The 144,179-nt window shown below is 44.1% G+C and overlaps 3 protein-coding genes, 2 long non-coding RNA genes and 1 other non-coding gene across 6 annotated transcripts in view; 3 read left to right on the top strand and 3 right to left on the bottom strand.

Annotated features, from left to right (window-relative positions):
* Nucleotides 1-26,469, bottom strand: part of LOC106609571 (staphylococcal nuclease domain-containing protein 1) — a 348,667-nt gene extending 322,198 nt beyond the window's left edge. Inside the window, exons 1-9 of the mRNA XM_045700024.2 lie at nt 26,203-26,469; nt 20,199-20,348; nt 17,804-17,924; nt 17,423-17,504; nt 13,963-14,123; nt 12,909-13,000; nt 12,186-12,344; nt 11,757-11,863; nt 8,007-8,097 (exon numbers count right to left, since the gene is read on the bottom strand). Coding sequence (XP_045555980.2) covers nt 8,007-8,097; nt 11,757-11,863; nt 12,186-12,344; nt 12,909-13,000; nt 13,963-14,123; nt 17,423-17,504; nt 17,804-17,924; nt 20,199-20,348; nt 26,203-26,421 — 1,182 coding nt within the window. The 5' untranslated portion in view covers nt 26,422-26,469. The remainder of the gene's footprint in view (nt 1-8,006; nt 8,098-11,756; nt 11,864-12,185; nt 12,345-12,908; nt 13,001-13,962; nt 14,124-17,422; nt 17,505-17,803; nt 17,925-20,198; nt 20,349-26,202) is intronic.
* A 16,090-nt stretch (nt 26,470-42,559) lies between these two features.
* Nucleotides 42,560-46,895, top strand: LOC123728103 (uncharacterized). The gene is made up of 2 exons (XR_006759947.1): nt 42,560-42,650; nt 46,685-46,895. It is a non-coding gene; the product is annotated as an uncharacterized LOC123728103 (long non-coding RNA).
* A 2,286-nt stretch (nt 46,896-49,181) lies between these two features.
* On the top strand, nt 49,182-50,171 carry LOC145861416 (uncharacterized). Its single transcript, XR_014381204.1, has 3 exons — nt 49,182-49,437; nt 49,609-49,739; nt 49,966-50,171. It is a non-coding gene; the product is annotated as an uncharacterized LOC145861416 (long non-coding RNA).
* A 118-nt stretch (nt 50,172-50,289) lies between these two features.
* LOC106576509 (uncharacterized) lies at nt 50,290-56,728 on the top strand. Its single transcript, XR_014381203.1, has 6 exons — nt 50,290-50,380; nt 50,496-50,642; nt 50,873-51,128; nt 55,448-55,527; nt 55,730-55,826; nt 56,123-56,728. It is a non-coding gene; the product is annotated as an uncharacterized LOC106576509 (transcript).
* Nucleotides 56,729-59,179: 2,451 nt separating this feature from the next.
* LOC106576483 (hepatocyte growth factor) lies at nt 59,180-99,872 on the bottom strand. The gene is made up of 18 exons (XM_082964032.1): nt 99,379-99,872; nt 94,361-94,514; nt 93,869-93,981; nt 93,150-93,264; nt 80,760-80,902; nt 80,026-80,146; nt 79,533-79,651; nt 75,822-75,987; nt 75,526-75,659; nt 72,751-72,844; nt 71,410-71,531; nt 70,342-70,377; nt 69,951-70,065; nt 65,743-65,817; nt 63,596-63,733; nt 63,324-63,430; nt 62,070-62,212; nt 59,180-61,912 (listed from the first exon to the last, which is right to left on the bottom strand). Exons 1-18 carry the CDS (start codon nt 99,440-99,442, stop codon nt 61,685-61,687), a joined length of 2,187 nt encoding a protein of 728 aa, XP_082820158.1. The 5' UTR covers nt 99,443-99,872; the 3' UTR covers nt 59,180-61,684.
* Nucleotides 99,873-132,744: 32,872 nt separating this feature from the next.
* LOC106576572 (voltage-dependent calcium channel subunit alpha-2/delta-1) overlaps nt 132,745-144,179 on the bottom strand; it is a 186,383-nt gene continuing 174,948 nt past the window's right edge. Inside the window, exons 36-38 of the mRNA XM_045700027.2 lie at nt 141,763-141,875; nt 138,186-138,268; nt 132,745-136,726 (exon numbers count right to left, since the gene is read on the bottom strand). Coding sequence (XP_045555983.1) covers nt 136,604-136,726; nt 138,186-138,268; nt 141,763-141,875 — 319 coding nt within the window. The 3' untranslated portion in view covers nt 132,745-136,603. The remainder of the gene's footprint in view (nt 136,727-138,185; nt 138,269-141,762; nt 141,876-144,179) is intronic.

A 144,179-nucleotide genomic window follows, 5' to 3' on the forward strand; every position in this document is an offset into this window, starting at 1 on the left:
AGAGAGGAGAGAGAGAGAGAGAGAGAGAGAGAGAGAGAGAGAGAGAGAGAGTGCTGGGACTGGCTGGGACAGAGGGAGAGGGAGAGGATGGCTGCCAAAACATAAAGAGAAATGACTGACAGACCCACTTGTGACATTCACAAACATGAAGTCTACATCAAGCTCAGCTGGGGAACAGTGGACAAGTTGAGGCCCACCCGCCCACACAGAGAGATCAATGTGTGGTATAAACAAAATGGGCTGTACATCAAGATCACTTGGGAAAGGCACAAACACACCCACTCAGACCTACCTGTGACATACACAGCAAACATGGGCTGTACATCAAGCTCACTTGGAAGGGTGGGCAAACATATCAAGCTCACTTGGAAGTAAGCACACGCACGGGTCACACACACTTGGTCGGATCAATGATCCAACCCCATCAGATCTTACATTGTTTTAGAGAACGTAGGATGAGGGAAGGATGACTAGTATTTGAACAGGCCCCAATTGCTGAGATATACATGGGAGACAACCACCCTTGGATACCAGTCAAGCTTGTGTGGGCAGCTATTGGGAATCGGGCTTGGAGCTAGACCAATTTTAGAGAAATCCTGAACACACAAGCACCTCCCTCGAGGCATTCTGAGATGCTCAGTTAGTCCCATAGCTGACTGGGGGGAGAGAAGAAGAGAGGCAGACGGGAGAAATAATACCTCTGCAAATAGTTTTACCGTTGGGGATGGAGGGAGAAATTAACCTGCCCACATACACAACACACTGACAGACAGAGAGAGAGAGACAGAGAGAGAGGACTCCTAACACCTCAGTTCCATGGTCCCAGTGCGGGGGACTCGAAGCGCTACACATCTCTCCATTTCCAAAAAATCTAATCTGTTGTACCAACCTACACACTCCTCAACATTGTAACAAGGTTGTTCTCCAACTCTGGCACCACAAAGGAAAACGTGAGTCTCCTTCCTCTCTCCCCAAATAAATAAATCAACGGTTATGTTGAGAAGAGAAGCAGAAAATGGCTGGCCAGCACATTTAGACTGGGTAATTGGCAACTGTTTATTCGAGAGAGAGAAAGGACAGAGAGAAATACACAGACGGGGAGAGAGAGAAATACACAGAGAGAGAGAGAGAGAGAAATACACAGAGAGAGAGAAATACACAGAGAGAGAGAGAGAGAAATACACAGAGAGAAATACACAGAGAGAGAGAGAGAGAGAGAAATACACAGAGAGAGAGAGAGAGAGAGAAATACACAGAGAGAGAGAGAAATACACAGAGAGAGAGAGAGAGAGAAATACACAGACGGGGAGAGAGAGAGAAATACACAGAGAGAGAGAGAGAGAGAGAGGACAGAGAAATACACAGAGAGAGAGAAATACACAGAGAGAGAGAGAGAGGACAGAGAAATACACAGAGAGAGAGAAATACACAGAGAGAGAGAAATACACACAGAGAGAGAAACACACAGAGAGAGAGAAACACACAGAGAGAGAAATACACACAGAGAGAGAAATACACACAGAGAGAGAAACACACAGAGACAGAGACAGAGAGACAGAGAGAGAGACAGAGAGAGAGAGAGAGAGAGAGAGAGAGAGAGAGAGAGAGAGAGAGAGAGAGAGAGAGACAGAGACAGAGAGAGAGAGACAGAGACAGAGAGAGAGAGAGAGAGAGAGAAAGGACAGAGAGAGAAATACACAGAGAGAAAGGACAGAGAGAAATACAGAGAGAGAGAGAGAGCGAGAGAGAACGAGTGCGCCTTTCGACTCTGTGTGGGTGCCAACAAGAGGTATGTCCAGGCTGAGTCACTCTAGGCCAGGGGTCTACAAAAGGTCAAATCACCAGCTACTAGTAGCTCACCAAACAATTCCCAAAGTATATGAAATGATTCATGTTTTACATCACAAACTGTCATAAACAAATCAAGTCTCCGACACCGCAAGCTCCCAGCTACTATCTAACATTATCCCACCCCTAGTTAACCACTATGGCTTAAAGACCCAAACCTTTTCACCTTTATTTAACCAGGTAGGCCAGTTGAGAACAAGTTCTCATTTACAACTGCGACCTGGCCAAGATAAAGCAAAGCAGTGCGACACAGAGTTACACATGAAATAAACAAGCGTACAGTCAATAACACAATAGGAAAAAAAGCATGTCTATATACAGTGTGTGCAAATGGCATGAGGTAGGCAATAAATAGGCCATAGTAGCAAAGTAATTACAATTTAGCAGATTAACACTGGAGTGATAGATGTGCAGATGATGTGCAAGTAGAAATACTGGGGTGCAAAAGAGCAGAATTGTACATTTTTTAAAAACAATATGGGGATGAGGTAGGTAGATTGGGTGGGCTATTTACAGATGGACTATGTACAGCTGTAGCGATCGGTTAGCTGCTCAGATAACTGATGTTTAAAGTTAGTGAGGGAAATATAAGTATTCAACTTCAGTGATTTTTGCAATTCGTTCCAGTCATTGGCAACAGAGAACTGGAAGGAAAGGCGGCCAAAGCAGGTGTTGGCTTTGGGGATGACCAGTGAGATATACCTGCTGGAGCACGTGCTACGGGTGGGTGTTGTTATCGTGACCAGTGAGCTGAGATAAGGCAGAGCTTTACCTAGCATAGACTTATAGATGACCTGGAGCCAGTGGGTCTGGCGACGAATATGTAGCGAGGGCCAGCCAACGAGAGCATACAGGTTGCAGTGGTATATGGGGCTTTGGTGACAAAACGGATGGCACTGTGATAGACTGCATCCAATTTGTTGAGTAGAGTGTTGGAGGCTATTTTGTAAATGACATCGCCAAAGTCGAGGATCGGTAGGATAGTAAGTTTTACAAGGGTATGTTTGGCGGCTTGCGTGAATGAGACTTTGTTGCAAAATAGGAAGCCGAGTCCAGATTTAATTTTGGATTGGAGATGTTTAATATGAGTCTAACCTAACATTATCTGCCAAAGAATTAAGCAATATTGCCTCCGTCTGTCTGTCTGTCGCGTGCGTTTGTCTATCACTCCGTGTGTGGCCAGTTGATGTGATAATTGTTTGGTGGGTTGACAAATACTTTCCCCAAAACCTTCTCAACTAAATGTTAACTGCAAAGTAGTATATCATGAGTAAGTATATCATTTGTATTTATTATTTGCAAACATCATTTCATTGTGATCAGCAGCAGTCATAGCCGCAGGAAGGAGGGGTGCTGAGGGTGCTATAGCTCCCCAATGAAAAATCTGGAAAAATACTAAATGCTCTATTTTTTCACAAAAGTAGCATACTGGGCCTTTACTAGTCCTGTATTAGTGGACCGATATAGCAGTCTGTAGTGCAGGCAAAACATTTACATCTACCCTCCATATTTTACCAGGTATATTGACAAAACGGCGTACAGGAGAAAGTAGTGCACTAAGGACAAGGAGAAGAGTTGCAGGGGAGAGGAGAAGAACGTGCCTATTGGAAAGCTAGAAGTGGCTCATGCTAGAAAAGGTTGGAGACCCCTGCTCTAAACACAGACCCTGGTGGTAGAGAGGTGCTGTCACCTGGTGGCCACTACTAGCATGACATCTGCAGTGTCCAGGATACATATCAGGACCACTGCATTTACCGCTCATTCATCTCGTTTTAAAAAGACTGGTGGTGATGTGATGCAGCAACACCAATAATGTATAGGCATATAGATGTGAAAAGAACTGCAGTACTGCATCAAGACGCAGAGTAGCCTTTCCAGAGACATCCTCTCTTGCCTCTCTACACCTGCAGTAGCTACGTCATCAGGTGTGCAGATAGCCCTACTCTGGCATACACTTGCGAGAAACAAATCGTCACATTCGCATCACTTCCATTGTTAGGGCAAATCAGTGTGAAGGTTGGTCCTAGTCAATAGTACCCTGCATATAAGCAGCTTATATTGTCCAGTCTTTAACCCAATACTCAGGAATACCATCCTTTCCTTAAAGATGAACTATGCAGAAATCACTCAGCAATTTCCTGGCTGTTAAAATTCGAATAGTTCGCTTAATTTCTGTTTATTTGACAAAACAAGCAACTATAGTGTAGAGAATCACTGTACCATCTAAACGGCTGTGAAATGTCTTTTACATAACCCAAAATATTGTATTTCAGCTGGTGTACAAAACCGAAAGTAAAAGATACAAAAACTAACAGGAAGCATAGAAATATCACACATAGAACTGATCTACCACTTCTTAGACCTGCTTTCAACGAGAATGACAGATCTAGAACTAACATTTCAATGTGAATTTGGTCAGATAATCCAAAAAGTGACATATTGCAGCTTTAAAGGGCATTTACAACACTAGTATGGCCTCTCCATCTACACTGATGTGAGAAAGAGTTTCAAACTATTGACAGACATGGAGCCAGTTGTCCCCTGTCCCTCCGTGAGAGTGACAGGCCTCTGATGGAGACAGGTTTTCCACCACATCACTTTCATCCATCACGTCCTCTCTCAGGGCAGCTGGTCACAAGGGAGACAAGAGGAAGAAGAGAGGAGGCAGTTTCAGCCTATTGGGACGTAGCCTACCTACCAGTCCCAGCAAAGACAATGTGAGAGAGAGAAGGAGAAATAGAAGGTGATAGAGATAAATAGAGAGGTGAGTGAGAAAGAGGGGGTATGAGAGAGTGGGGGGGATGAGTCAGCAGGTTTGACTCTGGGGACTGGAGTGGTATCCAACGAAGCGAGCTAGATTTACACAGGCTTTTCTAAAGGTAACAAGCTTCAGTTAGCTTCACACTCCAGGTCAGGCTTCATCCGTACTACGATGGTTGATATTGCTCGTCCACCTGCCACTAATTAACAGGCTTGTAACTGCACATGCATGTCGCACATAGCAAGTCAAACACCAAACTCTCCATTGATCCATCCTCCTTTGGCGGTCTCTCCTTCCAGTTCTCTGCTGCCAATGACTGGAACAAACTACAAAAATCTCTGAAACTGGAAACACTTATCTCCCTCACTAGCTTTAAGCACCAGCTGTCAGAGCAGCTCACAGATTACTGCACCTGTACATAGCCCATCTATAATTTAGCCCAAACAACTACCTCTTCCCCTACTGTATTTATTTATTTATTTAGCTCCTTTGCACCCCATTATTTCTATTTCTACTTTGCACTTTCTTCCACTACAAATCTACCATTCCAGTGTTTTACTTGCTATATTGTATTTACTTTGCCACCATGGCCTTTTTTGCCTTTACCTCCCTTATCTCACCTCATTTGATCACATTGTATATAGACTTATTTTTCTACTGTATTATTGATTGTATGTTGTTTTACTCCATGTGTAACTCTGTGTTGTTGTATGTGTCGAACTGCTTTGCTTTATCTTGGCCAGGTCGCAATTGTAAATGAGAACTTGTTCTCAACTTGCCTACCTGGTTAAATAAAGGTGAAATAAAAAATAAAAACATTGGGCGAATTAGTGCCACATTTTGATTTGTGCCCAAAAAATATACAACAGAATTCTTGCCAATTCAGCAGGCTATGGTGTGAAATAGGCTTTTTAGAAGCCGTCTTTATGACTTATCATTAATGCTGTCCTTGGTGTGCTTATCAATGTACGACCACTCCCCCCCATGCCTAGCAATATTTGTTTTCATTAAGTCATACAAAAGTGTTACATTACATAAAGTTTAAAATGCATTCTGTCATTACTAAATGTGTAATGTGATATATTTTAAAACAAAAAAAAATGCAATAAAAAAAATGTACAAGTCGTCTTCCTCAAATTAAGCGGATGATGACTAAATCTTTGCAAGAGAGGAAATCTGACTTCCTTGGTCCTCAACTCGCAGCCCAGTCATTTCATTCAGGATAAATGGATTTAGCCCCGAGTTAGCCTGCCCCGGAGCAGGTTAGTTCTGAAGAATTTGTTGCCATAGAAACATACCTAGCTAAAAGTTGAGTTACTTTGTATTACTGGTTCTCTCGAGTTGAACTCCGAGTTGACCAAAGTTAGCTCGCCAACTCTTCAAACCTGCTTCGTATGATACCCTTCTGGGCTGCTCTCTCTCTGAACTCTATCCATCCCTTCCCAGAAAAATAATGAGGGACAAGGGGAGAAGGACTGGGAAGGAGAGTATGACAGGAAAGTTGACAGGCTGCAATGTCATGGGACCAATGGAACAAAGAGAGTACAGCAAATGAGAATTCAAGGTGCCCAAACCAAACAATCCAATGAGGATGTTAAGCGAGCCCAACTGGCCAATGCAAGTTCCGGGAGCTGACAACGTGACAAAACATTGTACCAGTTGACGAACGATGAAAGTCGCCACAAAACCAACACCTATCTATCCCACCACACCATCTGGGGGTAGTCTACAAAGGCAGTTTGAAAAAGCCAAGGTGACATTTTACAATAAACGCTGCGTCGCCGACAGGGGCTTGCCTCAAAAAAGGCAACCCAATAATTCACTAATCCCTAAACAAATTTGCTAACGTGCTGCTGCCTTGAGGCGGTGGGCCTCAGTGTTACTCCGACTACTCCCATTCTGAGAACAGCAGGAGGGGAGGAAGAGATGGGGAACCATGCTGGGACCCGGCACAAGGGCTCATCCCTCTACTGGGGAACTGAACCTGCCTGTCTGCAAAAACAACACACAGGGAAGGAAATACTCAATTCCACCCCCCTCCCCTGCCTCCTTTTCTTTATCACTTTGTCCGTCTACCCCGCTATCTGTCACTCCCCTCTATCCCCCCATATCTCTCTCCCATTTCTCTCCCTCTACACCCTTCACTCCTCCCCCTTCTCAGCTTCCATCCCCTGGACTCGGGGAGATCTGAGGGCAGCCGAAGCCAATGCATAAATGTTTGATCCTTTTTTCAGCACAAGAGTCTTCTCTCTGACTCAGGGGAAAAACGCACTAACTTAGCTAGTTTGTGTGTGCGTGTGTAGATTTCTTTCGCAAACTCATTCTGTAAGTAGATCGCTGCGACGGCAACACCTTTTATGTAACCAAAGGCTAGCCATGAATATTTCAAGGACTTAAAAGTCCAGCCACCGGATCTGAAAAAAAATCTAAGCAGATCATAAAAGCTACTACTTTAGGGAATTAAATCAACTTGCTTTGTGTGTCACCTAAAGAAAATAGATTGTCCAAAGGAAGACCAAACCGCGGGCTCAATTGGGAATATAAACAGACAAACTAGGTAAGAGACCCAACTTCTGAATACTGGGAGTACTTAAAGCTACAGTCTGGGATTTTGGAAGCTGTTCAACAGGTCATTTAAATTCCTTTATTCTTAAAGGATTTAGCTGTTTTTGGAATCACAGACTGCAGCTTTAAGGGTAACACTAAAACAATGATAGAGGCTATAATGTGTCCTCTTATAACAGCAATAAGGCCAAGCCACATTACTGGCTCCGTCTTACTTAGTAGGAAGTAATGGACTCTGACAAGGCCAGGTCTGGGATTCATTCAAAGGCAGTTTCCTCTGTGATATTAAGATAATCATTTCTCCTGCCGTATACCAATAACATCCAGAACTAATATCCCGTCCCGTGTCTCTGAGCGGAGCTGGAACGTTCTGGGAACTTAGGAGAGACGGCAGGCGATTCTGCAGTCATTTGGCCAGGGAGGGAGTGTTCAAGGTTACTGCTAAAGCGCTTCCTCTTTGTACCTCTGTGCTGGGAGGTTTTTGTTGGGGGAGGGGGGGGCACATAGTTTGTCAGAGCTCTCAAGCACTGGTCCTGCTTTTGGTGCAGTGCTATGACAAAAAGTTGTGGAAATACTGCAGTAAGCACAGCCATGGAGGTAGCCAGGGAAACATCCCCTAACAACCAAAGCAAAGTTAGTCTCATGGATTGAACACAGACTGTGTACCATTAAGAAAGCATCTCCTTTTCCCTCTACCGTCACTCGCTTCCAAAATCATGAAAGGGAGTGAACAAGGGCAGAGGGGAAGGGGATGACCTTTTGGATTGGAATGCAACCCCAGTCCTAACCCTCCTGAAGCCGTGTAGTATGCGAGCCTGCAGGGTCTTCTTACCTTGGCCACAAACTGCCTGTCCTTCTGGTTCATGTTGGCTGTGGGGGCTACGTAGTCCTTCCAGATACGCACTTTACGTTCTTTAGCAGATCTAATAAACAAAAGGATGACTCAGTTAGAAGGGGGATATGTCAACAAAAAGAGGAGAGGAAACAAACAGAAGAGTAATCATCAATGAAGATGTGACGACCTTGGGTGAAGGGTGATGTGAAAAGCAGGAGATCTGTTCAAAAGAAAAATGAAGGTGGAAAAAAAATCATCCTTTCATACAATTCTCAGTAAATATCAAAACATCCTTTCATATACTGAACAAAGTATAAATGCAACAATTTCAATGATTTTACTGAGTTGTAGTTCATATGAAGGAAATCAGTCAATTGAAATAAATTCATTAGGCCTTAATCTATGGATTTCACGACTGGGCATGAGCGCAGCCATGGGTGTGGGCCCACCCACTGGAGAACCTCACTAAAGGGCTTTATTACAGACAGAAAAACTCCTCAGTTTCATCAGCTGTCCGGGTTGCTGGTTTCAGACGATCCCGCAGGTGAAAAAGCCAGATGTGGAGATCCTGGGCTGGCGTGTTTACACGTGGTCTGCGGTTGTGAGGCCGGTTGGACGTACCGCCAAATTCTCAAAGAGACATTGTAGGTGGCTTATGGTAGACAAATGAACATTAAATTCTCTGGCAACAGCTCTGGTGGACATTCCTGCAGTCACCATGGCAATTTAACTGTCCCTCAAAACTTGAGACATCTGTGGCATTGTGTTGTGTGACAAAACTGGACATTTTAGAGTGGCCTTTTGTCGCCAGCACAAGGTGCACCTGTGTAATGATCATGCTGTTTAATCAGCTTCTTGATATGCCACACGTGTCAGGTGGATGGATTATCTTGGCAAAGGAGAAAGGCTCACTGATAGGGATGTAAATACATTTGTGGATAACATTTTAGAGAAAATCTTTGTGCGTATGGAACATTTCTGGGATCTTTTATTTCAGCTCATGAAACATGGGACCAACACTTTACATGTTGCGTTTATATTTTTGTTCAGTATAGATACACTTCCTGATAAAAATTAATACAAATACACATTTTGATTATATGATTCTTAGTAAAAATTATAAAGGCAAAATATAAAGGCAAAATATAAAGGCAATATCCTGCCTGTTTGGCCCTGTCCGGGGGTATCATCGGATGGGGCCACAGTGTCTCCTGACCCCTCCTGTCTCAGCCTCCAGTATTTATGCTGCAGTAGTTTATGTGTCGGGGGGCTAGGGTCAGTCTGTTATATCTGGAGTATTTCTCCTGTATTATCCGGTGTCCTGTGTGAATTTAAGTATACTCTCTCTAATTCTCTCTTTCTCGGAGGAGGACCTGAGCCCTAGGACCATGCCTCAGGTCTACCTGGCATGATGACTCCTTGCTGTCCCCAGTCCACCTGGCCGTGCTGCTGCTCCAGTTTCAACTGTTCTGCCTGCGGCTATGGAACCCTGACCTGTTCACCGGACGTGCTACCTGTCCCAGACCTGCTGTTTTCAACTCTCTAGAGACAGCAGGAGCGGTAGAGATACTCTCAATGATCGGCTATGAAAAGCCAACTGACATTTACTCTTGAGGTGCTGACTTGTTGCACCCTCGACAACTACTGTGATTATTATTATTTGACCCTGCTGGTCATCTATGAACGTTTGAACATCTTGGCCATGTTCTGTTATAATCTCCACCCGGCACAGCCAGAAGAGGACTGGCCACCCCTCATAGCCTGGTTCCTCTAGGTTTCTTCCTAGGTTTTGGCCTTTCTAGGGAGTTTTTCCTAGCCACCATGCTTCTACACCTGCATTGCTTACGGTTTGGGGTTTTAGGCTGGGTTTCTGTACAGCACTTTCAGATATCAGCTGATGTAAGAAAGGCTATATAAATAAATTTGATTTGAATAGGCCAACATAAAAATAAGCACTTCCCATCATCTGATATTAAATATTATCATGATGCGTTTCAATCCAGAATATGAAATCAAATCCATCAAATCCATGCTAAAACGACTCAAAGACGAACGATAATGACATGCAAAGACGGCTCAATTGATATTGAGGGTGAAAGTTCCACATCTCCAGCTGTGCTGGATTCAGACCAACTACAATACTGATTTATGCCTGGTCAATTACTTCAATTTCCTGCCTCCCTCGGGGTACTCGCTGATCTGTACGTACATAACTTACATGATATTTCAGTTTTTTTCTGGATCAAAAAGAGCCTCATGTGGTGGGTGTAGCAGGGGGCATGGCAGCTGAGAGAAAAATGGCCAGTTTTAAAGCTAAATTCCTGCAATTCTCTGCACTTTGCCATGGCTAATGTTGTGTTCTTTTGCTCAAACATAAAATCAACAATGCTAAATTCATTGTTTTTGCAATTTTCCCTGACTGTCTAACCTTTATTTTGGTGATTGTTAGTTATCAAATAAGAATATATACACACACACACACACAAAAGTTTGGTATCACTTAGAAATTAACTTGTTTTTGCAAGAAACGCTAATTTTGTCCATTAAAATAACATCAAATTGATCAGAAATACATTGTTAATGTTGTAAATGACTAAACACCAGTCTCAAAGTCAACAGTGAAGAGGCGACTCCGGGATGCTGGCCTTCTAGGCAGAGTTGCAAAGAAAAAGCCATATCTCAGACTGGCCAATAAAAATTAAAGATTAAGATGGGAAAAAGAACATAGACACTGGACAAAGGAACTCTGCCAAGAAGGCCAGCATCCCGGAGTCGCCGCTTCACTGTTGACGTTGAGACTGGTGTTATGCAGGTACCATTTAATGAAGCTGCCAGTTGAGGACTTGTGAAGCGTCTGTTTCTCAAACTAATGTACTTGTCCTCTTGCTCAGTTGTGCACCGGGGCCTCCCACTCCTCTTTCTATTCTGGTTAGAGCCAGTTTGCGCTGTTCTGTGAAGGGAGTAGTACACAGCGTTGTACGAGATCTTCAGTTTCTTGGCAATTTGTCGCATGGAATAGACTGACGAGTTTCAGAGGAATGTTCTTTGTATCTGGCCATTTTGAGCCTGTAATCGAACCATCAAATGCTGATGCTCCAGATACTCAACTAGTCTAAAGGACAGTTTTATTGCTTCCTTAAAATCAGAACAGTTTTCAGCTGTGTTAACATAATTGCAAAAGGGTTTTCTAAGGATCAATTAGCCTTTTAAAATGATGAACTTGGATTAGCTAACACAACGTGCCACTGGAACACAGGAGTGATGGTTGCTGATAATGAACCTCTGTACGCCTATGTAGATATTCCATAAAAAAAATCTGCCGTTTCAAGCTACAAAAGTCATTTACAACATTAACAATGTCTACACTGTATTTCTGATCAATTTGATGTTATTTTAATGGACAAAAACATTTCTAAGTGACCCCAAACAGTTGTGTGTGTGTGTGTGTGTGTGTGTGTGTGTGTGTGTGTGTGTGTGTGTGTGTATATTTTACACTGCAAGCCTTTCCGGTAAGCATGCCATTTTGTCCTCCAATCCAACATTTGTCAGATCACTGACAAAGTTCTGTCAGTCTCACTTTGAGTTAGAAAGAAATTACTCATTTCTAAAGTATTTACACTTAGCCACATGCCCTAATTGGTTGGTTAATAAAACGGTTGAGGATAATGATGGTTGTGGTCACATTCACAGATTGACCGTGTTGCGATGTATGTTGCGGTAGTGGTTTTGGTTGGAGAAGGGACTGACTTTTCTCCGGCCCGGAGTTTCTCTGCCCCCTGGGTGTAGACGGCCATGGACCAGTCCACACAGCGGGCGAACCCTTCCTTCAGCAGCAGCTCTGTGATGTTCCCGTTCTGGAGATGAAACAAGGACAGAACATAGAATAGAGTACAATACTTTATATGATACACTATTTATAGAGTTAACTACTATTGAGGAAACAAAGATAAGAGTAAGTTCGACAGAAAGATATACATTGCCTGCCCTCACACACATTCACTGAGAAACTCATACAATGTGAGGTTTTGAGTACAGTTAAGAGCAACAACCTCAGACTTCCGCAACGTTCAAAATGATCCTTCCTTGCCCTCAGGCTTACAGCGACAGTCCGAGCTACCAGCCTTGGCATATAGTACAATGCTCAGGGGTTATAGGTGAGGGGTCAGTCAGTCTCACCGGGTGGAGGACGGTACCCAGGATGACCTGGTTGGGGCAGCTCTCCAGGATGATCTGCACGTCCCTCTGGAGCAGACGCGACTCTGTGAAGAACTTGGCCTCGGCAGCGAAGGGCTCTGGCGACTCCGTGCCGTCCGCCTCGCGCTTGAACGTCGGACACTGGAGAGAGGATATATAGAATGTAATATGCCATTTAGGAGACCCTTATCCAAAGCAACTTCTAGTACATGGAGTGCATTTATTTGCGTATGTGATCACAGCGGAAGTGGAACCCACGACCCTGGCATTACTCTGACCAGCTGAGCTACACAGGACCAAGACGGAGAATACACAAAATAGAGGAAATATCTGGGAAACTAGAGTCAGACACTGTAGGGATGACCAGGGATGTTCCCTTGTCTAATTCACACATTTATCCATTTTCCTGTCCTGCTAAATATTCAAAATGTAATGAGTACTTTTGGGTGTCAGGGAAAATGTATGGAGTAAAAAGTACATTCTTTTCTTTAGGAATGTAGTGAAGTAAAAGTTGTCAAAAATATAAATAGTAAAGTACAGATACCCCAAAAAACTACTTAAGAAGTACTTCCAAGTATTTTACACTACTGGATATTCGTTAATCAAATCAGAAGGAATATGCGCTATGGTCTATAAAAGGATATAAAATTTGACCATACACACAACCACATATCCTATGGTCATAGTACGGTCAAAGAGACTGACCTTGACCCCAGAGAGCATGACCGTGACCAGGTAGTAGTCGGGCAGGAGCAGGGCACGGACCACGCTACCGTCGCGCACGTGCTCAATGATGGCTGAGGAGGAGAGACGAGGGTCAGAAATAAAGTATTCATACATTCAATTGAAGCTTTTAATACGATGAAACCATCTGTTTCCACAAGGGTAAACATTCTACTATGACCTCATCATTCAGTTTTATAGGTACTACCAGCTTTAGAGTAAAGCAGACTCAGTCCTACACAGAGCCAGCGCTACAGTAGATTCATACAATTAGGAACTAGAATACTAATTTAAATAGGATGTCTATGGATTCAGTTCTATACTGTGTTATGCCTTAAAAGTCAGTGGTCAAATGTATCCATCTACAGGATGACCTTCACCCCATTCCTCTACTCTGTGGAGGGTGTTTACAGTACATGTTGTTGATTACATACTGCTCTGGTGGGTTACAGAATGATGTCTTCTGTCACTCTTCTTCTGTTGTCACCCTGACCACCAAAAAATGACTTTTGGTGTGAAAGCCAGCTACATTTGAGCTGTAAATCGTGTTTTGTGTGTTTGGGGGCTGAATGAACACAGTCTGATGAGGTGATCCGCCATAATCCAGACCGGGGATGTTAGTATTCCGATTCCGGGCCCCCGGAACTCAACGGAGGGAACATTTAAAGCAATTCGGCTGGATTGCTACTGCCCATTTAAAAACAGCAGGGACGGTCTCGCTGAATGGTAAAAAACATTCCACACCATTTCTCCATTCAATTAAAGGGAGTGGCTGTTAGCTGCGGTGGCGCGGACAGAATGGAGAAAAACGCATTAGAGCGGGTGAAAGTCACATAATGAGCCCATGAGGTGCCGTCTAGGGAGCCATTACATGCCAGATATAGATATGGAGGCATCGGAGGGGGTAAACTCGAGCCAAAATGGTGGATTATGCAGCTGTGTGTGGTGTGCACACAGGGGCTTCTAATAAGGAATGATGAGGTGTGTGTGTGTGTGTGTGTGTGTGTGTGTGTGTGTGTGTGTGTGTTAGCCCTACCATTGACAGGTTTCTGGTGCATGGAGTCAACAAAGTTGCGGGGGTTCTCGATGATGTACTTGAGGTCGCGTATGGTGTTGGTGCCTCCGCCCTCCGTCCACATGCCCTTCTTGGAGGCCTTGGCCTGGTCCTCCAGGTCACACAGTCTAGCCTGATCTGGACTACACACACCAGGACAAGAGAAGAAGTGGTTAGTATATAACGCACAGGCCGAGGTTTCAAACTATAGTAAAGTAGCTGGAACAGATCTTAGACACAATGGAAATGATTATTTTTGCTGACACAGCGCCCAGTCCCAGCACAGTGCCTTGTTAGGGCATCAGTAGGTGACACCTCTACTGATGCTAGCTAACCTCCTGTTACTGGTCCACCTCTCTATATTATCAGCTGGGCCTTAGGGGGTAACTGCCAGCCTCTCAGGGTGTGCTAGTCCTGGAACTGCATGGCCACTAGTTAGTAGTTCTAGCTGCACTGAGTTCTACCACCGCCCCTCAGGCTAAACTGATGAGACTGGCTAGGTGGACATACAACGCAGTTCTGCTGTGTTGTGCTTTTTAAATCCTTTCAGATAAATCAGGGTCAAAAAGAGCAATGGTTCCCAGATGTATGGTTATGCTTTCATGAGCCACACCAATTCAATAAAAGCAGTGTTTCTAGAGCCACAAAATTAGCATTTAGCTGTGACACGAGGGCCAGTGGCCACCTAATACTTGGAGGATACGCAATGGTTGATCAACCAAAAACATAAGGGAGATTAAGGGTAAAACTTTTTAGGCACCACAACTTCCTCCATTTGCCTAAACACCAACATGAGTTTCAGACACCTGGTAGATGGCCAAGTACACAACTCCCCAGTTTCACTTCCATCTGCATGAGCTTTCAGGTTCAGCCTGTTGACAACCAGATTGTCAGACTGGGCCTCTAACAAAGATCAGAGGGCTCTTTGAAGACAACATGGCACTCAACTCCCTCAAGCAGGCAAGGCGGGTGATATGTCTCAATTCATTCCACGCTGGTTCAAAACAAAAATGGCGACTTATCTTGAAAGACCATCAGCGGTTTCCGCTTTTTTCCCCCCTTTTCTTAATTGTTTTCCGTCGTCGTGTGAAGACTTTTAACAAGTTTTCTGTGGACTGGAGAAGGGAGGCTTGCCCATGACTGATATGAGAAATGGAGAGTGAGATAGTGGGACTGGGTTCTTTGTTGAAATGTGCACTGTGTAAATTGAGCCTTTTTACATTGATGCTGTCTGAAAGGGAGAGTGGGTGCTAGGTTTAGAAAGAAAGCGGCACAAAGTGGTACTCAATTAAAACACGTCACACAGACAAAGAAGAGAGAGTCTGAGTGTTCTGAAACAGCTCCTAATTGGAGCATTGGACTGGCGCCCAACAACACCAGTATGTCTTCCCCCCATTCCTTCCTCGACTGTTCTAGACACAAATCCCAACTGAAATAAAACTGTTTCTTGCTTACCGAAGCAAGAAAAGAGAACATTAACTTTCTGGGCCAGACTAAAAAGCCTACAGAAAGTCAATTGCACTTAAGCTACTTAGGACTAACAGCACAAACCACAGATTGAGGCTGTGCCAATTCCCTATAGTGTAGTGCACTTATTTTGACCAGGGCCCATAGGGCTCTGGATAAAGGTAGTGCACTATGTAGGGAATAGGGTACCATTTGGGACGCAGTTTGGGGCAAGCCCAGATACTGAACGGACACAGCAAGATACTGCGAGAATGCAACTAGGCTGATGATCAGAGATCAATGAAGGCACAGGAGGTAGCCTACCTGGTACTGTGTGAGGAGATCATGTAAAATCATTCCTTCACTAAATATATTTCTATTTAGGTCACAGCACTGTAGCTGGAAAGATGGGGCTGAAAATTATTTCTAAAACCCAAAAACAGAGACGTCTTTTTTTCAACCATTTTTGTAACATCAACCCACAGACAGGCAGCACTTTTTATTTTATTTTTTACTTTTAGGCTATAGCCTAGTTGTCGATTTGTAGGCCTAGGCTTGGTACCTATGACATTTCTACAAGTGTACCTAGCACCGAAAATCTGCAAAACACAGCAGACAGAAACAGAACCACTGGACATTGAAGACCGTGGTTCAGAAGAGGTGTCCCTCAACAGTTCAGCCACTCCACTAAGGATTACAGTTTAAAGGATCAATAGTTGTGGAGCAGTGGTACCAATGCTAATTTGGATTCCCTTACCGCCGGTCAGTGTGGTTACAGAAACCACAACGCCCCCCTTCCCTCTTTCAGTAATCTAACAAAACAGCCACAGTCTGAGAGACAACCTACTTTCTCATTGGCCAGGAGGAGCCTGCCAAAATCCTCTGTCAGTCAGTGGTGGTGGCCCCATGCTTGGGTTCCCTTGGAAGAAACAGAAAGTGTTTGAAGAGGAGATCTGTGTAGTGTAATTGTGTGTGAGTGTGCCCCAGCAGCTTGCCGTAGCAGTGAGGAGAGGATGGTTGGCACGCGGCCCGGGCCTTCTGTTAATTAGCTCCTGGCATAGTTTGGGCGCCACGGACAGCCAGGTTCGGAACATGTGCTCGCCCGCTCCTTTTAAAATCATCATCGCCCTCCGGTCGGGGTGATCGTCAAGAGCAATCGCCAGGCTAATGAATAAGGGTCTGCTAGTCTCCCAGCCCTCCCACCATAATAGCCACCCTATTTGGGACAAACGACAGCCTGCGAAGAGGCGTTTACATTAAAGCCTGTTCCAAGCCATTGCGTGGAATGCTTGAAACGAGTCATTAGGTCCAAAATAAGCAGGCAGGCCATTTATTTATTCATCTGGTACCCACAGTGAAAACAGGGTTTACAGCACTGAACTCCTGTAGTGCCCAGTCAAGCCCACTAGGGGGCGTTCAATCACAGAGGTGAAAGGGTGTTTTGGGACAGTTATTAGAGCGGTGAGCTTTATGTTATGTATGACAGAGGCTTTTGAGACTGCCGATCAGTGGGAAAGCATCAATGTTACTGCAGGGCAACACTGCCACCACCTGGACTCACACCTTAACTGAAACCCTCAAGTGGGGGGAGGGGATTCTATGTGCAGTGGCATTGTGTCATCAATAATACATGCAGCCCACTGTGACATCAAGCTAGCGCAGTGATAGTCACACTATTTTCTAATCTATATCATAGTGCAAGTGTTGTATTGTGACATCACACTTCAGTGGCATCACAGCAAGTGGACAGTGTGCTGATGTCACAATAGGGAAAGAATCAAAGATGTCACAGACAGATGACTGATGTTAAGTCCATCATCTTACGCATGTAACAACTGCAAATTCTACTGTGACAAATTGACTGCATTGTGTTCCCTGGTTACCACCACTTCAAATCTCCATGGGGCTGATTAAAGCCTTGGTAAATCAATCAACACCCTGTTAAAAGACTGATGCACCCTGTTGCTTGTGATATTACAGCACTGCTGAGTCTTACTTGTTGCCCCGGATTCCTTCCCTGCGGACGGTGGCGAGGCCCTCGTTCACCAGAGATTCAGCAATGTTCTCGCCAGTGGTGTCTAGAGAAAGAGACACAGACAAAGGATTTAACACTCAAAAGAAATAGAGACAGAGTTTTAGTAAAGGACAAAGTGAGTTGTATGATGTGTAAGGCACAGTGGAGGGTTCATGCATGAAAAAGAGTCATTTCACTCAATCAACGCAAACTCAGTCAATTCAAGGAGGGAATTTAAATCCTATCCCTGTGGGATATAGACAAATAGTGCAGCAGTGATGTAGTGATGTTTTTCCCCGACTAGTAGTAACTCTGGCCTTTATTTGTGGCTAGGCCTGTGAAAGTGTCTGGTGGTCTTCTCACCTCTGCCCAGGTACACCATGCCGTATTCTCTGCCCAGAGCAGTCTTCACCTCCACTGTGAAGCATACCTCCTTCCCAATCAGCATCTTGCGCAGGAACTCTCTGGCCTGGAAGGCATAGGGCTGCATGGGAAAGAAGACAGATTGCCATGATCAACGGGTCAATGTTATACCACTAGGGGCACTAAATCAATCACCCACAATTCATCTACAGACCTTGACCATCAAGATAGGAATCATCTTTGCCATTATTGCGTCTGTGACCGCAAGGACAGCGCAAGCTCCATTTTGAAGTAGTCAATTTCACAATTGGCTGATCCCTCCTGATGACCCAGTTGGACATGACTCCAACAGAGTCACCAGGAGGGATCAGCCAATGAAGTTGGATGTACCACCCAGTTAACTACATTAAAAATGGTGGAAGGCCTCAAATGTCGCTGCCCATGCTAATACGGCATTTCGGCCACCAGCAGCCTCTATCATCCTCTATGACACTGACCAAAAACGACCATTTCTTATTTTCCCTTATAAAAAAGGAAGGCAGATGGGACACAGAGTGCATTCGGAAAGTATTCAGACCCCTTGACTTTTCCACATTGTTATGTTACAGCCTTATTCTAAAATATATTAAATAGTTTTTTTCCCCCCTCAATCTACACACAATACCCCATAATGACAAAGCAAAAACGATATAAAAAATAAACTGAATTATGACATTTACATAAGTACTCAGACCCTTTACTCGATACTTTGTTGAAGCACCTTTGGCAGCGATTACAGCCTCGAGTATGACGCTACAAGCTTGGCACACCTGTATTTGGGGAGTTTCTCCCATTCTTTTCTGCAGATCCTTTCAAGCTCTTTCGGGTTGGATGGGGAGGGTCGCTGCACGGCTTTTTTCAGGTCTCTCCAGAGACGTTCGATCTGGTTCAAGTCCGGGCTCTGGCTGGGCCAATCAAGGACATTCAGACTGCTGCATCATCTTGGCTGTGTGCTTAGGGTCGTTGTCTTGTTGGAAGGTGAACCATTGCCCCAGTCTGAGGTCCTGAGCGCTCTGGAGCATGTTTTCATCAAGGATATTTCTGTACTTTCCTCCGTTCATCTTTCCCTTGACCCTTACTAGTCTCCCAGTCCCTGCTGCTGAAAAACATCCCCACAGCATGATGCTGCCACCACCACCACCCCCATGCTTCACCGTAGGGATGGTGCCAGGTTTCCACCGGATGTGACGCTTGGCATTCAGGCCAAAGAGTTCAATCGTGGTTTCATCAAACCAGAGAATCTTGTTTCTCATGGTCTGAAAGATCCTTTGGGTGCTTTTTGGCAAACTCCAAGTGGGATGTCATGTGCCTTTTACTGAGGAGTGGCTTCCATCTAGCCACTCTTAACATAAAATGTCTGATTGGTGGAGTGCTGCAGAGATGGTTGTCCTTCTGAAAGGTTCTCTCATCTCCACAGAGGAACTCTGGAGCTCTGTCAGAGTGACCATTACATTCTTGGTCAACTCTGACCAAGGTCCTTCTCCGCCGATTGCTCATTTGGCCGGGCAGACAGCTCTAGTAAGAATCTTGGTGATTCCAAACTTCTTCCATTTAAGAATAATGGAGTCCACTGTGTTCTTGGTCCCCTTCAATGTTGCAGATATTTTTTGGAACCCTTCCCCAGATCTGTGCCTCAACATAATCCAGTCTCGGAGCTCTACGGACAATTCCTTCCACCTCATTGATTGGTTTTTGCTCTTACATGCACTGTCAACTGTGGGACCTTGTGTGCGCGCGCGCGCGCGCGCGCGCCTTTCCAAATAATGTCCAATCAATTGAATTTACCACAGACGGACTCCAACCAAGTTGTAGAAACATCAAGGATGATCAATGGAAATAGGATGCACCGAAGCTCAATTTCGAGTTTCAGAGCAAAGGATCTGAACACTTACGTAAATAAGAAATTTCAGTTTGATACATTTGCAAACATTTCTAAAAAACATTTAATTTGTTATTATGGGGTATTGTGTGTATATTGATGAGGATTTATTTTTATTTAATCCATTTTAGAACATAACGTAACAAAATGTGGAAAAGGGGAAGGGGTCTATACTTTCTGAATGCACTATATATGCTTTACTAGACAACAAGTATCATATATCAGCGATTACATAACTGTCACTGCAGGTGGAACCTGATCGAAGAACACCCAACGCTTTTACTTAGACAACCCCCAAGATAACACGCCACCCTAATTATGCTGCTCCCGAAAGTGAAAGCATCGTCTCCATGCAGCCACCTGAAATTCATTTTTTCTCTTATGCATCTCAATACAACGTCTATCCCCCCCCCCCCCACTCTTCTTCATGAATGGACCAGCCCACTGTCAGTGATTGGTTGAAGTGCTTCAACTCACCTCGTCAGGGGTGTCCTTTTGGTCGGGCTGGCTCTGGGGGGCGCGGCGAGCTAGCGCTCCGGTACGGATGTTGCTCAGGTTGATCTGACGCTCCGGGGGCGGGCCTCCCCGTGGCTGGCCCCGCACGATTATTGCACATCCTGACAAGACCTGGAAGAGAGAAACATCACAGTAAATATTAGCATTAGGCTATTAGGGGAAAGACCAGGGTTATTTGCATTGTAGCAGTGGTAGGTAAGACCAGGCACAACAATTATTAGAATGTCTATAAGCTAATCGGAGACTGTTAATGGGCTGATATGGAAGTAGAGGTTTTGGTAGTGCTTATTATTTTCACAAATTCTCTCAGAACTCAACCCTGTTCCATGGAGGAGGAGGAAAAACAGTTGTGGTGAAAGAATGACTGTATATAGTCTAGTTGTAGCAGTAGTAGTAGTAGTGATAATAGTAATAGCGGTAATAGTAATAGCGGTAATAGCAGTAGTGATAGTAATAGCAGTAGTGATAATAGAAATATTAGTAATAGCAGGTGTAGTAGCGGTAATAGTAGTAATAGCAGTAATAGTAGCAATAGCAGTAGCAATAGTGGTAATAGTAATATAGCAGTAGCAGTAGTAGTAATAGTAATAGTAGTAGCAGTAGTGATAATAGTAGTGGTAATAGAAATAGTAGTAGAAGTAATAGGTGTAGTAGCGGTAATAGCAGGTGTAGTAGCGGTAATAGTAGTAATAGCGGTAATAGTAGTAATAGCGGTAATAGTAGTAATAGCGGTAATAGTAGTAATAGCGGTAATAGTAGTAATAGCAGTAATAGCGGTAGTAGCAGTAATAGCGGTAGTAGCAGTAATAGTAGCAGTAATAGTAGCAGTAATAGTAGCAGTAATAGTAGCAGTAATAGTAGCAGTAGCAATAGCGGTAATAGTAATAATAGCAGTAGTGGTAATAGTAATAATAGCAGTAGTGGTAATAGTAGTAGTAATAATGGCGGGTGAGTGGTAATAATGGCAGTGAGTGGTAATAATGGCAGTAGTTGTGGTAATAGTAGTAATAGTTGTAATAGCAGTAGTAGTGGTAATAGTAGTAGTAGTAGTAATAGTGGAAATAGTAATAGTAGTAATAGTAACAGCAGTAGTGGTAATGGTAATAGTTATAGTAGTAGTCAGTGGCAGTAGTAGTCAGTGAGGGGTAATAGTGGCAGTGAGGGGTAATAATGGCAGTGAGGGGTAATAGTGGCAGTGAGGGGTAATAGTGGCAGTGAGGGGTAATAGTGGCAGTGAGGGGTAATAGTGGCAGTGAGGGGTAATAGTGGCAGTGAGGGGTAATTGTGGCAGTGAGGGGTAATTGTGGCAGTGAGGGGTAATAGTAGTAATAGTTGTAGTAGAGCCAGGCTTAGGATAGGCCTAACAGCCGTGACAGTGAATAGGTCTAGTGGTAGGTTGGTGTTGAGTGTTCAGTCCAGACAGGGTTTGACCCAATCAAAAACAAAGTTCCTTTTCCTGTAGTGAGAAGTACTGTCAGACCAGCGTCAGAGGTGTATTCATTACAGAAACCGTTTTAGAACCAAACGGATGCAAACAGAGCAAAACAAGAGTTTATGTCAGCCCAATTCGGGTAGGTCACTCCAGTTTCGCTTGCTTCCGTTTAAGAAACACAAAATGGTGGGAATGAATACACCCCAGACGAAGTATTGGGATCTAGAAAGATTTTCCCCACTGAAGTGCGACTCATTCCTCAGAACACCACTAGACAGAACAGAAGGAACGGAAAGGGGCCTAAGCTCCAGTAGTGATTCATCACCAGCGGAAGATAAACGTTTTGCAACAGAATCCAAATAATGAATGCAGAGGAGGCTGGTGGGAGGAACTACAGGAGAACAGGTTCATTGCAATGGCTGGAATGGATTCAATGGAATGGTACCAAACACATGGAAACAATGTGCCATTGATTCCATTCCAGCCATTACAATGAGCCTGTCCTCCTATAGCTCGTCCTACCAGCCTCCTCTGAATGAATACACCCCTACTGTTTGCTCAAGGGCTGTGTTCCAATCTACACAGTGGCTTTGGCTTGCCTCCTCGTCTCCTTTCCTCCCAGACACACATTTGAAAGGGTTGGATAAGTGGAAATAGGCTAATATCTCTGTTCTACTCAGGTTTGTGGTCTTGAAGGAAAGGAGTGAAGAACAGGAGGCAAAGGTACACCAAGACTAGTGGGACTGAGTCTGTAAGCCATGACAAAGATCCAAGTCTTCAGGGAAGATCCCTCAACACCCAGACTACTATTCTCTGTGCTCTTCCATCTGACCCAGCCAGATGCTGCACAACAAATCATCTCCTCTAAAAATAACTCTTTAGGGATTTATTTTCATTTAAACCTTTATTTAACTAGGCAAGTCAGTTAAGAATAAATTCTTATTTACAATGACGGCCTACCCCGGATGACGCTGGGCCAATTGTGCGCCGCCCTATGGGATTCATAATCACGGCCAGATGTGATGCAGCCTGGATTTGAACCTGGGAGTGTTGTGACACCTCTTCTAATAAGATGCAGTGCCTTAGACCGCTGCGACACTCGGGAGACCCATCTTTGACCTAAACGCTCCTAGAACGCTTGGGGAAAAAAACAAGTGACCCTCCCTTATACCCAAAATAATAATTAAAACAAAGCGGAAAGCAGAGAATGTGTCTATCATTTACCCTCATTTCTTGGACAGACCAGAGCCTTAGATATGCAGTTTTAGAAACTGTTCTTTGTCCTGTAAGCATTACATGGCAACGCAGGAATTTTGATAGCTCAGGCCAGAAGGTTGTGGGTTCGCAGACCACTGTGGACAAGAGTGAAGGTAGAAAGATCTCCTTAATAGTAAAAGCATTGCATGACTATCATCGTATTTGCAGGTCAGAGGGGGAAAAAAGCCTTATAAACCTTTCATGGAATTCTACATATTTGCTGAATATTTTTTGAATACGACACAAATTACCAAAATGACAGAGCGATAGGCCGATGTGTTAATTTGATCAATTCTATCATATTTCTCCAACGCTAAATTCATCCGTCTTGCTTGCAACTAAACTGTCCCTGTTGGCAAATAATGAAATCTGAGACGTCATTAGGAATCTGAGCATGGTACTTTCAGAAGTTAGACCTACCTTTCCACTCCAGACAGAGTAGGCCTACCAACGCAGAAAATGTCAGCTTTGGTGAATGCACCAATTTGTAAGTCGCTCTGGATAAGAGCGTCTGCTAAATGACTTAAATGTAAAATGTAAATGTAATGTAACTGCTGGCTACTCTTCTTCCATGGCTTAACTCAGTGAGAGAAGGTCACAAGTGTTTCCCTGAAAGCTGTCTGGGTTGAAACATCTATTGTACAGAAAGTGAATAGTTTAAATCAGTTGATAGTGACAGAATTTGATTACTTCCCAAACAAAGTCCATTTTTTCCTTCTTCTCGACTATAGGTTGTAGCTCAGTCTCGAAATGTCAAAGCAACAAAACAATTATATCCCCATATGCATCGCCATCACATCTTTCCGGGGTGTTTTACAGCTCATTTCGAGCATAAAGCATTGCGGATCAAAGCGCTGTTATACATCACTTTATATCATGAGATTAGTTGTATTTTCTTCAAAATTAAGCTAACAAGGGGTAGGCCTGTACTTTTTCCCTATTGTCTTTAATAAAAGTTAGGCCTATGGCATACCCTCACATACCCCCTCAATTCTAGATTTCAACTTAACAGCCCTTCACTGACACAGAGGTAGGTTATTTAAAGAGTGCATGGTGGGTGGAGCAATTGCCTAATTTCATCTGTCAAACAGGTACGACTACCTCTTATTTCTTAAATAGGAAGAAATAGGCTACAATACAAAGCCCTCGTTGTTAGTAAAGTCTAATTAAAATGAAGACGATTGAAACGATTAATGATTACTCGAATTTGCCCACTTTCAGCACCATGAGCTGTCCATTTCCATGGCTGCAACTCCAAGTTTTAGCACCACAACAAAAGTTTGTTTAATCTGTTTTATTGTGAGGTCAATAACTGACAAATACATAATGGGCAAGAAACATTGTTTTTAACAAAATCAATTATAGTAGTAGCAAGCTATCAAAGTTGACTTCCGGTCCTCATCTTCACACTCAAACTGAGCAGAAAATAATCTATAGGCTAGTCTGCACACAAGATGGTGCATTTTGCTGAAAATCAGAGATGAGGGGAGACATATCAATATATAGCCTAATAAGCAACTAATACTACAACACCGAGAACTATTGATATTTCATCAATTACATGACCCACCCCTGGACTAGATTTTTGTATTTTTATTTATTACTAAACCCTCCACTTGACTGAAATTGAAAAAGCATGACCCTCCCCCATTTTCCTCCAGGTAACCAACCATTCTGTAAATGTCAATCTATCCCTTACTGTAACTACTGTCTCATACCACACACTTCCCTTATTCCCAACGTGACCACTCGCTTGTTTACCCTCTCCAGAGGAAACATAGGTCTAAGGGGGACATGTAGGCAGTGGCAGGCAGTCTATAATTACTGTATACTCAAAACAACAGGCCTTTCAGTCAGTAACCACAGTCGGTGGGAGAAGAATCCTACAGCTCTGAATTGTCTGAGTGTTGTATGATAGCTTGTAGCCATATCTGCTGTAACTAGCCTATACACATCAAACTAAATCAGATAAACTGTGGTCTGAATCTGATCACTGAAAATGCTTTTCAGGAAATGACAGACACACAGAACATGTATCACCTCGAATACAAGCTGGAAACGGTATAGACTTGCCCACCGTGAGAGGAAGTAAAATTAGTAATTGCCAAAAATCGGGAACGTGATTAAATGCAAGGCACAAAGTAACCCCAAATGATTTAGCAAGCCTAGTACTAGCCTCTAGAAATCGCTTGGATGTAGAATGAGACTGTGCATGCTAAATCATTTGGGGTTACTTTGGGCCACTGTAGCTATAGATACTACTACAACTGCTGCTTGCTTCCACTACCGAGGGAGTTTAAGGGGGGCGAGGAATACGTGTCAGTTTCTCGTGGTCGCTTCTGAGCAGCAGGACTTGCTGACCAAACTACACTGAAGGCAAAATGGTTCACCCGTTCGTTTGATATTTTTGCCACACTTTTTGGAAATAGGTAACTTATCTAATTCGTCTCAAACTAAAATATATTATTTTGATAGTGTCAATTGTTCGAGTTGATGGACATACTCGAACGTGAAAGCTAGCTAGCTAACCATTTGGATGTTGTGTCTGGAGATTGGAATCAAAATACTGCTTGCTAGCTAACTTAGCTTCCAATCCAGAACCATAAATCAGAGTTGTTTAGCCACGACACAGCTGCACGCGCTCATCAGGACACGAACTTTGAACACTCCTAGCTAGTTAGCTATGTTAGAGCTGGTTTCTCTGGCTACAGTACCTAGCTACATGAACCCCAAAGCCGAGGTCAACCAAGCAATTTTGCTAGGACAGGGGTCATGCTTCCACACCTGCCAACAATTAATGTGCAAAAAATGTTGTCTTGTTGCAACTTCAAATGGCTCCAAATATAAACCTCTTTTGCGAGTGTTTGAACTAACGTCAGGGTATTTTCCTAAACACCTCATTCAAGCACTTCTGTAGGACAACCAACTCTCTCGTTTGTTTGTTTGTTTAAAAAATAGTTACATTGCGCAATGTTTACTACAGTAACGTTAGTTAGCACCTTTTACACAAACCCTGTCAGCTCCTCAATGTGCGTTGTTAATCATAAACTGCTGCGGAATTGAGTCAATTTGTGGTACTAGTTAGCTAACGGTGTTAGCTAGCCAACATTGTCATTGAACACGACATTGAATCGTACTTTTCTAACAAGAAAAATCCCACGACAATGAGAAGTTGAATCCCCCACAAGTTGGCTATCGTAGCTAGCTCGTTAATCGAAAGCTAACAAGCTGTTAGCATCATCCCTTGTCACACACTCTTCATCCATATGTTCCTACCATCTTGACTATTCCTCTCTGGAGCGCCGCAACCGGAGCAGGATTCGCCTGAGCCTGTGCCGAAACTGATGATGCCATGTCCACAAAGTTAGATACGCCGTTTAGGGGGAAACAGGTAAGGAGCCGGGAGTCCAAAGTGACTGTTCTATTGAAACCCAAGAGGAAAAGGCTGGATAACTGTGAACACACGCTATACCGGAAACACACGGTACCATGCATACACGTCAAAGAGTTACTTTTCCGGGTACAGGATTAGAAATGAATGGGGCAGATGGGGCTATTCCTTGGACGCGTAATCAGAGTGAAATAAGATCTTCCGGTGCATGTGGAGGTTAAACACGTCAGCATAGTATTACCCTGGTACCGTTCATAACGTTATCGTGGATGCCCCGAGCTCTTAACATGCAAAAACAGTACAATGTTATGTGGTCTATTCACCCAATGCAAATCAAATGTGACCTTGTATAAACCAAAGCTGCTCAACAAATCTGAATTTGTTTATCTACAGAGAGAGGCTATGCATCTTTGTTCCATTGTAGGCTATTTCAATGGGGGAATTATTTACTGTAAGGCAAAAATACCTGTACCTAAATCTGTCTTGTCATACTTCCCATCCCATGTAATCGTAGACCAGGAGTGTCAAACATACAACATATTTGCCCGCAAAGCAATTTTCTTTTTTTAAATCATGTATTTTTTCACGTATTTTTTTGGCGAACTAAATATACTTTAAAATGACTAAAACCAAATTGAAACTGTAGAAATTATAATGGACCTATATTTACCCCATTTCTTGAATGTCCAGCCATAGCTGCTGACATTTTGGGGGGGGGCGCTGCACTACAGCTGGCTATATCGGTCACCTAATACAGGACTAGTAAAGGCCCAGTGCCATAGTTTTTTTTTTGTCATATTTTTTTGTAATCAAATTTTTCAGAGGATGCCGCAGCCCCCTCAGACCCCCTACTTTCCTTCGGCTATGTCCAGCTCACTAATAATCACTGTGCACAGTCAATGGATCTACATTCATACAGTTTCTTGACTGTCCAGCTCACTAATAATCATTAAACAGTCAGGGCGCATCGAAAATTCCCAAAACGATGGATAGAGGACTATTTTTTGCACATTTTGACACGAGGAAATATAGCAAATGTTCAGTGCGGCCCTCCAGACCTCGTGGAAGAATGAATGCGGCCCGGGGCAACAGGAGTTTGACACCCCTGTCGTATACTGGGGACACCAGGTGAGCGGAATCTCTGGCTAATCAATCAATTAACAAGTTTAAAGTTGTATTACTGGTCTCAGAGAATTTCATAATTTTCTGTACATAAATCCAAGACACTCCATTTAGTATGATATGTTATGTTTCGTATGGTATGTATTAATTTGTGGATCTCTTAAAACTTATGTTATGAATCCAATTTGTTGTGGCTGATGTTTGCTAGGTGGCTAACGCTAACTTTAGCTAACACTAGGGGTTAGGGTTAAGGTTAGGAGTTAGGTTAAAGGGGAAGGGTTAGCTAAAAGTATTAGGAGAAGGGTTAGTTAAACTAAGGAGTTACAAAGTAGCTAAAAATAATCGTAAGCAGTTGCGAAGTTGCTAAATAACTAAAATGCTAAAGTTGTCTGTGATGAGATAAACACACAGCCTTTGGGTTGCTAGATGTTCACATTATACACCCAACGAACTACCCTCCTTTTGTTCTTGGCTTAAGTATGTATGTAACCATACCAAACATGACATATCATACTAATTTGAGGGTCCTGGATTTATGTTTACTATGTTACGTCTATGAGACCAGTCTAACCCAACACACCTCCAGGCTGTGTAGGAGCTATTTTACCAAGAAGGAAAGTGATGGAGTGCTGCATCAGATGACCTGGCCTCCACAATCCCCCGACCTCGACCAAATTGAGATGGTTTGGGATGAGTCGGACCGCAGAGTGAAGGAAAAGCAGCCAACAAGTGCTCAGCATATGTGGGAACTCCTTCAAGACTGTTGGAAAAGCATTCCAGGTGACGCTGGTTGAGAGAATGCCAAGAGTGTGCAAAGCTGTCATCAAGGCAAAGGGTGGCTATTTGAAGAATCTCAAATATATTTTGATTTGTTTAAAACTTTTTTGGTTACTACATGATTCCATATGATCTATTTCATAGTTTTGATGTCTTCACTATTATTCTACAATGTAGAAAATAGTAAAAAAAAGAATAAAGAAAAAACTCTTGAATGAGTAGGTGTGTCACGATTGTTGTAAGGAGTGGACCAAAACACAGCGGGAAAATGTATACTCATCTTCTTTTTTATTTGAAGAAGGAAAAACAAAATAAACACGTATACAAAACAAACGACTCCAAACAGTCCCGTCAGGTGCAACAAACACTAAACCAGGAAATAACTACCCACCAACCCCCATAGAACAAACACCCCTATAAATAGGACCTTCAATCAGAGGCAACGAGAAGCAGCTGCCTCCAATTGAAGGTCAACCCAATAAACACCAAATAGAAATAAACCAACTAGAAATAACATAGAAATACACTAACATAGAACATAACCCAAACAACCCCGAACCACACTAAACAAACACCCCCTGCCACGCCCTGACCAAACTACAATAACAAACAGCCCCCTTACTGGTCAGGACGTGACAAGGTGTTCTAAAACTTTTGACTGGTAATGTGTATGTCCAACAAAATGCTTACTTGCAGGTTCCTTCTGGACAATGCAACAATAATATAATAAACGCAGTAGAATAGAATAGACATATTAGCAGTATAATGTACAATATATAGTCCAATATTCACATGTGTTTTGGTGGAAGCAGGGATTGGGGATTTATTATGTTTAAATCATACGTTTTGTGATGTGTGGAAAGAAATCAGGTCAGGAAAAAAAAACATGTTTGACCATTTAAAATAATGTTTACACAAACCATGAAATTATTTGATATCTATAGCTAGGTTTCCATCAGTGAAGGCTCAGAGGAGGAAGGGGAGGACCATCCTCCTCAGTGAATTTCATAAAAATAAAAGTTGTAAAACATTTCAAATGTTGTGCTTTTTAGATAAAACTATAATAAATATATTCACGTCACCAAATCAATGATTAAAACACACTGTTTTGCAATGAAGGTCTAGAGTAGCCTCAACTGCACTCTTTAGGGTAGCACCATGGTGTAGCCAGAGGACAGCTAGCTTCCTTCCTCCTCTGGGTACATTTAATTCAATACAAAACCTAGGAAGCTCATGGTTCTCAAACCCCTTCCATAGACTTACACGGTAATTATGACAACTTCCAGAGGTCGTCCTCCAACCTATTAGAGCTTCTGCTACATGAACTAACATTTTGTCCACCCAATCAAAGGATCAGATAATGAATTTAATACTGAAAGCATATGCTACAGCTAGCTAGCACTGCAGTGCATAACATGTGGTGAGCAGTTGACTCAAAGAGAGAGACAGACAATAGTTGAACAGTTTTGAACAAATTCATTTCTTCCAAAATGAAGAAGAAGCGAGATACAAAATTACGAAATCTATCAATTATGGAGGTACGACCCAGATGCAGACCACGTCGAATAAACAATCGTTTAATATTCCAACAGGGGCAGGCAAGACAGGTCAAGGCAGGTAAGGGTCAGTAAACCAGAGGTGGGGAAACGATACCGTGCGGCAGGAAGGGTCAGGGTAAGGCAGATGTCTGTAATCCAGAGGGGGGCAAAGGTACAAGTCGGCAGGCAGGGTCAGGCAGGCGGGCTCGGAGGACAGGCAAGGGTCAAAACCTGTAGGGCGAGAAAAGAGAAACTGGAAAAAGCAGGAGCTGAGACAAACGCTGGTTGACTTGAAGAAACAAGATGAACTGGCAACAGACAAACAGAGAACACAGGTATAAATACACAGGGGGAAGAGGGATGGGCCTGGAAACGGGAGACAAAAGGCTGTGAGACATGGATTTGACTTTGGACACATCAAAGGTGGGATGCATACGAAGGGTACCGGGCAACAGAAGACGAACAGCAGAAGGGCTAATTATCTTGGAGATGGGGAACAGGCCGATAAACTGGGGGGAGAGTTGGTGGGATTCCACCCGGAGGGGCAGATCCCGGGTGGATAGCCATACCTTCTGCCCGAGAAGATACCAGGGAGCCGGGGTCCGATGGCGATCTGCTTGTCGACAATACCTGGAGGTGGTCTTGAGGAGGGGGAGATGGGCCCACTCCAGGACCGTGGAGCGGACAGCATCAGGCATGAACATTCAGTTATCTGGGCCCCCCCCACCAGGGTCGGGCTGGGACCGCTGCGCCTTCCTGACCTGTTTCCCGTCGCCAGGCACGAGGTGGGAAGGATGGTCTCGGGCTTTGGGGTGGTAGCAGTGGGGTTATAGCGGCGAGACAGGGCATCCGACTTGACGTTCTTGGACCCAGGCCGGTAGGAGAGGGAAAACTTGAACCGGGTAAACAGCAGGGCCCATCTCGCCTGCCTGGAGTTGAGGCGCTTGGTGGTGCGGAGATACTCCAGGTTTTTGTGGTTGGTCCACACAATGAACAGATGTTCCGCACCGTCGAGCCAGTGCCTCCATTCCTCCAATGCCATCTTCACTGCGAGAAGCTCCCGATTCCCCACTTTGTTACTCCTCTCCGTGGCGGTGGCGGTGAGGAGGTGGGAGAAGGTGGCGCAGGGATGAAGCTTAAGGTCCCGGACAGAACGTTGAGACAGAACAGCCCCCACTCCAACATCCGAAGCGTCGGCCTCCACCACAAACTGACGGGAAGGGTCCAAATGAACCTGGATCGGAGCCAAGGTGAAGCAATGTTTAAGGTCCCGGAACGACCGGTCCGCGGCCGTGGACCACGGGAACAGAACCTTGGTAATGGTGAGGGCAGACAGGGGGAAGACCAGGGTGCTGTAAACCCGGATAAAGCAGCGATAAAAGTTGATTAACCCCAGGAAGCATTGCAGCTGCACCCTGGACGTAGGCTGAGGCCAATCCACCACCACTTTCACCTTCTCGGGATCCATCTTGACGCTCCCAGCAGAAATGACGTAGCCCAGAAAGGGAATGGTGGAGTGATGGAACTCGCATTTTCCCGCCTTAACAAACAACTGGTTCTCCAGAAGGCACTGGTGAACTTGCCGGACATGGAGCACGTGTTCTTGGGGGGAGCGGGAGAAGGCAAGGATGTCATCAATGTAGATGAAGACGAACTGGTTCAGCATGTTGCGGAGAACATCAGTCACCAGAGTCTGGAACACGGCAGGGGCGTTGGTGAGACCAAAGGGCATGACCAGATATCCATAGTGGCCGCTGACCGTGTTGAAGGCGGTTTTCCACTAGTCCCCCTCTCATATCCGCATCAGGTGGTAGGCGTTACGTAGATCCAGCTTGGAGAACACAGTGGCCCCCTGGAGCGGCTCGAATGCCTAGGAAATGAGTGGTAGTGGATAACGGTTCTTAACAGTGGTGTCATTGAGTCCCCGGTAGTCAATGCACGGGCGCAGGGTCTTGTCCTTCTTCTCCACAAAGGAGAATTCTGCACCAGCGGGAGAGGAAGAGGGATGGATAAATCCAGTAGCTAGGGAGTCCCCAATGTAGTCCTCCATAGCCTTGGTTTCAGGTTCCGACAGCGAGAACAGACACCCCCGGGGCGGCGTGGTGCTAGGGAGAAGGTCAATCCCGCAGTCATATGGGCGGTGCGGCGGAAGGGAAGTGGCCCGGGACTTGCAGAACACCTCCCGGAGGTCCTGGTACTCCGCGGGAATGGCATAGAGGTCTGGAACCACCTCCGAGGACCCAGGAAGACGTCCCGGGGCAGGTTGCGCCGACTTCAGACAATGGGTGTGGCAGAATGGACTCCAGCCCAAGATGGCACCCGTAGACCAGCTGATGAGTGGGTTGTGTCACTGGAGCCAGGAGAATCTCAAAACCACAGGGATCGGGGGGACTTGATGAGCAGGAACTGAATGGTCTTGCTGTGATTCCCTGACACCCGTAGGTTGATGGGTGTTCTGTTATGGGTGACTTGACCTATAGAGCGCCCATCCAACGCTCTAACATCCACGGGAATGAAGAGGGGCTGAGTGGGGATGTTCAGCTCAGTGTGGCATCCAAAAAGCTCTCATCGGCCCCAGAGTCAATGAGGACCCGGAGAGATTTGGACTGGTTTCCCCACAGCAGAATTACATGAAAGTGGTGCGAGTAAGGGAAGCAGAAAAGTTCCCCATATGGCCCACCCGAGTACCTGCTCCTACTGGTGAGCCTGGTCATTTACCAGGCACGAGGATACAAAATGACCAAAAGTCCCACAATACAGACGGCTCCTTGTGCTGATCCGGTGTTGCCGTTCCGCTGGCGACACCCAGCCCTGCCTAGTTGCATGGGCTCGGGAAACAGTGCCTCGGCCCTCCTCGGTGACCCTCGAGGAAGGTCGGGAAATCTCGGGTGCTCTCGGTCACGGGACCGTCGGGGACTTCCTGGATGACTCGGAGGCGAGGTGGAATCCCTGGACGTGCGAGTGAAATCGGATTTCCTCTCCATCCGTCGTTCCCGCAATCGCCCAGATGGTCAAAGCAATGAGGGAGTCAAAATCTGTGGGTAGCTCGTCCTTAACCTCCTCTGAGACACCATGCAGGAACATGTCAAACAGTGCTTCCGGGTTCCACGCACTCTCCGCTGCCAACGTACAGAAATCCACCACATAGTCAGCCACATTGCGGGCATCCTGCCGGAGCTGGATTAGCTTTCAGGCAGCTTCTCTCCCGGAAAACGGGGCATCAAAGACCTTCCTCACCTCTCCCACGAACCCCTCCAGGCTCACGCATATGTCCGGCTGTTGTTTCCATACGACGGTAGTCCAGGTGAGAGCCCTTCCAGACATCAGCGTGATGAGGTAGGCTATTTTGGAGCAATCCGAGGGGAAGGAGGAGGGCTGAAGCTTGAAAATGAGGGCACACTGAGCTAAAAATGCCCGACAGTTGCTCAGCTCTCCATTAAAGTGTTCCGGAGGAGGTAACCGGGGCTCCCGGAAGGTGGAGTGGCCGGTGGGGCGGTGCTGCTAACCGCCGAGTTGCCCCCGAGACGACCCACAGAATTGCTCCAGCAGTATGTCGAACGCCCGGTCATGGCACTCAGCCAACGTTTGGACCCCCTCCATCAGCCCACAAAGCAATCCCTCGTGCCTACCAATGGAGGCTCCTTGGGAGAAGATGGAGTTGCGCAGCTGGTCCGGGTCTGCTGGGTCAGTCAGGTCCAGTTCGTACTATCAGGTATGGAGGTAAGACCCAGATGCAGACCACATCAAAATAAACAATTGTTTAATATTCCAACAGGGGCAGGCAATAGACAGGTCAAGGCAGGTAGGGGTCAGTAAACCAGAGGTGGGGCAATGGTACCGGGCGGCAGGCAGGGTCAGGGTCAGGCAGAGTGGTCAGGCAGGTGGGCTCGGAGTCAGGACAGGCAAGGGTCAAAACCAGGAGGGCGAGAAAAGAGAGACTGGAAAGAGCAGGAGCTGAGACACAAAACGCTGGTTGACTTGAACAAACAAGACAAACTGGCAACAGACAGAGAACTCAGGTATAAATACACAGGGGATAATGGGGAAGATGGGCGACACCTGGAGGAGGGTGGAGACAATCACAAAGACAGGTGAAACAGATCAGGGTGTGACATTTCTCCTACTTTCAGTTTAATTTACTTAGCTAGCAAATGCACATTGAGGGATGCTATGTTAGCTAGCTGGCTATGACTATCCAAAACAACACTGGAACTCTTCCAAGTCAAGTTAAGCTTTTGGTTTTAACAATTTACACCCGCCGGTGTAAGTGCTAAACTGCTTACTGACTGTACACTAACTTTACTGCATGATTGTAGCAGCTTTACTAACGCGTTATTTCTATTAGTTATGTTGACTATGACGTTACTTTAGATAATTTGCTGACAACGATGTAGGCTGTGTGTAGCGGTTATGATATGGTTTGGCTTGGAAAGTTTTTTTTGCCTGGTCACATACAGCTGATGTGTTGTGCACTGAAGTCCACAAACCAAGGGAAAAGGTGAGAGGAGGAGAGCGCATAGATGCGACAAGGAATACAATATGTTTGCTATGAAAGTGAGGAAGGAATCAGGGGTGTAATGATTCTGTTGAAAACATTTTCTTAAACGGAAGCAAATGGAACGGGGATAAACATAATTGCATTTCTACAATAGAAACTCTTGTTTGCAACTGTTGTACTAATGATTACACCCTAAATCAGCAAGAGTGTGCAAGGCAGTATTGAATGTGTCACTGTCTGTCCATGTGTCACCTCAAATATTCTCTTGACCTGTTTGCACCTACGTTGTAAACTTTCATTTGTAGGCTAGGTTGTAGCAACCTCATGATGAGTAAAGGGAAAATTCAAGTATCATGTAGTAGCCTAAACCTATCGCTGTTACATTGAACTGGGTGAATAGACTAAGATGACAGTCATCCAATATGCTGTAATAGAAATAAGGCCAAGCTCATGAAAAACAATGGCACCTATCGCCACTGGTTTACATACAACTGTGACAGATTTATGTGAATTTTCTAAAATCTGCACAAGCAAAATCTGCACATTTTCCCACCATTGGTGTGTTTCCACCAAATTAACTTGTTGCAGATAAAAATCATTGTGTGATGTAGTGTGCACAAAATGTTCTTAAAATGTCACTGACATTAAATAGAAAATGAGTTTACTCTGGTCTTGGCACATGTTGTCTAGCCAACAGCTTGCAGATACAGTGCGGGTAGACTGTGGGGGTATGTTATAGTCTACAATAGCTAGGTTTTATTCCAATTGACGACAGATTTTCATGCAAATATTCTAAAATCTGGATAGAAACAATATGCACATTTTCCCACCAGAGATGTGTTTCAATCAAATTGACTTGTTGCAGATTAAAGGCTTTGCGTGTAAAAAATACCTTTAACGATGTGCACTGAGAGTCGGGAAGCAAGTTCAGGGAGTGAGTGTTTTAATAAATAAACACAACATAATACAAAAATTAGAATCATGAACAATGCACAGAACTGACACAGGAACAGAAACAATAAAGCCTGGGGAAGGAACCAAAGGGAGTGACATATATAGGGAAGGTAATCAGGGAAGTGATGGAGCCCAGGTGAGTCTGACGACGCGCAGGTGCGCGTAACGATGGTGACAGGTGTGCGGCATAACGAGCAGCCTGGTGACTTAGAGGCCGGAGAGGGAGCACAGGTGACAGTACTGAATAAAACATCACATTTAAATGGGTTTCCCATTTTTTTCCAACTCTACTGATGGTTTTATCATGACAAAAATCGGGTTATATAGCAAATGTGCCCACTCTGGTCTTGGCACATATGCTCTAGCACAGTATCCCAGGGGTACGCGCAATGCCGTCGGGGGTATGCCAAATAAAAATGTGATTCACATTTCAAACAGTCAATTTAGTAAGGTCCATTAAGACACATTCCAGCTCTACTGGTAGTACTGCTACAACCAGCAGTACTACACCTGCACCCGTCGACGACACAAGTCGCACATCCAATGCTAGCATCAGTAATTCTGCATTTGTTTGTTAGCCAAGCTAGCATGGACACTGACAGTTGTGAATGTGATGCAGCCGAAGAGCTACTGCCCCCTTACCCGGGAAAGCACCAAACAATAGACAGGGACGTTGGACAATCGAAGAGGCTCAATTATAATGAGAACTACATTGATTTGGGGTTCACTTATATTGGGAGTAGTGCCTTTCCTCAGCTACAGTTTGTTATATGTGCAAAAGTACTATCTCACAACTCAATGAAACCTTCAGTCTTGTGCAGACATTTAGAAACAAACAAAACATGCCAATTTGAAAAATAAACCACAGGAGTTTTTGGAGCGAGAATTAAGACTACTTTCGAATAGTAAGACGTATAAAAGCAACAGATACCATTAATAAGAAGGGGCTAGAAGCATCTTATATGGTGAGCTACCGAGTGGCTAGGAAAGGCAAGACCCATACTATTGTGGAGGACTTAATTCTTCCTGCTGCCGTGGATATGTCTGGGACAATGCTGGGGGAATGGCCAAAATAACTACCGTATACGGACAATGTCTTCATCAAACAACATTGTTTATGACGCATCAGTGACATGGCAAGAGATGTTTTGAAACAATTACTGCTTCGCATACAAGACAATGAATTCTATGCGTTACAGCTGGATGAGTCAACAGACATGGCGGGCCTGGCACAGCTCCTGGTATATGTCCGTTACATTTATGGGGGGTCAATGGAGGAAGCCAGGACAACAGGATAGGACATTTTTAACTTCTCTGGCCTAGGTGGGATGTGACCGTCCCACACTATTCAACAGCCAGTGAAATAGCATGACGCGAAATACAAAACAGCAAAAATATCATAATTTCAATTTCTCAAACATACGACTATTTTACACCACTTTAAAGATACACTTCTCCTTAATGTAACCACATTGTCCGATTTCAAAAAGGCTTTACAGCGAAAGCAAAACATTAGATTATGTTAGGAGAGTACATAGACAAAAATAACCACACAGCCATTTTCCAAGCAAGGATATATGTCACAAAAACCCAAAACACAGCTAAATGCAGCACTAACCTTTGACGATCTTCATCAGGTGACACTCCTAGGACATCATGTTACACAATATATGTATGTTTTGTTAGATAAAGTTCATATTTATATCCAAAAACAGCATTTTACATTGGCGCGTGACGTTCAGAAAATGTATTCCCACCATAACTGCCGGTGAATGTGCACATCAATTTACAAAAATACTCATCATAAACGTTGACAAAATATATAACAATTATTTAAAGAATTATAGATAGACTACTCCTGGATGCAACCGCTGTGTCAGATTTTTAAATAGCTTTACGGAGAAAGCACATTTTTCAATATTCTGAGTACATAGCTCGCCATCACAGCAAGCTATACAGACACCCGCCAAGTTCGGGGTCACCTAAACTCAGAATTAGTATTATAAATATTCTCTTATCTTTGCTGATCTTCATCAGAATGCACTCCCAGGACTGCTACTTCCACAAGAAATGTTGTTTTTGTTCGAAATAATCCATATTTATGTCCAAATACCTCAGTTTTGTTTGTGCGTACAGAGCACTATCCAAAGGCATAACGCGCGAGCGCAGTACCAGAGACGAAAAGTCAAAATGTTCCATTACCGTTCTTAGAAGCATGTCAAACGTTGTTTAAAATCAATCTTTATGGTATTTTTAACGTAAAAATGCGATAATATTCCAACCGGACAATAGCATATTCATTCAAGAAGAAAAAGAAGGAACGGCGCACTCGCAGGATCGCGCATATCCAATCCCTTTGTCCCCAGGCAGTCCACTGATTGACTGAGCTACTATTCTCTGCCCAGTGACAGGAGAATGCTGAAAGAAGTTTCTGAAGGCTGTTGACAGCCAATGGAAGCCTTAGGAAGTGCAACGTGACCCCACAGACACTGTAGTTTCGATAGAGATTCAAAAGAAGAACTACAATTCTCAGACTTTCCACTTCCTGGTTGGATTTTTCTCAGGTTTTTGCCTGCCATATGGGTTCTGTTATACTCACAGACATCATTCAAACAGTTTTAGAAACTTCAGATTGTTTTCTATCCAAATCTACTAATAATATGCATATTCTAGTTTCTGGGCCAGAGTAGTAACCAGTTTAATTTGGGTACGTTTTTCATCCGGCCGTGAAAATACTGCCCCCTATACTTTAAGAAGTTTAAAGTACTGTACAGCTTTGTGACATCAAATGGACTTTGGTGGTCAAGATGTGTTGGTATCTGTACTGGTGGTGCAAAAGCCATGACAGGAAAACAGTGGAGTGGTAACGGGCGTGCAAGCAGTTGCTCCCGACGCCACTTGGGTACACTGCAGCATCCACCGAGAGGCTCTTGCTGCCAAGGGAATGCCTGACAGCTTGAAATAAGTTTTGGACACTGCAGTGAAAATGGTTAACTTTGTTAAAGCAAGGCCCCTGAAATCTCGTGTATTTTCTGCACTATGCAATGATATGGGCAGCGACCATGTATCGTTTTTACAACATACAGAAGTGCGCTGGTTATCAAGGGGCAAAGTATTGACACGTTTTTTTTTTTATTGTGAGACGAGCTTAAAGTTTTCTTTACTGACCATAATTTTCACTTGTCTGACCGCTTGCATAATGACGAGTTTCTCACATGACTGGCCTATCTGGGTGATGTTTTTTCTCGCCTGCATGATCTGAATCTAGGATTACAGGGACTCTCCGCAACTATATTCAATGTGCGGGACAACATTGACGCTATGATTAAGATGTTGAAGCTCTTCTCTGTCTGCATTAATAAGGACAACACACAGGTCATTCCATCATTGTATGATTTTTTGTGTGCAAATGAACTCAAGCTTACAGACAATGTCAAATGTGATATAGCGAAGCACCTGAGTGAGTTGGGTGTGCAATTACGCAGGTACTTTCCTGAAACGGATGACACAAACAACTGGATTTGTTATCCCTTTCATGCCCTGCCTCCAGTCCACTAAACGACATCTGAACAAGAGAGCCTCATTGAAATTGCAACAAGCGGTTCTGTGAAAATGTAATTTAATCAGAGGCCACTGGCAGATTTCTGGATTAGGCTGCGCTCAGTATCCTGCCTTGGCAAATCAAGCTGTTAAGACACTGATGCCCTTTGCAACCACGTACCTATGTGAGAGTGGATTCCCAGCCCTCACTAGCATGAAAACTAAATACAGGCACAGACTGTGTGTGGAAAATTATTTAAGACAGAGACTCTCTCCAATACAACCCAACATTGTAGAGTCCTTTCAAGCACACCCTTGTCATTAACCTGTGGTGAGTTATTCACAATTTACGATGAACAAATAAGGTTTTATATGTAAGATGGTTAAATAAAGAGCAAAATTATTGATTATTATAATATTATTATTTGTGCCCTGGTCCTATAAGAACTCTTTGTCACGTCCTACGAGCCAGGTTGTGACAAAAACTCACACTCATTCTCATATTTAATAAATGCATCATATAGTGTGTGTGTGGAAGGCTTACAATGATGGCAAAAAACAACATTTGAGAGTGCGCTGACCCTGGTGCTAGAGGTGGTACGCAGCTGGAGGTTGAATGTTTGAAGGGGCATGGAACTATAAAAAGTTTGGGAACCATTGTCTAGCAGATACAGTGTGGGTATAGCCTTCTGCATGATGAGATTATTACGGATAAGAGCAAGATTATTATTTTTTGTCAAATTGCAGTCAAGCCATTTGGAGTCCTGGGACACCGACCTCCAGTTTTTTCCTTAACAAAGAAGCTTGAAACAAGGGAGACTCGAACCCACGGTTACTGTACCCTGTGGATTCCTAATTAACCAACTGAGTAGTACAATACTAATAGAGGTACATGACAGCTATTGGACAAGACCACAAGGTTTATTTTACGCTGTATGATAAACTTAAATGTTGTATAGGCCTCCTTTATCTACGTTTCCGTAAATGCACATTGATGTGTGTAAAACTGATAAGCAGAAATGTGGGATTTTCGCATATATGTGAAAACGTGCCTTTTGAATTTAGTCTAACGTTAGTAGCTAGTATCCTGTCAAGGATGCATCATGCAATATTGGCACACTACCCTTGTGACAGACCAACTGGAACAAAAGGAAAAGTGAAAATGTTTCAAATATCCCTCTAGTGGCCATGTTGACCTATTTTAAAGGGGATCCGCACCCGCTGATTTCGTCTCCTTTTTTTTGCCTGCTCCATATGAAATGCTGTCGGCCATGATGGAAGACAAATGTGAGTTGGCTTGGGGGTGTGGTTTGATGTGTGGTGTTTCTTGGGTGCCACGACCAAGACACACCCATCTGTCAGAACCTTGCCCACAGCTGTTTCCCCACTCAATCACAACAAACAAACCTCCTGCAGGTTGAGTTCAATAACTACAGGCAGATGTATGGTGAGATGCCGGAATAAGAAGCTTTGAATTGGTCATTAGCCTACAGAGTAATATGAGAAGAAGGCAATTGCTGAATTTATGTTAAAATATTATTTGTCACATGCTTCGTAATCAACAGGTTCAGACTAATAGTGAAATGCTTACTTAGGGCCCTTCCCAACAATGCAGAGAGAAAAATATAACAATTTTAGAAAAATAATAAATACACAGATATTCAGATATTCTAAACTAAGTATTTTGATAACTTCAAATGTAGTAACAGGTCCATGTAGAATAAACAACCCTTTACATAATACCATAGAATCAGTGTTCTGCTAATATAACAATGTGCACCTTTCATCTTTCATTGTCATTCCCTGCTGATACAGATACTGTGCTTATCGGCATTTTGTCTGGTAGTGAATGGGGCTACCTTGGCAAACATGTCAGAGTGGTCATACCTTCCTGTGTGGTGTCCCGTATACAACAGGAGTGGTGCAGAACACACAGGGTTTCTCCCTCCCCATATTGACTGATACCATTAAATTCAATAATGAAAAAAGACAATACAAGTAAAAGTTGTGTCTAGTAAAATGTTAATACTGAGGACCAGGTCTCTCTCCATTCAGATGAATCAGTTTTAATTCCGTCTGTCATTCTGGACTTCATCATCTAGCAAGTCTCCATCTGTTGGCTCCATACATGTTTCTGTGAACACATACACACAAAGTCACTGTTTTATTACCAATGGCAGTTAGGAAAGGTAATATCTGACACACAAACAGGTACTATGTTGAAGTTTGAACAGGTCAGAATAAACCTACCCAATTATGGTCTCCCCACCAAACGACTGAGGATGCCATCTGGCAAAAGCATCTCCAGTCCATCTGTAGAAATAGGCAGAGTTGAGACAGAGCTTATCAGTGACACATTGACTGAAAGGGTGTTGCTATTACAGGAAATGTGGATGTGTAGAGTATCAGGTCTCTCTGCATCTCATGCATCTGTGAACAAATACACACAGTCACTGTTCTATAACCAATGGCAGTTAGGATAGGTGATATCTGGCACACAAACATATACTACATTTAACAAAAATAGAAATGCAACATGTAAAGTGTTGGTCCCATGTTTCATGAGCTGAAATAAAAAATCCCAGACATTTTCAATACGCACAAAAACCTAATTTCTCTCAAATTTTGTGCATAATTTGTTAACATCCCTGTTAGTGAGCCTATCTCCTTTGCCAAGATAATCCATCCACCTGACACGTGTGGCATATCAAGAAGCTGATTAAACAGCATGATCATTACACAGGTGCACCTTGTGCTGGGGACAATAAAAGGCCACTAAAATGCTCAGTTTTGTCAGACAACACAATGTCACACAGTCTCAAGTTTTGAGGGAGAGTTCAATTGGGCTGCTGACAGCAGGAATGTCTACCAGAGCAGTTGCCAGAGAATTGAATGTTAATTTCTCTACCATAAGCTGCCTCCAAAGTAAGTTTTGAGAATTTGCCTGTAGGTCCAACCGGCCTCACAACCTCAGACTATGTGTAACCACTCCAGCCCAGGACCTCCACATCCGGCTTCTTCAACTGCAGGATCGTCTGAGACCATCCACCCGGACAGCTGATGAATCTGTGGGATTGCAAAACCGAAGAATTGCTGCACAAACTGTCAGCAACCTTCTCAGGGAACTTCATCTGTGTTCTCGTCGTCCTCACCAGGGTCTTGACCTGACTGCAGTTCGCCGTTGTAACCGACTTCAGTAGACAAATGTTCACCGTCGATGGCCACTGGCATGCTCGAGAAGTTTGCTCTTCACAGATGAATCCCAGTTTCAACTGTACCGGGCAGATGAAAGACAGTGTGTTTTAGCGTTGTGTGAGCAAGTGGTTTGATGATGTCAACGTTGTGAATAGAGTGCCCCATGGTGGCACCACTACCTCGATGGGGCACTCTGTTCACAACGTTGACATCAGCAAACCGCTCGCCCACACGACCCCATGGTTATGGTATGGGCAGACAAGCTAAGGACAACGAACACAATTGCATTTTATCAATGGGAATTTGAATGCACAGAGATATTGTGACGGCCTGAGTCCCATTGTCTTGAGGCCCATTGTCTTGCCATTTTTCCATTGCCATCACCTTTTTTTAAGGACTCTGTGACCAACAGATACATATCTGTATTCCCAGTCATGTGAAATCCACAGATTAGGGCCAAATTTATTTATTTCAATTGACAGATTTATTTTTATGAACTGTAACTCAGTAAAATCTTTGAAATTGTTGCATGTTGAGTTTATATTATTGTACAGTATATGTTGAAGTTTGAAGTATACCTACCTAATTCTGTTCTCCATATCGACGACTGTTGGTTAGCAGGCAAGAGGTGAAGCTGGAGGTGAGATCTTTGCCAGAGCCCCAATGATGGCCATAGCAGCAAAGACCAGCTCTTGTCCCCTCACCAAAGGTACTGGTTGGTCACACACACACACACAAACACACACACACACACACACACACACACACACACACACACCTTGTGGAACCAACCTGATCTCTGCGTTCACCTTTCTAGTTCATGTCATAAAATGTGAAGTGAAATAGAATTGTGAACACAGCAGTCAGGCTTGTTCCACAAGGGTAGGTTATGCCCTGGACTTTATATGGGGTGGCAGGTAGCCTAGCAGTTAAGAGTGTTGATTCAGTAATCAAAAGGTTGCCTTTTCGAATCCCCCTGCTGACTAGGTAAAAAAAGTGTTGATGTACTCTTGAGGAAGGCACTTAATCCTAATTACTCCTCTGAATAAGAGTGTCTGCTAAATGTAAATATGTGTTTAAGAAGTAAAAAATAAGCAACAGATAATGTCAGTTTACTACATAAATTATTTTTCACAATTGGGTTATCAAATGTATTGAAGTTGCTGCTATCTAGGTAATATCAGCTATGATTATCAAAATATACGGTACATTTACATTTACATTTACATTTACATTTATGTCATTTAGCAGACGCTCTTATCCAGAGCGACTACTTAACCATCAGTCTATGGTCTAGCTAGCGATATACTCACCACTAGTGTGCTTGGTTATCTGATGGCAAAAGCTAACGTAGTGTTTTATCACGTGCAACTATGGGGACAATAGTAATTGGCTGATGCGGATTTTGAGATGGAGAAAAAGTTTAAGAGCTGGATTCTGTCCGTATCGTAAAAGTATTGTGGAAGATCTGCGTAAAAATTAAAAGGTAATTTACGATTGAGCCAACATATGCAGCGTTTACCGTGAATGCAGTCTCCCCAAATGCGGAACATTGCCTTTAAATTTAAATTGCTCTATAACACGCAATACTTTTGCGATACAGATTGAATCCAGCCATATGTGTAAACTTTTTCTAACATTCGGGAGTATGGACCCGAGGAGTTTTATTAAACTTGGGGCTCGATTGAATCGGTATTGCCGAAGTTCAGAGCTATAGCGCGATTAAAATTTAAAGGAAATGTTTTTGCGTTAGCAGAGCGTGCACTCACGGTAAACGCTGCATATCTCGGCTCAATCCGAAATTACGTTTACATTTCTAATTGATATCATTGCTGGAGTACATTAATTGCTACAAACGACAATGTACACATTTTCAAATCGAGATAGCTGTGATTGTCTGGTCATAAATCTGCTAACAATTTCATATATTAGTAATATTAAAATGTTCTTGTAGAAATTGCCCAATGTCAATATGTCTTGCATGGCATAACTTATATTTCAATACATAATAGCTTTATAAAACACTCATGACTAGTGATGACTGGTGTTTACAGTCATGGTAGCGCATAGAGCTAAAGGACTCTTCGTTGCAATTATAGTGTCTGTGACAGCATGGGCAGCGCCATTGAGGCTATCTCCATTTTTAAGTAGTCAGTTTTATTCACAAGTGGCTGATCCCTCCTGATGACCCGGTTGGACATGAGTCCAACAGGGTCACCAGAAGGGATCAGCCAGTGACGTTGGAAGTCCCACCCAGTTGACTGCATTAAAATGTTGGAAGCCCTCAATGGTGCTGTTCATGCTGATACGGCATTTTGGCCACAGGAGGCCTCTATCATTATCTGTGTTGTATCAAGTAACACCCATTTTAAATGATATACCCATGATGCTTTGCATTAATTATTCAAAGGAGCCACTCCCGTTAGTCTTAACATCACCAAAGCCCTGAAGTGCGTTCTGTCGCTTGAATGTTTGCTATGTTGCGGAACAGTTTGTACTGAAAAACCATGTGTTTGATACCATTCCATTCACTCCATTATGAGTCGTCCTCCCCTCACCAGCCTCCACCGTTGAGAGTATCCCTAGCCTATATCCAAGAATCTTGACTGAAATCCTTTTTTTCATTTATGTATGACAATGTGACTGTCATACATAAATGAAATCAATGTGACTGGTTTCCATCCCAGTGCTGACAGAGGGGGAAATCATGCGGGAGAGAGCCTGAGGGTTGCTGGCATCAATATCTCAGGTGCCTCTAAAACCCAATGTGTGATCTTGCGTCTGTGTGTGTGTATATCGGAGGGGTTGGATAAAAAAGCAGAAGACACACTTCCATCTCATAAGGACTAATACAAGTTTATCTCATCTTCATTTAGTTTAGCTGATTAAATCTATTTTCTCCAGCTGATCTGTAACTGCAGCAGCAACAACCATCTCTCCTTTTCACTGGGACCTATACACCATATCCCCATCCCTAATGGCCCTTTGTTGTGCACTTTTCACCAGGGCCTATAAGGATCTGCTCAAAAGTAGTAACTACACTTGACACAATAATGACAAGATATTTCCGTTTTCTCATTTAGCAGACACTCTTATACAGAACAATTAGGGTTAAGTGCCTTGCTCAAGGACACATCAACAGATTTTCACCTAATCAGCTCAGGGATTCAAACCCGCAACCTTTCAGTTACTGGCCCATTAGGCTACCTGCCTAGTTTTCCTGTTAGCAGAATTGAACACCCAGTATGAACTCTGTTACATCAACAGTTTCAGAACACCTGATGATTCTGAGGGTGATGTTAATGGATCAGAACACATGGGTTCAACCTTCACTGTCCCAGCAATAGACACCAACCAGTTTCAGAACACCTGGATGACTCTGAGGGTGATGTTAATGGATCAGGACACATGGGTTCAACCTTCACTGTCCCAGCAATAGACACCAACCAGTTTCAGAACACCTGGATGACTCTGAGGGTGATGTTAATGGATCAGGACACATGGGTTCAACCTTCACTGTCCCAGCAATAGACACCAACCAGTTTCAGAACACCTGGATGACTCTGAGGGTGATGTTAATGGATCAGGACACATGGGTTCAACCTTCACTGTCCCAGCAATAGACACCAACCAGTTTCAGAACACCTGGATGACTCTGAGGGTGATGTTAATGGATCAGGACACATGGGTTCAATCTTCACTGTCCCAGCAATAGACACCAACCAAATGATTATGAACTGAAATGTGGAAAACATGTCAAGCAAACAGGATATGACTCACAAGGTTGCGTCCTGGAACAACCAAACGGTGTGCTCATTCACTCACTTTCTCTTTCTCAGTCATTATTGATATTGTTGTACTGTAATAAATTAAGAATTTGCCTTTTGGCTCATTGGGTAAAAGCTGACACACTGCCCAGCAGTTGTATAATGTGTTCTAGAATGGGGGTGATTCTTTCATTGTTAACAGCTTGCGTCTGTCGATGATGCGAATGCAATGCAATGTTGGTTCAAAACCTTTTCTGACACATTAGTTTAGTGTAAGATATAATTGCCTGTTTGAATATGATGGATGAAGTACCTTTGTGCCTGAAGTGATGATGATGATATGAATATTATGTGAATATCAAGCTTATGTGTGGCATGAAGAGTGTGTGTTTCTACTATTATAACAACTTGGGTTGTAGCAATCCAGATTCATACCACGTTCATACACGTAATGGTGTTAAGAATGAACAAGATTTCAGGAGAGAGGACCAGACTTGAACGCAACCACCTTAACTAGCCTTGAACGCAGCTCCCTTGTAACTCAACAAGCACCAGCTTCTACTCGTTGCCAATCAGCCTCCACGCCTGTTCGCAACACTGCAACATCAACATATGTAAAAATGGCAGGTTTCTATGTTTTGTAGAAAAAAACAATGACAGAATCAACCACTTAGTCGACAATAAGTAGGCAATATCTACTCACAATTGGTCAAAATCACACGATGCACATTAATAATATATTTGGAAACACTTATCTTCCTCTACAAAACATAGAAACGCACCATTTTCACACATGTTGATGTTGGTGTGATGCTGGAAATGATAAATATGAAGTTGAAAAATTGTGAACTTTCCCTTTAAACCTGACCAAACGAACATTCTGCCTCTTTGTTCTGCAGTGCATGTCTGTTGCACCACATTGCCTTACTAGCCTTATCAAGTGTTGCATCCCTCACCTTCTCCACCTTCTATATAGGATCTCTTACGTTCTTCCAAAGATCTCCTGGGGGGATTGGAATCACCACAGCAGCCTATCTACCACGGCCTGATGATGATGATGATGTCTACCTGAGACTCCAAGCCAAACTCTACGGAGTCCATCCCCTGGATCCTTCACCTGCAGCCCTTGCCTTCATCCCGTCCATTCTCACATCCATTCCATTTCCTCAATAAATATTCGAAACCCATTTCGATGTCTGGTCCTTAAACTCGGGAATTTGTAATAGTTTTTTATTGACTTTGACAAGGAACACATTTACAAGTTGTTTTATTTTTATTTTGCTAATCATTTCACAAAACCATCCACAAGCAAACTCATGTTGCCTGCCCTCTCCATCCCAAATTGGTTGTCTGTAGGCTACACAGAAGCATACAGTAAAACAAGTATAATATTACAAACAAAGAATTACAATAACTTCATAATACATCAGCAATATATAGAATATATATAGGGTCAATATGTTATATAGCAAATGTAGGGTACACAAATCAGATCAAATGATTCAGTCATACTGGCATTTGAACTATACAATGATGTGGTCTCAGACGCACAGTTTTGTTCACACAAATGATAGGCTACTTCTTAAATAAGCATTATTTTGGGGCTCAACGCTGCCTGATGTTGGCTACCATGGAAACCATTAAATGTGCTTTTGTGCTAATATTTATCGAATTGCATATTCAATTTTAGCAGTCTTTCCAAGTGAGGGTAAATTGATTCTTGTCACACTTCAGTGTGTAGAAATGCGCTAGAATGAAGGCTATATTACCCCACGTTGAGAAGCATGAGGGAGCTCTGTGCGCTTTGGATAGGTTTATGGTACCCTTTTACGCGGGTAAAATGTTAATGTTTCTCTACACCTAGGGACACAAGCAAGCACAAATTCACGTCGATAGAACCAAATACAATGTTGCGTGTCATTGAGATATGGTCGATCTATGTTTAGAATTCTTCTTTAGACCGAAATGGTTAGCCGACGCCTTTGGTGAGCCCAGCGAACATTTACGCACCAAGAATGTTTAACCATTTCCGTGCCCGCAGCGTGACTGTTTTATTAACCTTGGGTTGTACACACAAAATATGCAATAAAGTACTCCAAATCAATCGGGCCATGAACTCTGTGCAGTAATAAATAAATATGTTATTTGTCTTCTCTGTCTGTTGGCAAGGAGACCCTGGTGTCCAGAGCTGTTTATCAGCTATATACAATGCGTCCTCTACAGAAACTATAACCGTGCGCTAACTCGTGGGTTAATATATAATTTGGACCATATGGCATTTTAAAATCGACCCTTTATTTCAGTGGCACTTCGATCTGTGTGGACCTAGCTAATGATGCCCAATTAGTCATTAAACAGGACCAAAAGACGAGCCTTGTGTGGTTTCACATTTGCTAATATTTGCTCGTCAAATATTTCCTTTGAAACGTTTACAGCACATTTTATCTGCTGGCTGGTCAAGAGACATCTGCGAGGGTTTTCCTCGTCCTTTTTTTCTAAATGAAAGTTCCAATTGGTCCCCCCACATTCGCCCTATGCGACTATTTGTTCATGCTTGAAAGATAATGTAATAAAAGAGTCTGGATGATGGATTTATGATTTATCAGAAGCACTTTACCATATGGCAGTCGACATCGGGACAGATTTTCAAATGTTAGCTTTAAAAAAAGGAGACTCGATCGGGCTAATCTTAAACACTGACTTGGGAAAGGATGCTCGAGTCACGTGACCCGAGACGTGTCGCTTGGAGATGGAATACAGTAAATGGAATTAACTTACATTTGGTGTCAGGTGTGAAATTCGATTTTGAAAGTCCAAAATGAGTATCTTCAGTAGCCCAACAGAAAACATGTAGATTGTTCTTGACACACCATATGGTCCATCTTCAGGATACAGTACTGTATTATGCGCATAATTGTCTAGAGAGAGCAGTAGATGCGAGCTTCCTATTCCCTTATATTATGTACCTTACCAAATAGTTATCATAAATTGAATAGCCTAACGGACTAGCCTTGAAACCCGTTTAGATGTAAGCCTTTAGTCCACTGTAAATACACTGCATGAGAGATACAAATGTCCCCTGTTGGCCCTACAGTTTATTACATGGTATTGCAATCTTCTGCTTCAAGTTCACAATTACAAAAGCTGTTTTAATAGGTCTAGTTAACCCATAATAAACGTATTTTTACAAAATTCTTGGGGCAATAATTTTGACCCAACGTTGAAAACAAATTTTACATTGGCACTTTATAAGGGTCATCCATATGTATATCCTATAATGTGTGGGGTCAAATATTGTGGTTCGCAGCTTGACTTCCAGACAATCGAGTCTGAATAGATTGGGTTACTTGAGAGTCAGGTACAGTAGGCCTACATGCAATATTGACATTTCTCCTATCAGACCACTACGTCATCTAGAAAAGGCTGATAGGGTATATATTTGTGAAGTCGCGCGTGATTCCTGTCAGTGGCGACCTGTGCAACAGACAGGTGTGAATTGGCATCCCCTCAGACTCCGAATATTCACATTTTACAGGTGAGGTGTTTTATGCACTTTACAATCAGGTCAGTGCATTTTGGGGATGAAGTTCCTCGTATAACAGTTTCTCTTGTTTATCAAAGGAAAATCAGCACTGTATATTATACAGGAATTATCTTGTTGTTTCATTTGATACGGCTCTGAAGAACCAGTTGACATGTGTGGAAGGAACGTGGACCTGTCAAACGAAGGTAGGTCTATATTCAAACGAAGGACTAACTATATTGTGTTAGAAGATTACTTATACCATTGCATTGAGTGGAGACATTTTCTCCAACAATATTCAAACAAATGTTGACGCATAAAGCGGTAAAAATAGATTTCAATCTTATAAAAGCTTTTTTATTCTGTTCTATTTTAAGGGAGCGGGTGTGTCAACCAGTTTGGTGGGGTGTTTCTGAACGGGAGGCCGCTTCCAGCATATAAAAGGAGGAAGATGATCGAGCTGGCATCGGAAGGTGTTCGCCCATGCGAGATCTCCAGAATTCTGCAGGTGCGTATCAGCAGGCTTATCGGAGCTCGTGTTTGCGCCCTATTCGATATTATTCGATACATGAAAAGCATCATTTGCTTTATTATTCATTTAATTTAATCCATTAAATAGTTGTTAAATGGTGTGCTTTCAATGATCTAGTAGTACTTCTGTTATTGTGCTCTGATGGTGAATATGAATCGTGCGTCAATTCATGAAAACCCAAATGTGCACTCCGCTCGGGCAGGTGTCAAATGGCTGCGTCAGCAAGATTTTGAGCAGGTACCACAAAACCGGCCTCCTGGACCCAAAGGCGACCGGAGGGAGTAGACCTCGACTCCTCACCCCCGAAGTCATCTCGAAAATAATCGAATGCAAGACGAAAAACCCAACAATATTCGCCTGGGAAATCAGAAAAAAGCTCGCGGCCGAAAGAATCTGTAAATCGGCCAAAGTTCCCAGTGTAAGTGAGATCACAAGCTACACCAGAATGATACAAAGTGTGTACAACTGTGAGGGAAATAACTATATTTTTCGATTAATTTAAGCATTATTTTCTCCTTGTCAAAAGGTGTCCTCTGTAAACCGAATCCTAAGGAAAATTCAACTCGACTCTGCGATGTTGAGTGTGGAGATTTCTGCGCACCACCCCAGACACCCAGGTAGGCTACATACACATCGTACATCTTGATCTGGGAGAAATACACACATTTATGCCATATACACTGTGCGCAATTTGAAAAACATAGCCATATAGTCTACTTGTCTGCATTCCAGGTCTTCTAGTGGAGACCCCAACGCAGTCAGTAGTGAAGGAGAAGGAGGAGATGGAGACAGTTGAGGTGAACGAGCTCCAACCTCCCGGGCCCCAGCATCGCAACCGCACCACCTTCACCCTGGAGCAGTGCAGAGCCTTAGAGCAAGGTAGACCGGTACAGTAGTGTGCTTTAGGCAGAACAATGTCCTACTTTTACTTCGACAACTGTTTATGTACATTTAGGCTGTGTATTTATGTGGAGTGGATACATTAATGATTGATTGGACTTATTCCTATTTCAACAAGGCTTGTTTTAGAACAGTTGGAAAAGTTGTTATCCTTTCAAGCTGAGCTTTGAGTGCTCTCTCATCCTATTTTTTCCTCCCAAACTGAGCAGAATTCACACGGAGCCACTATGCAGACACGTTCACCAGGGAAAAACTGGCATCTGAGATCCAACTTCCAGAGGACACCATCAAGGTTACATGGCACAAACTATGCATGCAACCTATTTCATTTCCTGTAAAAATTACCTGTAATACTGAGCTACATCTGTTATAATTGCCATTCCCCTTTGAAGGTGTGGTTCTCAAACAGAAGAGCAAAATGGAGGAGGGAAGCCAAATATAAGAGCAGTGTCCACGGAGCACATAGTGAGTGTGTGTATTTTTGTTTATTATGGATCCCCATTTGCTGCTGCCAAGGCAACAGCTACTCTTCCTGGGGTCCAGCAGCATTAAGGCAGTTATATACTATTTAAAATATTACATGACATTATATTTAATAACACTTTTCACAACACATTAAGTGTGTTCCTTCAAGTCACTACTCTACTATCACATCTCTACAGTACAAAATCCATGTGTATGTGTGTGTAGAGTGCGTGTCTTATCATGTGTGTGTGTCTGTGTGTGTCTATTCACAGTCCCCACTGTTCCATAAGGCGTATTTTTATCTGTTTGTGAAAAAACAGATTCTTCTGCTTGCATCTGTTACCTGATGTGGAAAAGAGTTCCATGTAGTCAAGACTCTATGTAAAACTGTGCACCTACCATAGTCTGTTCTTGACTTGGGGATTGTGAAGAGACCTGTGGTGGCATGTCTTGCATGGGTGTCAGAGCTGTGTGCTAGTAGTTTAAACAGACACCTTGGTTCATTTAGCATGTCACCACTTCTTACAAAATTAAGCAGTGATGACATCAATCACTCCTCCACTTTGAGCCATGAGAGATTTACATGCATATTATTAATATTAGCTCTCGGTGTACATTTAAGGGCCAGCCGTGTTGCCTTGTTCTGAGACAATAACATTTTTCAGAGGTCCCTCTGTGTGGCACCTGACCACACGACCGAACAGTAGTCCACGTGCCGCAAAACTAGGGCCTGTAGGACCTGCCTTGTTGATAGTGTTGTTTATTATGGACAGACTTCTCCCCATCTTAGCTATTGTTGTATCAACATGTTTTGACCATGAAAGTTTACAATCCAGGGTTACTCCAAGCAGTTTAGTCACCTAAACGTGCTCAATTTCCACATTGTTTATTAGAAGATTTAGTTGAGGTTTAGGGTTTAGTGAATGATTTGTCCCAAATACAATGCTTTTAGTTCTTGAAATATTTAGGACAAACTTTTTCCTTGCCACCCATTCTGAAACTAACTGCAGCTCTTTGTTAAGTGTTGCAGGGATTTCACTCGCTCTAGTAACTGACGTGTATACAGTCGTGGCCAAAAGTTTTGAGAATGACACAAATCTTAATTTTCACAAAGTCTGATGCCTCAGTGTCTTCAGATATTTTTCTCAGATGTTACTATGGAACACTGAAGTATAATTACAAGCATTTCATAAGTGTCAAAGGCTTTTATTGACAATTATATGAAGTTGATGCAAAGAGTCAATATTTGCAGTGTTGACTCTTCTTTTTCAAGACCTCTGCAATCCGCCCTGGCATGCTGTCAATTAACTTCTGGGCCACATCCTGACTGATGGCAGCACATTCTTGCATAATCAATGCTTGGAGTTTGTCAGAATTTGTGGGTTTTTGTTTGTCCACCTGCCTCTTGAGGATTGACCACGAGTTCTCAATGGGATTAAGGTCTGGGGAGTTTCCTGACCATGGACCCAAAGTATCGATGTTTTGTTCCCCAAGCCACTTAGTTATCACTTTTGCCTTATGGCAAGGTGCTCCATCATGCTGGAAAAGGCATTGTTCATCACCAAACTGGATGGTTGGGAGAAGTTGCTCTCGGAGGATGTGTTGGTACCATTCTTTATTCATGGCTGTGTTCTTAGGCAAAATTGTGAGTGAGCCCACTCCCTTGGCTGAGAGGCAACCCCACACATGAATGGTCTCAGGATGCTTTACTGTTGGCATGACAAGACTGATGGTAGCGCTCCCCTTGTTTTCTCCGGACAAGCTTTTTTCCAGATGCCCCAAACAATCGGAAAGGGGACTCATCAGAGACAATGACTTTACCACAGTCCTCAGCAGTCCAATCCGTGTACCTTTTGCAGAATATCAGTCTGTCCCTGATGTTTTTCCCAGAGAGAGAAGTGGCTTCTTTGCTGCCCTTCTTGACACCAGGCCATCCTCCAAAAGTCTTCGCCTAACTGTGCGTGCAGATGCACACACACCTGCCTGCTGCCATTCCTGAGCAAGCTCTGTACTGGTGGTGCCCAGATCCCGCAGCTGAATCAACTTTAGGAGACGGTCCTGGCGCTTGCTGGACTTTCTTGGGCACCCTGAAGCCTTCTTCACAACAATTGAACCGCTCTCCTTGAAGTTCTTGATGATCCGATAAATGGTTGATTTAGGTGCAATCTTACTGGCAGCCATATCCTTGCCTGTGAAGCCCTTTTTGTGCAAAGCAATGATGACGGCACGTGTTTCCTTGCAGGTAACCATGTTGACAGAGGAAGAACAATGATTCCAAGCACCACCCTCCTTTTGAAGCTTCCAGTCTGTTATTCGAACTCAATCAGCATGACAGAGTGATCTCCAGCCTTGTCCTCGTCAACACTCACACCTGTGTTAAGGAGAGAATCACTGACATGATGTCAGCTGGTCCTTTTGTGGCAGGGCTGAAATGCAGTGGAAATGTTTTTTGGGGATTCAGTTCATTTGCATGGCAAAGAGGGACTTTGCAATTAATTGCATTTCATCTGATCACTCTTCATAACATTCTAGAATATATGCAAATTGCCATCATACAAATTGAGGCAGCAGACTGAAAATTAATATTTGTATCCTTCTCAAAACTTTTGGCCACAACTGTAGTGTTGAGTCATCCGCATACATAGACAAACTGGCTTTACTCAAAGCCAGTGGCATGTCATTAGTAAAGATTGAAAAAAGTAAGGGGCCTAGACAGCTGCCCTGGGTAATTCCTGATTCTACCTGGATTATGCTGGAGAGACTTCCAGACAAAGAACACCCTCTGTATTATGTTAGACAGGTAACTCTTTATCCGTAGTATAGCATGGGGTGTAAAGCCATAACACATACGTTTCAATCAGCAGACAGTGATCGATAATGTCAAAAGCCACACTGAAGTCTAACAAAACAGCTCCCACAATCTTTTTATCATCAATTTCCCTTCCTACACTTTCTAGTAGGCTTAGATTGAAGATACGGCAAATAGGAGTGGCAATATCGTCTACTATTATCCCCAGTTATTTTCCATCCAAGTTGTCAGACCCCAGTGGCTTGTCATTGTTGATAGACAACAATAATTCTTTCACCTCTTCCACACTCACTTTACGTAATTCAAAATTACAATGCTTGTCTTTCAGACTTGATCAGTTATACTTGGATGTGTAGGGTCAGCATATGTTGCTGGCATGTCATGCCTACGTTTGCTAATCTTGGCAATGAAAAAATCATTAATAATTGGGAATATCAGTGGGTTTTGTGATGAATGAGCCATCTGATTCAATGAATGATGGAGCTTGCCCTTTTTCCCAAAATCTCATTTAAGTTGTTTCAAAGCTTTTTACTATCATTCTTTCTATAATTTATCTTTGTTTCATAGTATAGTTTCTTCTTTTTATTCAGTTAGATCACAGGATTTCTCAATTTGCAGTACGTTTGCCAATTGGTTGTGCAGCCAGACTTATTTGCCATTCCTTTTGCCTCATCCCTCTCAACCATAAAATGTTTCAATTCATCAATCCACAGGGATTTAACAGTTTTTACAGTCACTTTCTTTATGGGTCCATGCTTATTAGTAACTGGAAAAATCAATTTCATAAATGTGTCAAGTGCAGCGCCTGGTTGCTCCTCATTACACTGGCATTACACTGGGGTGGCAGGTAGCCTAGTGGTTAGAGCGTTGGACTAGTAACTGAAAGGCTGCATGTTTGAATCCCTGAGCTGACAAGGTAAACATCTGTTGTTCTGCCTCTGAACAAGGCAGTTAACCCACTGTTCCTAGAATGTCATTGTAAATAAGAATTTGTTCTTAACTGACTTGCCTAGTTAAATAAAGGTAAAATAATTACACACCACAGACCAACACATATTCTTCACATCAACAACATAGGAATCACTACAACACTTGTTGAATGACCTCTTCTAAAGTATATTAGGCCCAGCCTTCAGAACTTTGGATTTTCTAGATACTATATTGTGATCTCTACATCCAGTAGATTTGGATACTGCTTTAAAGCAAATTTCTGCAACATTAGTAAAGATGTGATCAATACATGTTGATGATTTCATTCCTGTGCTGTTTGTAACTACCATGGTAGGTTAACTGATAACCTTAACCAGGTTGCATGCACTGGTTGCAGTTTGAAGCTTTTTCTTGAGTGGGGAGCGTGATGAAAGCCAGTCAATATTTAAAATTACCCAGAAAATACACCTCTGTTGGTATCACATGCATTTCACACGTTATCCAGATACTGACTGTTAGCACTTGGTGGGCTATAGCAGCTTGAGAGAGAGAGAATAACAGTTGACTTTTCTTTTAAAAGCTTCATTTCTGATGAACCAAAAGAACAAAGATTTCCCTTCAGTGAATTCGATGACAACATCCAACTCTATGACTCAACAGGTACATAAACAAGCTAAGCCTCCTGAAACATACTGCATTTCAGGAGTTTTAACACCATATTGTTATGCAAATTGAGTATATACCGCTACAATTGAAAACAATTCATGTGTAGTTAAGTGTTCATAACCTTGTAGCAAGTTACCAGATGACTAACTAAATGTTACGTTTATCTTGTTTGTGGTGTCATTTCAACTGTGTTTAGACTCACTGGAGGCAGAGGGAGAGTTTGGGAGTACAGTTTGACACTTCATGCTCAGAAATCTCCCAGAGATATGGTCCAGCTACTACAATAGAGAGAGGTGATTAAGCCTTTATTATGTATTTTTAGAAGAGGGGGGCAAAGCCCTTCTTCTGGAGAGCCACTTACCATGCAGGTTTATGCTCCAGCCCTGCCCTAACTCAGCCAACTCCACAAATCAACTGCTCCGTTTCTCAAAGAGAACCTAGCAAAATCAGGTATGTTATAGGGCCGAAGCAAAATCCTGCACATTCACCAGAGCTCCAGGATAATTGGCCAACCCTGCTTTAACCATTTCAGAGATGTACCTATAAAACACAATGTGAAGAGTGAATGAATGTACTACCTCACCTACAGGTATAGGAGGAACAGAAGTGTTGGGCTATAGAGGCATCTCCATTCAGCTTCCATCCTCATCATCTCAATACTCAGGCAGCACCACGTTCCCATTGGTCCATCCCCAGGACGAGAGGACTCCATTGGCTCACCATGCAGAGAGATTCCTTTTCCCATTGGCTCATCATTACACAGACGTGAGGACAGTCTTCCCGTTGGCTCATCAGACTGAGAGGATGGGACATTCACTGAACTATCATTGGGATGATGGGTCAGATTTCCCATTGGCTCATCACCAAACAGATGAAAGGTTTCTATTGGCTCATCACAGGGAGAGGACTGGTGGTCCATCGCTTATTTGACAGAATGTGTCTCCCCTTTTCTCGCATCAGTGAATGTCAGAGCCAAACATTCACACACACACACTCACACTCTCTCACACACACACACACACACACCTCTATGGCTCTGCTGATTCCTACTGGGCAGGGTATGCAACAGAGTCAGTACAGAGACATTCTAATCGTGACCTAATGTGTTTAAAATTACATTTCTACAGGCTATTGCAACATATCTCAGTGAAATTGATGAGTTTTTCTGTTTTGAAAAGTATTTTCAGTAATAAAAAGCGAGTTTGTATTAGTTGTTATTAGTCCTTTGTTGATATACCCACTGAATTGTACCATATCATCATCTCTGAAGAGTTGAGACTACCATCTTTAGGCAGGAGAGGGCGACAGAGTCCTATGGATACATTCCTTCTCTCGCTGCCAGGCAAATTCATCATCTTGTTTGAGGGAATCAGTTTAAGCGGGCACAGAATCCCTAATCTTGATCACATAATGCAATGTTATTTTGGATGCAAGGTGCTTGGTAGATCAGTGATTCTGCGCAGCCTGATTGCAATGCAATCCATCTCAAACACACATATCTATTTTCTGTCAGTGCTCAGTATCTCCACCAGAAAGAGTCATACCCTGAGACCCAGATTAAGATATTCCTGGGGCCCAGACTAAGGTATCCCTGGGGCCCAGACTAAGGTTTCCTTGGGGGCCTAGACTACAGTATCCCTGGGGCCAAGACTACAGTATCCCTAGGGCCCAGACTAAGGTATCCCTGGGGGCCAAGACTACAGTATCCCTGGGGCCAAGACTACAGTATCCCTGGGGCCAAGACTATGGTATCCCTGGGTACCAAGTCTATTGTGTACCCTGGGGCCCAGACTACGGTATTCCTGGGGGCCCAGATTATGGTATGAATGTCTGTTGCTCCGACACAGTTGTTACATCAGTGATTCTGCTAATCAAGGTCCTAGTGAGCAGCTAATTGATAGAGTCAGGTGGGTTAAATTATCGTTGGAGCGAGAGTCTGAAGGAGGGTAGTTCTACAGGAGGAAGATTGGGCATCTCTGCCAAGAGACCGTTGTAGTTCTGTGAGGTTTTCCAGTGGCTCTTTATAAATTAATCTTTCATCGCTTACCCACACCCTCTCTGAAAATTAATTGAGGTTGAGCAGGCGAGGAGATGCCTGAGGAATGGCAGATAGACGAGCTGAGATAGAACCATTAGCTCAGAGAGCGATCCAAGTTCAGTTTTTAAGATGGCCTTCTCTTGTAGGCTTTGGAAGGGTGCATGCATACTTCAGCACGGTGACTGAGCAGGATCAACACATAAACACAACACAGGGTCTGAGCATAAACTCCATAGCATCACTTATATATTTCTGAGGTCACTGCAACAAGCTTTTAAATGCCATAAATCATCATGATTGTTTGATTAAGGTTATTGCAAGCGGATCCCATTGTGTTTACAATGTTGCTCTTGGGAATAGTCCAGCTCAAGGTTCACAAATTCCTTTTTCGAATGCTTTCCCAATAAGATTTTGCCATAGTTTTTTTTTCTCAGTAGTGGAAAAAGTACCCAATTGTCAAAGTAAAGATACCTTAATATAAAAAGACTCAAGTAAAAGTGAAAGTCACCCAGTAAAATGCTACTTGAGTAAAAGTCTAAAAGTATTTGGTTTTAAATATGCTTAAGTATCAAAAGTAAACATAATTGCTCAAATATACTTAAGTATAAGAAGTAAAAGTATAAATGATTTAAAATTCCTTATATTAAGCAAACCATTTTCTTGTATTTTTATTTATTTACAGATAGCCAGGGTCACACTCCAACATCATTTACGAACGAAGCATGTGTGTTTAGTGAGTCCGCCAGATCAGAGGTAGCAGGGATGACAAGGGATGTTCTCTTGATAAGTATGTGAATTTGACCATTTCTGTCCTGCTAGGCATTCAAAATGTAACAAGTACTTTTGGATGTCATTCATACGTAATCTGAAAATGTATGGCGTAAAAAGTATGTTATTTTCTTTAGGAATGTAGTGAAGTAAAAGTTGTCAAAAATATAAAGTACAGATAACCCAAAAAACAACTTTAGTAATTCAAAGTACTTTACACCACTGTGAATTTCCCAAACAGACAAATCTTTTAAGTAGATTTATTTTCCAGAAGCACCAGACGTGACCTAAGGACTGTTGGTCCGGCAAAAGAGGGGAGGAAAGCTATTTCACGTCCCGTTACGATGAGGCACAAAGCCTTGGGGTTGGTTTGTGACAAGCCACCGCGTATGAGGTCAGCGCTGACAGGTCTGCCATTTTCTCCTCAGCACCGAGGAGTCATGTATCAAATGAGAACCCCACATGATGGAGGAAGCATGCCATGGTGTCAAGTGTTGCCCAATTGCTGTCTAAGCGTCAACTGAACATCTAATGCTGCCCAAACGTTATGTGAGCGTTAACCGAATGTTGCCGCTCATCCTCTGGTCAGGAACTGGGTCATGGTGGACAGTGGCCATCCAAAACCCATAGACTGAGGTCTTATTGATATGATTGACATGGGAAGTGGGAAAATAATACCCAGAGTAAGATCTTGACCCAGAGTATCTTGAATTGTGTTGAGAGAGTATGTGTTGCAGAAAACTGTATTGCTGCAAGAATCTTTGTCTGAGGGTTTACTTTAGGAGAGAGTGCTTGACAGACAGACAAGACAGACAGACATATGAAAAGAGTGAAACAAGCTGTAATTTACACTGTAAATGTAATATTAAAACGTGAATATAACATAATCATATAGTATATAATGTGAAGACCCAACCCTTTAAAAATAGCAGCTGTTATACAGTTTACAAGTTTATAAACAGAGTGACCCTATATAGTAAAAAAACGATGTAAATAAGACATTGGAAGTGGAAAAGTTTTTTGTTTTTTTTTACACACACTACTTTACATCCTATTTACATAACAGTAAAATACACTCACAGCTCTCTGCGCCAATTCTATTGTACACTATTGATTCCTGTCCACCTAAAAAAAAAGGCACTGAACAGGTCAAATACCGTGACATAGTTTAACCTAACACACTGAATATTTTAGGATATAGAAATGGGTGAAATAAGTCTTCTTAGGGGCCCAGTTTGAAGAGATCATTAGTCATACATACACACCTGCTTTCTGTGATTATAAAAATGATGTCATGACTGGTTTTCAGCACTGAAAGAAAGCTATTACATTCCCCTATGTCATTACACTTACAGTATTGTCAGTATTGTTAAAAGACAAATGACTGACAAAGTGGTATGTTTTGGAACACAAGCCATACTTTTCATGTAATCCGTATAGCCATTCAGTGTACCTCCAGTAATAATAATGATTGACACTGAGTTTAAAACATGTATCAAATAAAAAGCCGCCATAATCTTCACCTCTTCTATTAGCGAGACATGTCGCTTTGTCGACGGCAATCGCTGGCGCCCTCTCACGAGGGCCAGATGTATACAAATAAATAAGACTGCACACTACGTTCTAATCCGTTTAAATATAAAAACAGAGAGTAGAGAGGAAGCAACTCAACTGACATCTGGTGTGAGTGAGCCAAGGAAAGGCCCAGATCTATAAGACCTATTAAATAACAGAGTGCCAGAAATACACTCAATAAGAAACTACTAAATGTGTACCCTGACCACATAACGCACACCACCAGGGGCTAGTGTAGAGTTCCCTCCAAAACTGGAGACATGTTAGCCAAACGTTAGCAGTTAGCCTACATGGCTAAGTAACTGTTAGCATTAGTTAGGGAACAGTTATTGAATAATCTTCCCAAAAACAACCACTTGGTGAATGGTGAGAGTTAGGACCTGTCTAGAAACAACCTTTTGCTCATAGCCCTACTCCCCAGGTACTGGTGTAGAGCAGTGTATACCAACTCCAGTCCTCAAGTATCCCCAACAGCACACATTTGTGTTGTAACCCTGGACAAACCTGATTCAACTTGAGGTGGGCTTGATGATTAGCTGACAAATTGAATCAGGTGTGCTTTTCTGGGACAACAGAAATGTGTGCTGTTGGGGGTACTGGAGGACTGGAGTTGGTATACACTGCTCTACACCAGTACCTAGGGGTTAGGGCTATGAGCCTCCTGCTATGAGCTAGAGGTTGTTTCTAGACAGGTTAACTCCCACCATTCACCAAGTGGTAACTTCTGAATGAATGAACTTTTAGCCATTACATCATGTGCCCTCAACGTGACCCAGTAGCCATGGATCGTACCAAGTCCTGTCTGGATCCCTCCTCGCATGGCTCTGGTTTTGGTTCTGATCAAATTCAAGTATTTTCCAGGAGACAATACTGAGTCATCCATACCATTCCTATTGTCATGTGGGCAGAGTGAGAGAACAAATCAATTCACCCCTCTTTATGGCTTAAGAGTATTCATATATTTCACCAAAAAAAGCAAGCTGCCCATGTGCCAGAAACTATTGTTTAGAAATGTTATTAAAGCTAATGCCTCAATCACAAAGACAGTGTCAATACATTTTTGGTACACCAGAAATACATTAATTTCCAATGGAATGCTACGTTTGCCTTGCAGCATTGCGTTGCAGAGGCAGTTGCAGTGTGTTCTTTATGGTGCATACTTTGGATTTATCAAGGTATGCATCACATTGTATGCGTAGACAGCTTGACAGAAATGGTAGCAGAAGGTGAATGTTGAACTTTTGTTGCACACAATTCAAATGAAGCTGGGTACTATTTTGCGCAATGACGCTGTCGGTGTGAACAAGGCGTAACAACCTGGTCCTGCATTAATCAATTTGCATATTATAAGAATCCTTCATATCCTTTTCAGCCTCTCTGAACATGTCCTTTTATTCCCAGCCTCTGAATATCCCAAAATATCTCTTCCATTCATGGTGTTTTTTCCCTCCAAAAACTGAAGCGACATCCAGCCACAAAGCCCCAAAATGGCTGCTTCCCATAAAGTCAGTTTCCTCATTCTTACATCTCCCAACCTTCTTGTTAGTTAGGCATCCTCCCGGCTTGTGGTAGTCCTAAATATTCCACCCCTCCTCTTACAGTGCTGTCGTACAGTCCTGAATGCTCCACCCCTCCTCTTGCAGGCTAGTGGTACAGTCCTGAATGTTCCACCCCTCCTCTTGCAGTGCTGTAGTACAGTCCTGAATGCTCCACCCCTCCTCTTGCAGGCTAGTGGTACAGTCCTGAATGCTCCACCCCTGCTCTTGCAGGCTAGTGGTACAGTCCTGAATGGAGTGGTTTGGTCTGTGCTTCTTCCAGTAGTTTTTCCTCCAACCTGGAGTAGTGTATGAAGACTTTGTGGATCCACCCCGAGTAGTAGGCCACATTGACGAAGATGGCGGGCCGCCGGGCCAGGGCGCAGCCCCGGCCGTGAATGCTCACGCCCACGATGACTTTGCTCTCTCGCTCCTGGCACACCAACGGGCCACCGTAGTCTCTCTGAGGGACGAACCAATAGCAGGTTAGCGTGGTGCTCATGCAGCCAATCAAAAGGCATTATGGTAGATATACGACTAACTTGAAGTAATAACTGAGTCACGCAATGTCGAGTCAATGCATGTTTCAGATAATGTAGAGTAATGTTTATGAAGCTCACCTCACACACTCCCTGGTCTTTCCTGCCCCCGGCACACACTTTGCTGTCGGTGACAGGCAGGGTTTTGTCGTGGAGCTCAGAACACCAGTCGTTACTGACCATGGGCAGACTCACAGCTTTCAGTGCCCCCTCATATCCTGTCCCTGGACAGGAAGTAGCCGGAAATAAAGCAGGAAACAGTCAGTCTACTGTCCAAACACCATATTCCAAACCTATAACCCTGGACAACATGTTTGGTCTATATGGTGTCATTGTGGGGGACTTTATTCACATATTCGATACATGATATCCTAAGGTCTCTTTTCTTACAATATCATGGATCTCTTGATCCAATATCCCCCCCCATCTCTTCACCACACAATAGCATGAAACAGAGGTCATACAGAATACACTCAGTCGCCAGTTTACTAGGTACACCCATCTAGTAGCGGGTCAGACCCCCTTTGCCTCCAGAACTGCCTCAATTCTTCGGGGAATTGGAAACATTGCTCAGTTGGTATCAAGGGACCTAAAGTGTACCAGGAAAACATTCTCCACACCATTACGCCACCACCACCAGCCTGTACCGTTGACACCATGTAGGGTGGGGCCATGGACTCATGCTGCTTACGCCAAAACCTGACTCTGCCATCAGCATGACGCAACAGGAACCAGGATTCATCTGACCAGGTGATGTTTTTCCACTCCTTATTGACCAGTGTTGGTGATTGCGTGCTCATTGGAGACATTTCTTCTTGTTTTTAGCTGATATGAGTGGAACCTGATGTGGTCGTCTGCTGCAAATAGCCCATCTGTGACAAGGACCGACGAGTTGTGCATTCCGAGATGCTGTTATGCACACCACCAATGTGCCGTTATTTGCCTGTTAGATTGCACAATTCTTGCCATTCTCCTTCGATCTCTCATCAACGACCTGTTTTCGCCCACAGGACTGCCGCTGACTGGATGTTTTTGTTTGTTGCACCGTTCTCAGTAAACCCTAGACACTGTTGTGGGTTAAAAGCCCAGGAGGCCAGCCGTTTCTGAGATACTGGAATTGGCACGCCTGGCACCAATATCATACCATACTAAAAGTCGCTTTGGTCACTCGTTTTTCCCATTCTAACGTTCAGTCGAATAGTAACTTCATATAGCAAGTCACGGCCACGTGACTCACTGTCTGTAGGACGGGGTGGTGTACCTAATAAACTGGCCACTGAGTGTATTTAGATAATACATAAGACACCACACAGGAACAGTCATGTAGGGCAGTACCTTTGGTCTCTCCCCAGCCGTACATGAGACAGTTGGTTCCGTCTGTGACCCTACAGCCTGCTACTGGGAGCTGGATGGTGAAGGCATGCTCAGAGAGAGGGGCAGGCCTAGGCGTGGACACAAACACATGAATGAATAAATAAATGCTTGCTGTGCCTACAAGGCATGATTGAGAATAAATTAATGATGGATTGATTGATTATATTTTTTAAATGTATTTTACCAGGTAAGTAAAATGGCTGACTGTCTCAATGAATGAACACTATTCTTACTTGGCCAGTTTGAGCAGGGCCAGGTTGGATCCCTCTGGGCCACAGACCACGTGTGCGATGCGGAGCCTGGGGTGGTCCAAGGACGAGTTGAGGTGAAGGAGGCCCACCTGTACGCTGTACTCACTCAGGTCTGGAACACTGAGGACCACAGACTACTGTCAGACACATTCCAAATAGGGTTGACCACACATTGACCAGTCAGTATAAACTGAACATAGTATAAGCTGAAGAAAAGATTGGCCACAGCTTGTATAAACACTATAATACCGCAGTATTCTACTCTATATGAACACTTATCATTGGCTACATACTAACCACAGCTACCAGCATCACTAAACTGACAATAGAACGCCTCAGCATGCACTCTACAAACTCACTCAATCTGGCTCATCAACTAACTGTGTTCAGAGACCCACATACAGCACATTGCATAGTCAGCAACAAGCTACTGAACTAATGCCAATGGCCACAGTCTTGATGGAAGCAAGGTTCTGTAATGTCGGCATGAGGAGTACAGCTAAACCCCTCACTAGGAGTACAGCTAAACCCCTCACTAGGAGTACAGCTAAACCCCTCACTAGGAGTACAGCTAAACCCCTCACTAGGAGTACAGCTAAACCCCTCACTAGGAGTACAGATAAACCCCTCACTAGGAGTACAGCTAAACCCCTCACTAGAAGTACAGCTAAACCCCTCACTAGGAGTACAGCTAAACCCCTCACTAGGAGTACAGCTAAACACCTCACTAGGAGTACAGCTAAACACCTCACTAGGAGTACAGCTAAACCCCTCAATAGGAGTACAGCTAAACCCCTCACTAGGAGTACAGCTAAACACCTCACTAGGAGTACAGCTAAACACCTCACTAGGAGTACAGCTAAACCCCTCACTAGGAGTACAGCTAAACCCCTCACTAGGAGTACAGCTAAACACCTCACTAGGAGTACAGCTAAACACCTCACTAGGAGTACAGCTAAACCCCTCACTAGGAGTACAGCTAAACCCCTCACTAGGAGTACAGCTAAACCCCTCACTAGGAGTACAGCTAAACCCCTCACTAGGAGTACAGCTAAACCCCTCACTAGGAGTACAGCTAAACCACTCACTACTAGAATACCAAGCATGAACGATAAGAATGCATTAGGAGTTTAACACAGTCTAGATGGGGAGGAAACAGTCCAGGTCTTATCTGATTGACAGACTCATCTTAAAGTTGGATTTCTGCACTCATTATCTGTGGATGAGGCCTGGCCTGATTTGTTGCCAAAATGTCTCAAATGACTATGAAGTAATTGTAAGTTCACTGAATAAAAGCTCCTTCTAAATGACCCTCTTATTTCAGTGTGTCATCATAAGGCACAGGAGTTTTCCTCACCATAATATTATTGACCACAGACACTGTTCCTTTGTAAAGTGTCTTTAGATTCTTAAAAAGCGCTGTACCAATCACATGTTTTTTTTAAAGTATTATATCCTATATCTCAGGCTCAAACTGTCTGTATGACTTACAAAAAAAACTCCTGGCCCAACCTCATATTTCTGGTGTACTATGATTGAGATAACGGCAAAAAGTAACAAAAACCTATTGAAAAAATGGGTGAAAAGCAAAAGCATAATCTAAAGCCCATACGTCCGTTAATACACTACATGGATCAAGGAGCTTTTCATTCAAACTGCTATGGCAGATCTGGACACAGTGACATGGTCCGGGCCCAGACGCTAAACACATCTGTAGAGGCTGGAGCATCCTGGGCCATATCTCAGCTCTGCTGGGGCAGAGGGTCTGTCACTAGCTCTATCATAAACAGGATATGGGCAGGCTGCATCTTCACTTAGAATGAGATTGGGGGGAAAAAGGAAGGAGGTAGATGGGAAGAGGGAGGGAGGGATGAGAGAGAGATAGACAGAGACCAACAGAGGAATGGAGAGAGTAGTAGGGAGAGGGAAAGATGGAGACAGTAGGAGGAAGATAAATAATAAGAAACTGATAGAGAAGCAGAGAGAACGTATGATACAGACTCCCCAGGTCTTTGTTTTAACTCTGTTTCCATTCAACACCTGCTCTCCTCTCTCTCTTCTCCCTATGCCTCCTGTCTCTCACCTCTGCTTTGAATGAGGGAAAAAAGAAAGATGGATGGAGAGATTACCAGGAGGAGAAGCACTGTTGATCCGTCAGCACCCATTCCTCTCGGATCAGCGAGCCCCCGCACCAGTGAGTGTTCCTGGGTAGGGAACACAGGACATCATGATAGAGCATGGGACTAAGCTCATAGACGCTGTTTGTACTGTATCCAACTCTTAATAAAAAAATATGTTTTACAGTCACACAGGTGCAGTGAAATGTGTTGTTTTACAGAGTCAGCCAAAGTAGTAAAGCACCCTAGAGAAATTAGGGTTAGGTGCCTTGCTTAACGACAGACAGATTTTCCACCTTGACCTTTTGGTTACCAGCCCAATGCTCTAACTGCTAGGCTACCTACCGCCCTCTTCCATCCATATCAAGTCATACAGTCAAACCTTGCGGTCCTCAACGTCTGGACATTCTTTCATAATGTGTATGGATCTGTCTCAAACAGCACTCCATTCCCTATTTAGTGCACTACCTTTGATTAGGGCCAATAGGACTCTGGTCAAAAGTAGCACAAATAGGCTGCCGTTTGGAACGAAACTTGTGAGGAGTAGATGGATCGTTATCCTGCATGGCACCAATAGAAAAGTTGGCATACACACAGAGGTCACCAAAAGGTTGATTGTGATCGACAGGAACAAGAATGTCTCTGGTATGTTATCTACACCAGCCCACATCACAGTGCATGTCACCGACTCAGCCCCTCCCCGGCGGGCCACCAGCTATGCACAAACACACCATACCCCCAACACCCTGACCCAACACACCCTACTAAGACACAGGCAGTTGCGCTGACACATACAGTTGAAGTTGAAAGTTTACATACACCTTAGCCAAATATATTTAAACTCAGTTTCACAATTCCTGACATTTAATCCTAGTAAAAATTCCCTGTCTTAGGTCAGTTAGGATCACCACTTTATTTTAAGAATGTGAAATGTCAGAATAATAGTAGAGAGAATGATTTTATTTCAGCTTTGATTTATTTCATCACATTCCCAGTGGGTCAGAAGTTTACATACACTCAATTAGTATTTGGTAGTATTGTCTTTAAATTGTTTAACTTGGGTCAAATGTTTTCACTAGCTTCCCACAATAAGTTGGGTGAATTTTGGCCCATTCCTCCTGACAGAGCTGGTGTAACTGAGTCAGGTTTGTAGGCCTCCTTGCTCGCACACACTTTCAGTTCTGCCCACAAATTTTCTATAGGATTGAGGTCAGGGCTTTGTGATGGCCACTCCAATACCTTGACTTTGTTGTCCTTAAGCCATTTTGACACAACTTTGGAAGTATGCTTGGGGTCCTTGTCCATTTGGAAGATCCATTTGCAACCAAGCTTTAACTTCCTGACTGATGTCTTGAGATGTTGCTTCAATATATCCACATCATTTTATATTTTGTGAAGTGCAAAGCACCCCCACAACATGATGCTGCCACCCCCATGCTTCACGGTTGGGATGGTGTTCGTTGGCTTGCAAGCCTCCCCCTTTCTCCTCTAAACATAACGATAGTCATTATGGCCAAACAGTTCTATTTTTGTTTCATCAGAACAGAGGACATTTCTCCAAAAGTACGTTCTTTGTCCCCATGTGCAGTTGCAAACCGTAGTCTGGCTTTTTTAATGGCGGTTTTGGAGCAGTGGCTTCTTCCTTGCTGAGCGGCCTTTCAGGTTATGTCGATAAAAGACTAATTTTACTGTGGATATAGATACTTTTGTACCTGTTTCCTCCAGCATCTTCACAAGGTCTTTTGCTGTTGTTCTGGGATTGATTTGCACTTTTCGCACCAAAGAGTGTTCAACTTTAGGAGACAGAACCTCGTCTCCTTCCTGAGCGGTATGGCGGCTGCGTGGTTCCATGGTGTTTATACTTGCGTACTATGTTTGTACAGATGAATGTGGTACCTTCAGGCATTTGGAAATTGCTCCCAAGGATGAACCAGACTTGTGGAGGTCTACAATGTTTCTTCTGAGGTCTTGGCTGATTTGTTTTGATTTTCCATTGATGTCAAGCAGAGGCACTGAGTTTGAAGGTAGGCCTTGAAATACATCCACAGGTACACCTCCAATTGACTCAAATTATGTCAATTAGCATATCAGAAGCTTCTAAAGACATGACATCATTTTCTGGAATTTTCCAAGCCACAGTCAACTTAGTGTATGTAAACTTCTGACCCACTGGAATTGTGATAGTGAATTACAAGTGAAATAATCTGTCTGTAAACAATTGTTGGAAAAATTACTTGTGTCATGCACAAAGTAGATGTCCTAACCGACTTGCCAAAACTATAGTTTGTTAACAAGAAATTTGTGGAGTGCTTGAAAAACAAGTTTTAATGACTCCAACCTAAGTGTATGTAAACTTCCGACTTCAACTGTTGTGTAAAAAATACCACTGGAGACACAACTCACCACTATAACTGTTTCTCTGTCTGGAGACACAACTCACCACTATAACTGTTTCTCTGTCTGGAGACACAACTCACCACTTTAACTGTTCCTCTGATGGCTCGCTCATCACAGCAAAACAGGCACATGGCAGACACTTTCACTACAGGAATCATGAGGATAATGTAAAGCACTTTACTGTTTGACCAAATCATGGTTTTAGATGCCCCCCAAAAAATAGGACATTTTGAGTGAGGTGACAATTTTTAATATGTTCTTTCTACGTTTATAAGCACCTTTCCGTTTTTTATGATCCATGATCTTGGCTGTCTACCTCATGGTTTCCCAAACTCGATCTTGTGGCACATTTTGGTTTATGCACAGCTGGTTGAAATAATCACAGCTTTATGATGAGTTGGTTATTTAAATGAGTTGTGTAGTGCTAGGGCAAAAACCAAAATGTTCACCCGGGGAGGAGCAGGTCTCTTTGTTGATGCCGCATTTGACTTTGAATGTGAGTTTGTGACCGTAGCACAGCCAATCAGAAAACCGGGCCAGCCCATCTTGATAAAGGGGTCACTGTATAAAAAAGAAATTGCACAAAAATCTCAACAGGCCCATGGGCCGATGGCCATGTTACTTTTTATTTTTGATTATTTGTCCATTTCAACCATAAACTGGTTCATCCCATCTGGCATTTGCCAGATGGCCAATTCGCTCCTGGACTGGTCGATAGGGTTTAGTTTTTTAAAGTCATGTTTAAAACTGAATCTGAGCGGTAGATCTCAGCCTGCATTTTGACTCAGAAAGTGATCTCGGCTCAAAAAAGTTTGGTCACCACTGACAGAGTATGACTCAAAGTAATGAGAGGTGGAAAAGGGTTCCAGAGCAAAAAGCTAATAAAACAGCACCAGAACTATATTGATTGATGTTGAAGTATCCGGTAACATGGGTAGTTTGAACGTGGAAGCATGCATATGATCAGCAGCCAATCATTTTGTCTCTGTGGTTTATTTCATTTTTTTCCCAGTGAGTCCAAGTTTAACCTGCCTATGTTACGTGAGTCTTCAACTTCCATCAATGTTTTTATATTAATGTCTTCCCTCTATTTGTCTTTGAACAGAAGGATGCAGATACAGCACATAAAACACATGGGCATGTTAAGTCTTTCATACAACAAAGGTCAGTACACTCTTAGAAAAAAAAAGGTGCCATCTAAAACCTAAAATGGTTCTTCAGAAGCAGAACCCTTTTGGTTCCAGGTAGAACCCTTTTGGTTCCAGGTAGAACCCTTTTGGTTCCAGGTAGAACCCCTTCCACAGAGGGTTCCACATGGAACCCAAAGGGGTTGTACCTGGGACCAAAAAGGGTGCTCCTACGGGGACAGCCGAAGAACCTTTTTGGAACAATTTTTTCTAAGAATGTACAGCTGTGTTCTAGCACAAACATAGGGCTGCCAAAACTAACACTTTAAGGACTTCATCTTCAGAGCAATAACAAAATGGCACTTTGCTGAAAAGTGTTTAGCGTAAAATGATATAGCAGGATCACTTGTTTGCCTTCGAAACCGACAGAAGACTCAAACTAGGTGTACCACGCTTATGTGATGAGTCACTTGGCCTGAGACCTCAATGCCTAGACTTCAGCTCAGCTAGCTAACCTAAGACTTATGTTAGCTCCTATAGCTAATGCCTTTTAGCTCTATTGGCTAACACTGTCCTGCGCAAGAGACGTGGGTTCAAACCCAGGTCAGTCACACATTCAGTAGGGGTGTTCCTGTGCATTCAGTAGGAGTGTTCCTGTGCATTCAGTAGGAGTGTTCCTGTGTAGAGGGCTCTTACCCTTTCTGGATGCTGACAACCCAACTACCATCCTTAGCCTTGTGGACCTGGGTTCCTCCAACAATCCGGGTGGTCTTGTGGATGAAGCAGGATGTCTTAAACACGAGAGAGATGCCTTGGGGTAAGAGAGAAGACAACTCATCTGGGTTAGACTCTGGGGAAATATTTTAACTTTATATTATTACTAAAGAAGAGAGTATGCTTGGTCCAGGTTCAACGACATTGAATGGCAGCGGAAGTGATCAGTTATCCAGCCAAGCATGAACTCAGGTAAGAAAGAATGAAAAAAAAGAGGAAAAGAGAAGAGAACAAGAAAGATAAAGAGAGAAAGAGAAAAAGAAAGAAAAAGGGAATAGTAAACAAGAGAATGCTACATTAATATGACACTCACTTCTTGGGTGGGCAGAGATGTTCGGAGACTTATCACCTAAAACAAAACAATTCAACACACGGACCTCAGACAGGACATAATATATTTCACATGAACCCACTCAACATTAACATACAAAGCTCACATCCTCAACTCCTCCTCAAAACTATTCCTACCATTTAGTCATAGCTCAAATTATCTCTGCATCTATCTGCATCGCAGTTGGGCGGCTATATTGAATTGAACCCACAGCAAATAGATTTCCTCCAGCCAAGCTCCCAAAAACTTCACAGATCGACATGTTTTACATTACGGAGATATAACCGCGAGGCCACTTGAAAAAGCTCCCCATCAATGTGAACCGATTACAGTCCGCCAAAGATGATATAGGGTACAACAAAAACAAATCACTAAACGGCTTTGCAAATAATAAAAGCGGTCTGGATGAGATTCGACATCTGTTTGGAGTTAGTGTGTCCGTTCTGTGCCAGTAAGCTAAGTGAAACCACTGCACTAACCCATAACATAACTGTAACAAGTGATGTAAGTGAAGCTTTGCGGCAAATTTCAGTCGTTAGACTACGTATTTCATTGCAGTATTACAAATGTGCAATAATCTCGTCAACGTCACAAACAAAGCGATAGCTGTATTACTCATGGAACTAAGATCATTGCTGTGTTGTTGATGTGCCATAAGATCGATTGAACAACACTATGAGAGCTGTGAGTGTAGCTAGACTTTTCACTGGACTTTTATTCAATGACATTCAGTAAATTAAATGTAATTGAAGACGAAGCATCATCTGATGATTGGGCCGCTGATGACACCTACTGGGTCGGAACTCAGGTCTCCTGTGCACGACAATACTATGTTAACCGTCTGAGCTAAAGCCTAGGCACTAGCTCAGGGAGCTAACACAAGATGAGGTTACTCACCACACGAGCATGGCTGACTCAACCATCTCCATTATTGATTACTGTAGATGTAAGGTGGATGTAGAAAGATGAAGGGTAGATGTAGGAGTGTATAGGGGATGAGACAGATTGGATGAAGACAGTTTTTTTGTACAGCGTTTGAGCTTTTCTTACAGCGTTTGAGCTTGCAGTAGTCCCATGGGATAGAGGGGTCCGTAGTGTGACACCAGGGGCCGTGCTTATCCTGGTCTGGATTCCTGCACAGGTTCCTCTCCAAACCCACACTGGATTCTCCACTGGAAAACATATGCATAAGCACATACAGAGACACATACTGTAGATACACATACTGTACGTAGGCACACACACACACACATGGAAAAGTCTGACACCATAACTGCATTCAGGTTGGAAACTTTGATTCAGCTGTTACTATCGGGGCAGTGAATCCTCAGAGTTCCAGCTATGCAGAGGCCTTACAAGGAAGCAAAGCAGTTTTGTGAAGAGTGCTCCGGGGAATATGAAAGTATGCAATCACCACGGTTCATACAAGGAAGAAGCTACAGACTCAACTCAAAGATACAGTCCAAACACTAAACGTGGACTCAAGATCTGGTCGTATACTTCATAGACAAAACCAAGACTAAACTGAGCCTAAACAGATGCCTTCAGTAGTCTTGTTGAAACAGCAATTCCAGTCCTTCAGTTTCATACATTCAAAATAATTGGGATATCTTTAGATATGATCAATTTGTTGGAAGGCTTGGATCAGGATTGACTGGTACCCTCAGAAAAACACAATGTGAGGAGAGGGGGAAACCGATTTGTCAGCCAGTGTGAAGGTAATTTCACTTTCCCCGCCAATGTTAAACAAGCCGTAACCTTTCCGCCATTTTTCTACGCCGACCCCTTGACCTTGTGCGAGGGGCAGACTCGCTGGCTGCGGGCCACATGAGGGAAGCTGATTGGCTTTGATCTGCCGGGCCGAAAAAGCACTTCCTGGGGTTACGGGTCAGCTCTGGCACATGTCCATCTGTTTCTGCCATTTTGGCTTTTAAATTCCTTTAAATGAAGTAATTCTAACAGCCAGGGCTAACGATAGCTACGGTACTTTAGCATGGGGGCACACGGATGTGGAGAGAGGGGCAGACTATGCGCCCCTCCAGGGTGGCTTGTTCTGGAAGTTCTGAAAGCACCGTAAGGCTTCCTCTGTCAGCTAGACAAATAATAGCAGGCCCAGGACTGACCCGGGTGGGGCCCCTGATTTCCTGTCGTTGTTTGTTTTCACGGCTTAGCTTTATTCATTTACAAGGGGATTTTCTCTAAGCAACGGGAAATAGCTTGTCAATAAACAGTTAATCGAAAAAGCCAGAGAATTTGAAAATGTCAAAGAAACCTTCACATACATTGCTTGAACCCATAGTTCTACTTTTTCCTCATGTGAATATGGATTGAGAGGTAAGTTCCAGTTGTGTGTGGCTGGTAAGTGTGTGTAATGTATGAGGTTTACCTTACCTGTTGCTATGAGTTGCCCACAGTCCGCAGGGAATTCCTGATCTGGTCTTGGATAAATTGCCTGTGTAATTCCCTCCATTGTCCTCATAACAATCTGGGACAGAAAGAGATAGAGAGAAGGAGAAAATAAAACACTAAGTAGTCTCAATAAACCACATATAGGGTCAGTTTGAGATTACCATCTACAGTCTCTCTCGCTCTCTCACAGACACGAACGCACACACAGCTATAGCCACAGTGTAGAACACAGCTATAGCCACAGTGTAGAACAAAATATGTTGATTCAATGTAAAATTGTTAGGCTACCAGCTGCAATAGGATTGTTAGTTTGTTCAATAGAAATGTTGTTGAGCAAAACTCACAATCCTATTACAGCTGGTTGCCTTACAATTGTGCATTGAATCAACATGTTTGTGTGCGTAGGTCCACTGAGAGACAACATTCTGATATTGATGCCGTCGTAAAAAAGGCACGTTGAAACTGGGCTCGATTTGTGGTTTGGATCAATTTAACATGTTGGGCCAATCTATAATTGGTGGTTCCCAAATGGAATAAAAGAGACAGGAAGATTTCTTCCCTCATATCGACTGTTGCTAAGCAGAACCAGAGGTACCTGTAGTGACCAAAGCACTCTCTTCCTCCAGAAAGCTCTTTTGAAATGCAAAGCATAGACATGTATGACAGAGAGAGAATTACAGCAAATGTTGAATTTCTGTCTGACCATTTGTTGTTTCTTTTTGTAATTTGAGGAAAATGAATTTGTAGGGCAACCAAACCAAAACCAAACATGCCCAGAAGAATGCCAGTAGTCTGTTTCAGTAAGCGACCACAGCTCATTCAATATATTGCAGCTGAAATTTAGAGGTCAATTGCAAATACAGTACATAGCAAGCCATACACCCGATTACACCACATATGTAGTCATTCATATAGCATACAGTATATTGTTTAAACATCCACACACATACATGTACATACAGTTGAAGTCGGAAGTTTACATACACTTAGGTTGGAGTCATTAAAACTCGTTTTTCAAGCACTCCACAAATTTCTTGTTAACAAACTATAGTTTTGGCAAATCGGTTAGGACATCTACTTTGTGCACGACACAAGTACTTCTTCCAACAATTGTTTACAGACAGATTATTTCACTCACAATTCTAGTGGGTCAGAAGTTTACATACACTAACTTGACTGTCTTTAAACAGCTTGGAAAATTCCAGAAAATGATGTCATGGCTTTAGAAGCTTCTGATAGGCTAATTGACATAATTTGAGGTGTACCTGTGGATGTATTTCAAGGCCTACCTTCAAACTCAGTGCCTCTTTGCTTGACATCATGGGAAAATCAAAAGAAATCAGCCAAGACCTCAGAAACAAATGGTAGACCTCCACAAGTCTGGTTCATCCTTGGGAGCAATTTCCAAACACCTGAAGGTACCACGTTCATCTGTACAAACAATAGTACGCAAGTATAAACACCATAGTACCAAGCAGCCGTCATACCGCTCAGGAAGGAGACTCGTTCTGTCTCCTAGAGATGAATGTTCTTTTGTGCGAAAAGTGCAAATCAATCCCAGAACACCAAAGAACCTTGTGAAGATGCTGGAGGAAACATAGGACTCGTTTTACTGTGGATATAGATACTTTTGTACCAATCGACATAACCTGAAAGGCTGCTCAGCAAGGAAGAAGCCACTGCTCAAAAACCACCATAAAAAAGCCAGACTACGGTTTGGCCATAATGACCATCGTTATGTTTAGAGGAAAAAGGGGGAGGCTTGCAAGCCAAAGAACACTATCCCAACCGTGAAGCACAGGTGTGGCAGCATGTTGTGGGGGTGCTTTGCTGCAGGAGGGACTGGTGCACTACACAAAATAGATGGCATCATGAGGCAGGAAGATTCTGTGGATATATTGAAGCAACATCTCAAGACATCAGTCAGGAAGTTAAAGCTTAGTTGCAAATGGGTCTTCCAAATGGACAATGACCCAAAGCATATTTCCAAAGTTGTGGCAAAATGGCTTAAGGACAACAAAGTCAAGGTATTGGAGTGGCCATCACAAAGCCCTGACCTCAATTTTATAGAAAATTTGTGGGCAGAACTGAAAAAGTGTGTGCGAGCAAGGAGGCCTACAAACCTGACTCAGTTACACCAGCCCTGTCAGGAGGAATGGGCCAAAATTCACCCAACTTATTGTGGGAAGCTTGTGGAAGGCTACCCGAAAAGTTTGACCCAAGTTAAACAATTTAAAGGCAATGCTACCAAATACTAATGGAGTATGTAAACTTCTGACCCACTGGGAATGTGATAAAATAAATAAAAGCTGAAATAAATCATTCTCTACTATTATTCTGATATTTCACATTCTTAAAATAAAGTGGTGATACTAACTGACCTAAAACAGGGACATTTTACTAGGATTAAATGTCAGGAATTGTGAAAAACTGAGTTTAAATGTATTTGGCTTAGGTATATGTAAATTTCCGACAATTTTTCACTGATTAATGTGTTTTTGTAAATTCAATATTATTCATTTAAATGATGCTGTCTATTCAGTCTGTTTAGTGTGGGAGAACCATAACGCAACATGTAATTCTGGGTGTACTAAGTGAATAAAGGTGGTGGTGATTCAGATGTATTGTATGGGGCCAGTGTGCTGTTGTGTCTCAGTAGAATCAATAATTGGCATGCTCAACACAATAATCCTTCCATCAAAGTCGTTGGGTGCCGGGTTGGAGGATCATGTCAACTGGAAAACAAAACTGTCTCACCTTCTGTGTCGATGTTCTCTGTCTCACACCGGGGTATATTGGTGCAGAAGGCTAGTCTCTGGTTAGGATCTGTAGTGAAGCACCATGGGATCTCTGCACCATCTGGGTTCCGACAGTAGTTCTCTCTCAGGTCTCTGTGATGTAAGAGAGAGATAAGTACACACCAGTTAAATAGGTGCTTCCCAAGTGGACATACGTAATAATATGACTGTATGTTGCCGTTTCCCTATATTTCTCATACCAGTGACAGAAACAAAAGAAAACCCATGTGGCTATTGAATGACATCATCACTCACTTGCACTTGTAGTTCTGCGGGCTGTAGGTGTGGTTATGGGGGAACTGGGAGTCCCAGCGTTGACATGTGACGCCCGACGGGGTGACGCTCACAGTACCGTGGTAACTCTGTCCCTGCTCCCTGAAACACGACGATGTAGCATCCACATCAGAGTCATTACCTGGGTCTGAGACAGAGGGGGAGAAGTAGAAGGAAGGAGAGAGAGAAACCAGACAGAAGGGAGAGAGAAACCAGACAGAAGGGAGAGAGAGAGAGAGAGAGAGAGAGAGAGAGAGAGAACCAGACAGAAGGGAGAGAGAGAGAGAGAGAGAGAGAGAGAGAGAGAGAGAGAGAGAGAGAGAGAGAGAGAGAACCAGACAGAAGGGAGAGAGAGAGAGAGAGAGAGAGAGAGAGAGAGAGAGAGAGAGAGGAACCAGACAGAAGGGAGAGAGAGAGAGAGAGAGAGAGAGAGAGAGAGAGAAACCAGACAGAAGGGAGAGAGAGAGAGAGAGAGAGAAACCAGACAGAAGGGAGAGAGAGAAACCAGACAGAAGGGAGAGAGAGAGAGAGAGAAACCAGACAGAAGGGAGAGAGAGAAACCAGACAGAAGGGAGAGAGAGAGAGAGAAACCAGACAGAAGGGAGAGAGAGAGAGAGAGAGAGAGAGAGAGAGAGAGAGAACCAGACAGAAGGGAGAGAGAGAGAGAGAGAGAGAGAGAGAGAGAAACCAGACAGATGGGAGAGAGAGAGAGAAACCAGACAGATGGGAGAGAGAGAGAGAAACCAGACAGATGGGAGAGAGAGAAACCAGACAGAAGGGAGAGAGAGAGAAACCAGACAGAAGGGAGAGAGAGGCAGGAAGAAGGGAGAAAGAAAAGAGGGGGAGAGGGAAATGAAAGATGAATCTCACAGAGAATGGGTCATGTTCAGCCTAGAGACAAATGATCCTTAACAGTCAGTCCAGATGTAGGATCTTAATTTGACCAGCATTATCGAAGCAAAATAATCCTGTTCAGTCCATAATGTTGCTTGATCACTGGTTAGGCTATTAGCTGGATAAAAGTTGGCTAGATGAAAAGTGCAATACTCTTAATATACCGTGTGCGAGTTTTTATTGAACTTATGTAAATCACAAACCTATGTATTTTCCACAGTGCAGGAAACTTCTCAGCAAAATAAGAGTGATCAAATTAAGATCCTATATCTGTAGTACTGTATGGTCTATGATCTGTCTATTTATCCAAAAAAGTGGTGCCCCACCACGAGACATACCGAAACCAACACTACAACAGACTTACATTATGAGACTAATGGGAAGGGGCTGTAGCCAACTCTTCCATCTCTGTCATGCCATTCAATGAACGAACAAAGAGGCTAATTGCACAAACAGACTGGACACCCAGGGTAGGTTATCTGAGTGTCTGAGTGTCAGGACAAAGTGGGTATAAAAACAGATGATGAGTATCTGAAAATCTGAGTTTCTGATATCCAACAGATTTTTGGGGAGTTTAGACAGGTATCTACAACCTTTATCTGTTAAGTACTAAAATACTTAAATACTTTTCAAACATAGCTCTCAAAGCTCTACAAAAGGCTACAAAAAAGGAATCTCTACTATCTAGCATCTGCGAATCCCCTCTATCCTATACTGGCCTCATTCATGGTGTACAGTGTACCATACCAGGTTTTGGCAGGAAGAACGTGCATGTGTGGGTTGAGCCTAGCTAGATCCCTATTGCTTGGGTAGCTTGGCCTCTTACATGTGACTGTAAGGGTGGGTTACTATAACGAAGGCCTGATGGATGTGGTACTCACCGCCAAGCCAAACAACCCTGCATTTAGCCCGCCTAACAAGGCTTCCTGGCCCTCCGGTCTCCAAAAAACGATCCCGAAAAATCTCAGAAGTCCGCTTTTTCATGTTACAGTGTACAGGGACGGATTTGTTGGAATTTCTGCAACCCCTCCGGATTTGTGCATCTATACTGTTTGATAAATGAGCCGCGGACAGAAAAAAAAGGGAATGTTTGGAGAGGAGGACAGAAGGAAGATGTTCTTTTGGCTTGATGTAATGCATGCCGGCATCTAACGTCAGGTCACCTTTGTTATCTACAGGTTAGGCAGTGCAGAATCCATCTGGACAAATTATTTTTTACTCCCCGGTTGTAAATCACGGTCCTCAGCCGGGCGGGGCCGTGGGCTCAAGGTCAGTGTTGAACATCCATTTGGATGAAGAATATCAAACTGTCTAAAAGTGGTTTCTATCCTCTTTTTCGTCCACACACCACACACACACACACACACACACACACACACACACACACACACACACACACACACACGTCATATCACGCACATGCAAGTATGCAGGCACACACAGCGAACCCCCCAACACACCCTCTCATCCTCCCATCTTGTCAAGTCCTCAGTTGTAGTACCAGGGTTTCAGTGGACCTTGCCTTCTACAACACTTCTGACAATCTGTTATGGTTTCAACATCCATGGTGTTACAACTATGGCGCCTGTGTGTTCTGTTGATAACGATGATGAACATTACTCCCAATCTATTGGAACTGTCTGTGTCAGTAGCTATTGAGCCATTCTGGCTACTCCCCTACAGTTAATATATGTCATAAGGGTGAATCCTAATGTCCACTTAAAGGGACATTTCTAGTTAGTCTTCCATTGACATCAATGCATGACTAAGGATGAGTTTACACAAGCAACCCAATTGTGATCTTTTGCCCAATTATTGGCGAAAGGAGCTGATCGGTGAAAATACCAATTAGTGGAAAAAGATCAGAATTAAGCTGTCTGTGTAAACCCAGCCTTAGTAAAAATTTGAAGTGGAAGTTAGGATTTGACCAATAATAAAAGTTTCATAGTGCTTTGTTGTGTTTGACTGGTCTGAATTAAGCGTTTTAAACCGTCAAACTCTCCCTTCCCTGCAGTTGACAAACAGCCTACTTGTCCTCACTCTGAGGTAAATAGATTTCAGCTTAGAGCCACATGAAACACTAAATATCCCAAACAAAGCCTCTCCCTGTCTCCTTTGGAAGGCTCCTATACTTATCTCGTTATCCCCAAAACCACCATTGTGGCCCCTCAACCAAAAAAACTTTGGCACTCCCAAAACCACCACTTCAATCAGTGGTTGACCTCGCAAAATAGGTTTCTAACCTCAAGGCTGTTTCCTGGCTAAATAAAGTTAGAAAGCCCTGCTACAGACTCAGTGTGGTCCACTCTCTTCCCCTCTGATCACAGTAGAATCCCCATACCGATAAATACATCAAAATATTGAAGAGTTCTATTGAATTCTGTGGGAGTCTCGCATTCTATTCCGCTGCTATGAAGGACTAATGGGGAGATTATGGTTGGTTTAGTGAAGTTGTATGGGCATATATAGTTTATAGAAAGGGAATGTGTGTGAGAGAATGGTAAAGTATTGGGAGGGACAGGGGGCCCCTCTCTCATAGAGGGAGCTGTGACATCGCATTAATGAGGATCCGGACGAGGTGTGTGTAGGAAAATGTGTACCATCCATTATTCTTCTTTACTATGCAAGTGCTTCCTTCCCCACCTCGACCCAACACAACACAACAGAACACAAAACCAGACTGATTATCTAACATGTCTGTCCTTCCACTCTCAGCGTTGGTATGCCATACCAGTATCATTAGACAGTTTTCACTGTTTGGGATAAAGAGGAAGACCGTAGGAAAGTGCACACACTCACCACACACACTGATGTTGCAGTACTCCCAGGGTGTTTGTGGGTCCATGGTGTAACACCACGGACGCACACGGTTGTCTGGATTCCGACAGTAGTTGTCATTCAGCCCTTTATCAGGGTACCTGTGAAGAAAGACAGGAAAAAAGATGAAAAAGACAGACAGAGAGCGAGCGAGCTATGCTACATGTGTTCATCTCCTGTGTATTAGGATAGAGGGTGTGTGTGTGTGCAGCTGTGTAGGGTGTGTGTGTGTGTAGAACTTGATGAGAGACTGCAGTGTGGTTGGTCTGACTATACATATACACGTCAATGGGGGAGAGTCACTCAGGCTTTCATCCACTGCATACAATAAGGTTTAACTAACAGCAGTGGGCTAATCCAAAGATCAAACAATTGACTTTGAAGTAATAAAAAGGAATAATTCATTTAAAAGTAAGTAACGTTAGCCATAACTTACTGTGCTATAAATACATAGGTTATGGGTTTCCTCACTCACTTTTTAGGTTGGTAGGGGTGTCTGTGGGGCTTGGATGAATCCCATCTCTGACACTCCTTCCCACTCTCTGTGTGATCCATCGGCCCTTTGTAGTCTTCCCCGTTACACCTCATACACTCCACTGCAAATGCAAAAACAACGTTAACACAACCTTCCCACAATGGCATAGAACATATTGGACACTATATTAAAGATGACTAAACAGTCAGACTTTCATCTTATTGTCAAGTTGATCACTTTAATAATGTTAGCAACATGCTTATCTCTCAATCTTTGTACAATATTCAATGAGAACTAAGATACTGGCATACTAAACATTTCTTGACACGGGTAGTGAATTGGGATTCCCTGGTGCATCAAAAACAACATTCTTGTTCGGCTACAAGAGCACAAGATATGATTTTCTAGGTTGTTATTGGGATAACAGAGGGTTGTTATCAGACTGTAGTGGTACACTATTAGCAAGCAGAGTTCAGTTGAAAAAACATGGCTGCTTTTCGCCAACAAATCAGCTTCACTCCAGTAAATGACATATCAATGTGGACCACCTCATACATTTCAAAGATGTCTATGTTGGGCAAACCAAAGGGCCAGTTTTCCGAGCACAGATTAAGCCTAGTCCTAGACTAAAAATAATCTCCATTGAAAGTGCTCTTAAATCCAGCACTAGGCTTAACCTGTGTCTGGGAAACTGGCCCCAATGTGTAATTGGACTCTGCTGGTTGTGGTGTTACCTTGGGAGCACTGAGGCAGGCCACACTCTTGGTGCCTGACCTCTGGCTCTGTAGTGAAACACCAGGGCCCACTGCTCTCGTTCTTGGGGTTACGGCAGAAGTTCCCGTTCAGGTCCTTCTTGCCTAGTCTTGCCGGCTGGAAGCTGAGGGAAAGTGTGGAGAAAAACACTACTAAGCATAAAGTGGGAATGACCAAATGTGTGTGACAGGCATGAAAGGAGTTGCTGTTTTAGGACTGATAAAGTTGTAGAACTTAATTTTGTTTAAGATGGGATTTCTGTAGGTTTCTCTTAGATATTGACGTGAATTGGGGGCCCTTAGCGCCGAAGGCTAGCACGCTAAACACGAAGAGTTGGTAGAGTCGCAACATGCTAACTTAGCTACATTATCTTGGACCATGGTAATATAGTGTAATAAAAATGTATGGAAAATATTACCTTCTAGTATATCATCCCTTCACATCTCACTATATTACCAGGGTTCCTTATTCCATTCATTCCATGCCCTCAGGCCAATCCACCAGTAAATGCTTCCAGTCTGACCTGTAAGTCAGCCAGTTACTGCTACACATGCACAGAGTCTCACAACAGGGATTTCACCACACAACTACGAATCAGAAACAGCAGCTCAAACATTTCTTGTTTTCGCCAACTTCACAAATTGAAACAATCTATTTCTTCTGCTTTGTACATTAGTTCAGCGGAAGGGTCAGGGGAGACAGACACCTTTTGGGAGTAAAAGCACCATGTGAAGCATATTGCCTGTAACAATGGGGCCATGCCAGATAAATGTACACTGTAATATTCATCTTCTGAAAAGCTGGCTTTTAGAGAGAGAGAAACAGAGAGATCGAGCTCCAGAGAAAACAACTGACTGGGTTTTTAAACCAAGGGAAAGGGGATGTGATTGGGTAAGGGAAAAGGACCAGGTGTCTTCTGATTGGCGACACCTGTGAATAGGGGAGAAGGAAAGAAAATACACACAGGATACACACACAGGATACCTGTATCCGTAACACTCCCACCCTTAAAAGAGCAATCCTATAAGGATTGCTACCAAAGTATTTACAAAGTATACCCACAAGATCAAAGGCAACCTTACGAAACATACAAAAATCATCAGTTTTACACACACACACACGAGACAAAGCATCTGCTAATACATTAACAGAACTCTTTTTGTGGCGGATCTCCAAATTATAATTCTGTAGAATAAGCGCCCAACACATAAGGCGCTGGTCCTGGTTGTACATCCGGTGGAGAAACACTAAGGGGTTATGGTCCGTATATACAATCACTGGTAGGGAACTGGAACCAATATATACTTCAAAGTATTGCAGAGCTAACAACAAAGCTAGAGCTTCTTGTTCAATGGTTGCATAGTTTGCCTGACATGTTACATTTTCATGAAAAATAACACACAGGATGATCCAGTCCACTCTTGTCCTGCTGCAGTAGAACAGCACCAGCACCTCTGGCACTAGCATCTACCTCAAGTTTAAACGGTTGTTCAAAATCCGGAGCAGCAAGTACAGGGGTATTACATAAGAGTGCTTTAGCAGTATCAAAAGCTACCTGACAATCAGGGGACCACTCAAACAATCTAGCCGGACTGAGCAAATCGGTCAATGGAGCAATTACCGCAGAGAAGTTTACAGAAACTACGGTAGTAGCCAACCATCCCTAAAAAGCGGCGTAGCTCTCGTCTGGTGGTAGGTGCAGGGAATGCCAAGACCTTGGCATCAACAGGGCGCACCTGTCCATGGCCGACCTATTTGCCGAGATAGGTAACAGTAGCCTTCCCAAACTCGCACTTTGCCAAGTTCAGGGTTAGAGAAGCAGCTGCCAAATGCTCACATACTACCCTTAGAAAATTAACATGATCTGACCACTCAGACAAATAAATCACTAGATCATCAAGGTAGGCACTACAATTGGGAACGCCAGCTAATATGGAGTTAACCAGTCGTTGGAAAGTGGCTGGTGCATTCCGCATCCCAAAGCCATTACAGAGTATTGTAGGAAGTTGTCTGGGGTCAAAAAGGCAGAAATCTCAGAAGCACGTGAGGTTAACAGAACCTGCCAGTAACCTTTTAAGAGGTCCAACTTTGTTACATAAGTAGCAGCACCAACAGTGTCGATACAGTCGTCCAGTCTGGGTAACGGGAACGAATCTGGCATTGGGACAAAATGTACCTTTCGATAATCCGTACATAACCTGGACGTACCATCAGGTTTAGGAACCAGAATGCAAGGAGAACTCCAAGGGCTTGAACTTGGCGTAGCCAGGTCATTCTCCAACAAATATCTCACTTCAACCCTCATTATCTTCCTCTTAGAAGCATTGACACGATAAGGGTGTTGCTTGATAGGGGCAGCATTTCCACCATTAATGTCATGTTCCAACACGTTTGTGCGAGTAGGAACGTCATTAAAGAGACATGGAAAACTGTGTAGTAGCCTCACAATATCGTCGGCCTGTCCGTCCGTCTGTTAAATGAACCAGACCTGACTGGAGAGACAGCAACATTTCTGCGTTGGGAATTCTAACGCACTGCTGCTGAGTATTGCGCAACTCTAATCCATCTCCATCATTAATATGACAGCCCACTATCATAGCAGCAGAAGCAGAAGAGACAGCAGTACCTGCCACTGTTTTTGAACTATCTAACTGGGTGATGGGTCGGGTGTGGTATGCCTTCAACATGTTAATGTGGCACACACACGAGATTTGCGTTTTCTATCAGGAGTTTGAAGCACATAATCAGTTTCACTTAATTTCTTTCAATCAAATAAGGACCAGAGAAACGAGCTGACAGTGAAGATCCTGGAACAGGCAATAACACCAGTACTTGGTCACCTGGCTGTAGTGGATGAGAAACTGCCTGTTTATCATAGTGTCTTTTCATACTCCTGTGAGGAAGACAGAGCTTCCTTTGCGAGAGCACAGGCTTGGTGTAGGCGCTCACGAAAGCAACTAACGTAGTCCAACACATTCTCATCTCCCGTACACAACTCTTGGGACAAAAACTGTTCTTTAAGGACTTTCATTGGTCCTCTCACTGTGACCCAACACTAGTTCAGCCAGGCTGAACCCTACGGACTCCTGTACAGTTTCACGAGCAGCAAACAAAACTAGAGGAACTCCCTCATCCCAATCTTTCTCAGATTCCAAACAATATTTATGTAGCATAGACTTCAGTGTCTAATGCCATCGTTCAAGAGCACCCTGAGACTCTGGGTGATATGTGCTTGCCACACGGTGCGTAATTGACAAGGATTTTAACACCTGCTTGAAGAGCTTTGATAGGAAATTGGTACCTTGATCACTGTGTACCACCTTAGGTAACCCGAATGTCGGGAAGAATTTAATTAAGGCTTTACTCACTACCGGAACTCTAATCCTTCGCAGAGGAATGGCATCGGGGTATCTTGTTGCCATACACATAACCGTTAACAGAAACTGGTTAACCGATTTTGTCTTCGGTAACGGTCCAACACAATCAACCACCATCTGTTCGAATGGTTCACCTATGACTGGTATTGGACAAAGAGGAGCGGGAGGAATAACCTGATTTGGTTTTCCTGTTATCTGACATGTGTGGCATGTCCGGCAGAACTGAGCCACATCCTGTTTTAAACCTGGCCAAAAGAAATGTCGAAGGACCCGATCATAAGTCTTTGTGATTCCTAAATGACCGGACCACTGGTGATCATGAGCAAGGGATACCACATTTTGTCGAAAGGCTGTAGAAATCACTATTTGGTAAACAGCATTCCAATCTCCGCCCGCGTCAACATGGGATGTCCATTTACGCATGAGGAGATTACCATCAAGGAAGTAAGCCACGTCCTTCTTCTTTACCTCTTCCAATGAGACAACACTAGAAAAACATTTAGCAAGCAGATGCTCACGAGTGACTGGTAACTGTGTTGCATCAGCAATAAGTTCAATATTCTTCGATTCTTCCCTGGGCTGTTGGTCAGAGGTGATGAGCTTCTCAGAGGTAGCACACAACCCATCCTCTTCATCAAACTCTTTGAACAGAACAGTGCTCGACAAATCTATCACGTCACCCACTTGTCGTGCCTGAGCACGAGTGACAGCACAAGCGAGGAACACATGTGGATAACTCTGTGCCAGCTCATTGGAGCGAGAGTGGTCACTGATTTCTAATACAGGTACTACCTTTCCTCCGGCAATATCATTACCCATTATAAAGGTCACACCTTTTACTGGCAACGTAGGACGTACCCCCACTCTGAATATTCCACTGATTAACTCAGTGTACATTCACAAAGTGCAATGGCACTGGGACAAAACCCATTTCAATACCCTGAACTAACACACTGGAACCACAGTATGTATTGTCGGATAAGGGCAACACATCAGACAATATAAATGACTGCACCGCACCAGTATCTCTAAGGATTTTAACCGGACGCTGAGATGCTTCGTCATTCATTAGGGACACAAACCCCTCGAAAATGAACGGTTCATAACTGCGGTTGGGGACTGAGACTTTCAAACTACATTTACCCTGAGGCACTTGTTTCGTTTCAGACCTCACAACCGTACGAATTCATCCAACACCTGTTGACAGCGTTGCACGAATAGGCATCCCTTATTTGCGTTTTAGCAGGAAGCAATCATTAATCATATGTCTCACCTTATTTCAGGTCGCAATTGTAAATGAGAACTTGTTCTCAACTTGCCTACCTGGTTAAATAAAGGTGAAATAAAATAAATAAAAAAATGACAATAGAAACAGGGGCGCTCATTTTTCGGGTGTGCTTGATGTACTGCTGGCCAACTAGGGCTAAAATTAGGCAATTCAGGGGCTCTACTCAGTATAAGCCGAAAACACGCTGTTGTGCGTCAACACAAACTCGTCTGCTAACACAGACGCTTCTGACAGGGAGGATACTTTGTTCGTTTAGGTAAACTACAATGCATTCGGGTACGCAATTTTTAAACTCTTCCAACAAGATTAACTCCGGGAGAGAGTTGAAATCAGTACCTTGCTAGCAGCATGCCATTTATCAAACAGATTTCCCTTGTCTCTAGCAAATTCCACATAAGTCTTACTAGAAGACTTTCTATGAGACCTAAATCTCTGTCGGTATGCCTCAGGAACAAGCTCATAGGCGCGAAGAACAGTAGCTTTGACCACTTCATAATTCAAACTGTCTTCAAGAGGTAACGCTGACAAAACCTCTTGGGCTTTACAAGTTAATTTACACTGAAGTAATAGGCACTATACCTCTTCAGGCCATACGTTCAAAAACATAAAAACAGGAGTCAACCTCTGACACTGAACAAAGGTACTAAGGCAATCTGCCTACTAATGTCAAAAGTGTTGGAAGCTACAGCTGGTGAGGATGCCTCACTAACAGGCACAGCAGGAACGAAGGCTAGCCTCGCTGTCTCCGCCTCCAGTTCCATCTGGCGCATTTTGAACTCCATCTGCTGCTGGTCTCTTTCTGCCTCAATTTTACACATCTCCAACTGGAGATTCTCTTGCCTAATTTGGGCTCTCTCGTCCGCCTCCAGTTGGAACTGTATTGAATGGACATCCCTCCTGGCATCACCGGTTGACAGTGGGGAGAGTGGATCAAAACGTGGCAATGTGGCTGGAGCTTTAGCCTCGCCCTCAGACACCGACGGGCTTACAGGAGCAGCAACATCCCCTACAGGGGTAGTAGGCTCAGGCAGCGGTAATACAAGCACTTGATCTTCCAACAAAACATTTGACACCAGTTTTTTAACCTCCGCCTTAACTAAACTCTACGGAATCGATAAAGAATAATGGTCAGCCAAGGTCAGTAAATCAACGACATTTGTCAAAACCCCCCCACGAAGGGTTATCCGAAAAGGATTTCAAATCAAAAGTAGGCATTTTGAACTACTACTCAAGAGCCAACAAATAGCAAACACTAATGCTACATCAGCTATGACGCTCAACACTGAACTAGACCACTACAACAATCTGCACGAGTGGCATGGGTGTCAGTAATGACAATATCCCGGATGAGCCCCCACTTATGTTACGAATCCCTTTGGCCCTGCAGTCTGGGGGGGGGGGGGGGGGGGGGGAAATGGAAATGAGACCCCTAACATAACTCATGCAAATTATAACAGTGAAAAGGAACAGTGAGAACAAAACTACAGACAACTTAAATCTACCGTCAAACACTATAGGTTTATTTGGTAAACACACGGTAAAGGGGGGCGGGAAGACGGGCTTAGCTGAACACAAGGAAAGAAATAATAAATATCCAAAAACACCCCTAAGCTAGACTAGCCTGCTTTAAGAACAGCTAGCTAACTAACCAAAAATACAGTGGGTGGTCCGCCCAGTTCTAACTAGGGTATTTAGACACAGTTTACCTACGGGTAGTGTATGCACATGGGCGACTTGTCTTGGTACCCCCTTTTCCCACCAACAAACTGTAATGCCCTGGCCATAGAGAGGGTTTTTTGTTCTCTATTTTTGGTTAGGCCAGGGTGTGACATGGGTGGGCGTTCTATGTTCCGTTTTCTATGTTGGTGTATTTCTTTGTTTCGGCCGTGTATGGCTCTCAATCAGGAACAGCTGTAGATCATTGTTGCTGATTGAGAGTCATACATAGGCAGCCTGTTTTTCCTTTGGGGTTTGTGGGTGAATGTTTTCTGTTTTGTACTTTGTGTGACCTAACAGAACTGTAGGCTGTTGTTCATTTTTGTGTTTTGTTTAAGTGTTTCGTTCTATTAAATATTGAATATGAACCCTCACCACGCTTCGCTTTGGTCCCCTACTTCCACAGATGACGGTCGTTACAGATTCACCCACCAACAACGGACCAAGCAGCGAAGGAAGGAACAGCACCAGGAGAGGAGCATTATGGACTCCTGGACTTGGGAGGAAATTTTGGACAGGGCAGGACCATGGGCTCAAGCTGGGGAGTATCGCCGCCTGCAGTGGGAGATCGAGGCAGCGAGAGCGGAGAGGCGATGGTATGAGGCAAGGGAGCGCAACAGACACGAGAGGCAGCCCCCAATTTTTTTGGGGGGGGGCACACAGGGAGTGTGGCAGAGCCAGGATGGAATTCTGGGCCAACTCCCCGTGCTTACCGGAAGCAGCGTGGTACTGGTCAGGCACCGTGTTATGCTGTGAAGCGCACGGTGTCTCCAGTGCGCGCTCATAGCCCGGTGCGCTATAGGCCAGCCCCCCGCAAGTGCCATGCGAGTGTGGGCATCAAGCCAGGGCGGATTGTGCCAGCTCAGCGCGTCTGGTCTCCAGTGCGCCGTTTCGGGTCCAGGCTATCCTGCGCCGGCTCTGCGCACTGTGTCTCCGGGGCAAGAGTGGGCATTCAGCCTGGAGTAGGGGTGGCAAGCCTACGCACCAGAACTCCAGTGCTCCCCCACAGCCCAGTCTATCCTGTGCCTCCTCCTCGGACCAGGCCTCCAGTGGGTCTCTCCATCCTGGTCTATTCTGTGCCTCCTCCTCGGACCAGGCCTCCAGTGGGTCTCCCCATCCTGGTCTATCCTGTGCCGCCTCCTCGGACCAGACCTCCAGTGGGTCTCCCCAGCCTGGTGAGTCCTGTGCCTGCGCCCAGAGCCAGGCCTCCTGCATGTCTCCCCAGCCTGGTGAATCCTGGGCCAGAGCCGCCAGAGTCGCCCGCCAGTCCGGAGCCGCCAGAGCCGCCCGCCAGTCCGGAGCCGCCAGAGCCGCCCGCCAGCCCGGAGCCGCCAGAGCCGCCCGCCAGCCCGGAGCCGCCAGAGTCATCCGCCTGTCCGGCGCAGCCAGGGTCGGCCGCCAGCCGGGCGCAGCCACGGTTGCCCGCCAGTCCTCCGGTGCAGCCAGGGACGCCACCTAAGTGGGCTAAGCCGAGGGTGGAGCGGGGTCCACGTCCCACACCAGAGCCGCCGCCATAGGAAGGCCCACCCGGACCCTCCCCTTTAGAGTCAGGTTTTGCGGCCGGAGTCCGCACCTTTGGGGGGGTACTGTAACGCCCTGGCCATAGAGAGGGTTTTTTGTTCTCTATTTTTGGTTAGGCCAGGCTGTGACATGGGTGGCATTCTAGGTTTCTTTTTCTATGTTGGTGGTTTTCTTTGTTTCGGCCGTGTATGGCTCTCAATCAGGAACAGGTGTAGATCGTTGTTGCTGATTGAGAGTCATACATAGGCAGCCTGTTTTTCCTTTGGGGTGTGTGGGTGAATAATTTCTGTTTAGTGTTTGCACCTGACAGTACTGTTGGCTGTCGGTTTCTTGTTTTTTGTCTAATGTGTTCTTTCTTGAATAAATTCATTTAAGATGAACACATCCTCCACTGCACCTTGGTCTCATTCTGACGACGGCCGTTACACAAACAAACAGTCATGAAGCACAACATTACATACTCACATAATTCCGGACAAATGTGACATGTAGCAACAAAAACCAAAAGAGAGCTCAATCCAAAGAGAGCGAGAGCGAGCGAGAGCGAGAGATAGCGAGAGATTGAGACACAGAGAGATTGAGCTCCAGAGAAAACAACTGACTGGGTTTTTAAACCAAGGGAAAGAGGATGTGATTGGGTAAGGGAAAAGGAGCAGGTGTCTTCTGATTGCCGACTGATTGGTGACTGATTGGCGACACCTGTGAATAGGGGAGAAGGAATGAAAATACACACACAGGATACACACACAGGATACCTGTATCCGTAACAGAGAGCAACAGAAGAGATGCTGAGACATGGAAAGAGAGCAACAGAAGAGATGCAGAGACATGGAAAGTGAGCAACAGAAGAGATGCTGAGACATGGAAAGAGAGCAACAGAAGAGATGCTGAGACATGGAAAGAGAGCAACAGAAGAGATGCTGAGACATGGAAAGAGAGCAACAGAAGAGATGCTGGAGACATGGAAAGAGAGCAACAGAAGAGATGCTGAGACATGGAAGGAGAGCAACAGAAGAGATGTTGAGACGGAAAGAGAGCAACAGAAGAGATTCTGAGACATGGAAGGAGAGCAACAGAAGAGATGCTGAGACATGGAAAGAGAACAACAGAAGATATGCTGGAGACATGGAAAGAGAGATGGAGAATAAAAACATTTAAAGAAAGGAAAACAGAGGGACCTTCCTATCAGCAGCTCGGCTCAGCCCTCAACCCCAACGGCAGGGCCCTTTCTTGGGGGAGAGCCGGCTCGGCACTCCCCCTTGTGCCCTTCGGTCTCCATAGAACTCCACTAATGCACAACATCACTGATCCTATTGCCAGAGGAATCGCAGAGATCTAACTTAGACCATGAGAGAGTCTTCAGCAAAATAGTGGGAGTCCAGTCTGTTATGAACCAAAACCCTTCCATCCATGTGGTAGTCCAATGCCCAGTCCAGAGACAACCACAAGCCCAGAAGCACCCTAGACACTAGTGTAGATCTGACCATATTACTTGCACCTATACCATTATGTTGCATCTACATGTAGTACCAAGGAGCTAGGAGCTTATTTTGGACAGGGCCAAACTTCGACTTGGACCTGACCGACTGCCTGCCTTCCAACAGTCAAACACACCATGAGTTGAGTCCTGCTCATTAACATATCAACACGTTACTTTAATGTCATAAAAGTCTATCAGAATGTCATTTAAAAAAAATACAGGATTTCACTTTAAGGCTTTTTAAAGTCTTTATCTGGTGAGCTGCACCCCCAGCTCCACATGAGGAGAGAGAGGAGCCAGTAAGAAGATTTACTGCCTGCCTGTCTGCCTGCCTGTCTGCCTGTCTGTATGTACAGTATAGAGGGGGAAAGAAAGTAATAATGTTGGGCTAACAGATGTTAGCCAACTATTCATCTCCTTGTCGAGGAGGGATCCCTATGGTGTTGCAGGCAAACACTATGCACATAGGTCTGGCTCTCTCTTTGGACCTCTCCCTCTTTCTCTCCACATCCATCACTGTGTCTCTCTCACTGTGTCTCTCTCACTGTGTCTCTCTCTCTCTGTGTCTCGCTGTGTCTCTCTCACTGTGTCTCTCTCTCTCTGTGTTTTGCTGTGTCTCTCTCCCTGTGTCTCTCTCACTGTGTCTCGCTGTGTCTCTCTCTCTTTGTCTCTCTCTGTGTCTCTCTCTGTGTCTCTCTCTCATGTGTCTTTCTCTCTCTCGGTGTCTCTCGTTCTCTCTCTCTGTGTGTGTGTGTGTGTGTGTGTGTGTGTGTGTGTGTGTGTGTGTGTGTGTGTGTGTGTGTGTGTGTGTGTGTGTGTGTGTGTGTGTGTGTGTGTGTGTGTGTGTGTGCGTGTGTGTGTCTTTCTCTCCCTTTCTCTCTCTCTGGACGAGGATAAACACACCAGCTTGTCTTTAGATTTTTCCCCAGTAAACTGGAAGACTGCATGCTGAAGTGACAGCATTATGATCCAAGAGGAAATGATACAACAAGTTCAAAATGTTACAATGAAGAACTCTACCAGAATATCAACATTGACCTCGACGTTACAGCAACCTGCATTGGGGATAAAAACCTCAAACATCTTCAAAATACATCAGGAAACCTGGAACCAGTTAAAAACACCTCAAACTCAACTCTGGACCTCTTTTTTCCATTGTTCCCCTCTAATCAGGGACTGATTTATACATGGGACACCAGGTGTGTGATTCCCCTCTAATCAGGGACTGATTTATACCTGGGACACCAGGTGTGTGATTCCCCTCTAATCAGGGACTGATTTATACCTGGGACACCAGGTGTGTGATTCCCCTCTAATCAGGGACTGATTTATACCTGGGACACCAGGTGTGTGCAATTAATGATCCGGTAGAAGAGAAAAGCAGCAGGCTCTGTGATCAGTGATCAGTCAAGCATTACAATAATAGTTACATGAAACCCAACTGATGCATGCTTCATTATGTGTAATCCTCACACACCGGGACAGTCTCACACTAGCCAACTGTAACTCTCACCCCTTAAGGAGAGGGGAACAGACTTGTGTTGTGGTTAAACTGGAGGGTGCTACGATGCATTCGGTTACTCGTCAGAAAATGGCGCTGAACTAGGCTGTATGTCAAATGCAGGAATATTTGTGGAAAAATAGGGAATGCAATAGTGTGTGTGTGTGTGTGTGTGTGTGTGTGTGTGTGTGTGTGTGTGTGTGTGTGTGTGTGTGTGTGTGTGTGTGTGTGTGTGTGTGTGTGTGTGTGTGTGTGGTGTGTGTGTGTGTGTGTTTGTGTGTGTGTGCGTGTCAGAGAGAGAGTGTAGAGAGAGAGAAAGGGAGAGAGAGGTGTCTGTACATCTGTCCATTTGTGCGGGGGTCTGTGTGCATATCCATCTCTCTGTCTGTCTGTGCATATGTGACTCATTCAATCAGTCAGACAGCTTTCATGAATAATCCACCAGCTGATCAAGGGGGGAGGGGAGGAGGGGGCGGAGGGGGAGAGTCAAGGTGTCCTGGGGGAAGTGAGAGTGGGCCCTGTATTTTCATCTGGGTCGGAGGCTCGCATTTTTCTCATGTCTGTGGCTTAGTGAGCTCAGCTGGAGAGCACATAGAACATGACCTCAGTCTATACATCTCTACTCTCTCTCTATCTCTCTGCATTCTCTCTCTTTACTCTCTATCTCTCTACACTCTCTATACACTCTCTTTCTCTCTCTGTATCTACTCTCTCTCTACTCTCTCTTTCTCTCTCTACTCTCTCTCTCTTCACTCTCTCTCCTTCCTTATGTTTCTTTCTTTTTCTCTCTCTATCCATCTCTCTCCATCTGTTTCTCTATCTCCCCCTCTTTCCCTGCCTGCTTTCACTCTTTCGTTCAAACCCTACCCTCTTTCTCTCTCCACTCTTCTTTAATTTCATCTCCCTTATCTCCTTTCTCCCCCTCTCTCTCTCCTTCCTCTCCGACCCCAAACATTGAAATGTCTTGTGGCTAACGAGCAGTGCTAACAAGAACCTGGCTCCAAACCATCATTAGATATTCACTGGTCTCGCTTAGCTTAACCTGAGAGCTTTTCCTGCTGTACCTACTGTACTTGATGACCTTTCCTCTTTCCTTTCTGCCAGCCCTCCCTCCCTCTCTGACAATTTGGTCATTGTTTAACTAGAGCCATGTAAAACGGGATAGGTCCAGGGGGGGTAGGATGTGGGTGGATGTGTGTGTGTGTTATGTGTGTGTGTGTGTGTCATAACGCTACAGTGTTTAAGTGATGTATAAGTGTTTGGCTCTTCCATTCACTGACATAAGAAGAGGGGGAGACATTCTGTCTCAAAGAGTTTTACACAGAAGTAGCTCAACTCATTAACCATCAGTGTATATCAGCCAATAATCCCACTTTAGCCTACAATGCCCAACACTCTAACAAAACCATAGAAAAACCACAGACTGACAAATCTGCATACCCCACAGAAAAATAACATTTAAAAATGAAGTGAAATAGAGAAAATTACGTGTGTTCGTGAGGGAAGGATTCAGTCCATGACTGACAGGGAATGTTGGCCTTGGTTACCGCCCTCCTGCCTTTGTAGTTCACCCCGGAACCGATGATACACTCCCTCACATAATCTAAAAATGCCAAGACGAGAGAGAAAGAGAGAGACACAAACATTTATGTCAGAGTTAGCAAAACACTGTCATTATTCGCATGGAAGATATAGCTCCCTAAAGTTAATTAAATGTCACTTTGGGGCGTTTCATCAATTCTCAAGCGCGAGACTCCACAGCTTAAACAATCCCTTGGGTCCAAACTGTAAACAGCGGCCATGTTGTTTATGCTCTGGTTGGTTCACCGCATGTTTGTGTGCACATCTCTGGCCACTGGAGTTACATAACTAGAGCGGGAAGGCAGTTGTTGTGTCAACAGACATCGAGAGCTCTTAAACCTTAGAAAGTCAAGCTCGGAGGATCCGTCACACCACAAGAACCATCACTCTAAACAAACATATCTGCATTGCTATAAACTTCTATAAACTTTCCGCTGACATTTCAGAACGTTTCGGAGAAAATAGAGAGTGCATAATGCCATGTTTGAGGCAGATTTCGCTAAGTCAACATTAACGGTTATACAGCGTTTTTTCCAAGACAACATTTTACAAAGCTTTGGAGGGGGAAAAGCGACAGTGTAAGGCTAAAATGTAATGTTTGAGCTAAAGTCAACAGTTATATTTACCTTTTTTCTCGTAAAGGTCAAAGTTCACCCTGTGTTCCCTGTGAGCACCGTCCATGAAGCGGTCAAAGGGAAGCAAGTGGCATTTCCTGTTTTGATGGTCAAAGTAGAATGCCCTGTAAGAACAGACAGGAAGTAGTTGAGAGATGAGCACTGGGTGACAAGAAATATGAAGGCTGTATGAAGGGAGGAGGGGGAAAGAGGGAAAATGTAGGTCACTGGAGAGAGAGAAAGATGGAGACAGTGAGTGAGTGAGTGAGTGAGTGAGTGAGTGAGTGAGTGAGTGAGTGAGTGAGTGAGTGAGTGAGTGAGTGAGTGAGTGAGTGAGTGAGTGAGTGAGTGAGTGAGTGAGTGAGTGAGTGAGTGAGTGAGTGAGTGAGTGAGTGAGTGAGTGAGTGAGTGAGTGAGTGAGAGAAACGTGTGTGAAACAGTTGTGCATTTTGTTTTGCATGCATCTGTCTCTATGACCATCTTCTTTGTTTGTGTGAGATGCACCTGCAGGTGAAGGTTTTCTTGTTCTTGCTGCACTTGCGAGCACAGTGCTCCAGCGAGCGGCTGTTCTTGACCATGGAGGGCTGGGGGCAGTCTGGACACAGCAGCCTGGTGTCCTCACTCTTCTGGTACTGCTGTAACGACTGCTTCCTGCACTCTGAAACAGGACAGAGACTGTACTGCTGTAACGACTGCTTCCTGCACTCTGAAACAGGACAGAGACTGTACTGCTGTAACGACTGCTTCCTGCACTCTGAAACAGGACAGAGACTGTACTGCTGTAACGACTGCTTCCTGCACTCTGAAACAGGACAGAGATGGTACTGCTGTAACGACTGCTTCCTGCACTCTGAAACAGGACAGAGACGGTACTGCTGTAACGACTGCTTCCTGCACTCTGAAACAGGACAGAGACTGTACTGCTGTAACGACTGCTTCCTGCACTCTGAAACAGGACAGAGACGGTACTGCTGTAACGACTGCTTCCTGCACTCTGAAACAGGACAGAGACGGTACTGCTGTAACGACTGCTTCCTGCACTCTGAAACAGGACAGAGACGGTACTGCTGTAACGACTGCTTCCTGCACTCTGAAACAGGACAGAGACGGTACTGCTGTAACGACTGCTTCCTGCACTCTGAAACAGGACAGAGACGGTACTGCTGTAACGACTGCTTCCTGCACTCTGAAACAGGACAGAGACGGTACTGCTGTAACGACTGCTTCCTGCACTCTGAAACAGGACAGAGACGGTACTGCTGTAACGACTGCTTCCTGCACTCTGAAACAGGACAGAGACGGTACTGCTGTAACGACTGCTTCCTGCACTCTGAGACAGGACGGAGACGGTACTTCTGTAACGACTGCTTCCTGCACTCTGAAACAGGACAGAGACGGTACTGCTGTAACGACTGCTTCCTGCACTCTGAGACAGGACAGAGATGGTACTTCTGTAACGACTGCATCCTGCACTCTGAAACAGGACAGAGACGGTACTGCTGTAACGACTGCTTCCTGCACTCTGAAACAGGACAGAGATGGTACTTCTGTAACGACTGCTTCCTGCACTCTGAAACAGGACAGAGAGGGTACTTCTGTAACGACTGCTTCCTGCACTCTGAAACAGGACAGAGACTGTACTGCTGTAACGACTGCTTCCTGCACTCTGAAACAGGACAGAGATGGTACTGCTGTAACGACTGCTTCCTGCACTCTGAAACAGGACAGAGACGGTACTGCTGTAACGACTGCTTCCTGCACTCTGAAACAGGACAGAGACTGTACTGCTGTAACGACTGCTTCCTGCACTCTGAAACAGGACAGAGACGGTACTGCTGTAACGACTGCTTCCTGCACTCTGAAACAGGACAGAGACGGTACTGCTGTAACGACTGCTTCCTGCACTCTGAAACAGGACAGAGACGGTACTGCTGTAACGACTGCTTCCTGCACTCTGAAACAGGACAGAGACGGTACTGCTGTAACGACTGCTTCCTGCACTCTGAAACAGGACAGAGACGGTACTGCTGTAACGACTGCTTCCTGCACTCTGAAACAGGACAGAGACGGTACTGCTGTAACGACTGCTTCCTGTACTCTGAAACAGGACAGAGACGGTACTGCTGTAACGACTGCTTCCTGCACTCTGAGACAGGACGGAGACGGTACTTCTGTAACGACTGCTTCCTGCACTCTGAAACAGGACAGAGATGGTACTGCTGTAACGACTGCTTCCTGCACTCTGAAACAGGACAGAGATGGTACTTCTGTAACGACTGCATCCTGCACTCTGAAACAGGACAGAGACGGTACTGCTGTAACGACTGCTTCCTGCACTCTGAAACAGGACAGAGATGGTACTTCTGTAACGACTGCTTCCTGCACTCTGAAACAGGACAGAGAGGGTACTTCTGTAACGACTGCTTCCTGCACTCTGAAACAGGACAGAGACGGTACTGCTGTAACGACTGCTTCCTGCACTCTGAAACAGGACAGAGATGGTACTTCTGTAACGACTGCTTCCTGCACTCTGAAACAGGACAGAGACGGTACTGCTGTAACGACTGCTTCCTGCACTCTGAGACAGGACAGAGACGGTACTTCTGTAACGATTGCTTCCTGCACTCTGAAACAGGACAGAGACGGTGAACAGACCATGAAAGAGAGTAGACAGACAGACATGAACACACAGAATCTCGGCTATCAATCTCACACACACACACACACACACACACACACACACACACACACACACACACACACACACACACACACACACACACACACACACACACACACACACACACACACACACACACACACACACACACACACACACACAAACACACACACACACACACCACTAACTCCGCTTCCCTCAATCAATTTGTATGAAGCCGAGAGCTGCCCCATCATTTAACATTAAAGCCGTGAAGTCAGCAGTTTATAGGCAAAAACCAATGAACCATCATCCCTCAAATGTATTTGACTCCACTGCTGAGTCCACTAAGTTTTTTGGGATCATCGACCTTCTCAATGTCTCCTCAATTTCTCTCTCACACACACCCTCCAGGCGTCCGCACCCTGAGCTTTCTTATATCTCTTAGACGTATGGCAGACACTTCAAAACCTTATTCCTTATGATTTATTTTTGGACTGTTTGTTTTGCCATTTATGAATGTGTTATTCAATGTGTTTCTATGGGCTATAGTAGTAGAGGCCAAATTAAATATTTGAATATATGTTTTTGATACCTACAGGGGTCCTAAAATTGTAAATCAAATAGCTAAATGATCCATGGTATGACCATCTTAGAACAATTCCATATGTTAGCTTAGTAGACCTCCCAACGGCTTAGACCTTTAAGGGTTGATAATGTCCCCTGGCAGATATGAAGTTACATATCAGAAAGCTACAGGGACCTCCACTGAACATGTGAGAAGTTACAACTAGACATGCTTTTGGTGTGAAGGGGTTTATAGGTCTGAAGATAATAAACTTGTTATCACATGGTCTCTCAGAGTTCTCATTATTGAGAATCCATAAATAAAGTATTTAAAGAGCATATACTTAAGTGGTGCAGTCTTTCCTTCATCATTTGTGGCCAGAGAGAAAAATTCTCAATTGAAAAGTGCTTAGGAGTTTTGAATTTAAGAAACATGTTAATGTGCCCACATCAGAGACAATTCGTTGTGTCTGTACTCTGCAGCTCACTGTGCTGTCTGTGGGACTCCCCGTGGTCGGAATGGGTTCTGGGAGGACACAATGCCTGGGCGGCATTAGTACTAGATCTGGGACTCATCACGCTGTTGTTCTAACATGCATCCCTCCTCACGCCGCGCAATTACACTTCACTTAGACTCTTCCTCTCCCTCAGACAGAGAGAAAGAGACATTCCGTTATCTCACCGACGCAATATTAGATTGAGTCGTATTCGTTTTTTTAAATTGACCAACGTTAGTCAGATATAGTCCGAGTTTTCTTTCTGGAGTGATGCCAAAAGACAAACTTCGGTTTGGTATTATCGGATTAGGTTTTAGTCCACTATCTTGGCATTAACGTTAAACATGTCAATGTGGGATGAGGGGTTCCGTTCCTTTTTCCAAAGTGGAGAGGACCTGTATCCAATAAAACGCATCTCCTCTTTAAACAGCAAAGGAACCGGTTAAAGGTGCATCTCGGTATCGAATTTTCATACGCATTAAATCTGTGTAAGTGAAAATGTGCGAGGGTGTTAATGGAACTCGGCTCTGCGTCCAGATGTGGCTATAGTGCAGCTCACCTCTGCGCGCACACGCGGGATTCCCAATCTGACTATTCGGGCATGTGCACAACATCCACTGGGTTTAACCAGTGCAAATAAATTGACATTGACTGAGCTCAGGAATTAAACTTACATTAATTTGTCATTTTCCCTGAGCAGTTAGTTATAGGTCTATTTCGGTGTTTTCAGTCTAGCTTGATTAGATCAACATATCAGTTGCGTGGATAGCTGCACGAAATTATTTCAGTAGCTATGCATTTATCGTTCCAGGGACAGTAAAGAGCCTATTACATAAATGACAATGACCTATAAAAAATGTTAATGACAAAGCAGTTATATCGCCAGCAGACGCACTTCAAAAACGTGCCTGCAGCGCAGAGGGTCTAACTCTTTGATGTGTACTATAGCTACCTTTACGCAGATGGCCGCGCATAACGCATGCATTAGGCCTACATACATTAGGTATTAATGACAGTGAAAACATAAAGTAATTTCTCACTGACATGCACATTTTCTTACGAGTCAATTGAACCACTCGGCCCATTTCATTAATATAGCCTAACACTGATATAGGCAACTCTTTATTAAAGAAAATATTTGAAACCGATAATATCTGTTAAATTCAACATATGCCTCCTTTTTAAAGAAACTCTTTGAAACTGAGAATATCTGTTAAACTTTGACCAAAAATCAGTGTTGCACAAATGATCATCTCTACTAAGCAGCATCATCGTGTTACCTTAGCCTACATGCCAAAGAGCAAGGCGCATTCCCTGCCGCACCAGCCAGCTAATGCACACATAGGGTCAAACGAAAGACATGGCCACCTCGCCACATTCCAATTACTATATCAACCAGTATCAAATTCCTCCAAATAATTCAGACCGTTGATTACCACTGTGGATTTTGATAGATGTTGCAGCGTATCAATGTATCAACCACTAATTCAATAATGTTTGACGTTTAGACTACTAATACAAAAAAAACGTTTAGTCTTCATAACATATGCAATATTTCTGCGCAAAAGTAAAAGTCTGCAGGCCAGTTAAACGTAGGTTATAAATGATTGGTCTATGGAAGTGCTACATTTCAATCCATTTCACTTACAAGTCTTATGATCTGTGTGATATATTTGGAGAACTCGTTCCCTTTCATGCCTATGAAAATGTTATAGCCTATACGCACAGCCACTAAACCGAATATCAATGACGGGCTATACATAGTTTACCGTTAGGTCATATTGCCTAGTAAGATTTACCTGAATTCACAGCGAGCACAGCACACAAGAAAAATTTGTAAATCCAGATGATATCTGCCTTCATTTTTGATGGAGTAGAGTGTATTATCCTAATCCAAGGTTTACGGCGGGGATTGATTGAACGTCCTCTCCGCGTTATACCTGTTTATATGGTCCGATCTGGGATTAACAGGAAGAGCCCACAGTGCAGCCAGCGATGCCCCCCTTTACTGGAAAGAAGCCGTCCTTGGTTCAACCCCCCAGTCCGCTTTATCAAACCGGTTCCCCTCCCCCAGTTGCGCGGCAATTAACCAGCACTTTAACCGCACTCTCGTCCCTTCTTCAGCCAGTTTCCACAGCCACACGCAAAGTGCGTTTGTCAACTTGTTTATCTTAAGCAGCTGGGGGTGATGCCAAACCGGATACTTGTAATTTCTCATGTAATAGACTGAGAGCTAATATGTAGAAGTTTATGCATTTTGGTTTCATATGGCACATTTGAATACAGCTGGACAGAACGCGTACGGGTCCAATGATTCAGCGGGACTGGGTTGATGATAAGATATGAAAAAATGTTTGAGAAGTAGGCTTGACCCTCCCCTTTGTCCCACCCCCCCACACTTTTCCGACTTTTGGCTGAAGTTGCAGAAGAAACTGGGATGATTTGCACATGCATGTAGAAACTTTATTAAACCCGCTAATGACCTAAGTGCTGGCAAAATGCGCCAAAAACTGCCTTGCACCTAAACGCATGGGGATTAGTCTAGGTAACTTCTGTGACCCATAACAAAGACAGTGCATTTTTTTATATTCCTGAACACATGGATTACGTTATCTTCCCCAAACTGAAATAGAGAATTAGTGGAATGAAAGTTCCATAAAGTAGTTGGCTATAGCTTATGTTAAATGAATGTACCCAGTCAGCAAAACTGGTTGAAATACGTACTTTCAAAGTATTTTTAACGACGTAACCTATTTTCAACGTTTTTTTAAAGTCTATGCTCATTGGGTAGGCTCATGAATGGTATAGATGAGTGATAATTCAAAAACGAGAGAAACAAAATTCAGCCTAGTGGAGAATATTGCAGCAAATGCCACAGATGCCACGAGACAAATATACCCTTATGCATTTCATATATATATATTTTATACATATTTTATAAATATGTCCAAGCGAAAGCAATATTTTAGACAAAATATGAGTGGGGAAAAATAATAATTTTGATTATTTGCTTACATTCTAAATCACAGCGTGTACTAGGATAATCATCAGAATGCCCCAAAATACGAAAGAAACTGAACATAGTAAGGACTGAGAAGTTGAGAACGCAGGAATGTTGGAGGCAGGCCGCCTTTAACTTGGAACACTGCCCCAAAGCAATGGCTTGCCATCAGATTTCTGGGACAGTAATAAAATGCCATGCCAGTTATTTCAGTCCCAGACCCACATCATAACGACGTATAAAGAGCTGATAGACAGTAGCTTCAGGCTGCCTTTCGGGTTTCATGGCGGCATCCCATCGGGAGCGCTTTTGGGTGACAGTGACAGGATCTACAGTCCTACATTATGGCGTTTTGCTCTTGGTGGGGCGAGCGAGCGGGAGGGGGACAAACACAGCTGGAAACATACCATTTTAGGTACCAGCCAGCCGGGCTTTTTGTTTAACCAGTAAGTGTTCCTGAGTTTTGAACACGAAACAAACCCGTGGAGGGCGGCGCCATCTTTATTTGACAGGATATCCACACTTCGACCGTTAATGGGCAGCCGGTAAGAAAGAGCTCTAGAGAGAGAAAGAGCTCTAGAGAGAGAAAGAGCTCTAGAGAGCTCTAGAGAGAGAGAAGGAGAGAGGCAGTGGCAACCCCTCATTCAGGGCAAGTGGGGCAGAGCCCCACCTGTTTTTAGCCTGTTTTGCATGTTATTTTGGCATTAATATGTGTCACATATCAGTTTGCAAAGAATGTAAATATATATATATATCCCCCTGTATATATATATAAAGTAAAGTGTAAAAAAAAAGAAAAAAGTAACACAATAAAATAACAATATCGAGGCTATATACAGGGGGTACTGAGTCAATGTGCGGGGGACAGGTTAGTCAAGGTAATTTGTACATGTAGGTAGGGGTAAAGTGACTATGCATAGATAATAAACAGCGACTAGCAGCAGTGTAAAAACAAGGGTGGGGGTCAACGTAAATAGTCCAGGTGGCCTTTTCATTAATTGTTCAGCAGTCTTATGGCTTGGGGGTAGAAGCTGTTAAGGAACTTTTTGGGCAAAATTGCTGTGCGGTAGCAGAGAGAACAGTCTATGACTTGGGTGACTGGAGTCTGACAATTTTTTGGTCCTTCCTCTGACACTGCCTAGTAGATAGGTCCTGGATGTTAGGAAGTTTGGCCCCAGTGATTTACTGGGCCATACACACTACCAGTTGTAGTGCCTTAGGGTCAGAAGCAGAGCAGTTACCATACCAGGCGTTGATGCAACCGGTCAGGATGCTCGTGATGGTGCAGCAGTATAACTTTTTTGAGGATCTGGGGACACATGCCAAATCTTTTCAGTCTCCTGAGGGGGAAAAGGTGTTGTCATGCCCTCTTCATAACTGTCTTGGTGTGTTTGGACCATTCTAGTTTCTTTGTGATGTGGACACCAAGGAACTTGAAATTCTCAACCCACTCCACTACAGCCCCGTTGATGTTAATGGGGGTCTGTTCAGCCCACCTTTTCTTATAGTCTACGATCAGCTCCTGTCATCATTGAATAGTGTAAGAGCTTTCATTATCTGCTTATATGCCCCCTTTATTTATCCTACGGTTCTGACTTGGTGTACAAGGAGAATAAAGTATGAACGGCCCATGTTCTGAATTCTGTCGCTGTACATTTCAAAGGTGGTGAACAAATAGCTATATTGACTACGTCCGTCCTAGCTCGCTTATGAATGTCTTAGTCGAACTTACAGTTTTCCTCTTATTCGCTCATCGTACCCTTATGCCATAGTTTGTATATCTCAATTGTGAGTAGAAACCACATTTGTTTAAGCAAGTCAGCGTGCTCGGATCTCTGTCCTGTCTTACTCTCTCCTCTCTCTCACTACTTCTCTCTCCTTCACTCTATCCTTTCTCTTTCTCTCTACCTCTCGCCAGTGGCCATTTTTGCATGTTAATCTTGGTGGGACAAAAAAAAAGTTAGAATAATTATGCATGCCAGCAAAGCCACTACACAACACAACACTAAATAATATATGAATTGCACTATGACGGTGACAAACGGTGCCCACAAATTGTTAGGTCCTACATAAAGCTGTCTCAACAGCAGAGTCCCAACACCTTACCAATGCTACACCTGGATAACTGCTGAGCCTTGTCTGGCAGCAAAACAGTTTATTCAGCCTCATTTACTGCCTTTAAAAGAAACGTAGCTGATGAATCAAATTTTATTAGTCACATGCGCCGAATACAACAGTGCAGTTAAAAAATATGGATGAGAATAAGAAATAAAGTAACAAGTAATTAAAGAGCAGCAGTAAAATAACAATAGCGAGACTATATACAGGGGGGTACCGGTACAGAGTCAATGTGCGGGGGCACTGGTTAGTTGAGGTAATATGTACATGTAGGTAGAGTTATTAAAATGACTATGCATAGATGATAACAACAGAGAGTAGCAGTGGTGTAAAAGAGGGCAGGGTAGAAGCTGTTTAAAAGTCTCTTGGACCTAGACTTGGCGCTCTGGTACCGCTTGCCGTGGGGGCGGCCCGTCAGGAAGTCCAGGATCCAGTTGCAGAGGGAGGAGTTTAGTCCCAGGGTCCTTAGCTTATTGATAAGCTTTGAGGGCACTATGGTGTTGAATGCTGAGTTGTAGTCAATGAATAGCATTATCACATAGGTGTTCCTGTCAGTAAATGCTAGGAGTGGTGGTAGGAGTCAGGCGCAGAGAGCAGAGGTAAGGAGATAATGTGTTTATTCCTTAACACAACAAAAACGGTCGACGCCAACACAACCGGCGTGAAAATGCGAGGTGCCCAAAAACAACAGGCGCACAGCACGCACATAAAACAACACTATACGATCGCCAGCACATCCAATAACAAACACACTGACGCAAATAATCCCGCACAAACCTGGGCGGGCTAATCAGGCTTAAATAACCATAAATCAAGAGAACCAAATGAGGAACAGGTGCAAACAATAAGACATACCAAACGAAAAGGAAAAAGGGATCAGCGGCGGCTAGTAGGCCGGTGACGACGACCGCCGAGCGCCGCCCGAGCAGGCAGGGGAGTCACCTTCGATGGAATTCGTGACAGTTCCTTTTGTCCAGGTGGGAAAGGGCAGTGTGGGCTGCAATGGAGATTGCATTATCTGTGGATCTGTTGGGGCAGTATGCAAATTGGAGTGGGTCTAGTGTTTCTGGGATAATGGTGTTGATGTGAGCCATGACCAGCCTTTCAAAGCATTTCATGTCTACAGATGTGAGTGCTACGGGTCGGTAGTTATTTAGGCAGGTTACCTTAGTGTTCTTTGGCACAGGGACTATGGTGGTCTGCTTTAAAGATGTTGGTATTACAGACCGGGACAGGGAGAGGTTGAAAATGTCACTGAAGACACTTGCCAGTTGTCAGAGAAAGCGTCTACCTCAGATGAGCAATAGTTTGAGACTTCCTTAGATATCGTGCACCAGCTGTTATTTACAAAAATACATAGTCTGCCGCCCCTTGTCTTACCAGACAGTGCTGTTCTATCCGGTACAGCGTATAACCAGCCAGCTGTATGTTGATAGTGTCGTCGTTCAGCCACGCCTCCGTGAAGCATAAGATATTACAGTTTTGAATGTCCCATTTGTAGTTTAATCTTGAGCTTAGGTCATCAATTTTATTCTCCAAAGATTGCACGTTTGCTAGCAGAACGGAAGGAAGTGGGGAGAGAGTGAGAGAGAGAAGGATTAAGGGGCTTAGGTAAAAGCCAGAAGCTTGGTCAGCTCTCATTAAGTCATGTGCAGGTTCATTCTCTTTTGGGGTCCCATTTCTTGGGGCCTGTACACTTACTGTATGCGTTTGTTTAATGCAGTGCTGAAAAGCACCAGCAGATTTGTGTGTGTTTGTGTGTGTGTGTGTGTGTGCGTGCGCCTTAGCCAGGGGGATCTGGGGAGGCCAGGAGTGGAGGTGTGCCTTTAAGGGCACGTGTCACACTGGCAAGGTCAATCAATGTCAGAGAAAGGAGAAATCCAGATTCCTGACCTGCTCTGAAAACATGCCAGGGAGCAAATTACTGTAGGTTGGTACATTTGAAGCACTGGCAGCCTTGTCCCCAAAGATTTCATACACTTTACCTCAAGTTCGTTTTGACATTTCATTATGGGTGGAGGCAGGTGAGGTTGCAAGTCAAACTCTTCTTTCACTCAGCCTGCTCATTTTCCCAAAACACATTTTAAACACTTTAGGTCTATCATTACTATAGTATGTTCCAGTATCCACTTCTGTAGGCTATCTACTCCAGATAAATTGGAATAGGGCCGGGATTCGGAATCACATCAACGACTGAAAACAAAGCATCATTCCCCACTCCATTTCCATAAATTGGGATGACCTCACGGTTAGATGCGGCCTCCTGGCTATGAAACACTACGGTTCATTTGGCGGGAAGAGCTGGACCGGGACCATGTGTGTGATCTCCTTCCAGCTCGCGAGATGGGGTTCTGTTATATACCACCCCATTAAAACCCCATCAGTCAGTCCTTCACTCCCCTCCCATAGCTAACTCTCTCAGCCCCAGAGCCAAAGCTCTCCCTGCTATAGGCCCACCTACCACTGCCTAGGCTCACTCTCTCCTCATCAGGACATAGTCAGTGACAGTCCCTGTGTGTTCTAGGCCCGGAGAGGGAGGCTAAAAGCGCAAAACATTAAAATGCAATACAACATAATGAGTGGACCTGTCAAATGAGAAATGGAGACAGGGCAGACAGTAGCCTTTTGGGGGCCCTAAGAGAGATTTGTTTGAGGCCCCCCCCCCCCCCCACCTCGCAGGAAAAACATTTTAGTGGCCCCCTCTTGATGGTGGAGAGAAAAATGTACGTTTTAAAATGAATTTTATGCAATTCTACAAATTTTGCCATGGGGCAATTTTTGTTTCTTTTTGGCCATTTGAATTGAAAACATTCTGTTACCCAGAAATTATTTGATATTAAGAAAAAAACGACTTCATTGAACCTCTAAAGCAAGCTTTCTGCAATTCTACACATTTTGCCATAGGGCGGAGAGAAAACTGCATTTCTATGTGGCAGAGATATTTTTTGTTGTTGCAGTTTTACAGATGATTTCATGCCTTTCTACACATTTTGTAGTAACTTATGCCATGAAATTTTATCTGAGTGAGAAAGACTAACAAAATCAATGGGGCCCCCTGGAGGTCAGGGCCCTGCATGCCCTGCATGCCCAATCGGTATTCAGCCATGATTACTACAAGTATAGATAGTCTAGCCAGTTAACTACCAATCAAAAAATTGTTAGCTGACATGGCTAATTGAGTGACTGTTGGTGACTGACATAGGAGAAACACAGTGGATGCAAATTGCATCTAGTGTATTCTACTATTCTTACTCTCAATACTAAGTTGAGATCATGACTGAGTTCCGAAAAAAAAATTATAACAATGTTTTCACCTAGACGTTGAACTGACATCTGTGCCCAGTGGGTTGTCTGGCTGGAAAACAACTTCCGTCAATATTTCTCTCATTCTACCCACATCTGCTCACCTCTCGCTCCGATTCTCTCCACATCTCTCCCCTTTCTCTCTCTCGCTCCCCCTCCATCTTCCCTTTCCACCTCCTTCCTTTCTCTTTCTGGCGACACTGTCTATATCCTTCCTGCTGCTCTCTCTTTCACTCCCTTTCTCTCTCTATTCTTCTCCCCCTCACTCTCTGACATGCACCAACACACACAGTGCCCAGTGGACAGGAGTGCTAAGCTAAGCAGAGAGGTGTGGACAGGAGAGGTGAGGAGAGGAGGAAGGGAGAGAGCCGGAGGGATGGGTGGTGTTCCTCACCAGGAGGATAAAAGGAGGGTGGACCTTGGACTCCACAAGGACAGACCTTGTCGGCACCAGCCAGACAAAGCCATTGATCACGTGACCCCATTAATTCCTATGTGATGACTCAATAGAGCATTGAAGCCAAATGGAGTTGGTTAAGATGGCGTCTCATGGAGACAACATGATCAATTTGAGCTACTCCAGGAAGTGATGTTGCAGGCTAGCTCAGTGCTGCCCCCTCTCATTGTGTAACTCAAGTTGAAGGCCGACCGGGGTACTGCAGGATGCCATTAGCAAATACAGTAAATTATCCTAATAACTTCTTCTTTGTGTGGTTTTTTAATAGTCGCTTCAAGGACATATGTCTGGTGTATTAGAATAAATGATTGGTACAAAGATTGTCATTTTCCCAGTCATTATAATGGGGATCCTGTTTTCTGCCTTGAACATCTGTGGCTTCAATAAGAGGGAGCAGTCATTCTCCCCTGAAATGAACAAATACAGTACCAGTCAAAAGTTTGAACACACCTACTCATTCCAGGGTTTTTCTTTATTTTTACTATTTTCTACATTGTAGAATAATAGTGAAGACATCAAAAACTATGAAATAACACATATGGAATCATGTAGTAACCAAAAACATGTTAAACAAATAAAAGTATATTTTAGATTTTAGATTCTTCCAAGTAGCCACCCTTTGTCTTTATGACAGCTTGGCATTCTCTTAACCAGCTTCATGATGAATACTTTTACAACAGTCTTGAAGGACTTTCCCCATATGCTGAGCTCTTGTTGTTTTTTCCTTCACTCTGCAGTCCAATTCATCCAAAACCATCTCAATTGGTTTGAGTTTGGGTGATTGTGGCCAGGTTATCTGATGCAGTACCATCATTCTCCTTCTTGGTCAAATAGCCCTTACACAGCCTGGAGGTGTGTTTTGGGTCATTGTCCTCTTGAAAAACAAATGATTGTCCCACTAAGCGCAAACCAGATGGGACGGCGTATCTCCATGATGGTTAATTGTGCCTTGAATTCTAAATAAATCACTGAGTGTCACCAGCAAAGCAACCCCAGACCATCAAATCTCCTCCATGCTTCACGGTGGGATCCACACATGTAGAGATCATCTGTTCACCTACACTGCGCCTCACAAAAACACGGCGGTCGGAACCAAACATCTCATATTTGGACTCATTAGACCAAAGGACAGATTTCCACCGGTCTAATGTCCATTGCTCATGTTTCTTGGACCAATCAAGTCTCTTCTTCTTATTGGTGTCCTTTAGTAGTGGTTTCTTTGCAGCAATTCGACCATGAAGGCCTGATCCACTCAGTCTCCTCTGAACAGTTGATGTTGAGATGTGTCTGTTACTTGAACTCTGTGAAGCATTTATTTGGGCTGCAATCTGAGGTGGAGTTAACTCGAATGAACTTATCCTCTGCAGCAGAGGTAACTCTGGGTCTTCCGGTCCTGTGGAGGTCCTCATGAGACCCAGTTTCATCATAGAGCTTGATAGTTTTTGCGACTGCACTTGGAGAAACATTCAAAGTTCTTGACATTTTCCGGATTGACTGAACTTCATGTCTTAACCTGTTAGGGCTAGGGGGCAGTATTTGCACGGTTGGATAAAAAAAATGTACCCGATTTAATCTGGTTACTAATCCTACCCAGTAACTAGAATATGCATATACTTATTATATATGGATAGAAAACACTCTAAAGTTTCTAAAACTGTTTGAATGGTGTCTGTGAGTATAACAGAACTCATTTGGCAGGCAAAACCCTGAGACATTTTCTGACAGGAAGTGGATACTTGATGTGTTGTATTGACTTTAAACCTATCCCATTGAAAAACACAGGGGCTGAGGAATATTTTGGCACTTCCTATTGCTTCCACTAGATGTCACCAGCCTTTACAAAGTGTTTTGAGTCTTCTGGAGGGAGATCTGACCGAACAAGAGCCATGGAACGATGATGTCCCATTAGACACCTGGCGCGCGAGTTCATGTTGGGTACCCTCGTTCCAATACGTTATAAAAGAGTATGCATTCGTCCACCTTGAATATTATTCATGTTCTGGTTAAAAAAGGCCCTAATGATTTATGCTATACAACGTTTGACATGTTTGAACGAACGTAAATATATTTTTTCCCCTCGTTCATGACGAGAAGTCCGGCTGGCTTAGATCATGTGCTAACAAGACGGAGATTTTTGGACATAAATGATGAGCTTTTTTGAACAAAACTACATTCGTTATGGACCTGTGATACCTGGAAGTGACATCTGATGAAGAGAATCAAAGGTAATGGATTATTTACATAGTATTTTCGATTTTAGATCTCCCCAACATGACGTCTAGTCTGTATCGCAACGCGTATTTTTCTGGGCGCAGTGCTCAGATTATTGCAAAGTGTGATTTCCCAGTAAGGTTATTTTTAAATCTGGCAAGTTGATTGCGTTCAAGAGATGTACATCTATAATTCTTTAAATGACAATATAATATTTTACCAATGTTTTCTAATTTTAATTATTTAATTTGTGACGCTGACTTGACTGCCGGTTATTGGAGGGAAACGATTTCCTCAACATCAATGCCATAGTAAAACGCTGTTTTTGGATATATAAATATGAACTTGATAGAACTAAAAATGCATGCATTGTCTAACATAATGTCCTAGGAGTGTCATCTGATGGAGATTGTAAAAGGTTAGTGCATCATTTTAGCTGGTTTTATGGTTTTGGTGACCCTGTCTTTGACTTGACAAAACATTACACACAACTCTTGTAAATGTACTGTCCTAACATACTCTAAATTTATGCTTTCGCCGTAAAACCTTTTTGAAATCGTAAAACGTGGTTAGATTAAGGAGATGTTTATCTTTCAAAGGGTGTAAAATAGTTGTATGTTTGAAAAATTTGAATTTTGACATTTATTTGGATTCAAATTTACCGCTCTTGAAATGCACCTGCTGTTGATGGAGTGCACCACGGGTGGCACGCTAGCGTCCCACCTAGCCCATAGAGGATATAGTAATGAAGGACTGTCATTTCTCTTTGTTTATTTGAGCTGTTCTTGCCATAATATGGACTTGATCTTTTACCAAATAGGGCTATCTTCTGTATACCACCCCTACCTTCTCACTACACAACTGATTGGCTCAAACGCATTAAGAAGGAAAGAAATTCCACAAATTAACTTTTAAAAAGGCACAGCTGATAATTGAAATGCATTCCAGGTGACTACCTCATGAAGCTGGTTGAGAGAATGCCAAGAGTGTGAAAAGCTGTCATCAAGGCAAAGGGTGGCTATTTGAAGAATCTCAAATATAAAATATATTTTGATTTGTTTAACACTTTTTGGTTACTACATGATTCCATATGTGTTATTTCATGGTTTTGATGTCTTCACTATTATTCTACAATGTAGAAAATCGTAAAAATAAAGAATAACCCTTGAATGAGTAGGTGTGTCCAAACTTTTGACTGGTACTGTACATGCTTATGCATTTACTCACACACCGTCATATACAATATATATGTTGTATGTGAATGTGTATGCGCCTATTGTACATAAATATGTTTGGAAATACATACATGAGCACACGCATGGGCAAACACAACACACACACACACACACACACACACACACACACACACACACACACACACACACACACACACACACACACACACACACACACACACACACACACACACACACACACACACACACACACACACACACACACACACACCTCTAGGCCACCTAGGTAATATAGCCATACCCGTCCCACCTCTTTACACCTCATTTACCCTCACCCTATCTCACTCCCCTCCCCTCACCTAATCCCACTTCCCTCATCTCATCCCATTCCTCCACTCACACCCCAGAGGGGGGCTAATTGGTCTGTGTGATCTCCTTTTTTTCACCTCTGACCCCCTGATGCTAGAATAACAATCCTCCTCCACCCCTAACAACCCCCTCCACCCCCAACGCTTCACCCCAATTAGGTGGGTCCTGTTTCCCCTCTCCAGTTACAGATGAGAGGTCACGGGGGTTGGAGGACCCACATGTTAGTTTTCCCTCTCTGGGTCCAGTGAAGCATGGAAAGTAGCTGGACAACATAAACAGCTTTAGCGGTGAGGATATCAAAGGTTAAATAGAAAGTAGTGTTGACTTAAAATAGAAAGTAGTATTGACTTAAAATAGAAAGTAGTATTGACTTAAAATAGAAAGTAGTATTGACTTTGAGGAAAATAGTGACAGGTGGAGAAGCAGGAAGGGCAGGGGAGAAAGAATACATTCCAGAGAGAGAGGTACAGAAATGTAGGGAAACAGCAAAAGGGCAAAAGGAATTATGAGAATGTGTTAGAGAGCTAGAAAGGGAGAACAGTGAGGAAGAGAGAGAGAGAGAGAGAGTGAGAGAGGATGCAGCTTAAGCCCCACCCTCTTTAACAGATATATCAACAAATTGGCGAGGGCACTAGAACAGTCTGCAGCACCCTACCTCACCCTACAAGAATCTGAAGTCAAATGTCTACTGTTGGCTGATGATCTGGTGCTTCTGTCACCAACCAAGGAAGGCCTACAGCAGCACCTAGATCTTCTGCACAGATTCTGTCAGACCTGGGCCCAAATAGTAAATCTCAGTAAAATAATGGTGTTCCATAAAAGGTCCAGTTGCCAGGACCACAAATACAAATTCCATCTAGACACCTTTGCCCTGGAGCACACAAAAAAACGATACATACCTCGGCCTAAACATCAGCGCCACAGGTAACTTCCACAAAGTTGTGAACGAGCTGAGAGACAAGGCAAGAAGGGCCTTCTATGCCATCAAAAGAAACATAAAATTTGACATACCAATTAGGATCTGGCTAAAAACACTTGAATCAGTTATAGAACCCATTGCCCTTTATGGTTGTGGGGTCTGGGGTCCACTCGCCAACCAATAATTCACAAAATGGGACAAACAACAAATTGAGACTCTGCATGCATAATTCTGCAAAAATGTCCCCAGTGTACAACGTAAAACACCAAATAATGCAAGCAGAGCAGAATTAGGCCGATACCCGCTAATTGTCACATTCCAGAAAAGAGCCGTTAAATTCTACAACCACCTACAGTAAAAGAAAACAATTTCCAAACCTTGCATAACAAAGCCATCACCTACAGAGAGATGAACCTGGAGAAGAGTCCCCTAAGCAAGCTGGTCCTGGGGCTCTGTTCACAAGCACAAACATACCCAACAGAGCCCCAGGACAGCAACACAATTAGACCCAACCAAATCATGAGAAAACAAAAAGACACATTGGAAAAATTAACAAAAAAACAGAGCAAACTGGAATTCTATTTGGCCCTACACAGAGAGTACACAGTGGCAGAATACCTGACCGCTGTGACTGACCCAAATTTAAGGAAAACTTTGACTATGTACAGACTCAGTGAGCATAGCCTTGCTATTGAGAAGGCAGACCTGGCTCTCAAGAGAAGACAGGCTATGTGCACACTGTACACAAAATGAGGTGGAAACTGAGCTGCACTCCCCAACCTCCTGCCAAATGTATGACCATATTAGAGACACATATTTCCCTCAGATTACACATATCCACAAATAATTTGAAAACAAACCCAATTTTGATAAACTCCCATATCTACTGGGTGAAATATCACAGTGTGCCATCACAGCAGCAATATTTGTGACCTGTTGCCACAAGAAAAGGGCAACCAGTGAAGAACAAACAGCATTGTAAATACAACCCATATTTATGTTTATTTATTTCCCCTTTTGTTCTTTAACTATTTGCACATCGTTACCACACTGTATATAGACATAATATGACATTTGAAATGTCTTTATTCTTTTGGAACTTCTGTGAGTGTAATGTTTACTGTTAATTTTTGTTTATTTCACTTTTGTTTATGATGTTAACATACGTTTCCCATTCCAATAACGCTCTTGAATTGAATTGAGAGGGAGATAGAGAGAGAGAGAGAAAAAGAGAGAGCGATAAAGCTTTGTGCTCCCTGAGTTGAAACCAATGGGACACACAGATGAAGAGTGACAGGGAGATGGAGAGTTTTAGAAGGAGGGACCACTGTTCATATGGCACAGCTAGTGAGCACTAGACAGACAGGAGGAGAGCTTACAGACAGAAAGCGATAAAGCTTTGCTCACTGAGCAGAAACCAAGTCTTTTCCCTAACCTCCCCATAATAAAATCACAATCTCAGTCTTAACCCAGTGAATCAAGGTGTTAGGGGCTCTCCTCTCCTTATGGTGGTGTGTTTCATCAACTAGCTAATGGAGAGCAGATGTGGAGGTATTTCACAAGTGCGGCTTCAGAAAACATTCCTGCACATAAATCCAATTAACTTGAAAACTGGACGCAGGCAGGCGACCGCCCGCTCCAAATCCAGTTGACTTAGGTAATGTAGTTAGAAGGATGAACAACAGAGGATGGAGAGATATAGACAGTCTGCGTTGTGCCTACGTCAAGGCTAAAGGCTAATTGATTTAGCACGCTGAAGCTGAGGTAAGCTAAAGTAAACTGCCGTGGTTATTCACACGCGTCACTGTTTTGGTTTATCTGGAAGTTGTCAAAGCATGAGACAGACACATTTGTAGCTGGTGGTCACTTGAGTTGCAAAACCCAGGGTGTTGAACACATGCTGGCTGACTAAACGAGGGTGAGCATCCTTTTCTCTGGGAGCAGCAGAAAGTCTGGGTGAAGATTCAATACTTTATCTCTAATCACAGATCTAGGATCAGATCACCCAAACCCTAACACCTATACTGAACACAAACATCTGATTCTGGACCAGTAGTTATGGGCAACTTCTACCAACAGTGCAACGGCTAAGCTGGGAGACCATCACGGGGATATAAAAGCTCTTAGTTGGTGTGGCCGCAGCTGCAAGGTTGTCTGGCACCTCATTCACTGCTAACTGGCTCCACGTGTGTAGGGGGACAAGCCTAAATAAATTAGCCTCCCCTTCCCCCCCTGCCACCATAGACCCCCATCCACGCCTGCCCTTGGCGCAAGGCCCTTTTAGTGGCACAGCGGGACTGCTGTGGTCTTGTGTGGCTTTATTAACTGGGTTGGGGCGTGGAGAGGTGAGATTGGGGAGGGGGACAGGGAGGAGAGAGTCCCACCAGGTGCTAATAGATTTCCTGCAGTTTTGAAACGTTTGTTTGTGTGGGTCCCCTGGAATGGCGTAGGGTTTCATCTGTGGCAAATTACCTGGACCGGGGTTTGACCTCCCTGCAACACTCCTGGCCCAGACACACACTCCTGGACTGACACACACACCCGGACAGATGTGAATACACACACCCAGAAATACGCGCATACACACCTTTCCTCCATTCCTTAACTCCACCCACCCTCAAAAGACAAACACAAAAAAAATGCAACTCTCTCCACATGCACGTCTGTACACCTCCTGGCAACCAAACAAACACATTAACACCTGATGTGCAAACAGTCACGTTTCAAAACTAGCCAACCTTTTGAGAGCTGCTGTGAGGTAGGCAGACTTGCATGTGTTTGTTTCCCTCCCCTCATGTGTGTGTGTGAGTTTGTGTCTGTAAGTCTTTGTGTGTGAGTCTGTGTGTGTGAGTCTGTGGGGTTTACGGTTGTGTGAGTTGCCAAGGCGGGTGGGGGGGGTTCTGGCATTGGGACTGTGTGTATGAGTCAGAGCACTAAGTGACCTAAGGGAGGGGAGACAGTGTGTATGTGTTGCATCTTCTCTCCAAAACAAGCAGCTGTGGGCCCTCTCTGGGAGTCACACACACAAACATGGTATACAGGGCTATCGTGTCAGAAGATGTTTATCTGAACGAGCAGGCAGCTCCCTGTGTGCCCCAGTCTCTGCCTCTTAATCACAGGCACGTTATTACGTTCTACGCCCCAGAACGGCTGCCTCTCAGCCCAAATCACAGTCACACACACCTGGCCCTCACAGCTGAGGAAATAACTCACTCTGCTTGATCACAAAGATGTCTGGATGTCTGTTCTTTGTCTGCCTGTGTTATGTCAGTGTCTAAGTCCTAGATTCATTCAGATCAAGCGTTAACCTGCGATAGCCGACACCCATATAGCTGGTGTGTTGGCGGTGTACAAGCTGTAACTGCGTTAGAACGGTCAAATCGGTGAGAAGCTGCTCTTGTGATTATTGTCAAGAAGCCACACCCGTCCCACTCGTGTTAGAAGTTCAGAACCAGAAAGTGTAGGCTATATAGAAATAATGACACTCAAATTGAAAATCATTAAACAAAAAATGATTTCTATCAGCCTAATGGAGCTGTAATCACATCTCACATTCCAGTGGTTCAACTTGTAAACAAGGCTGCATGGAATTTCTCTTAATGCGACTCTGTGCAGCCAATGGCTGTGTCCGTTTTAGGTATAATGCCGGGTATTATGTAATATATACTGTATATAATCTGTCTGTCTGTCTTTTTTATTATTCTCGTCAGTCCATCTGTCTTTTGTATTGGTCTTGTTTGTCTTCTGCCTGTATGATTGTCCATCCATCCTTCAATCCCTAAATCCACCCACCCACCCACCCACCCACCCACCAGTGGAGACTGTTGAGGGGAGAACGTCTCATAATAATGGCCGGAACAGAGCAAATGGAACGGCATCAAACACATGGAAATCATGTGTTTGATGTATTTGATACCATTCCACTGATCCCGCTCCAGTCATTACCAACAGCCTGTTCTCCCCAATTAAGGTGCCACCAACCTCCTGTGCTACCCACCCATCCATCTCTCTCTGTTAACCCATCCACATAGTAAAGACATATGATTGTGTCTTGCTGTTTATCAGTGGTTCAGCAGTTTAACACACATACCAGACTCTTTCACAACACAATGGGCATTTCCCTTTTCCTTTACGTCTGTACACAAACCACTTCTTTCCTTGTCTCTATGACCGTCTGGCCTCCAGTCATTATTCCAGCTAAGAGAGTTGACGTGCGAGTGCCAGTCACGCAGGTGATTTTTGTCAGTGTAATGAGAACCACATCAAACTATCAGCACTGGTCATGCTGCTCAATGAGGCGGGACTCGGCCAGGCTGGACCACATCTGCCTGGGGGTACGATACATTAGGGAGGGCGATTCACTTTCACGACGGCCAGAACATGAAAGGAACATGAAAAGGGAGCGCTACCAGACTGCAGCAATTTACAGCCAAGAGTGTGCTGAAACAACCAGCAGACGAGTCACCCAGCGAGAGTTAGTGACAGCTGAAGGTAGAGCTACTTCAGTGCAGAGATTGGGGAGTGGTTGCATAGGTGGAGGGGAGTTTGGAATGGAAGTCATATTGGAGGGAAGGTGGGGGGCTGCACCAAGGGGGACGGGGGGCAAGTGGTTACCACCAAACACACACCGCACGCCACAACACGTATAAATACTAACTAAAGCACATGGCCCTTGGCAGGTTACCTACTGTGGCAGGTGGCCCAAAATAAGGGGCTGCTACAAAGCATCTGTGCCCTATAGCTTAATACATGACTTGTAATTATTATAGGTAAATGTAACTGGTCTCCAAATCTGTGGATAACTCGAAGAGGCCCACTTCCATAAACAGAAGTATTCTGGCATGGATATGATCAAATCAAAGTTTATTTGTAACGTGTACTGAGTACAACAGGTGTAGACCTTACAGTGAAATGCTTACTTACAGGCTCTAACCAATAGTGCAAAAAAGGTATTAGGTGAACAATAGGTAAGTAAAGAAATAAAACAACAGTAAAAAGACAGGCTATATACAGTAGCGAGGCTATAAAAGTAGCGAGGCTACATACAGACAACGGTTAGTCAGGCTGATTGAGGTAGTATGTACATGTAGATATGGTTAAAGTGACTATGCATATATGATGAACAGAGAGTAGCAGTAGCGTAAAGAGGGGTTGGCAGGTGGTGGGTGACGGGACACAATGCAGATAACCCGGTTAGCCAATGTGCGGGAACACTGGTTGGTCGGGCCATTTGAGGTAGTATGTACATGAATGTATAGTTAAAGTGACTATGCATATATGATAAACAGAGAGTAGCAGCAGAGTAAAAAGAGGGGTTGGGGGGGCACACAATGCAAATAGTCCGGGCAGCCAGTTGATTACCTGTTCAGGAGTCTTATGGCTTGGGGGTAAAAACTGTTGAGAAGCCTTTTTGTCCTAGACTTGGCACTCCAGTACCGCTTGCCATGTGGTAGTAGAGAGAACAGTCTATGACTGGGGTGTCTGGGGTCTTTGACAATTTTTTGGACCTTCCTCTGACACCGCCTGGTGTAGAGGTCCTGGATGGCAGGCAGCTTAGCCCAAGTGATGTACTGGGCCATTCACACTACTCTCTGTAGTGCCTTGCGGTCGGAGGCCGAGCAGTTGCCGTACCAGGGAGTAAGGCAACCAGTCAGGATGCTCTCAATATTGCAGCTGAAGAACCTTTTGAGGATCTGAGGACCCATGCCAAATATTTTTTGTTTCCTGAGGGGGTATAGGCTTTGTCGTGCCCTCTTCACGACTGTCTTGGTGTGTTTGGACCATTCCATTCTAGTTTGTTGGTGATGTGGACACCAAGGAACTCGAAGCTCTCAACCTGCTCAACTATAGCCCCGTTGATGAGAATGGGGGCGTGCTCGGTCCTCCTTTTCCTGTAGTCCACAATCATCTCCTTTGTCTTGGTTACTTTGAGGGAGAGGTTGTTATTCTGGCACCACCAGGCCAGGTCTCTGACCTCCTCCCTATAGGCTGTCGTCGTTGTCGGTGATCAGGCCTACCACTTTTGGGTTGTCTGCAAACTTAATGATGGTGTTGGAGTCGTGCCTGGCCACGCAGTCGTGGGTGAACCCCTGAGGGGTTCCAGTGTTGAGGATCAGTGTGGCAGATGTGTTGCTACCTACCCTCACCACCTGGGGGCGGCCCGTCAGGAAGTCCAGGATCCAGTTGCAGAGGGAGGTGTTTAGTCCCAGGATCCTTAGCTTAGTGATGAACTTTGAGGGCACTATGGTGTTGAATGCTGAGCTGTAGTCAATGAATAGCATTCACACGTAGGTGTTCCTTTAGTCCAAGTGGGAAAGGGCAGTGTGGAGTGCAATAGAGATGGCATCATCTGTGGATCTGTTTGGGCGGTATGCAAATTGGAGTGGGTCTAGGGTTTCTGGGATAATGGTGTTGATGTGAGCCATTACCAGCCTTTCAAAGCACTTCATGGCTACGGACATGAGTGCTACGGGTCTGTAGTCATTGGGAAGGTTGCCTTAATGTTCTTGGGCACAGGGACTATGGTGGTCTGCTTGAAACATTGGTATTACAGACTCAGTCAGGGACATGTTGAAAATGTCAGTGAAGACACTTGCCAGTTGGTCAGCAAATGCCCGGAGCACACATCCTGGTAATCCGTCTGGCCCCGTGGCCTTGTGAATGTTGACCTGTTTAAAGGTCTTACGTCGGCTATGGAGAGCATGATCACACAGTTGTCTGGAACAGCTGATGCTCTCATGCATGCCTCAGTGTTGCTTGCGTCGAAGCGAGCATAGAAGTGATTTAGCTAGTCTGGTAGGCTTGTGTCACTGGGCAGCTCGCGGCTGTGCTTCCCTTTGTAGTCTGTAATAGTTTGAAGCCCTGCCACATATGACGAGTGTCGGAGCCGGTGTATTACGATTCAATCTTAGCCCTGTATTGGTGCTTTGCCTGTTTGATGGTTCGTCGGAGGGCATAGCAGGATTTCTTATAAGCTTCCCGGTTAGAGTCTTGAAAGTGGCAGCTCTACCCGTTTAGCTCAGTGAGGATGCTGCCAGTAATCCATGGCTTTTGGTTGGTGTATGTACGTACAGTCACTGTGGGGACGACGTCCTCGATGCACTTATTGATAAAGCCAGTGACTGATGTGGTGTACTCCTCAATGCAATTGGAAGAATCCCGGAACATGTTCCAGTCTGCAATAGCAAAACAGTCCTGTAGCTTAGCATCTGCTTCATCTGACCACTTTTTTATAGACCGAGTCACTGGTGCTTCCTGCTTTCATTTTTGCTTGTAAGCAGGAATCAGGAGGATTTACAGGATTTACCAAACGGAGGGCGAGGGAGAGCTTTGTACGCGTCTCTGTGTGTGGAGTTCAGGTGATCTACAATTCTTTTCCCTCTGGTTGCACATTTAACATATTGATAGAGATTAGGTTAAACTGATTTAAGTTTCCCTGCATTGAAGTTTGCGGCCACTAGGAGCGCCGCCTCTGGGTGAGCGGTTTCCTGTTTGGGCTAGGGGCAGTATTTACACGGCCGGATAAAAAACGTACTCGATTTAATCTGGTTATTACTACTGCCCAGAAACTAGAATATGCATATAATTATTGGCTTTGGATAGAAAACACCCTAAAGTTTCTAAAACTGTTTGAATGGTGTCTGTGAGTATAACAGAACTCATATGGCAGGCAAAAACCTGAGAAGATTCTGTACAGGAAGTACCCTCTCTGACCATTCCTTGGGCTTCTTGGCTCTGTTTATTGAAAATTTAGGATCTTTGCTGTAACGTGACACTTCCTACGACTCCCATAGGCTCTCAGAACCCAGGAAAAAGCTGAATGATGTAATTCCAGCCGCTGGCTGAAAAACTTTAGCGCCTTGGGTAAGTGGTCTATCAGAGGACCATCAGACTCAGGCTCGTGCACGAGGGGATCCCATGTTTTTATTTTCTCTCTCTTTGAACGTAAACACACTTTCCCGGTCGGAATATTATCGCTTTTTTACGAGAAAAATGGCATAAAAATTGATTTTAAACAGCGGTTGACATGCTTCGAAGTACGGTAATGGAATATTTAGAAATGTTTTGTCACGAAACGCGTCGTGCGCGTCACCCTTCTTTACACTTCGGATAGTGTCTTGAACGCACGAACAAAACAGAGGATATTTGGATATAACTATGGATTATTTTGAACCAAACCAACATTTGTTATTGAAGTAGAAGTCCTGGGAGTGCATTCTGACGAAGAACAGCAAAGGTAATAACATTTTTCTTATAGTAAATCTGACTTTGGTGAGGGCTAAACTTGGTGGGTGTCTAAATAGCTAGCCCTGTGATGCCGGGCTATCTACTTAGAATATTGCAAAATGTGCTTTCACCGAAGAGCTATTTTAAAATCGGACATAGCAAGTGCATAGAGGAGTTCTGTATCTATAATTCTTAAAATAATTGTTATGTTTTTTTGTGAACGTTTATCGTGAGTAATTTAGTAAATTCACCGGAAGTTTGCGGGGGGTATGCTAGTTCTGAACGTCACATGCTAATGTAAAAAGCTGTTTTTTGATATAAATATGAACTTGATTGAACAAAACATGCATGTATTGTATAACATAATGTCCTAGGTGTGTCATCTGATGAAGATCATCAAAGGTTAGTGCTGCATAGTGCTGTGGTTTGGGTTTATGTGACATTATATGCTAGCTTGAAAAATGGGTGTCTGATTATTTCTGGCTGGGTACTCTGCTGACATAATCTAATGTTTTGCTTTCGTTGTAAAGCCTTTTTGAAATCGGACAGTGTGGTTAGATTAACGAGAGTCTTGTCTTTAAAATGGTGTAAAATAGTCATATGTTTGAGAAATTGAAGTAATAGCATTTCTAAGGTATTTGAATAACGCGCCACAGGATTCCACTGGCTGTTACGTAGGTGGGACGATTTCGTCCCACTGGCCCTAGAGAAGTTATATAGTGCGGTCTTAGTGCCAGCATCTGTCTGTGGTGGTAAATAAACAGCCACGAAAAGTATAGATGAAAAGACTATTGTCAAAAAAGTGTGGTCTACAGTTTATCATAAGATACTCTACTTCAGGTGAGCAAAATCTAGAGACTTCCTTAGATTTCGTGCACCACCCGTTGTTTACATATATGAATAGCCCGTCCCCCCTTGTCTTACCGGAGTGTGCTGCTCTATCTAGCCGGTTCAGTGTATATCCTTAAAGCAAGAAACAGCGATTTACTTTTTTTGGGCGACTCTTTCAAATCATAGTCGCACACATCATGTAGCCTAGCCCATAGGCCTACGTTTGGCCAAATAACTTCTTAAAATGAAGCACATTAATCCACTTTACAACTGGTGTGGAGCCTAACTTGCATACATACCCAGCGTGTGAGTTTAAAGTTTGGGGAAGATAGTTTTCACCATAAAAATGCACCTTCAGAATAAAAACATTATACGTATAATAACATTTGCAGTCACTTTTGAGAATGGTGTATTCCTGCTAATGGAACATTATAGCCTACTGCCGTGTGCGCATTGCTGTGCTTATAATGTGAAGAAATAGCTTAATAGTTTATTAACAGTTTAAGCTAAACGTTTTGATCTGTTGCATCAAGCTCATTGCTTAAACAGGTCTTTTTTATACTAGTGGTTGTATTAATTTGGAATCTATCACATCCCACAACTGTCCCAGACTGTGTCTGGAATATTTATTTCTCGAACTGTCACGTCCTGACCAGTAAAGGGGTTATTTGTTATTGTAGTTTGGTCAGGACGTTGCAGGGGGTGTTTGTTTTATGTGGTTCGGAGTTTGTTGGGATATGTTCTTATGTAAGAGGGGTGTTTGTTTTATGTGTTCCGGGGTTTTTGGGTATTGTTCTAGTTTTGTATTTCTATGATTTTCTAGGTTGTGTATTTCTTTGTTGGCCTGGTATGGCTCTCAATCAGGAACAGCTGTACATCGTTGTTGCTGATTGGGACTCATACTTAGGTAGCCCTTTTTTCACCTGTGGTTTGTGGGAAGTTGTTTTTGCATAGCTGTGTTTAGCCTGCAAGACTGTTTGTCGTTCGTTCATTTTCTTGTTTTGTTACATGTCTCAAATAAAGTAAATATGAGCAGTCAACCCGCTGCGCCTTGGTCTACTCCACACGACGACCGTTACAGAACTTCCCACCAACAACGGACCAAGCAGCGTGGGAAGGAGCAGCAGAGGAACTATGTGGACTACAAGGAATCATGGACATGGGAGGAAATTCTGGACGGGGCTGGACCATGGCACCAGGCTGGTGAATACCGTTGCCCACCGGAGGAGATAGAGGCAGCCAAGGCGGAACGGCGACATTATGAGACATTTTACGCGCCGATTGGACAGTGTAAGAGGCAGCCCTAATAATTATTTTTGGGGGGGCACACGGGTAGTTTGGCTGGGCCAGGGTTGAGCCCCAAGCCAACTCCCCGTGCTTACCGGAGGCAGCGTGATACTGGTCAGGCCCCGTGCTATGGGGTGATGCGCACGGCGTTGAGGCCGAGCATTCACAGGCCGGTGTGCTCGGTGCCAGCATCCCGCATTTGCCAGGGGGAAGCGGGCACCCAGCCAGTACGGGTGGTGCCAGTTCTGCGCTCGAGACCGCCAGTGCGTCTCCACGGCCCAGTGTATCCTGTTCCCGCTCCTCGCACTAGCCTTGGGTTGCGTGTCTCCAGTCTGGTACCTCCACTACCAGGCCCACGCACCAGACCTCCAGTGCGTCAGCCCAGTCCAACTCGTCCTGTTCCTGCTCCTCGCACTAGCCTTGGGGTGCGTGTCACCAGTCTGGTACCTCCACTACCAGCCCCACGCACTAGGCCTCCAGTGCGTCAGCCCAGTCCAGCTCGTCCTGCTCCTCGCACTAGCCCTGTGGTGCGTGTCCTTAGTCTGGCGCGTCCTAAGCCAGCCCCATGCATCAGGCCTTCAGTGCGCAGTACCCGTCCAGAGCTTCCGACGACAGTGCCTCATCCAGAGCTTCCGGCGACTGTGCCTCGTCCAGAGCTTCCGGCGACAGTGCCCCGTCCAGATTGTCCGACGACAGTGCCCCGTCCAGAGTGTCCGGCGACAGTGCCCCGTAGAGAGACGGCCCACAGTCCGGAGCCAGCAGAGACGGCCCACAGTCCGGAGCCGAGAGAGACGGCCCACAGTCCGGAGCCGAGAGAGACGGAGCCGAGAGAGACGGCCCACAGTCCGGAGCCGAGAGAGACGGCCCACAGTCCGGAGCCGAGAGAGACGGCCCACAGTCCGGAGCCGAGAGAGACGGCCCACAGTCCGGAACCGAGAGAGACGGCCCACAGTCCGGAACCGAGAGAGAAGGCCCACAGTCCGTAATCGGCGCAGCGAGAGTCGCCCTACAGTCCGTAATCGGCGCAGCAAGAGTCGCCCTACAGTCCGGAATCGGCGCAGCCAGAGTCGCCCTACAGTCCGGAATTGGAGCAGCCAGACTCACCCTACAGTCCGGAACCGGCGCAGCCAGAGTCACCCTACAGTCCGGAACCGGCGCAGCCAGAGTCGCCCTACAGTCCGGAACCGGCGCAGCCAGAGTCGCCCTACAGTCCGGAACCGGCACAGACAGAGTCGCCCTACAGCCCGGAACCGGCGCAGCCAGAGTCGTCCTACAGTCCGGAACCGGCGCAGCCAGAGCATAGCTGTGTTTAGCCTGCAAGACTGTTTGTCGTTCGTTCGTTTTCTTGTTTTGTTACGTGTCTCAAATAAAGTAAATATGAGCACTCAACCCGCTGCGCCTTGGTCTACTCCATACGACGACCGTTACACGAACAGAATAGGTCAACTTTTGTACTATGGGGGATAGTAGATTGACATACGCTAGTGCTTTTGTTGTTCGTTAGGCCTATTCATCTTGTTGGCTGACGAAAAGTAAATGTGGAATCCAATATCTTCAATATGCGCCTTGATAAGGACACGCACAGTTACGTCCCTGATGTGTGTCTTCACTTGTATCCTGTGAGATAGACCCTATCACATGACAGAGAACCATGTGAGTGAGAGGTGCTTGGGTACCAGCCGGGAGAATGGAATTGTAATTATTATTTTCAGCCTAAGGGCACAACGTTCGCTGGCTAGAAAAGGCAGACATTTTTCAGGGGGCATTACGGCCACACAAAGGAGATGCAACAGGGAAATTCGAGGCATATCAAGTGCTTGTCAAATTGTGAATGAGAGACTGATGAAGTGTGCACAGCCTGCACAAAAAACAAAGCCTTTCATGCAACTATTTTCAATCACCATTAGAGTCTCATCATGCGGCCTTAGAATGTATTAAAAATCTAAACATATAGCCCAACATTTCTATCACAACTAAAATTACAAAAATAACTCTAAGTTAAGCATATAGAAGTACCTGTTTCTTTGTTAACCACTCAAAACAGAATAGCCACATGTGCGTCCTCCCTCAAACAGTTTGGAGAAAATATCCTTTCTATTTTATTCAGCTTTGTTCAATTGTATTCTTCAAACTATAAAATATTATAAAATAATACCATGGAATTCAAAGCAAATCTTGTCTGCTAAATAAACTAGTGTAGCCCACAGCAATACGGCATAGTCAGATCAGGGCTTAACAACTCAGAGTATGCTATTCTGTTCTTCTGAAATAGACTACATTTTCTTCATCTCATGTTTCTTTTGACCTGTCTAAAATAAATAATGGATTTATTGTGATGGTGTAGGCTATATTACATATATTTTTTGTAGATGTTCCAATGGTCTGCATCCGTGGCTTGTAGGCTGTGTGTGAAAGCCAGGAGATGCTAAATGTGTTTATGTTAATAAACGGTCAATTACCGTGAGAGTGGCAGTTACTTGCTTGAAAATCACAGACTGACAAAATTTCATGACCGCCACAGCCCTAGCTGGTATCTCTTTAAATCGGAGGACAGGCTCAATGGATGGAATGGAATAAATGGAATGGTATTAATACCATTTCAGCCATTCCATTCCAGTCATTTCTATGAGCCTTCCTCCTCTTACCAGCCTCCACTGTATTCAGTAGGCAGTGCCTGTTTTAAAAAGGCTGCCTGGCCCTTGTATGCTATCCCGATGGGCCCCCTGACACAGGAACCCTGTGTAAACGTTTACTGTAATCGTCTCTCTTTTAAATGTCATCTAATCTCTAATGATGACTGGAAGAGTGAGCTGGGGACCTGCGAGCTGGGGACCAAGGACCTTGAGGTCACTGGCCAGCTCCAGTACATGAGAGAGGTGCTGTACAAACAGACCTCTGGAAAAACAAACACAATCTAAATATAAACTTCTCAGCTGTCCTAAATTGGGGTCCCAATCCCCATTCATTCAAATCTCATACGATTAAGATGTTGACCACCGTCACAAGACCGTAATTGCCATCCCGACAAAGGCAAGTGAAACCTGCTTATGAGGCCTTTAGAAAAGGAAATTCAAAGGTATGTCAAACCAGGAGATCTGCAAACAAACACGGTTCTATAGAAACACAATGGACTTCAATAGGGATGTTGATAATGCCTTGAAGTTGCACTGAGAAGCCTGGAGACTCAGAGTTTTGAAATGGGCTCAACCAAAACCTCATCAAAGTCTAGGTGGTCTGATCTTCTCTGTCTTTTGTTGGTTGAGGTTTAGAATGTTGCTTTTTCTGCAGCTCTTAACAGCTTCCCACAAAGCTGTTCTCTCATCATTTATCCCCACAACTACACTGGACCACATGTATTTTTAGGTATCTCTGTCAGTTTTGGGGGGCTCAGTAGGATTTCACTGTGGGTACTTACGTCTTTGGATGTCTCCATTTCATCACCATCAACACATATAGTTTAACACATTTCTCAATTATAGACATATTTCAAATGACATAGTCTTAAACGATTGACCATATCCCCATAAGCCAGTGTTACATTTGTTAAGAGTGAATGTTAAGGTGAATGCATTAGCTCATTCTAAAGGGATTACGTAACAGCCTATCAGCATGTAAATATTATGCCAACATTCCTTCCCACCAGTGAAGTGCAACTAATAGACTCCATTTAAACAGTGCATTAGGGTTAACTCACCTAAACCACCACCAATGTGCAGTTCCACCATCTCTGTGATGCTTGGCGCCCATTTTGAATCTGTATATCTGTTCACTAGTAATGAAATACATTTGTTTATGCGAACATATCGTGGGGCATCCAGTGACTGCAGTTCCTGTCAGATATGGATCAACACAAAGCTGCAAGCCGAAACTCAGATAACAATCAAAAACACAACATGACCGAGCCAGAACATAAACTGGAGGGGCCATCTTGGAAACCAGACACAGAAAGCAGAGCCTCTGGCACCGAGTACTTAGTGTCATGTCGAGGTGACCAGAGGTGTCATGGCCATATATTTTTGTTGTTGTTGTTGTTGTTTCCCTCTGATATTACTAGCCACATAGCAATTTTATGAAGTTTGCTTTAGTTACCCCATATAGGTACCCAATCTCCCAAACTCATAACTAGCTACCAGGATGCCATTTCAGGCTATCAATCAAGTTAAGAGTAGCTAGCTTGTCTAACTACAGGTAACTGCCAAAATAAAGGAAACACTAATATAAAGTGTCTTAATAAGGCGTTGGGCCACCACGAGCCAGAACAGCTTCAATGTGCTTTGTCATAGATTCTACAAGTGTCTGGAACTCTATTGGAGGGATGCGACACCATTCTTCCACGAGAAATTCCATCGTTTAGTGTTTTGATGATGATGGTGAAAAACGCTGTCTCAGGCACAGCTCCAGAATCTCCCATAAGTGTTCAAGTGTGTTGAAATCTGATAACTGAGACACTGATGGCATATGGTTTACATCGTTTTCATGCTCATCAAACCATTCAGTGACCACACGTGCCCTGTGGATGGTAGCCAAAATGATGGCCTGCCCAGCATTTTTATACATGACCGTATGCATAATGATATGTTAATTGTTTAATTAACTTTCAATATACTTTGTATCCCTCATTTACTCAAGCATTTCAATTATTTTGGTAGTTACCTGTATTTTAGCTGGCCTGCCTGCTGGCAAGGTTGGTAGACTTTATAAAAGCAAGCAATAACTAAATGAACTGAATAAGACTCACATTCCTTTCATAATTTTTTCCCAGGTCTTAGCAGAGAAGCATTTTATTATGTTTCTTTTAAAAAAAAGAACCGGCAGGAGGATACAGACAGCTCAAGAGGTGTGATTAGATATGTAGAGAAACATACATTTTTAACATAGAATTAAGTATACTGATTATGGCTCTTGATTGCATGAAAAAAGCTGTTTCATGTGTTTGAAAAATCCCAAATTCTCCAACTACCGGACAGGGGGACTAGCCCCCCCTTCCACCCCTCAGCCATCCTCATGTACTTTGTGCCCCCTCAGATTTTTGTGGTGTATGCCACTCATCCATATCTGCCTTAAAAAACACTTCCTGAAGAAACTGTGAATGTTTCAGGGCCTTCCCTGTAGCTCAGTTGGTAGAGCATGGTGTTTGCAACACCAGTGTTGTGGGTTCGATTCCCACGGGGGGCCAGCACAGGAAACAAAACAAAAAAATATGAAATGAAATGTATGCATTCACTACTGTAAGTCACTCTGGATAAGAGCGTCTGCTAAATGACTAAAATGTCAAATGTAAACTCTACCTGTGAATTGGAGTCCAAATAGAAAAGACATGACATGCAGATGCAGCATACCCAGAAGCAAGTTTTGGTAACACTTAACCATCCAGATATAATGCTTTATAACTTTATATAAGCACATGTGAACCTTGTCTTATAACAAGGCTTATAATATGTTAGGTCTCTCTATATCGGGAGTCGGTAATAGGCTGCCAGCTGGGTTTAGTTTTGATCATCAGGAATTCAGCTAAACATTTGTTTAATTTAGAAAATGTATTCCCATATATTCCCACTTAAGAGACATATGTGATCGTGTCTCAATGTAATCCAGGCATGAAATGATTGTTATTTTCAAATATAACCTTTTTTTGGGCTTAATTGTGTTCAATTTGCAGTGTACAAATTAGTATAATTATGTTCTGACTCCCCGACCATCTGCTCTGACAAAAATGGGCTGGGTCTATATCTATTTGCCTACCCCTGCACTATACGTTACATTTTCAACGGTCTTAAACTGACATTATAAAAGGGCTCATACATGCTCATGACAAGTCCTACAATGCATTATAATGCATTATAACTGGATGATTTAGGTAGTGTTACCCATTTTCTAGCAAGGTACACAAGCATCTATTTACTAAAACATATTCCAATGAAAGAGTAGAGGCTGCAGACTGAGAATGCAGTCTAGTTTGAAATATAGGTCAAGGGATTGGATGTGTCATGTGCCAAAAGGTCAGCCAAAATGTGAAGTGATATGTCCAATGAACGTTTGCCAACTAACGTTATGGGACTCCGCTCAGCTCTGCCATTTGCTGCTGAAAGCTATGGCATTTCACTGCTGAGTTTGACCTTCACTACGCCCTACTACAGACTCCATACAATGTTTATGGTTTATCTTTATAGTTTATGATATTATTACAACTTCTTACAAAGAGATAGTGAGGGAACGACTGAGCCGTTCCATAGTGCTTTGGTCGTAATTGTTATGGTCAATTTCCTGCTCGGGGTCTGTAAAATATGTAATTTCATATTATTGCTCTCTGGTTAGTCATTTCCACAGCTGTGCTACCAGTAATAAAGACTGTTTTATTAATCATAAATACTAAAGGCATTGTAATTGGACTCATTAAAATGTCCCTTAGCACCAGAGAGACTTAAACGTTCCTTCTTGGGGCCTGCAGTATATCATACAGTATAAGGGACAATTTTAACATTGATCATAAGGGGTAAAATGAACATGTAGTCTGTCTTTGGGGGGCTGTGAGGGAGTATGTGGCTATGGAGGTAGACTTGACAGCAGTTGGTTTCAGGTTCAAGTCTGAGAAGGATCTCTGCTACCGACTAAGTCGATTTACATTTGATAAACACACTGTCGGAGAAGGGGGATTACACTGTACATGAAAAAGCTGGAGCTCTTAAATCTTCATACAGTTGAAGTCGGAAGTTTACATGCACTTATGTTGGTCATTAAAACTCGTTTTTCAACCACTCCACAAATTTCTTGTTAACAAACTACAGTTTTGGCAAGTCGGTTAGGACATCTACTTTGTGCATGACACAAGTACTTTTTCCAACAATTGTTTACAGACAGATTATTTCACTGTATCACAATTCCAGTGGGTCAGAAGTTTACATTTACTAAGTTGACTATGCCTTTAAACAGCTTGGAAAATTCCAGAAAATTATGTAATGGCTTTAGAAGCTTCTGATAGGCTAATTGACATAATCTGAGTCAATTGGAGGTGTACCTGTGGATGTATTTCAAGGCCTACCTTCAAACTCAGTGCCTCTTTACTTGACATCATGGGAAAAATCAAAAGAAATCAGCCAAGACCTCAGAAAAGTAATTGTAGACCTCCACAAGTCTGGTTCATCCTTGGGAGCTATTTCCAAATGCCTGAAGGTACCACATTCATCTGTACAAACAATAGTACGCAGGTATAAACACCATGGGACCACGCAGCCGTCATACCACTCAGGAAGGAGACGCATTCTGTCTCCTAGAGATGAACGTACTTTGGTGCGAAAAGTGCAAATCAATCCCAGAAGAACAGCAAAAGGACCTTGTGAAGATGCTGGAGGAAACGGGTACAAAAGTATCTATATCCACAGTAAAACGAGTCCTATATCGACATAACCTGAAAGGTCGCTCAGCAAGGAAGAAGCCACTGCTCCAAAACCGCCTTAAAAAAGCCAGAAAAAAGTTTGCAACTGCACATGGGGACAAAGATGGTACTTTTTGGAGAAATGTCCTCTGGTCTGATGAAACAAAAATAGAACTGTTTGGCCATAATGACCATCGTTATGTTTGGAGGAAAAAGGGGGAGGCTTGCAAGCCGAAGAACACTATCCCAACCGTGAATGTCACGTCCTGGCAAATATAAGGGTTAATTGTCATTTTAGTTTGGTCAGGACGTGGCAGAGGGTATTTGTTTTATGTGGTTCAGGGTGGTGTGTTAGTTAGGAGGGCGTTTGATTTATTATTTCCGGGTTTTGAGTTATGGTCTGTGTTGATGTATTTCTATGTGTAGTCTGGTTGATCTGTTTCTATGTTGAGTTAATTGGGGTGGACTTCCAATTGAAGGCAGCTGTGTGGTGTTGCCTTTGATTGGAAGTCCTATATTATTTGGGTGTGTTTGTCTGTGTATTTGTGGGAGATTGTTCCGTGTTTAGTGTGTGTAAACCTAACAGTGTATCGTGCGTTCGTTTTTGTTATTTTGTATGTTTGTTTTGGAATTTATTAAAAGTTCAAAATGAACCATCTCAACTCTGCTGCATATTGGTCCTCATTTTCCGATTATGATTTCGCCATATCGTCCTCCGACGAAGAAATCCCTGACAGAATCTCCCACCAATCCAGGACCAAGCTGCAGAGGAAGGAGCAGAGGATTTTTGATTTGGACAAACGGGAGAGATGGACTTGGGAGCAGGTTATGGCCGGAGAAGGCCCATGGAGTAAGGCTGGTATGGACCGGGAACGTTTCCGAGGGACACGACTGGCGTTGAAGCACGAGAGGCACCCCCAAGACATTTTTTTGGGGGGGGCACATGGGTAGTTTGGCTAGGCCTAGGAAGAGCCGGAAGCCAGCTACCCGTGGTTTTATGGAGGAGCGTATGAGGTGGAGAGCGCCATGTTTCGCTGAGGAGCGCACTCTCTCACCCATACGCACGCACAGGCCGGTGCGCGTTATTCCAGCCCCTCACAGGTGCCGTGCTAGAGCGGGCATCCAGCCTGGTAGGAGGATGCCTGCGCAGCGCATCTGGTCGCCGGTACGCCTCCGAGGACCAGGCTACCCAACTCCCGCTCTACGCACGGCTACCATCAGGCCCCTGCACAACCCAGTCCGCCCTGTACAAGCACCCCGCTCGTGCAGGGCTACTAGTTCCATCCAGCCAGGACGGGTTGTGCAGGAGGTAAGATCAAGACCGCCTGTGCGCCTCCATAGCCCTAGGTTTCCAGCTCCTGTCTCTCGTGCGGACCTGGAAGTACGTCAGCCCAGTCCGACTCATCCTGTTCCCACTCCCCGCACTAGCCTGGAGGTGCGTGTTACCAGTCTGGTACGCCCAGTACCAGCACCACGCACAAGGCATCTAGGGCGTAAACCCAGCCTCGCCAGTCTAAAGTCGCCAGAGCTGCCCGCCAGTCTAAAGTCGCCAGAGCTGCCCGCCAGTCAACAGTCACCAGAACAGCCCATCAGTCAACAATCGCCAGAACAGCCCGTCAGTCAAGAGTCACCAGAACAGCCCGTCAGTCAAGAGTCGCCAGAACAGCCCGTCAGTCAAGAGTTGCCAGAACAGCCCGTCAGTCAAGAGTCGCCAGAGCCGCCCGTCAGTGAGGAATCGCCAGAGCCGCCCGTCAGTGAGGAGTCGCCAGAGCCACCCACTAGTCAGGAGCTGCCAGAGTGGCCAGACTGCCCCGAGCTGCCAGAGTGGCCAGACTGCCCCGAGCTGCCAGAGTGGCCAGACTGCCCCGAGCTGCCAGAGTGGCCAGACTGCCCCGAGCTGCCAGAGTGGCCAGACTGCCCGGAGCTGCCAGACTGCCCGGAGCTGCCAGACTGCCCGGAGCTGCCAGACTGCCCCGAGCTGCCAGAGTGGCCGAGCTGCCAGAGTGGCCCAACTGCCCCGAGCTGCCAGAGTGGCCCGACTGCCCCGAGCTGCCAGACTGCCCAGAGTGCCCCGAGCTGCCAGACTGCCCACACTGCCCCGAGCTGCCAAACTGCCCAGACTGCCCCGAGCTGCCAGACTGCCCCGAGCTGCCAGACTGCCCCGACTGCCCCCCGGCGATGCCAGAGTGGCCCGACTGCCCCCCGGCGATGCCAGAGTGGCCCGACTGCCTGGAACGGCCAGAACCGGAGCCACCTCCAGATATAGGTGGGTTGGGGAGGGGGGGGTGTAGCACAGTGCCGTCGTTGACGGCAGCCACCCTCCCTTCCCTCCCTTTAGTAGGGGGGAATTTTTGTTTTGTTGTTGTTTGTGGTTAATTTTCTTAAGGTGCTTCCGGGGTTAGCACCTTTAAGGGGGGGGGGGGGTACTGTCACGTCCTGGCCAATATAAGGGTTAATTGTCATTTTAGTTTGGTCAGGACGTGGCAGAGGGTATTTGTTTTATGTGGTTCAGGGTGGTGTTTTAGTTAGGAGGGCGTTTGATTTATTATTTCCGGGTTTTGAGTTATGGTCTATGTTGATGTATTTCTATGTGTAGTCTGGTTGATCTGTTTCTATGTTGAGTTAATTGGGGTGGACTTCCAATTGAAGGCAGCTGTGTGGTGTTGCCTTTGATTGGAAGTCCTATATTAGTTGGGTGTGTTTGTCTGTGTATTTGAGGGAGATTGTTCCGTGTTTAGTGTGTGTAAACCTAACAGGACTGTCAGTGTATTGTGCGTTCGTTTTTGTTATTTTGTATGTTTGTTTTGGAATTTATTAAAAGTTCAAAATGAACCATCTCAGCTCTGCTGCATATTGGTCCTCATTTTCCGATGATGATTTCGCCATATCGTCCTCCGACGAAGAAATCCCTGACAGTGAAGCACGGGGGTGGCAGCGTCATGTTGTGGGGTGCTTTTCTGCAGGAGGGACTAGTGCACTTCACAAAATAGATGGCATCTTGAGGGAGGAAAATTCTGTGGATATATTGAAGCAACATCTCAAGACATCAGTCAGGAAGTTAAAGCTTGGTCGCAAATGGGTCTTCCAAATGGACAATGACCCCAAGCATTCTTCCAAAATTGTGGCAAAATGGCTTAAGGACAGTGGCCATCACACAGCCCTGACCTCAATCCCATAGAGAATTTGTGGGCAGAACTGAAAAAACATGTGCGAGCAAGGAGGCCTACAAACCTGACTCAGTTACACCAGCTCTGTTCAAGAGGAAGGGGCCAAAATTCACGCAACTTATTGTGGGAAGCTTGTGGAAGGCTACCCAAAACGTTTTACTCAAGTTAAACAATTTAAAGGCAATACTACCAAATACTAATTCTGTGTATTGTAAACTTCTGACCCACTGGGAATGTGATGAAAGAAATTAAAGCTGAAATAAATCATTCTCTCTACTGTTATTCTGACATTTCACATTCTTAAAATAAAGTGGTGATCCTAACTGATCTAATACAGGGAATTTTTACTAGGGTTAAATGTCAGGAATTGTGAAAAACTGAGTTTAAATGTATTTGGCTGAGGTGTATGTAAACTTCCAACTTCAACTGTAAATGTGTCCGCTAAGCAAATTCAATGTCATAACCACAGAGAGATATAGATATTCTTCACTTTCACTTCCTGGATGTTGTTGTTGGCCCGGCCTCAATTCTCATCGCTGATTGGCCGGTGGGAGTCACTGGGGGACACTGGGATAGCAGACTGCAGCTTCTTTCAGTTTCTCACACACATTGTGGGGAAAAGTGGGAAATGTGTTTTGGCAACGTTACAGTAACAGTAAGTCAATCTGGGTTGGGGAGGAAAGGGCCCAGAACTGCAAGAGGACGCCATTCAATAGCTAATGAGAAAGTTTATTCTGAATATACTGTATTTGCACATGAATAAACATTTTCCAGGATTATAAACATTACTATTTTCTTTCTTTCGTCCGAGAATAATAACAGTATTGTACAAATTTATACATGACTGATTCAGGCGAATCAAGTTCCACAAAAGTGTAACATCTTAAAAGCACAATCAAGGGAGATTGACGGGGAGGCCCACCAATAGCCTGTCAAAAGGGAGGCTGACAAGGGGAGATTAGTGGACAGGTCCACCAATGTTCTGCCATGAAAACGCTGGCAGAGAAAGATTGGGGGGCGGTCCCACCAATAGCCTGACATAGTGTGGCAGGCATGGGACACTTCCCTTATAACACACACTGAGCGTTCTTGAGAAGAAAAAATAAACAGTCCAGAAAAAGCATAAACCACACAATCCACACAGAGCGCCACAGCATCGAAAAACACTTCCAATCACTCTGCTAATATGTTATTCCTGAGGTGACAGCATCTGATTTTAGCCCTTAGAGTGGCATGAAATAACCAGACACCATTTCCCAAGGGTCTAGTCTGGTCTTGAATGTGACAACCTGTGACAGAGGAAAATATATGTATTGTCACATACACCAGAGAGGTGCAGTGAATTGTGTTGTTTTACAGGGTCAGCATTGTAGTACGGCGCCCCTGGAGCAAATTAGGGTTAAGTGCCTTGCTCAAGGGCAAATTGACCAATTTTTCACCTTGTCGGCTCGTGCATTCGAACCAGTGACATCTCGGTCACTGGCCCAACGCTCTAACCGCTAGGCCACTGCGCTCACTCAGACCAGGGCGGTACCAAATGCTGTCTCCTCAAGAGAAAGGCAGTAGAAGCTGTATCGTTATAATATCATAAACAAACACCCAACAAACCCATGGTAATATGCTTCCCATCCCAACGTTACACACCAAAGCAGGAGAAGAAAGAGGGTACTTTATCTCATTGCCTGCCACTGATACAGTATCATGGCATTATCATGCAACACAGGGAAAATAGATGAGATTTGCATTTATTCAATCCTAAACGTTGCATAAATGTTAGTAATAGGTTTCCCGGTAAACAGAGAAAGAGAGTCCTATGGCACTTGATATTCTTGAATGTTCTTAGATATTGAGGGTCTTAAATACCAGTATGTCAGTTAGTTTCCCCACAGAACATTGAAACAACCAATATGGGACCCTAAATGTCACCTCAGACCACTCGTATAGTTTCGGACATGACAGCAGTCCGCCTTTGGTGATGGTGCTCGAGTTTCACCACATAACATATTGGCAAATAATCATAGCTTAAGACTGGGATCATAACACAAGTCCCCTTCCTCTTCAGTGTTTCAGAGAAATGGAAAAAGCCCAGATGGATTTTATTCTGGGTGACGTAAAAACGCTTTTGTAATTATAATTTAAGCAATGATAATGAGGTGAGGGAGAAGTATTTGAATGGCACTAGAGACCACACAGCGTAATCATGTAGTTTCCCAACTCTACACTGAATTGACTATGTGGTTTCCGGAGTCCATATGCCTCTGTTTTCAAAGGAAACAATGCGTGAATGTTTCTGACATTACCCCAAGGCTCCTTTAAAGTCCCTGTTTTGGCAGTTGTTTTCATTTTCATTTACAGCAATTAATTCAATGAAGTATTACTAATACTAGTCTTAAGCAAGTTATCGGAAACTATGATTGTCAATTGTTATCGAATCGATTGTCTGAAATGATATTTTTTAGTGCTTAAGAGGTCAATTCAGTGCCAGGAACTCCTCTATATTTGCTCTACAACAGATCAGTAACACTAATTGACCATCAGATCACGTCCCAGTCCAACTAGCTGAATTGCATCACAAAGAAAAAACTTTTTTTTTAAAGCACAGCATATCTACCATGTCCCTCTTTTGAACCATGTTCAAAAATTAAACGAATACAATCAATTTAGAGAGGAATTGTTGATATGCTGACATGATAATAAAACCGTTTTTTAATAAAACTGCTTTTCTACAACGTTGAATAAAGAAGATTAACCTTATGTCTCTTTCACGCAAAGTTAATCCACTGCATAATCATTTGGCTAGACTGATTGACGGGCCCAGATTTGGTCCTGAATAAAATGAGGCACATTTCTGTTATTTCTTATGTAGTATTTTGGCAGCTGTTCTTGTGGAGAAATGAGTTAGCAGGTGTATACCATAGTATAGTACACTCAGAAAGACAGTATCCTATTGTCAATCTGTCTTGAATCTCTAAATCATAAAGTTGAAGTACCAGAACCACAAGGCACACAAAAACTAAGAAAGTACAACAGGACTGATATCCACACTGATATGTATGAATTTAGATTGGATTGTATTGATAGACATTCTCAGGAGGTCTTAAAGCAATTTCCGTTTTAATTCACTTTGCAACGAGGTGCAATTGTTTTTGATTTGGGGAAATGTTCTCTTCAATAGCGGACAGAACATTGTGAGAAAGACAGATTCTTGTAGTTGCAAGTCACGTATTCAACTATACTCAAATCAAGAAGTGATACATAAGCAAGCACAAATAAAGTGTCATGTACCAAAGTCTACATTTCCTACATCCCTCCTACTCTCTCTTCATTTTATATCCATTGCATTGACACATTGAAATCCATCAAAAAAGAATTGCATTAAAGCCAACATAACACAGTAGCATGCAGCTATGCCCTTCATCCTAATAAAAAACAAAAACAAACTTAAATATTCAAATGAATACCAAACACATCAAGTTTCCTTCAGGTCAGTAGCCACACAGTCAAATAAATAAAGCTAAAGGGTTTGTCTGACTAAGAATCAACATGGCACTAGAGATTAGACCAATGAGCGCACTAGAGGCCGGCCGGGGTGCCCTGATTGGTCAACTGCAATTTGGCAATGATGGTTAGTTCAAAGGGACCAGATACCAAGACGGTAGGACCTGACATTGACCATTTGTGGTCAGGGTTGAGGGAGAAGTGGTTGACCGCAAACAGAATGGGATCCATCACTTCAAACAGGTGATAGTGAGTGGGGGCAAAAGGGTTCATATGTGACCACATACTGCATATGAATGAATATGATGGTCGTACACCACATCTATACAAGAGGACAACAGCGTGAATGTAAATGTGTTGCTACTTTTAAATGGCAGTTGAAACAAACAGAATAATGCCAACAGCACCCCAGTGTAAAATAAAAAACATTCTGATTTCTGACTTTCTATTAAACAACTTATTGCAACTTGAACAAATCAAACAAACATTTCAATACTGAGTAACAAGCCACTGCAAAACGCTTTGAAGTAAATAAATAACTTTGTGACAAACACAACGGGACGGTTGCGAAGGGCAGCACTGTTTGTGGCAGTGTTGAATAAAACTCTACGGGGATCTCTTTTAGAACATCACAAAAACCTCAAAAACCTAGAAGGAACCCAAAAGGAAGAGGCAGTCCTTTCACTTTCCCCCTGGCACTGTAAGGCAGTCCAACCTGTAGCATTCGCAGGGTTGTCATAGTCGAGCCAAACAAAGGTCAAAGTTCACCACTCAATCACCTCGATCTCCCTAAGCTCAGATGGCTGGAAGCTCAGACGGCTGGAGGGGAAAAGTCAGGGGTCAGGGATGAAAGTTCTCGCTTAGAATTATTTTTACAACCCGCCGACGTTAACTTTCCTCCCTTTCTCCCACCCCTGGGTGAAGAAATGTAATGAAACCCTTGAAAAATGCATATATCCCAAAAGAAGATCTGTCAGGATGTGGTTTCAGATGTTTTTTTGTTTTAGCGTTCGTCGTTTTGAGGCAGCGTTGCATGCCGGTTGCCAGTGGCAACCGAGGTCTTCAGAGGTCACGAGGGGACAGCATGGTGAGTTGAGCCGGCCAGGAGCCAGAGCAGGGCCAGCTGCAGCGCCACCATGGCCAACAGGGACGGGCTCAGAGCGGACGCCCCACCACAGTCAAAGTCCTCCTCCTGTGACCACGGCAACAAGGGGGGAGGAGGAAGGTGGCAGGGGGACATGTTAGTGACAGACACAACCAAGTTGATGACCTTCTGACCCTGCTGACTAAAAGATAATGGGTTGAGTAGGGGTACAACAGCCCAGTATGTCTTACATATTCATAAAGCTATGTTTGATGACATAATAGCAAGGTATAATGGTACTAGACTGCATATCCACACTGAATAGAGAATGGGGTATGTATGGGATAACTGTAATCTGAGTATGGAATAATCCATGTCGGATAATCTGATGTCTGATAATCTGTACAGCTCTATAGAGTGGAACGTAATAACAAAACATTTTCAGACATATATAATTTGCTACATCATAAAATAAATAATAATTTGTTAGAGTTAAATTAGGAAGCAAGGGCTTGCGTTAGCTAGCATCTAGATTAGTAAACATGTCAGTAGACAAACAGACACAAAAAGAGAGATGGACAGAAATACATAGTATGATACTAAGAAAAAGAGATAGAGAGAGATAAAGAAAGAAAGAGAGAGAAAGAAAGAAAGAGAGAGAAAGAAAGAAAGAGAGAGAAAGAAAGAAAGAAAGAAAGAAAGAGAGAGAAAGAAAGAAAGAGAGCGAGAGAGAAAGAGCTTGATGGGACTGACCCGAGACAGCACATGAACAGTGGCAGCAGTAACATGAGCAGAGAGGAGGCCAATGGAGAGCCTGCGCTCGTCGGGCACATGTGCTCATCCTAACCATCAACAGCCAATCAAAGAGCAGGAAAAAAAACAGAAACAGAGGGAAAGAGAAAGTCATGCAGCAAACATTCCACAGTTAGCAGTTAAAAAGTCCATGTGCAAAGTGAATGGGCAGAAGAACAGAGAAAACAAAACACTTTGTGGAAAGGAGAAGAGAGAAAAACAGAGAGAAGCATCTAAATAGAAGGAAGGTGTGTGTGTGTGTGTCTACGTCTGTGTGTGTCTACATATGTATGTGTGTGTGTGTGTGTGTGTGTGTGTGTGTGTGTGTGTGAGAGAGAGAGAGAGAAAGAGTGCAAGCATAAGAAGTTAACACCATCATGAAACTTTGAGAAACCAAAAGGTTCGCCACTGGGATAAGACTAGTCTGAAAAACAAACCAAAGCATTCAAGTGCAGAGATTTCACACAAAGGATTTTAGTCATATACACTAAATATTTGCTTACTCTTGAACCACAGTGCAGTATGTCAATACCTGCCAATAACTTGTATTTGTGTGGGAAATCTCTGCACATATAGTAATCCAAAGACAAGAGTAGAGAACGAGGCAGCCATTTTGAGTAAAAGATGGAACATTAACAAGAGAATTATGCACAAAGAGAAAAGCACATGCATTGTGAAAACATATTAGTGTATTGTGAGTTTTGACATTGTGACGTTAAATTTGACGGTTGCCATTTTTAAACACAGAGGATGATAAAATAATAACGTGACCTACCCTCTCGTTGTTGTCGAAACAGGCATCTGGACCTTTTCGGAACCTTGGTTTCTCAGCCATTTCACATGGGTCTGGTCCCTCAGCTACATCAACCCATTCAGGAAATAAACCATTGGTTCTGGTAGCTCAACTGGCTAGAATATATCTACTGAACAAAAATAGACATGCAACATGTGAAAATTGTTGGTCCCATGTTTCATGAGCTGAAATAAGTAATCCCAGAAATGTTCCATAAAAGCTTATTTCTCTCAAACTTTGTGCACAAATTTGTTTACATCCCTGTTAGTGAGCATTTCTCCTCTGCCAAGATAATCTATTAATCCAAAAGGTGGGGCATATCAAGAAGCTGACTAAACAGCATGATCATTACACAGGTGCACTTTGTGCTGGGGACAATAAAAGGCCACTCTAATATGTGCAGTTTTGCCACACAACAATGCCACAGATGTCTCAAGTTTTGAGGGAGCGTGCAACTTTCATGATGACTTCAGGAATGTCCACAAGAGCTGTTTTCAGAGAATTTAATGTTCATTAATCTACAATGAGCCGCCTCAAACTTCGTTTTAGAGAATTTGGCAGTACGTCCAACCGGCCTCACAATCGCAGACCACATGTAACCACCACGCCAAGCCTAGGACCTCCACATCCGGCTTCTTCCCCTGCGGGATCGTCCGAGATCAGCCACCCGGACAGCTGATGAAACTGTGGGTTTGCATAAGCGAAGAATTTCTGCACAAACTATCAGAAACAGTCTCAGGGAAGCTCATCTGCGTGCTCGTCGTCCTCACCAGGGTCTTGACCTGACTGCAGTTCAGCGTCGTAACTGACTTCAGTGGGCAAAGGCTCACCTTCGATGGCCACTGGGACGCTGGAGAAGTGGGCTCTTCCGGTTTCTTCCGGTTTCAACTGTACCGGATAGATAGCAGACTGATGTTTGTTGATGTCAACGTTGTGAACAGAGTGCCCAATGGTGGAGGTGGGGTTATGGTATGGGCAGGCTCAAGCTATGGACAACAAGCACAATTGCATTTTATCGATGGCAATTTGAATACACAGAGATACCGTGACGAGATCCTGAGGCCCATTGTCGTGCCATTCATCACCTGCCATCACCTCATGTTTCAGCATAATAATGCACGGCCCCATGTCGCATGGATCTGTACACAATTCCTGGAAGCTGAAAATGTCCCGGTTCTTCCATGGCCAGCATACTCAACCTACATGTCACCCATTGAGCATGTTTGGGATGCTCTGGATCAACGTGTACGACAGTGTGTTACAGTTTCCGCCAATATCCAGCAACTTTGCACAGTCCTTGAAGAGGAGTGGGACAACATTCCACAGGCCACAATCAACAGCCTGATCAACTCTATGTGAAGGAGATGTGTCGTGCTGCATGCGGCAAATGATGGTCACACCAGATACTGACTGGTTTTCTGATCCACGCCCCTACTTTTTTTTTTTTTTAAAGGTATCTGTGACCAACAGATGCATATCTGTATTCCCAGTCATGTGAAATCCATAGATTAGGGCCCTTATGAATTAATTTCAATTGACTGATTTCCTGATATGAACTGTAACTCAGTAAAATCCTTTAAATGTTTGCATGTTGCGTTTATATTTTTGTTCAGTGTAATTCTTGCATCATCAGATATTGTGGGCACAGAATTAAATGGAACACTATTACATTGTATCTCTATGGCTGTGTGTTTCCCACATTGTGGCCACACATACCCAATCGATATCACTATCCACTTTGGATAGAAGTGGATGAAAGCAACTAGTAAATTACCATATCAAATTAAATATCAAGCCATAACATTAATCTAAATGTGAAAGAACAATCGGAACAGATGCTTTCAGAAAGACATGGAAAAACCACGTCATTTTTGGAGCAAATCAAATAGCCTCCTCTGAAACCCTTTTGGCTGCCATTTTGAATTTATGTGAATTTTCATTAGACTCCTTGCATAATTGGCTACAGCCCTGGTGTGTTGGTGTGTTGGATATGATCGATTTGTTTGTAAGCCTTTCAGAGTGGATTAGCCTTCGCTATCATCTGCCACAGAGAGAGACAGGAGACTGAGTCAGTACAGGTCTGAGTTTGGTTCATCTGCCACAGAAAGAGACAGGAGACTGAGTCAGTACAGGTCTGAGTTTGGTTCATCTGCCACAGAGAGAGACAGGAGACTGAGTCAGTACAGGTCTGAGTTTGGTTCATCTGCCACAGAAAGAGACAGGAGACTGAGTCAGTACAGGTCTGAGTTTGGTTCATCTGCCACAGAGAGAGACAGGAGACTGAGTCAGTACAGGTCTGAGTTTGGTTCATCTGCCAGCAGAAAGAGAGAGAGGAGACAGTCAGTACAGGTCTGAGTCTGGTACATCTGCAACAGAGAGAGAGAGAGGAGACAGTCAGTACAGGTCTGAGTCTGGTACATCTGCCACAGAGAGAGAGAGAGGAGACAGTCAGTACAGGTCTGAATTTGGTTAATCTGCCACAGAAAGAGAGAGAGGGATAGAGGAGACAGTCAGTACAGGTCTGAGTCTGGTACATCTGCCACAGAGAGAGAGAGAGGAGACAGTCAGTACAGGTCTGAATTTGGTTAATCTGCCACAGAAAGAGAGAGAGGGATAGAGGAGACAGTCAGTACAGGTCTGAGTTTGGTACATCTGCCAAAGAGAGAGAGAGAGGAGACAGTCAGTACAGGTCTGAGTTTGGTACATCTGCCACAGAGAGAGAGAGGAGACAGTCAGTACAGGTCTGAGTTTGGTTCATCTGCCACAGAGAGAGAGAGGAGACAGTCAGTACATATCTGAGTTTGGTTCATCAGCCACAGAAAGAGAGAGAGAGAGGAGACAGTCAGTACAGGTCTGAGTTTGGTTCATCAGCCACAGAAAGAGAGAGAGAGAGAGAGAGAAGAGCCAGTCAGTACAGGTCTGAGTTTGGTTCATCTGCCATAGAGAGAGAGAGGAGACAGTCAGAAAAGGTCTGGTTTGGTTCATCAGCCACAGAGAGAGAGAGAGGAGCCAGTCAGTACAGGTCTGGTTTGGTTCATCAGCCACAGAAAGAGAGAGAGAGAGGAGACAGTCAGTACAGGTCTGAGTTTGGTTCATCAGCCACAGAAAGAGAGAGAGTGAGGAGACAGTCAATACAGGTCTGGTTTGGTTCATCAGCCACAGAGAGAGAGAGAGAGAGAGAGAGAGAGAGAGAGAGGAGACAGTCAGTTCAGGTCTGAGTTTCACTTAGCCATAGAGGAAGTTCTGATCCATTGAGGAATATGAAACATTTTGTACTCTGCTTGTAAAAGTCAAGAATATAGGGACCAGTAGGATAAAAGAAAAAACCTGTACCACTTACTTTTACAACTGTACACCTTTTAATAATTAAACAAATAATAATGTAGTTAAATGTGATTATTTTAAGAAGAGTCACTGTATATACAAAGACCAGTAAACTAGAACTAACAAACTGTAAGTAGTACAGATGAACTACACAACTACATTAGACATTAATATATTACTACTATATTACAATATTAAACATTAGTGCTCTATTGACTGTATGTTTAAAGGATACAAGGCTGCTCGGCCTGTATTAAGGGCTTGTGGTCACATGACATGCAGGTGAGCTTGGCGTCAGCGATGACGAACACCAGGTTGGTCTTCCACAGTTTCTCAGCATGGAACATCCTGGATCGAGACAGAAACGAGACACAGAGGAGATGCCATGAGACAGTCATGTTTTCCAGAAATCCGGGTTGGAAGAATCTAATTATATTTCATATTTCAAGTGAAATACCCTTATGTTCCAATGAAAACATAATTGGCTGAATGAGTTGAGTCTACCTACCAAACATAAGCTGCATCTAACCTTGAAGGGTCGGTGTGAGGGCAACACTGTCTGCTTATATATGGTCCAAGCTCTAGTCTTAAATTACACCGGCCTCAGACCATAGCAGACCATAGCGGAAACACGGGCCGGCAGTTTTGAGTTTAGACAAAAATTGACCTTCTTTATGGTGGTTGTTAACTGGCGACGTATGCGAAGCTAATGCACAGCAACACAGTGCAGCAGGCACCCCATTAGACAGCACAAGGGAGCCTTAAAACAGCAAACGCACCGCCAAGATTGTGGTCTGCCTTGCAGCATACTGACTCTACCTCACCTTCAAGGCATGTGGAGTTTACTACCTCCTCGGCCCAGGGAACTCCACTTTGTCATTAGAGTGCCGGGTTTATTCGGTTGAGTGCAATTGCACTGGCAGCACTAGCAGACCACTAGCAGAGCACTAGCAGCACTAGCAGACCACTAGCAGACCACTAGCAGACCACTAGCAGAGCACTAGCAGAGCACTAGCAGAGCACTAGCAGAGCACTAGCAGACCACTAGCAGACCACTAGCAGCACTAGCAGACCACTAGCAGACCACTAGCAAACCACTAGCAGAGCACTAGCAGAGCACTAGCAGCACTAGCAGACCACTAGCAGACCACTAGCAGCACTAGCAGAGCACTAGCAGACCACTAGCAGCACTAGCAGACCACTAGCAGCACTAGCAGACCACTAGCAAACCACTAGCGCAGCACTAGCAGACCACTAGCAGAGCACTAGCAGAGCACTAGCAGACCACTAGCAGACCACTAGCAAACCACTAGCAGCACTAGTAAACCACTAGCAGACCACTAGCAAACCACTAGCAGCACTAGCAAACCACTAGCAGCACTAGTAAACCACTAGCAGACCACTAGCAGACCACTAGCAGCAATAGCAGAGCACTAGCAGAGCACTAGCAGACCACTAGCAGAGCACTAGCAGACCACTAGCAGCACTAGCAGACCACTAGCAGCACTAGCAGAGCACTAGCAGACCACTAGCAGACCACTAGCAGCACTAGCAGACCACTAGCAAACCACTAGCGCAGCACTAGCAGACCACTAGCAGAGCACTAGCAGAGCACTAGCAGAGCACTAGCAGACCACTAGCAGAGCACTAGCAGACCACTAGCAGCAATAGCAGAGCACTAGCAGCAATAGCAGAGCACTAGCAGAGCACTAGCAGCACTAGCAGCACTAGCAGAGCACTAGCAGCACTAGCAGAGCACTAGCAGCACTAGCAGACCACTAGCAGCACTAGCAGACCACTAGCAGCACTAGCAGAGCACTAGCAGAGCACTAGCAGAGCACTAGCAGACCACTAGCAGACCACTAGCAGCACTAGTAAACCACTAGCAGACCACTAGCAAACCACTAGCAGCACTAGCAAACCACTAGCAGCACTAGTAAACCACTAGCAGAGCACTAGCAGACCACTAGCAGACCACTAGCAGACTACTAGCAGACCACTAGCAGACCACTAGCAAACCACTAGCAGAGCACTAGCAGACCACTAGCAGACCACTAGCAGAGCACTAGCAGCACTAGCAGACCACTAGCAGAGCACTAGCAGAGCACTAGCAAACCACTAGCGCAGCACTAGCAGACCACTAGCAGACCACTAGCAGACCACTAGCAGACCACTAGCAGAGCACTAGCAGACCACTAGCAGACCACTAGCAGAGCACTAGCAGAGCACTAGCAGAGCACTAGCAGAGCACTAGCAGAGCACTAGCGCAGCACTAGCAGACCACTAGCAGACTACTAGTAGACTACTAGCAGACCACTAGCAGACCACAAGTGCAGCAATAGCAGACCACTAGCAGACCACTAGCAGAGCACTAGCAGACCACAAGCAGACCACTAGCAGAGCACTAGCAGAGCACTGGCAGACCACAAGCAGACCACAAGCAGACCACTAGCGCAGCACTAGAAGACCACTAGCAGATCACTAGCAGACCACTAGCAGACCACAAGCGCAGCAACAGCAGAGCACTAGCAGAGCACTAGCAGACCACTAGCAGACCACTAGCAGACCACACCAAGACTATATAACAAGAGTACTTGAGAATGAAATCGCACACAAGCTGTGTGAAGAAGTTGTCTGTAGTCTCAGTGATGT

This window comes from Salmo salar, chromosome 17 (assembly GCF_965601325.2).
Source record: "Salmo salar chromosome 17, fSalSal1, whole genome shotgun sequence".
NCBI lineage: Eukaryota > Metazoa > Chordata > Actinopteri > Salmoniformes > Salmonidae > Salmo > Salmo salar.

Bases quoted from the DNA above. Each gene is read 5' to 3' on its own strand.
- LOC106576483 (XM_082964032.1), bottom strand. From the start codon at position 99,442: ATGAAGGCAGATATCATCTGGATTTACAAATTTTTCTTGTGTGCTGTG. The intron at 80,903-93,149 runs GTAATTTTCTCT...ACTTTCCCTCAG, and splicing joins TCCTTCCCTCACGAACACAC to CTTCCAGCCGGCAAGACTAG. The intron at 71,532-72,750 runs GTAAGGTAAACC...TATGTTTTCCAG, and splicing joins TGGGCAACTCATAGCAACAG to TGGAGAATCCAGTGTGGGTT.